The sequence below is a fragment of the Saccoglossus kowalevskii genome, chromosome 21 (assembly GCF_978046115.1).
Source record: "Saccoglossus kowalevskii chromosome 21, keSacKowa6.1, whole genome shotgun sequence".
NCBI lineage: Eukaryota > Metazoa > Hemichordata > Enteropneusta > Harrimaniidae > Saccoglossus > Saccoglossus kowalevskii.
Genome location: NC_140661.1, coordinates 20,227,150 through 20,342,528, shown reverse-complemented (window position 1 = coordinate 20,342,528; position 115,379 = coordinate 20,227,150). Strand labels below are relative to the sequence as shown.

General features: G+C 34.9%; 2 protein-coding genes and 2 long non-coding RNA genes across 4 annotated transcripts; 2 read left to right on the top strand and 2 right to left on the bottom strand.

The window, feature by feature from the left end:
- Positions 1-9,906: 9,906 nt before the first annotated feature.
- Positions 9,907-24,825, top strand: LOC100366564 (ankyrin repeat and MYND domain-containing protein 2-like). The gene is made up of 10 exons (XM_002738057.4): positions 9,907-10,070; positions 13,033-13,097; positions 13,509-13,647; positions 15,751-15,924; positions 16,158-16,243; positions 16,802-17,010; positions 17,853-17,988; positions 20,780-20,908; positions 21,319-21,466; positions 23,079-24,825. The coding sequence occupies exons 1-10, from the start codon at positions 10,010-10,012 to the stop codon at positions 23,312-23,314; spliced, it is 1,383 nt and encodes a 460-aa protein (XP_002738103.1). The 5' UTR covers positions 9,907-10,009; the 3' UTR covers positions 23,315-24,825.
- A 2,597-nt stretch (positions 24,826-27,422) lies between these two features.
- On the bottom strand, positions 27,423-81,500 carry LOC102807711 (uncharacterized). Its single transcript, XM_085495065.1, has 22 exons — positions 81,325-81,500; positions 63,773-63,955; positions 61,513-61,638; positions 58,039-58,147; positions 57,370-57,484; positions 54,995-55,114; positions 53,336-53,359; positions 51,642-51,825; positions 50,944-51,017; positions 50,212-50,269; positions 48,784-48,879; positions 48,357-48,385; positions 46,195-46,293; positions 41,702-41,827; positions 40,061-40,169; positions 38,641-38,670; positions 35,253-35,450; positions 33,939-34,117; positions 32,739-32,858; positions 31,952-32,062; positions 31,330-31,455; positions 27,423-29,807 (listed from the first exon to the last, which is right to left on the bottom strand). Exons 1-22 carry the CDS (start codon positions 81,380-81,382, stop codon positions 29,763-29,765), a joined length of 2,319 nt encoding a protein of 772 aa, XP_085351191.1. The 5' UTR covers positions 81,383-81,500; the 3' UTR covers positions 27,423-29,762.
- On the top strand, positions 44,018-44,941 carry LOC144345455 (uncharacterized). The gene is made up of 2 exons (XR_013419375.2): positions 44,018-44,312; positions 44,808-44,941. It is a non-coding gene; the product is annotated as an uncharacterized LOC144345455 (long non-coding RNA).
- A 14,169-nt stretch (positions 81,501-95,669) lies between the features above and the next one.
- On the bottom strand, positions 95,670-96,927 carry LOC146729780 (uncharacterized). The gene is made up of 2 exons (XR_014928019.1): positions 96,705-96,927; positions 95,670-95,833 (listed from the first exon to the last, which is right to left on the bottom strand). It is a non-coding gene; the product is annotated as an uncharacterized LOC146729780 (long non-coding RNA).
- Between the last annotated feature and the right edge of the window lie 18,452 nt (positions 96,928-115,379).

The window sequence follows — 115,379 nt, the reverse complement described above, 5'->3', positions numbered from 1 at the left end:
TCAGCGAAATAAGCCAAATTAAAACCCGGTGAACAATTGATCCTTTTACAGTATATGGCGCATTACGTGTGAAATGCTAGAAAGTTGTAAATATGCACAATGCTTTCAAAACCTTATGCTTTCACAAAGCTTAGAAGACAGGATGCCCATGCACGATTATTTGTTCAAATACAAATCTGCAATATATGACCCTGATTTAGAGCTTGTGCTGCTGGGTGTAATCAGACCAGACGTCACAAACATGATTTATTGGTTGTCATCGTGGGTGGGAAAGTCCAATAACGTGTCGGCAGATGAACATTTGTAGACGGAGTACAGTTCATATAGCTGACGGCCGTACGCGGCTACATGGGGGTCGAAAGTTTTTTTGATAGTGGTTTGTCATCAGCTAGGTCAGTTTACCAGCTACCCAAGTTACAGTTGGTTTTCCAGTTCTCATCATGAATAGCGGCTACTTTTGTTTGAAGTAGATATAAGACGCATAATAATAATAACTGTATTTAAATCTACAAATACAACACTATCAGATATTGACAATAATGAGCTAAAATCGTCACAAATGTCACGGATATACGATAAAATAAAAAATGTATTTATAAAGCATTGGATTAACTCAATTAATGATGATAACAGACAAAACACTAATACAAAAAACAAACTGAGGACTTACAAAAAATTTAAAACAAACTTCATTTTGGAAAACTACTTAATTAAGCTAAAAAATAAAGAACTGAAAAGTACCCTAACTAAATTCAGACTGAGCAATCACAGTTTAGAAATTGAAAAAGAAAGACAAAACAGAATCAAAAGTAGCGACAGAATCTGCAAATTGTGTAATAAAAATGATATTGAAGATGAACATCACTTCCTCATAATATGCCCAGTATATAGTAAAGAGAGGGCCGTTTTATACAATGAAGCTGAAAAGATTATTCCTGACTTTACTAATCTCACACCTGAAAATAAATTCATAAAAATAATGTCAAATAATAACTTAGCAATTCCTCTGGCACAATATCTGAAATACAGCTTTGCTATTAGACAGCAGCACCTACCCCTGGTACTTAGTCATTGACTTTTTCTTTTATTTTTTTTTACACCTATTCATTGGGTTTTTGTTTTTATATTCAGTTTATAGTTTTTTTTTGGTGTTTTATTTTACTTTATTATATATTTCCGTTACTAACTTTTATTCTGTTTTTAGTCTGATTTTGGTTGTCTTTAAACTATTAGCCATTGTAATTTGATTAATTTTTTTTCTGTAATTTTTGTTGTTGTTGTAACCTTTAACCTCCTTCAGTAGGTTGTTATGAGTTAATAAATTGTACTGTATTGCATCTTTAGAAATACAATGTACGCAATTTTCTATCAGTACCGGTATATAGCAATAACTCCAAATGTATTAGAATAGTGTACAGAACAGTGTTGGGTGCTTCCGCAGTAAGCTATTTTGGGGGTTATGTATTGCATGGAGCTTCATGTGTAGCCAGCTGACAATGAATGTTTGTTAGTTCATGGTATTATCAGCACTTTTAATATGAAAAACATTTAAATATCATCTGAAACAATTTCTTTTCATTGTAATGTTTCAGTGTCACTTTATTTAACCCATCGAGGAAAGGGAATTATTTCCTGGACTCGAGACTCAAGTTAACAAATGAAAATAGCTTATAAGATGATTATCAAAAAAATATTTTCATTATAAACTGAAATAATCTGGCAAAATGTCTGTCCTGACGTTGCACCCACATCTATACAATGTTGATAATTCCAGGTTAGCCAGCATTAATTTATATTATATCCAGTATACAGTGCAGTAATGTTGGTTTCCATACAGCTTGTTCTAAAGAATATAAAGGAAAAAATATGGCATTCTTTATCAGCATCCTCAGTTATATTATATAGGTTCTCTAATAAAACACAATTTGTTTTATAATAATTGTAAATGGTTGCAGTGTTATTCCATACTAAATAAACTTGGTTCTGAATGTCCATATGATTTGTGTGACATTTTAGACGCAAAACTGACAATTGAGATTTGTGTCCACAAAATATAAATAACTGTACATCCACAATTATGTGCAACTAATTTAAAGGGCCAGTGAAAATTTGCACCACAAATTTCATCAAGTATCTTAAGTAGGTAAAGATAATTTTCCAAAAAAATTGAAAACTGTAAATGTGCTGCCTTCTAGATGACTAATATGGCAAGTGTCAGTTCTGCAGTAGCAATAATTAGCTATTTAAATTTGAACTGACATCAATGAAAATCAGTTGTCACTAATACCCTCATAATTGTATTAAAGTTGCCTACAGTGCATGTAAGTAATATACTGGAATGTGGTGGATACTTATGTCATCGTCATCTCAACATTTTATTACAAACTATGGAATTATAAACTTGTTAAATAGGTTAATCAGGTCTAGTGTGCAATGTCTTCATTATAACACTGTGTGACTATCTCTATATGCACTAGTGCTCCTGACAGGACTCTGTACGAACCTGTGAAAATAGGGCATCAAGGGACACCAAATACTTTCTGCATTTTCCTATACTAATGTAACATACAAACTAGAAAAGCATGCACTCAGAATGTCAAACACACATGATATATACAAGGATGATTTATCTGTGGTTCCACAGAATTTCTGTTTTCTTAGCCATGTTTTTTAAGATTTATATATAGTTTAAGCTCAACAAAACAAAATAATGTTTCAGATCACCATGCACATCACTCAAAGATTACATGTCAAATGTTTTTTTTTGTAGTTGGCCATGGTAGTAAAGAAATGCATCAATTTTGAAAAAATAATTTGGCCAGAAACATTGTTTTTGGGCAAAGAGTGTACAATGTCACCTTTGACTTATTGTGGTACAATTAAACTGCTATAAATAGATAAAACCCAAGTTTTACTGTATTGCCTGCCCATAAATACTATTAACAAGTTATACAGTCCTCATTGGTTATGAAGTTTAAGTCATTGCATAAAAAACAAAATCCATCCAAGAAGGGGCCTTCTGCAGTCATCTTAATAATATTTATTAGATGCATAAAATCCTCAGGGAAGAATAAAAAGGGTCTTACAAAAAGAAATTTAAAAACTATAATTAAAAAAAAACAAAAAAGAAAACACACTATTCTAAAAATAAAAAAAACAAATAAAAAACAAATATGAAAAAAAAATATGCATCCCGAGTTGTGTGCATGTTTAAAGTTTCAGGTTAACTATCCAAGTACTTTCAAGATATGAAACCAGAATTATATTTGTTAAATCAAAAGGAAAGGACGCGCATCAAGGTTCAATATTAGTTCAGAAAGGCCAATTTAAATAAGTTTAATGCATTTTTAGTACTAAATCTTGAATCAAGTAGTAGCACATGTTGTATGGTGTTTGTATAAAGTTTGAACTTGACCATTCCAGTGTTTCCATTATAGAGACCTGGAACTGTATTTGGTAAAACAAAATGGCCACCAGTAAGCCATTTTTAATTATATCTGCATGTCTCGTGCATCAAGGTCCCATTCGTTTTCATTGTACCAAGTTTGAATGTAATCAGTCTATGCATTACCAAGATCTGTTTCTGAAATGGCCAAAACAGGGAATTTTGATGTATTTTTAGCACTAAAATTGCCACTGTTTGTCCATGTTAAATAAGTCTGTATCACAAATGGATGTTCATATGTAAGTCATATGTACAAGCCTATATTGTATAACAATTTTGTAAAAGTCTGGAAAACAACCAAATTTGAGGTGAAATCAGTGAATAAATTCATTTGCACAGAAATTAAGGGTGACCAATACATTTTCAAGACTGTATTCAGAAATGGCTAAATAAAATGGATCATTACACTATACACCCTTTTTCAGTTTACATGGTGGTCTATGGGGAAAACTGCAAACATTTAATGTGATGGTCAATTTTGTAAAAAAAAAATACCAGTTTTCTTTATACTCCAAAAAAATTAGAGAAAAGAAATAGAGAACAACAATTTTAATGCACCAATAGAGAAAAACTGTATTGATTGTATATTTTAATATCAGTAACATTTTCCATCAACTGTAAATTCTGCAGTACTGGTAGTAGCATTGGAAATGATGGGAAATGTTCTTAAGAAATATGTTGCTAACATAAACACTGTATTTGCTGTTTAATCTGTTTATGAAAATGATTGGTCAAACTACTACTTGTCCTAATCAATATGGAACTCATGACATACACAATACGTGTAAAATACACATTTGTTTACAGGGAATGCGCAGCAACGCTTTAATGACCATGAATACATTAAATACAATTATTTAATTGTAAATATGGCACTGCCAAACTGTGGTTATATTTATTCCCACTTTTAAGAAACTTTGTGCATGCAAATTTATGGGATCTTCGTTGATTTTATTATCAGGAACAACATAATATAATTTTTAAGATCAAAAGGTAAAATAATAAAGAAACATAATTCAACGAGCATGCAACACAAGCTATTATATAGTATTCCCTATTTTGAGTGACGTATCACTAGGAGTCCACAAACTTCAGATCTTCTGTGCAAATCAAAGACTCAGATTCCTATATTTCACATGGATGTTACCCTAATATTCAGAACTTGTAATGGTTGTCGTTTATAGATTGCATATGTGATTTGATAGCATACCATGTACACAGTGATGATTTGTGCTGTGAAATAAATCATTAATCTACTGAAAACCAAGCGACCTGACGGTCGAAATAGGTCCGCTGTCTTCATTATCATGGAACAAGAATCAGTGAAGTGGCATTGTGGTTGTAATATTCATAGTCAGTCATTTAGAGAACATTGCACTTGAGTTACAGTTGCTTGCAGTTGCAATTATGAACTTTTATAGTGTTTATAAGGATAGTGCATTTCATTGGACAAACATCATTGAGGCTAAACTTAAGAAATCATGGATGTGCAAAAACCTGAGAAATGGTCGAGAAAAAAAAAATATGTTTTTGTTTGAAAATTGTGGTCATGTTTTTGAAATGTTATCTTTCCTGATACGTTGTACATATATGTAATGTTCAATAAATCTGTGCAGTAATAATCTTATGATCAGGTATGAAAGAGTCAATTACAAATGTACTCCAGTTTTACATAAGACATTGCTGAATGCAAGATCAATTGTTGTGCCATATATGTGGTGGCTTCTGAAATAAGCTGAGAAGATCTAAAAGTTGTTTCTAATGACTGTATCAATGTTCTATTTATAATGACCGTCCAAATTATTATGTGTGCAATTTAAGGGACCTGATATAAGCAGAATAATCATCGCATTTTTCATCAAAAATACCAGTTACTTAACTCACTTGTGCTATTACATATTCAAAGTATACTTTAAAGCTGTATTATGTTTTATATTTAGTTGAAAGCTCTCTGTAAATAGGGCTTACGGTTTTGAACCAGTTGTCAAAAATAACATTTTTTACCAAAAATGAGAAAAATGTTCACTAAAAATCCAAATTTGCTTATTTTGACACCAGTTTAACAAATCTGACCATCCAACGTATCATTGCTGGAAATATGAAAGCATTTGGACTTATGGTTTCGAACTAGTTGTCGAAAATAACATTTTTTACCAAAAATGACAAAAATATTCACTTAAAATCTAAATTTCCATATTTTTACACGAATTTAACAAATCTGACAGATATATATATATAACAATTTTTTTTAGATGGTGCCGAGCATTTTTTAGTGGAACTGTGTTAAATCCAATAGCAATGTAAATCAGCATATATTTTTACTTAACTATAAAATATGCAAATTAGCAATTATCTCTTATAAACTTTACGCTTTGACCTTTTGTTTTGAAATTTTCACAAATGATTGACAATGTGTTTATCTTCAAAACGCCGTAGGGGCATTGTTTTTGGTTGAACAGTGTTACAACAATCGTACAGACAACTAGCCTGGGTGTTAATTTATGCATAAACTTGAATTAGTGAAATTTGAGCTGCTGCCCAGGTAGACAGTTTTCAAGACGAAACTTTCTTCATAGTAAACAGATGTACCCGTAAACCAATTTTGACAGGAAACAGAGACATGGTTTAGAAGCGAATTTGTTTTAAATCACTTTTGACCAAAAAAAAAACATTTTTGTGCATATTTCAAACTACAATGTCCATAAAAAAAAATACTTACAAAATTTTAAAATTCATACAATAAGCTTTCTAAAAATATATAGTTATGTGGACAAGGGAGGTCATCTTGGTTGCCTAATTAACTAATTAAAATACCTGTCTGGTAAACTGCATCTCTACCTTAAATATCAATTGGCCCAAACCTAATAATCCCCTTATATAGCTACAATGGTATGTTAATGATTTGTAAACACAATCACTTTTCTATTTCAAAACAATATTCCTTCCATGAGAAATCTCAACCCAGGCATTTGGGATGTGGGATTCAATTAGTCTCAAAAATTGAATAATGCTGCCTAGCACAAAGGGATGGCTGGACAAATGTGAACAATAAGATACAGTATTGTATTTATATATGCAATATTATGCAATATTCAAATGCTGCACCTTTCACAATATGAATGATTAAAATATTTAAATAAATGAATTTTCAGGACAGCTGATTCCAAAACTATGGTGCACACAATATATTAAGGCATGCCTGAAAAATGATATTCTTCACTTCATGATTTTAAATGGTAGAATTTGAACAAGGTGGAACTACATTTACAATTATCAGACATTAATCTTTCTTGAACTTCTATAAAACTAACAATTGCTATGCAATCTTCAATTTCAATTACCGGGGGTAGTTCACATTATTTTGTATCTTTCTCCAAGCAACCCATAGAGGGCACTGTGTATTTAAAAAACATTCACTGGTTTGAATTCCAGTGGATACTAAATAGAAATATTCATTAGGTTAAAAATTCACTTGTTTGAGAAAGGAAACTATACATTCTACTGTTAAATCATGGACCGTTTTATTAGGTTCATACTGTCTATCAGCCATCCAAATCAGCTACTGGTAATAATTTAATCCGATTTATGTACATGCAGCGGTAAATTTGATAAAAATCATTAGCCACATTTTATTTATTATAAATAATAGAGATGACATCTATTAGTAAAATAATTTGATTTTCAATAAACACAAATTAGAAACATACATTGATCATTATTGAGAAAAAAATTGTAGCACCTGATGGTTACCAAAAGAAAGTTGTTGTAAAATACATTGCAGTAATTAGCCTGTAGTAAGCACACCAATCACTGTCTTCCTTTTATTTTAAGGAACTATTCAACATCATGAAAGATGTTTATTCCAATCACAGTTTTGAAATATAGGTTCTGTCTTGTGTATAGGAATGGGATTGAATGTTTTGATCACTGAAGCAATATAAGACCAAACATGCTAAAACAGAAACATGTTATGTTCTAAGATATCAAATTTATACTGCTCCTTATACCGGGATATAAACCACTACTATACCAAGATAATAATGTTTAAAAATTACAAAGGTATGAAGTATTGTTTTAACGACAACAATAATACACAGTCACCTGAGTTAGCCAGTGAAATTTGTTTACGTCTAATGTGGAAAGAATATTACCCAGTTCTTTAATGCTGTGTTCCCCAATCTTAGAAAAAAAATTTACCCAAAAACACTCAGGTCTAGAACAAGTAATATCAGGATAACCTTACATTTATTGAAACATGTCAAATTCCTGGAGAGGAATTAAACTGGTTTTATACAATTGTACCAGTTAAATGCTACAAGCTAACATACTAGATGTTAAATAGTACATTGGAACAGTACATGCTTCAATGCCCCCAGACATCACTACCTCAAACAAGGATTAGCTGAATTAAAAAATAAATTAATTTGTCAAATAATTTATTTATTCAACACTAAAACGAACTACAGTGAGTTGTTCTATGGTCATATAACAATAAAAATAGATAAGATAAAATAAAATAAACTACACTAAGATACAGTAATGTTAATCAACTACACAGAATGCTAAATAAAGCTAAATAATATTACCAACACGCAAAAGATCATAATAAACTTATACGGTACAATACAATACACTAGCTAATATTATTAAGAGGTAACAAAATCACATTAGAGTCATAATTATGGTGGAAAGAATATTTTAAATTTTGGTGGAGCTGCTCATATCTCATTTGCATACATTTTTGTATGTATTGTGCAGTTCTTATTCCTGAACAATATTTCATGATTGCATTGAATTTTTCTAGTTCATTTAACTTCCTAAAATTTTGTATAATTTCCTTACAGTACTTGAATAATTCAATTCTGTGTGTATTGTACAGACTGCAGTCCATAAGAAAATGTATCTCATCTTCAATCTGCTTTTTAGCAGTGTTTACAGACCCTTTCATTCCTTGGAGTTCTGCAATGCCTGCCAGTTTCAATATGAAGTTTGTGATCAGAGATTCTGAACTGGCATAGGGAGTGTCTCAGTTTAATATTACTCATTGTTATTAAACATTTTCCCATTTTAAACTGTGTTTTGAATGTTCTATAATTTGCCAATTTGTTTGTTCCACTATTTGCTCTGTTGTCATCAAATAGAGCTTCTTTCCATTTTATTTTATAATTTTCTTTCAGTAAAGCAGAGATAGTCTTGGTTTGGTGTGGTTTCTTTTTTTTATTTGTTGTTTTATTGCCTTATCAAGATTGTTGTCACTGATTATTTTGTCGACATTTCTTGTCCACCTAGTTTTTACTGTATTGACCTCATCAAAGGTGCTTTTTATTAACTTGGGCGTCTATGGAAGTTTTGATCTGAGCCAGAATTTAATTATTTGTGTGATAATTTTTATGGCAAGAGGGTATCTTCCCAATTCCCCTAAGATTGCAAGCTTAGTAGCATTCTTTTTAACCCTCAGGAGTAATCAGAAGAAAGAATAGTTAACAGTTTCAATAATATCGCTATTTTTAGTGACTTCCTCTCCCCATACTTCACACCCATAGCTAATGATGGGTGCTATCAATTTATCAAATAGGTTTAGAGCTATGCTTATTTTGAGGTTTGAGACAGAATTGAGTGTTTGTTTTAGTACGAACTTGTACTAGTGTACGTTTGTTTCAGTAATAAGCCTTCTTCCCTATACCCCCTCTAGATAACTATAGGCGTCCTTAGAAGGGACATACGCAATTAAATTGGGCTAGGAGTGGTATGGGGTGGTGGTTTTGGTAAAAGGAGCCCCCCCCCCCCCCCCCCCCCCGTGTTGGAGCACAGGAACTATGATCAAATTTGAAATTTTAAACAGCAACCAATATTCTTCAAGCTGGTATTTTTTTTTTAGATTTTATTTTTTCATTCCGTTTGACTGTTTTTTCGAATTTAAAAAATATGAGCTGGCTGGAGCCTTCATCCCTTATTTCTTAAACTAGATACCAGCCGATAACCCCCCCCCCCCGCTCATAGGGATTGCGTACAGTTGATCAAAGTTCCTGGGCTCCGACTGGTTGGAGGGTCACAAGTGTTCATAGCAAAAATGTCTGGAGAGCATTTATAAAATAAAAACGATTAAATAATGTTGGGCTTAAGTTACAGCTCTGTTTTACTCCTGAAGAGTATGGAAATCTATTTGTTATTCTTCCGTTTAACAAGCTGTCGAAGATTCGGGTCAACGCAACGAGTCCGATGCCAATAAATATTCCAATAAATGTCAATAAATCCTACGTTCATAAACATGAATAAACATGCAAACTGAATCGCTATCTCGCGAGGCGATATTGGTTCAAATACTGCGTCAGGAAAACGTACGATTACTGGTAAACGCAAAACATCGAGTACACACTGCGAAGAAACCGAAAAAAACTAACAACTAACCTACCAGCCATTTTGTATAATGCAATATGGGTAATATGTAAAGTAGGTCGTATTCGGGAGGTCCTATTTGAGAGCTCCCAGATACGACCCAATGTGGCGTGCGCATAACCCTTCTCCCTTTATTTGTGTCAGACAGTCAGTGAGTGTATCAGCGAGATGGCGAAGGCAGACGATCGCAGCGACCTGGAAAAAGATCTCTTCGAAGAAATTAGTCATGGTCTGTATATCTATTAATGTTTATTTTTTTGTGTTCGAATATATCAAGAACATAATTCAGTATTTGTATGAGAAACGCGGTTGCCTGTCTGGCTGCAGCATGACAGACTCACATGCACACACACATAAACGTAAATCTGTTACCGACGACGATTTACCTTCGGAAAGCGGGAATTCTAGAACATTCCTTGATTTTTCCACCATCACGCCGTCAACATGTCTAGTGTGTATTTGTCTGATTATTCGAGTCTCGGGTCTCTAATTAAAAAGTGTGACTGATTTTTGTCGTGTCCCGTTCCTTGCTTCAATGGTTGGTTGTCATGGTAATTTTTCTATTTTAATGAGTGCTTATAAAATATAATTACCTCGACTATGTCCATCTATGGAATCTATTGTCCGAATTTATAAAGTTCAAGACTTCTTCTGTTAATCAACTAATTAAAATGATCATTAAAGTGCCTGTGCAATGCCCACCCTCACGTTTCCCATTTTAGATCTGTGTCCCACTGAAAAGGGTAGTTATTGATTTTTTTGCTGAAAATGATTACTCGTATCCAAGTAAATTTGAGATATTTCTCGTGTTGTAGCCACGCCCACCTATCGTGAAATGGTCGACTGTTTCTGGATTTCCGACTCTCGCCGAAAGTGCGCCACCAAATGACAAAATGTGAGAGGAAGTCATACCCCTGAGCCGTAATAACACTGGTCGTTCAGTATACTTTATAACAGTATACTTATGTATAACGATATACATTTTTCGGTCGGCGTTATTATTTTTTTTTTGAGAGAGAGATAGTTTTAAGATGTTGTGTTGTGGGCAGTTGCAGTGAAACGTATAGCCATAGTGCATGTATTCACACGTTTCTAATCGATCCGAAGGTGCGACAATCACTTAACCTTAGATTCTTTTTTGGGGGAAAAACTGTCCTCGTCCATGAGAAACGCCGACAACGTAAACCTGGCGCAACACTTTTGAAAGAAATAGATTACGGACCAGCCCATGATCACCGAGGCGGATTTCAGAAGAGAGAGAGACGTCCGGCAAGTGTTTCAAATCAGTTGACTTTTCTTGCGATCCTGATTATCGTTTTATAGAGACCATTTAGTTCCTGTTAAGTAAAAGGTAGTAATAATTTTGACAGTGACACGAAAATGAAGCGTCGGACAAACAGGAAATTACACAGCCCTTACACACTGCTAACTGTTTTCATTTTCGAAGGCTGAAAGTTTCTGAATTGTTTGGTGATTGGTGTTGAATGTCGAATTCACACCTCTGTTCTTTTTTACCTCCATGCTTGCAGCTTGATCTGCGTAATAATTTATGAAATAAGAATCCGGGCTTGGTCAATGTGTTTCCACCAAATAAAGTTTTAATACGATGTTATAATCATGACAATCACGCCATGGATCACGCTAACTCGAATTCACTCTGAATTTATCTGTATGTGTGTCGATCTCGATTATTTTTGTTATCCAATTAAACGCCGCGTTTAATGCACTTGCCCTCGCCGTGACCAGACGCGTTCACCTATTTCAACAAAATGTCAATTTATTTCCACGCGGCTGTCATTTATTCAGTAACTGTGATTTGTCGTTTTTTTTTAATTATTTTATAGTGATCACTATAGTCTAATGTTTAGAATGTCAAGTATGTTCTCTTTTATTTTATTTTTGAAAGTTTTACTCAGACGATCGATGAAATACAACAGTGTAGTGACGTGCTTAGTAACCTGCTAAATAACGAGATAATTCCGACGTCAAATTCTATTTTGTCCAGCAACAGTGCACAAACGTGCGCCGGTGACGATCACGGTGACCAGCTACACCAGAACGGACATATTTCGCATCTAACTCACCTCCGTGCAACAAAAAATGATACTATGTGTTCATTATGGTCCATTCCTCCTCGACAAACAAGTACATAAGTGACAATATAGTCAAAGACGAAAAAAATGCACAAGAAATTTGCCTTATTTACACGTATCGGCAACGCAAGCTGCCATGCGACTTCCCCTTCTGACGTCACAAGGGGAATTTCTGTATGCAAATGAGAAGCTAATGAGGAGCCTCGTTTTAAAATACACAAAAATAAAGTTGCTGTAGACTGAGTTTAAAACACATTTTTTCACTTAAAAAAAATAATTCATGCTTAGAAACATAAAAATTAATAATATTTATGTATCAATTGATAATTTAAGGCATGAAAATAGCAGCCATTTCACAGGCACTTTAAATTTGATGATCAGATTAATTCATATGAAAATGCCATTTTTTAAAATGAGGATTGTGTGTCATTTTGTGGTTGGCCAACTGGCTTCAGGTCAGTGCTATAAAAATGAAGAAAATATTTATAAATTCGAGCAACCTTAAAATAGATGTATATTTATATGTGAATCGCTTTATGAAATGAAACGTTCAAATTTCGTACATGTTTTTTACATGTATTTTTTTTTGTCTCATGGGACCACATGGTGAGTGCATACACTCTAAATAACGAAAGTCAGGAAAAATAACAATGGTTACTCAAAATATTATCACACTTACAAACCTGTTTTCTTTGTTTTTTAGAAATATTTATAAATTTTAATGCTAGTTGCATACATGCAACCACCAATCAATGAACTCAGTGATGTCATTTGAAAATGTTTCCCTGTTATTTCATATAGAAACCTCTCATTTCAGTTTGTATTGTTAAATTTATAAATATGAAAAATGAGAAAACTTGTTTGTGGTTGTGATAGTAAAATCATAAACTATATATCTATTTGTGATTGTGAGATTTTTTTTAACAAATATATAACCAGTAATTTTGTTCAGGACAAGATCATGGGGAACGACAAACAAATTACAGTCATCCTGTTAAAAAAGTTGACATAGTTTTATCAAACATTATTAGAACATGACATGTGTATTGGTGTGTACATTTATTAAGTGTGTATTGTCTATGTTTTGTTTTAATGCAGGAAAGGTTTCAAAGGTGAAAGAAATTGTGAGCAGTGGTAAAGTTCGTGTTGACTGCCTAGAAGAGGTGAGTTTGTGATTTTTAATGTGTTATAATTTATATATGCAATTAATCTAATCACATTTCCTGCTGAAAACCTCTATGGATAGTTGAAATAAATCGGGGGGAGGGGGAGGGGCACAGCAGGCAATGTGTTAATGATGTGATACACATCAATGTGTCAATCATTGAAGCAGTAATTAGGGTACTCATACAGAGACTTGTGTAAGGATTTGCTCATTACTCAGTCATGGTTCAGTGAAAAATATCAACATTTAGCAACATAACATGTCTTTATTTGTGTTTATTCTTTTTTTGCATTGTTTTGAGTGTCTATGAAATGCATGGATGAAAATACCAGCTTCTAAAACTACTGGGGTAGTATCCCCAATGGCCTTCAAAGAAATTTAATGATTATGTTCATACATTTGTTCACAGCATGGTATGACACCACTGCAGAATGCTGCATTCAAAGGAAATAAAGAATTATGTGAGTTACTTCTTGCCCATGGTGCAGATGTCAATAGCAACGAACATGAGAACGGATATACCACGTTGATGTTTGCTGCGTTGGCAGGTGAGTGCTGTCTCCATGGGTGGATGAATTACATTGTGAGATCACTAATTCATTGTGTGTATCGTAATGATCGTTTTAGGCATGCATGCAGAGGGGTAACCCTGAACATGACTTTAAATTTGCTTCTGGTCCCCAGGTGATCCTTATATGTCATGCATTGTTTCTATTTGATTTCTAATTTCACAAAGCTAATATTTGGTCAATTTTGTACATTTTCTATGAGGGTGTTTTTTAGAGGGTGTTGTTTATCACAGTCGCATTCATGTACATCTGTATCCACTTGACTCAAATAAAGCCCTCATTTGGTGTCCTGTTAGAGGTACATGTACCGGTATGTACATGTGATTATATGGGCTGAGGATGAGTACTGTAAAATCTGTATTAGAAGTTGAGGCTTCTATTAAAATGGTACAATGCAACAGAGGGGATTCAGCTTCTATTAGAGCATCTACACGTATGAGAAATGGTGAATTTTTGGTTCTCAATTCTTCAGGAAGAATGGGTGCGACTTATATTAGAGATGTGGCTTCTAATACAGATTTTACGGTAGTCATCATGAGTAGCACTATTCCAAAATAGTTCTAGATGTAGGGGAACAATTCTACTGATGTAAGTGGTGAAATTGCACTACTCTTCTGCATTGTATGTCCATTTCAACAAATACATGTCTTTTTAATTCACCTAAACATGGCAGATGATGTACATGTTCTCCACATGGTATTATATTTATTTTTAATGATCGTGTCCATGAGTGGAAAATACGAACAGCTATTCTATAACATTGATGCAGCAGTTCAACACTGAGGGCAGGATTTTAGTACGTGTTAGTACGTTTATTCTCGGGGACGGACATCCATGCATTTTCATCGCATGGCAACCATCACGGTGAAAACAAAGGCCGAGAACACTCAGAAAGCAGTACTTTGGGATGGTTGTTGAGACTCCCTTGAACAGTGTAACAAGATTACCCCTGCGTGTGTAATACATATAAATTTGATTGTTCATGATTACTTCAAAGTCGAGTTCCTGTTATTTTCTCGAATTTCACCGGCTCTTCGCTCGGCGTTCCTCCTTCCTCAGCAGTGCGCGCAGAGCCCATAGAAATATGTGGTACAGTGGTGCGCGTCTTAGCAACGTGGAACGTCTTGTGACGTAGCTCCGCCCCAAGGATAGATCCACCAATCTCACCACAGACTCTTTGCCAGGATTGAAATTATGTTTTTTTTCCTCGGCGTTTGATGACTCTACCATTCACACACATTTTTTGACTTCATTTATGCAAATTATGTTATGTCGTAGACCACTGAAAACTAAAAAAATACTGCCTTTTTTTTCCAATCTCAGATCATATATACTGTATATCAAAGATGACAACATCCTCTAATGATATTACATGTTTCTAAACTTTGCTGGTTCCTACCTCAAGTGTCAAGCCACGAGAGGCTGGTAACTAGCAATGGCTCCAGGATTCTGACTTGTTCATCATGTTCTCATCTGTTGTTCTATTTCCGTTGGTTACCTGATGTCAGTACTTGCGCTCATGGGTGGTTCTCTTTATAGTTCAGGGTTTGAAACTCAACTTCACCTGTTCAAACTCACCGATGGTAGGCCTCAACCCCATTTTGGGGGTTTATCAGCAGGTAGAACTTAGAACTCATGACCGACCAATCATAGGTCATGCTAGTGGTGCATATTTATTACATCATTAACATATTCATGACTCTCAACATTCATTTCCCTCTCTCAGAACTTATTTTGTAGGGATCCAAGGTCTAAATGAAATTTCAAAAATCAAGTTGAGTCAACTTGTAAACAGCCTGGTACAGGAATCTTCAAGAAATGGCTATACATAATTTGTTTATTTTCCTTTTTATTCCAAATTATAAATTTTGCAACTATAGTAAAATATTCTTCAAGATTATTAAATCAATGTATATTTGTATACCAGTAATTTTTCTGATGCGTTGATAAATTAATTGGATCACGATATCTACGTCTGTAACGTCAATTAGGACTATTGTATGCTATTAATAATAGGTAATTGTATGTGTAATATATGTAGATTATTAACCAGAAACAAATTTATGATTGACTTTAATATAGGAAGTATTGAATGCTGCCGAGTACTTTTGGAAGCAGGTGCCAAGACCAGTTCAATTAACAGTGTTGGGAGAACAGCAACTCAGATGGCAGCGTTTGTAGGGCAGCATTCCTGTGTTAGTTTGATTAATAATTTTTTTACAAAAGAAGACTTAGACTACTACACAAAACCTCAAGGTGAGAGTGACCACAGAATTTGTGATCATAATTAATATGATACAACATGTATATAGGTTGTTAAAGTATCATGCTTAGTATTTTTTAGAGAATGTCTGAATCACAGAAAAATTTTCAACATGTTTTTCTCAAGTTGCAACCTAAAATTGTGATAAAGTGAAAATGTAAATTTATTTTTAAAGGCTTCTGTAGGACTATTGAGTGATAATTTCTTTTTATTTTGTTCGTCTTAGGGTTTGAAAAAGAAGGCAAACTTCCTTCTCACTTAGCTGGTCCATTGCATAAAATGATATTACAGTCCAATCTTAATCCTGTCAAAGTAAGTCAAATATTCCCTCTGCTCTGTTATATTTTTTCCCAAAATTTTTGATATGATTATACATATGTTTTTATAATCCACTGCATAGTCTGTCATTAACACATCAATATTGACAGTGTTATCTTTCCATTACTATAGAAATGTAATTTCATATGTTACTGTTTCATGATTGTTTTTATGGCTGCTGAAAGCGTTGAAGAACATACTAAAATCAGTAGGAAAACAAATTTGAAGAATTAGCTACTATTTTCAAAGTATGTTTAAAAGTTGTTAAAACTTGGTATTGAAATACATTATACTGATATAATGAAGAAAGGAATATGTAAACAGAAAGTTTTGGATTTGTGTGTGTACATGAAAAGGTTCCCCCTTGATTTCAAATGGTCAACCCTTGACCTGTTTCAAGAAACAAATTGTGCTCACTGCTTAACACTGATTGGGTAAGCACAATTTTGCCAATTTTTGCTCACTTATTCAACCTTTTTTGATAACATCATATCTGTTACAATGCTTATAATATTAACATCAATGATATTATTGTATTTTCTCACACTACAGATTGCTTTGTACATGATAAAAAGCAAAGAGCTACTAGAAAATGCCTCAAAGGTGGCTAGAGTGTTGGATGTTATTTGTGAAAAGGAATTTAAAAAGAATGAAGTAAATGAAGTATTATCTGTAAAGATGCATTATCTGGCGTCTGTGGTGAGAGCCTGCCATGTATGGAATGTGGAAAAGTTGGATGGAATGGACGGATTCGTTAAAAGGTAAGTGATACTACAAGTTTCCTTCGGTTGTAATCCAAAACAGGATTTTTTTTCTGGGTTCCATGCATGAATTCATTCATCCATGACTGTCTGACTGGTGGCCATTTTTGTTGCCACACAAGATTTCAACATTTTTATTTTCATTCAAACTGACTATTGACATCATCCATGTACCCATGTTATTGATGAACATTTTGTTTCATTATGATGATTTGATTCCAAAATGGCTGACTGGGGATAACTTCAACTGAATAATACCAACACTGTGTATTATATGCAGAAAACCTCTCAGTGATTATCATGATCGTCATGAAAAATGATACAAATCAGTTAGTATGGCAACAAATCTTGCATTATTAGAGCACTTGATGCTATACCACACTTGACAGAAACAAAGTTGTGCTGTCTAATCACTAAATTAAACTTACCATACTCATTGACTAACTTACTTTACTTTAAGACAAACTTTCAGGCTTCTGTTGAGTAAGATTTCTTATAAATTGTACAAACCCAATACCATTATTGTGCTTACAAAGGTCAGAGGTCAATGAGGTTTTCTACAGATTATACAAAATGGAATCAGGGTTATAGCCTGTTTTTGTTAATTATCTTACAGTTATTTTGTAAAAACTGGAATTTTCTATCAAAAAGTTGTAGAAATTTAGCCTGTCAAATCAAATTTGCCTATCTAAAATGTCAGACAGACGGATAGGTGGCTGGCTAAAAACATGCTGGGAAAGTAGAAGATGATGATAATAATAATAATGTTAACAGTCCAATTGAACAGATTGAACAGTCCAATAGTTTGAGAAGTAGATATAATTTAAGTATGTCTATTGCAGTTTGTTGAAGGGGAGAGAAACTGATGGCTTTCAACTTGCAATGGAGAAGTTTATCCGCGAAATCATCCGAGAATATCCTTATCATGAATCGCAATTATTGCAACAAATGGTGAGAAACATTGCGCCAGTCAAACCAGTGAGTAAATCATTTATCTATACTTATCATATGCCAAAGTTCAAAGTTGAACCATCTCAGTCGTTGCATAGCATGCTTTTTAATAGTCAATTTTTCAGTATTTCTATGAGATCTTGCGTTATGTGTGAGCAGTGCTCCTGAACATCTTTTGCATAAAACAAATAATTCAATTTTGAGATCAAATTTTTTGTTTTATAGCTTAATGGCAAAAAATGATTTTTCAGATGGGAACATGGCATTGAGATGCCCTTACTTCATCAAAATGTACCGTAAAAACCCGCAAATAAGCGCCACCCTCAATTAAGAGCCACTCAGTGAAAATTTGTTACATTTGACCCTCCATTAAGAGCCACCAAGAGTTGAGTGGTTTTGTCAATAAGAAACCAGAAATAAGCGCCAGCCGCCCGGTTGTTTACAATCAGGCAGACACAAGCTTGTCGTGCCTCACTTCCACCCTGCATTGTTTATTGCCCCACAGAAGGTGTGAGACAAATAAAGATTATCCCCATAGCTTGCCTGATGTCCAGTATAATTGAAAACGGAAGAATGACAGACGAAAGAAATACACTGAGAGCATGAATGTGACTGTCAACTTGTCTATTTTAAATTTCTGACACACAATCGACCAATTCACAAACTATTTAGTAGTAACTATGTTTTTTGCCGAAACACCGAAGGACACGTTGAGATATTCATTGCCAATGTTGTCTTTATAACCAAGTAAAAAACGTCACGATTTTAGAACGCCTTTATCGGAAAATCGGAGGTATCGAAAATACTTTCTCACAGATGGACCGGAACAGGAAGTCAATAGAAAACAAAAGATTTATTCCTTAGCGTGGGGGAAATTTGGTTAGCGTGGGGGGGAAACAGAGGTGTTAATCCGGTCCTGGCAACGTTTGAGGGATCGTGACTTAGCTCCGACTGTGAGAATGTAATGATTACGCAGCCCACTCTCGCTGATCGTGGTTTTGGGTTATTTTTGGCATTTCATTTGAGACGTTCGTTTTGGGGTGATTCGAGACAAAATGTTCAGGGAAGTGACAAAATAACTGGCATTAGTTTGGAGAGGACTCTCTTGCCGAAAATAATCAAAATTGAAGTCGAATGGATTAGTTCCACAAACTTGCGCGATCAACTTTACAGCAAAGCAAAGTCGACGTGACCCGCCTGACCCAAATATTTAAATTAGCTATTTGTGAGAATTGGAAATAATCTGGACTTGTACCAATTAGAAAATGCCTTATAACAGGCCTGGGCTTTCGTAAATGATTTAGTCTCTCCGATTGGTCACAGGAAATTATTTTTAATACATGTAATTGTTACTTTCTCGGTATCGTTTCGTATTTGGTTATATAGGGGTGGGGCTATAGTTTGACCCCGTTTGCCTGGACAGTGAAGTACGTGAATATCATTAACATATCATTATAAGCTGGCTTGATTATGAAACAGGGAATATATAAACCAAAGCTGTACTTTCAGACGTCTAGCGCAATTAAAACAATGCCCAAGTACCCAAGCTGTAAAAATCTATAGAAAAACGTGTTTTTCTTTATTGTTTGTGCCATAAATACAAATGATTGGGCATCATTTTTTTCATTCGTTCCATGCTCCTGTCGCTGCTGGTCAGATAAATTCTATCGAAACTATTTTATATCGTCACCAAATCAACCACCACGCCAGCCACAGCCACGCAAGTTATTCCCAGTTTTCAAGAAAAAAATTGGAGTTTGCCGTACCAGACTTGGTAAACAATTGTACAACGGAAGTACAAGTGTGGGTCAGACCCTGAGAGTGCTACAAAATCCGACTTCAGGCATCGCTACGCATTGTCAGTGAAACATGACTTCAGGCATCGCTACACATTGTCGGTGAAACGTCGAATCGTCGTGTACGCTAAGCAGCACGGTCGGCGAGCAGCCGTTCTTATTTATTTGACATTTGTTATTCCCATAACAGTATTTTTACAGAATAAATTAATTGCAATGATACATCATTAATAATTATTTGTCTGTTTTGGTTGTGTGTGTGTGTTTGCCTATCCCTTCCCCATTTCACAATGAAAAAGTTTGATCACCCTGGTTTAAGAGCCACTGGCTACAAAGTTGTCAAAATGTTACCTCAAATAAGCACCACCCAGAAATGAAAGTGTTACAAAGTGGCTCTTATTTGAGGGTTTTTACGGTACTATCAGGAATTGTGTGTGTGTGTATTGCATGCTATTAAACGTGAAAATATAACAAAAAAACTTCAGTGTTTGTTGTAACCAATGAAATGTTTTCATGTCACTACATCGCTACAACCTTTGTCTTGTTTTTATGTACGATTTTACACGTAACGCCCGTTTTGGAAAGTTTGGAAATGGTCTATTTCATGTCTATTTCACTTCACTCTTGAAAATAAGAGTATGAGATTGGAGTAAAAACTAGCCATAATCACAGAATGTAGTTTGTAATACTTGATATTTATTCCCACTTTAGTGAGAAATAAAAACTGACAAGTTTATTCTCATCAAGTTTTCAAGTTCAAATTCTTTTGACTTCATTGGCAAGAGTCTAAAATTTATCATCATGATTTATAATTCACAACTTTTTCACTAGCTGAATATTATTGCTGTGGTGTATTTTCGATGTCATATTTATATATTGAAAGAATGTATTACTGCTTTCCCTGTTTTTCCAAACCGTTATTGAATTCATCACCAAATTTGCAAATTTACTGGGGTTTTTCCTGGAGTACTTTGAGGAATACATTGATTTTTATCTGACATGTTTGTGTTGTTGTATAACAGGGCGATGATCCATCAGCTTTGTGCATCTTAACACAAGGCATCAACGGAAGTCATGGTTTTAAAGATGAGAACGTGTGTGCTACATGTGGTGATCAAAACTCAGAAAAGAAATGCTCTGCTTGCAAGATGGTAAGTATGTATAGATAATCATTAACATGGATCTGATCAGCTAAATGTTTGCCCAACGTGTTTTCTACAAACTTTACACAAACTCAACACCTAATTTGATACATATGCAAATGTGATGATTTCATGATTAGGTCAAAGATGGTCAACTGGTGGCCATTTTTGATTGTGAAAATACATTTGTGTTTTGACAGATTTGGGCATGTGTTGGCTGATTTACCGTACCGGGTACTTCAAACTTAATGGAAGTATTAACCATCAGAATACATACATCTTGAAAAATTTACTTGTTTGACTTGAGCTAGTCACAGAAAATAGTTGTGTAAAATTTCAGAAAAATCCCATTACAAATATTTTAGCAGTACCATTCCATATGTTCACAGGATTTAAAATGTTAATTTCCATATGCATAGGTTAATTACTGTTGCCAAAATTGTCAGAAACTTCACTGGTTTACACATAAGAAGGTCTGTAAGACATTTGCTGAACTTTACAAGAAACAGAAAGAAATGGAAGAAAAAATGAAGCAACTGGAGTTGGAGAGAGAAAAACAAAAGCTGGGTAAGATAATGAATAGAAAAGTGAGGGCGCTGTCATAGTTAGTATTTATCACGAAGTTCAAGATTAAAAATTATATATGATGATGCTTTATCTTTAATCTCATAATTAATTTTTTGAACACCCAAATGCACTGAAAAAATATTGGTGCAACATTTTGGATACCGTACTTTTTGTCTATAATTAGTTAATTATTTAATTAATAAACGGAAACTAGTTATTTTGGTTCCATGTGTGTGTGTGTGCAAGTAGGTGTGTGTGTTCGTGCATAGTCATATTTCAGACACACTTTGATGGATTCTATTTAAATTCTGTAAACATACATGTCATGTAAGTATACATATTCACGTGAAGTTGTTTTGTGATTAGATCAAATTTGACTGTTTGACATCCATTTTAGACCCAAAAATGTGCAGATTCTGATTAAGAAGGTCTATAAATTACATGCACCAAAAACAAAGTTGTATTAAATAATTATTAATAAAGTTGTAGCGTTATATTTGTTTGTATTTTGTTTGATATTCTGATATTTTGAATAAAATAAATCAATCAATCATCAGTATTATTACCTCGTACCTGGATTCTGCCATTTCCCATAATTGTGAATGGTCATAATGTCATCTTAGCTGTACTTTAGCATTGGATATATTTTGGTTTTAGTTTGCAATGTGTGCATTCCGTCTTTTTTGTACATTTCACACTGTCCAATACTGCAAAATTTGTATTAGAAGCCGCATCTCTAATAGAAGTCACACCCATTCGTTTTGAATAATTGAGAATCAAAAATTCATTATTTCTCATATGTGTAGATGCTGTAATAGAAGCAGCATCCCCTCTGTTGCGTTGTACGATATTAATAGAAGCCACGGCTTCTAAAAATACAGATTTTACAGTTACATCCACACTTGGTTCACAGATGATTGTGTTCTAGCACATCAATGAAAGTTGATTTGTGTTACAATACAATTCAAGATGCTTGATTGATTGGCAGCCATAAATCATATTGCAATTCCAAATTAAATTGTATTTTGGGATAGTTACAGCCGAATCAAACACAACTCTGCCAATCACAAAGTGTGTCTGCTCCCACAATGAATTGCAATATTGTAAAATACTTTATTATCGCTTAGAATTAATTTTCGCTATTTTCGCTAAAGGAATGATTCAGTGAAAATAAAATCCAGCGAATATACCTTTTTTCCTATATTTCACATTCAACTCATCAAAAATCAGTGAAAATAAATTCCATACAAAACACCCAAAAAGTCTTTTCAGTGAAAATTAATTCCAGCTAATATAAAGTATTTTACAGTATATGTTTTACATTTTTAGAGATTCACACATGTTAAATTGTCTGGCAGTCCAAGTCATTAGTGTAGAACTGGTACATAGTGTACATGCATCAAAAAGAAGCATACATATGCTGATATTTCATTTGTCATGTACTGAACGAAAAGGTGGCTGTGACATTCTTGTTTTGTTGGAACCACTTACATTTCTATATTTTCTTACTTTGAAACTAATCTACAATGCTGTACATTCATTTGTTTTGCTTTCCCTTTGCATGATTTCTCTCAATGGATGATAACTGCAATAATAACTTTTTTTACCTTAGAATCTGAGAAAGAATCTAAGGATGAGAAAGATACAACTGAAGATGAGAAGGAACCGAATAAAGAGGAAGAAATAAAACAAGAGACAGGAGAAGGTAGTGATGAATTGAAAGAAGTGAAAGACATTTCAGGGGATGTATTAAAAGTAGAGGATGTAGACTTGAAAGACCAAGAAAGTGGTGATGATCAGGAAAGAGACAGCAATGATAAAAAAGAAGTCATCTCACCTGAAAGCTGATGAAAATGAATATGTACAATCATCTGAATTAGTTTCTTTTTTTTTTCTGATCAAATCTTTAATATGTTTTATTTGTATTTGCTTATATATTCTGTAAACATAATTGCAAAGATTTAAGTCAGTAATGTTGTAGCAGTAAACATTTCATTAGAATCTCCAGAAAGGGAATCACAATAAATGTCACTGGTAAGCTAGGGAGGCAAAGTGACTTTCACTGGGGTCCTAGGGAGTCACAGCAACTTTCATAAAATGTCATCTCAAATAATTACCTCAATTTACATTGTATCAAATCAAGAAAATTTATAATGGCGAGCAAGAAAAGGTTTACAGCATAGCAGAAAAACTATGCAAAATATTGTTTTTCTTCACTTAGTTTTGTGTTTGTTTTTTTATTTTCTGTTATGGATCCCTGTTTTGTTTCATGATTATTTTCTTACAATTTTTTTTTCATTTCTGCCATTACCCCCCCCCCCCCTCCAAGTGGGATGGTACACCCCTAATCTTGTTATCTTCTAAGAAGTGTTAAAGAGAGAGAGACCAACAAACCTTCAAAAATGTATTACTCATCTTCTCTGTCTTTACCATTTTTCTCTAAGTTTTGTATTATGTATATTCAGTATTAGTATACCATTATTCTAGAATCGTCTATCGACAGTATACATCATAACATTCCATAAGTACAAGTTTGTTATCATCACTAGGGAGTGATATACCATTTATGTCGGAAATATACCCTGAAGGCTTCAGAATTTAAAAAAAATAATAAACTTGATTTTTTAATATTTCAAGAATACTATCCATGTTTAATATATGTTTATTAGTACATTTTAAATTTCTAGTTTGAATGCAGATGACAGGTGTAAATATGTTATTATCAGCTTCTGATTTCTAAACATCATACTCACTTAGTATGTCAGAATATGTATGTGAAACACTGTTTCTTGAAGGGCATTAGTTGTTACGCCACGCATGCACAAAATATAATGGTCTTGTATAATATACATATGACTGTTGCGCATATCAACGAGTACAAACTGAGATGTTACCAAGCTTTAGTTAGGTATTTTTTTTAAGTGATTGGAAGGTATCGAAGGAGTCATCGGCGTAAATTAGTGCAAGTCACACCAAAGTCAAACTCGTTCTTGTGATTCCCATTAGAAGAGTGCATTGGATTGTGGGAAAATCAATGTCACACATGCACAGCATGACAACCACTGCTCTTTAATATTCCAAGCAGAAAAAATGTGTATGTATTCACATAACATGTCACCAACGATTCTTTATGTTGATACAGTGCTGAATTGAAGTGTGATGCCATTTACATTAAAGGGCGGCAGTCGTCATGTCGCGTCCGGTTTGATATAGGACTCATAGCGACGTATACAACACGTGTAAAATACATTGTTTATTTACATGAAATTCGAACACACACTGCGTGACGACCACCGCGCTTTAATGACATAATAATCAAAATGTTCAAGAAGACTGAATTAAACCATTTTATTTCATAATTCTGATGTGTATGTATGTATGAGCCGAGGAAATAGTAGGTTATTATGAGAATATTGTAAAGTATTAATGAGGGTAGTAAGATCATATCGACCGGCTCAGTAGAGGTTGTTTATTTCCGTATTGCCTAATGGATATTTTGCAATATTCTTGTGACATTATTATCTTTTTCCAGCTTGTAATAATAGTATAATGAGAGATAACAGTCCGAATTGGTAACAAAAAACATTCGTGCTGTGCAACTATTTCTTTAAAGGGTTACGAAAATGTGCAAGAAATGGTACAACATTTCAGCACAAAACTCATCTTGATTTTGGTTGAATATTCAAGACAGTATTCATATAATAACAACTAAAGACCTAAATGAATCACAATCCAAGAATTCAAGGAATAAGTAAACACTTGAGTAACTGATCATCAGCAAATTGATTCTTGTTTTTCAAGACTGTAAATAACCTAATGATAGTTGTAATAATTTATTACCATGGCAAAGAATTCCAAAATATAAGAATCCTTTGTGCATAACCCTTTTTTAATCTAATTTCCTATATATGGGTCTCCCTAATTATTATGGAATGTTTTCTAATTAGGCAACCGTTCCTAACATTGTACATGTATTGTCTCTGCAAGTGTCTATAGTAGATAAAACCATATATTTACTTAAAGTGCTGTCCCGTCACCAACCAACACCAAGCAGACCCTATTCAATTCTTTCACAAAGTCACTCACTGGCTCAGGGTAGAGGTCACTGTGTTCAACCCAGGGTAAGATTTGAACTAGCGTCGCGATCATGATAGAGTCGGATGCTATGCTGTCAGTGATTAAAGAGCGGCAGTCGTCGTGCCGCGTCCTGTTCGAAATGGGACTCGTAGCGACGTATACAGCACGTGTAAAATATATTGTTTATTTACATGAAATTCAAACACTCGCTGCGCGACGACCACCGCGCTTTAATGTTAGGTCAATGTATATAAGTCTGACCTGATATTAAACCACAGGGAGCCTAATGTATTATTTTAAAAAAATATTGAAACTTTTAGTTTTATTAGTGGACAGCTCTTAAAAATTGCAAATTGCTTCGCCACCTATTTACAGAATGGAATAACCTCGCTAATAAATGACCTTCATATGTACATTGCCAATGCCCTATAAACGCTTAATATTATTTCCACTGGCATTGACAATATACACTTGTATTTACCCAGAGTTATTGGGGGAACCAGAATTAGAATTGTAATTGCATATTACAGCGTATGACATGGTAGGAGTGTGTACAAATCTTTTGCTAACTGAGCAGTCGTTGGGTTGGTGAAGCTTATTAGCTTGTGTATATATATCTGGTAGCGTCGCTTATGTGTGGGCTTTGAATACAAACACAACGTTCTGCACCATCAATGAGGTCTGATTGACAAACCTCATTGATGGTGCTGAACATTACCTTGCATAAAACGTAAACTGCAATTGACGCATGCGTTACGGAAGACTGGGGGAAAAAGGGCCTGAAGAATGTGCACTGCGTACAAAATATGCTAATAACTTTAATGAGGTTATGACGTAGATATCCCATGAATAGTATGTTAAAGTGCAATTATTAATAGAAAGCTTTTATTGTGAAATGCCGGAATCATGTATATTCGGTATTGACCCCCACTCTATTGTGGTTATTTTAAGACTGTACGCGCTTTCTCTCATACTAAACTGGTCACCAAATTTAACAAGTGTTTCGGCTTTTTACACTGTTTGCTGGTGTGAGCATTGGCAAGCCTAAATAGGTTTTCATTGTATATAGCACCACCAGTGACTGTTCTCAGCTCTATGCGTACATGGTCCATTATACACGAGAGGTAGATACAAAAAAAACTTTTTGGACAATTATACAATTGTTACACTCCTTGTGATAAAACGTTGAGACTGTCCAAAACATTAAATTTATATCCTAAATTAAGTAAATATACATTTTGGGAACGTCTATACTTTTGAAGGCATTCAGTGATTTCTGCCAACAATACTGCACAAATCAGTGGACAGCAAATGACAGATATTGAGTTCTAGATACTGTAAAATACTTTATTTTAGCTGGAATTAATTTTTGGGTGTTTTGTATGAAATTTATTTTCACTGATTTCTGACAAGTTGAATGTAAAATATAGGAAAAAATGTATATTCGCTAGATTTTATTTTCACTGAATCATCCCTTCAGTGAAAATAACAAAAATTAATTCCAAGCAATATAATGTATTTTACAGTAGCGCAATGGATGATGTGAATCAATCACATTGTGTAGCTGCTGTGGAATGTGTAATGTCAGCCTTTGCGTGTTCTGAGCACAGCAAAACTTCCTCTTTATTTTCACCTTAATGACACAATTACTATATACTCTTGGGACAATTAACAAGAAGAATGGGATTTTACTGGATCCTAGCTGAATTTTAACACGTACTGGTTGAATACTCAGAAACATTTAGTGTAAAAATTGTCCAGCAACGGAGTACTCGTAAAAGCAATAGAGGATTACTAACCTAAATTTCACCTTAGTATCAGATAAAGCCGACTTCTGGAACTAAGAGAAAACTGTACAGTTCGAATTAAAATGCAAATATTAAATACAAGATATAAACTTTTATTTTATTATTACCATAAATTGTCTTTTTTTACAAAACACACACATGCAGTAGTAAAAAAAAAAAACTCAAAATATTGCCTCATGTGCGAAGTAACATTGAAAAATAAAAAAAGTTTTGGAATAAATACAATTTCATTTACCAGATTGAAATTGTGACTATTGGAACACTGTGTATGGACGGACATGCAACAAATGGGACAAAAATGTCAGGAATCTTTTAGCCAAATCATCTAAAACATTCATTATTATACATCTGACATTGAGAACAATAGAATTCACTTGTCCGTGAAACGCAGTACGAACATGTTCGAAAGTGTTACAAGTGTGTTCGATTGTCTTCCTTATTTGGAAATTGTATATGTAACATTCAAACATTTTCCTTTGTTAACTTCAGATGCAGAAACATGTGACAGAAATAGAATCCTATCACTGAACGCAAAGGGTTCGCACAGCACAAAAAGTTTTTTGTTGCAATTTCGGCTATTATCGCTCACTACATTATTACTACAAGCAGGAAAAATATACAATATTATGAGAATACTACGAGGATATCTCAAAGTTTGCAAGAAGACAGTACAGTGGGAGTATTGATCGACACACAGCAGAGGTCTATGTCTGAGTGCATACTTTCAGGTATCCTCGTAATAACCTTATTATTATACATTTTTTCCTTCCAAGGATACATCATGAGAATGCCGAAATCCAAAAAGTTTAGAACAGATCAGCGAATTTCTTTGTGTGCAATCCAGTCAAACCCTGGTAGCAGCCATGTTTGTTTTTTATTATTAGAAAACCCTTTTGCGCGTGATCATTCCATATTTGGAATTTGCATTTCCTTATATGGTAGGATGAAAATACCCCGTAGAAATACTGCAAAATTATGGTGACAGATGTATAATAATAATAAGTTATAATGAGAATACCTTATGCACACTGGCAAGTACAGAAATGCATCACTGTACTGCCTTCATACATACTTTGCGATATTCTCATAGTATCCCAAAATAATCACCAAAATTCAAATGTGCAATTCTCAAAAAAATGTTCAATTTTGGCTATCTTAGTATTTAGGGAATTATTTTCCAATTTCCATTACTTCCTCACCAGGTTTACATCAACAATAAAACTCAAAGTACAGCACAAAACTACATTTCAAAGTCAACAAAGCAAACTCACAATATGTATACAGAATATGTTTATATATAAATACTTCAAGATTTGGCCCACTTGAACAAATTTACTGGAAGTTTGACGATTCACTTTCTTTGGAAGTGATCCTTCTTTGGCAGAATAAGAAATGTTTGTACAGACAGAACAATTCTAATGCATTACGATATAGCAGTAATTTCAAATACATGTAAGTATTGGTATTTGATTTGTCATTCTCAATCTTGGTGCAACATTTTGCCTATTTTAAGTATTTTTTCCATATTTTGGATCATTTTAAACCAAATAGACATTTTCTATTTGCTACAGGGATAGATAAACATTTTGCAAAAAATCTGTTAAAAAAATAGCATAGTTTGTGAATGGTGATGGGAGTTTTTGCACAATGATAAGAAGTATGAATCAAACTGTATGGAGTTTGCGTAGCGGGGTGATTTTGTTGCGTAAACATTCGATAGCTCATCAGAATGCTGGGAACCATGAAAACAAGCAAACATATTGCGCGAGCTAGAAAACACCCCCCCCCCCCAATCATGCATGGAAACTGACTGATGGCACTAAAGCTCGAAAATAGCTATTACGTGGATACCATCAGCCGCTATCAATAAAGCGGGAAGGTCGTCACCTGCACACACTAACAACACAAGCTAAAAATACAAAGGCTCATGGGTAGACGCTTGTTTGTAAAAAATGACACGCTATAAGCATCTGTTGTATGCGCAGGTGACGACTCCCCCGCTTTAATATTAACACATATATCAACATAACATATTTAGTCTGGATGCTGCAACTGTAAATGCCTTATTCAGAAATTGACAAAATGAAATTCATGTACATGGAAGAAAAATTATGGTACATATTCCAACAGTTATTCAAATTTAGGTCATAAATACAAATTTTCATATAAACAAGAATTTTTTTCATTTGTTGATTATTTGAAAGAAGTAACACTAGATTTGTAGTTTGTTTCATGAATAATCATGTTTTAATTTTGCATACATTATAATCTCTCCACTGATTGGTCAATTGAAAACAGTAACACAATTAAATATTCATTACAAGACAATTTAAATAATACAAAAAAAAAAGTGTTCTTTTTCTCAGAAGATTGCACTTCAAAGTGGACGGAAGCATCACCATGGCGACTGCTTAGATTGTATACACTGCCCATGGAGCTCTCACAAGACTGGCTCTCTGTAAAAACAAAACAGGGCTTTCATTAAAATAATGCACTCTTAGCTATACCTTTTTCCAATAGTTTTCCAAATCAGGTCTACTTAAGAGTTTGCTTATACATTTTAATTAAAATTACCAACTGTGATAACATCACCTGATCGTTCTATAACTGCATGCACCAGAGCCATTATGTATGGTAACGTTCAAATTTCATGTACACATAAACATATATTTTAAACAAAAATACGTTCAGTGTTCTCCCCAGAAAAATATCATGGCATATCAGACAATTTGCATAACAATAGTGTTTATCCAAAAAGGAACCCCTACTCCTTAATGTTCTGGAAGAACTAAGACGATGACTAGTGCTTCAAATAAAATAATTTTGTGAAAGAAAGTATCTAGAAGGATCTTAAACATTTCATTGGAATACACTTTGAATACTTTAATTTTTCCCCCAAAATTTGAGTACAACATTTTGCACGTTTTGATATATTATTTTCTATAATTTCTTTGTTGATTTAAAACCATTTGGACATAGCGTTGTATTTTCTACAAGTTGTCGACAGGTTTTAATCAAAACTTCTCAGAAAATATGAAAAACAAGTTTATTTTGTCAATCGTGACAAAACGAATGTTCAGAAGAAAAAATTTTGACCTTCTTTTATTTAACCAAAAGTCTTCAGAACCGAAAATTTAGCAAATTACAGCATTTTAGAGTATTAAAAACAGCATAATTTGTTTGATAAATAATGAGTACAGATTCAATGTAGGGTGTGCAGACTACATAAGTAAACGGTGATATTCAAAGAAAATCCAGGTTACGGTAACTCAATAAGTAATTATGATGATTTACATTAAGGAATCAAAAATAATTTCAAATATTTCCACAGACTGAATAAATCACATCTTTGCTACAAATGATCTACTTACACACTCTACTACAATCTGGTGTTGCTTAGATATATTTTCACTGATATGATTTTGATTACAAATAATAATAGTAATAATAATAATGATAATAATAATAATAATAATAATAATAATAATAATATACTAATAATAATAATAATAATAATAATAATAATAATAATAATAATTTTATCTGGGATATATTAAAACTATTCAAAATATCACTTATGCATCATATATATTTATCAGAAATATTTCATTTTGATTCCCATAAATATCATACTTGATCAATAAGTTCATTTTCAGTAGAGTATATCAAAAAAGAGTAGAGAAGAGTATATATCAAAAACTGCAAACTCACAAAACTGAGAGAAAAAGTACAAGATTGAAATCTTTCCACCTTATTTCTGTAGTTTGCTGGACTGACCATGATGGAAAGTTCAGATATATGGTCTGCCTAACTATGTAGTTAAGCAGGTATATTATATAGTTAGGCTCCTGCATGCAAGTTTGCAAAGTTAGGCAAAAAATGCGAGATTGCTTAACAGTAAATAGCAACATGCAAAGTACATGCAAATTAGTCAAAACAAACATGCAAATAAAAAAAACTTAACACTAGCTAAAGTACCTGTGTGCCAAATATTTCTTTGGGCGAATGAAATCTCCTATTTAGAGATTTTGTTTTAACCCATGGTTTGTTGTTGGGCTTGCCCAGATCAGTTCTCATCCAGGTTGGATAGAATTTCTCTGAAGGCTGAGTGATGGAGAAATAATGAAAAACATAAATAACAAACAGTACACTGCTCTAATATGGAGCTATTTTGTGGAGTTAGGTGAAATTCCCAGCTTAATAAGTGAAGTTAGGTGAAATTCCCAGCTTAATTTGTGAAGTTAGGTAAACTTTGTTTAGTAGTAGTTCCATGATTCACTTCCTGTTTTCAGCATTATTATGTATGTTACACCAACAGCTTCATGTTAGCACAAGTATAATATAAGATACTGGTTTGGAGTCTCATATTTAAGCTACTAAAACTTTTGTATAACTCATTATGTATGCAATTCAAATTGGATTTTTCAAAGCACAAGGTATATCAGCCAATCAGCTGTTAACATCATCTAAGATGTTTCATTGTAATGTATTGTGAGAGGGGGGGACAGGTAAACATCACATCACAAGCAAACAACAACATACGCATGTACAATGTCAATTCTCAGAGCAGAAACAATCTATGGTAACCATGGAAACATACCTGTGGATCTCTAACTTTCTCCAAATCTAACGGTTGCTTTCTGTGGTCCATTTGATTAACTGGTGCCCCTGCTCCAGGTCTCCCCCACATTTGGTCCATGGTCTGGAGATGCTGAAGCAGCAAGAATGATATGATTAACTTGCAATTCAGCTTATAATGTGAATCGCGCCATCACATGTACATGCAACACACTCAAATCTCACATCAGGGAGATAAAGATTAATGGGAATGTGCCACATGTACGAAGTAATTATTTCACAAATACAAATGATCTCCAGGTAGTAGAACGCAGTTAATTTTGAATGTAACTGGTTACAAGAAGATGCCTACTAGTAATAGTTTTGGAATTTCATGTACAAATAACTTTGCAGAAAAAAAAAAAATGTTTCAACTAAGTGTGACATACACATTTCTTAGTTTGTCCAAATTTACAGATTGAACTTAAATATCCAACTGAGTCAAGAGAACCATTTCCAACCAACTAGATTGGAAGATAGATGTAGCTCTTTTTGACCAAGAGGTACTCGTAATAAGACTAAAATTTTAGTGCAAATGTTGTAGATATAGCACTTCATGTTTAAGAGTTGCATGTGCCACCCAGCTCTTATTGTGCAAGTCATTTTTGCATGCAATGTCTAGCTAACAAATATCATTCATAAGATGTATTAAGATGTTTTATTTAGTGAGACACACGTATTTAATGACAGCAACAGCTGTGTTTCATATCTAAGCGCATATAGACCAGTTCTTGTCAACCAGAAAAATCACTGCGCATTTGTTTACCAACCTTTTCATTAAGCAATGCTGATTGTTTTTTATCCACGTTTTGTTGTTTGGATCTTTCAAATGCTTGTCGCTCTAAATCAGTGTGATAATCTGGATATCGATCCCGACGAATATCAAGCCTCTGTGAGCGTAACAAAAAGAGAAAAATTGTTTTTTAATTTTTGACAGTAATATAAATATGTACATGTATGTGACAAAATAAAGGAATTATGAAAAAAGGCTTTGTGAGAAATACGGTTAACAGAAATTGTTGTTATATATAAGTCATATACTGTAGAATACTTTATTTTCGCTTGGAATTTATTTTTGCTATTTTCGCTGAAGGGATGATTCCGTGAAAATAAAATCCAGCGAATATACTTTTTTTCCTATATTTCACATTAAACTCATCAAAAAACAGTGAAAATAAATTCCATACAAAACGCCCAAAAAGCCTTTTCAGCGAAAATTAATTCCAGCGAAAATAAAGTATTCCACAGTATAACAATTTTAACCAATCAGCACTTGAATAGACAGTCACATGATCAATCATGTGATGATGATACAAATTATTTATTTTTACATCAGGTGATCACAGTCTGTTAGTTAGGTGAATTATGTCACAAAGAAATAAAACTCATGATGCACTGGGCCATTCTTGCACCACCATTTATCTGTATATTATGATGATGGAACAAGACCACTGTAAAATACTTTATTTTAGCTGGAATTAATTTTCGCTGAAAAGACTTTTTGCCTGTTTTGTATGGAATTTATTTTCATTGAATCTTGATGAGTTGAATGTGAAATATTGGAAAAAAAGTATATTCGCTGGATTTTATTTTCACTGAATTATTCCTTCAGCGAAAATAGCGAAAATTAATTCCAAGCGAAAAATAAAGTATTTTACAGTAATCACAATTGGTTACTCGGCCTTAAAAATTAGTAACAGTAATTTTCATGTTTTGGGAAGGCGTAATAATTTTTCTGAAATGAATTTGATGAACATAACTTTTTGTGAGATACATGAACATACAAACATTTGATGGAGCTATTCCCGGGGCAACCATTACTGATGAAAACAAAAGCAAACAAACAAACATCTCTATTATGAGAATGGTGATACAAGTTAACTTTGACACTCTGAGTGGTTGTTAAAAACCAGCCAATTAAATTGAGTGAAATGTTTCATGTGACAGACATGAGCCAATCAAATACTTACATGTGATACTATATCTGAAGTTTGTTTATGATGTGGTTGCATGGTTCCAGTGATTGGGTCCTTTTTGGGATTACCGACCTGACCTCTTCGTACCCAGTCAGCAACTTCCTCCCCAGAGTTTGCCTTCAGTTGTACTTCCTGTTCATGACGAATTTGTTGTTGTGTATGCATTTCTTTCTCTGAAGAGGAATACAAAACAAAATACAGAAAAATTAATAATATTTTCAAAATATACTGTGCTAGTGAGACTATTGGCAATAATATTTTTTAACTGCTCTCCTAGTGTTCTAAATACTGTGCAGGGAAGATTGTTGGAAACAATATTTTCAAATACCATGCGAAAGAGACTGTTGGCAACAATATTTTCAAATAGTATGCTTGGAAACTTGGCAACAATGATTCCAAATCTTTTAAATACTATGCAAAGTGACTGTTGCCAAGAGTGTTTTTAAATACCATGCTAGAAACACTTGATAACAATGCTTCAAATACTATGCTATGCTATGGAGACTGTTGCCAACAATGTTTTTAAATATCATGCTGGGGAGACTGTTGGCAACAATGTTTTTAAATATCATGCTGGGGAGACTGTTGGCAACAATGTTTTTAAATATCATGCTGGGGAGACTGTTGGCAACAATGTTTTCTAATACCATGCTAGGGAGACTGTTGGCAACATAATTGTTTTCTACTACTATGCTAGGAAGACAGATGGCAACAATATTTTCAAATAGTATGCTTGGAAACTTGGCAACAATGATTCCAAATCTTTTAAATACTATGCGAAAGTGACTGTTGCCAAGAGTGTTTTTAAATACCATGCTAGAAACACTTGATAACAATGCTTCAAATACTATGCTATGCTATGGAGACTGTTGCCAACAATGTTTTTAAATATCATGCTGGGGAGACTGTTGGCAACAATGATTTCTAATACTATGCTAGGGAGACTGTTGGCAACAATGTTTTCTAATACCATGCTGGGGAGACTGTTGACAACAATGTTTTCTAATACCATGCTGGGGAGACTGTTGGCAACAATATTTTCTAATACCATGCTAGGGAGACTGTTGGCAACAATATTTTCTAATACTATGCTAGGGAGACTGTTGGCAACAATGTTTTCTAATACCATGCTAGGGAGACTGTTGGCAACAATGTTTTCTAATACCATGCTAGGGAGACAGTTGGCAACAATTTTTTAAACTTGTGATTTAGTATCTTCCTGCTGTTTGTTAATTTTGTTACCCTGAATAAAACACACCACTAAATGGTGACATACCAGTGCCATAATAAGCAAAATAACAAACTTACGAAGTTCTTTCAGATACTCCTGCTTTGCTTGATATCTGCCAGCATTATATGGGGAGTTAATAGTTTTTGAGGTAATAGCACCAGCAGTTGTAGAAACCAGTTTACCACTGTCAGTCTTAATTGGAGCACCATTGCCAGGGCGACCCCATGGATTGTACTCTCCACTTACAGTGGGTACAGCTTCTTTGGTCACTGGCTCTGTTAACAAAATAAACATTATGTATTAACAATTAACTTTTATGAGTAACATAATTAGAGTCATGACAAATAATCTGTGTATACCATATCACAGACTATATATACTGGTCTATCCACCATGATCTTACTGATAAAGGTTCATTTCACCATGATGTGACTGATAGTAGTCCATTCCACCATGATTTGACTGATAGTGGCCATTCTACCATGATCTAACTGATAGTAGTCCACTTCACCATGATTTGACTGATAGTGGGTATTCCACAATGATCTGACTGATAATGGTCTATCCCACCATGATCTAACTGATAGTGGTCTATCCATCATGATCTGACTGATAGTGGTCAGGGCCAACACACTATGATTTGACTGATAGTGGTCTATTCCACAATGATCTGACTGAAAACGGTCCTTTCCACCATGATTTGACTGATAATGGTTCATTCCACCATGATCTAACTGATAGTGGTCTATCGATCATGATCTGACTGATAGTGGTCAGGGCCAACACACTATGATTTGACTGATAGTGGTCTATTCCACAATGATCTGACTGAAAACGGTCCTTTCCACCATGATCTGACTGATAATGGTCTATCCCACCATGATCTAACTGATAGTGGTCTATCGATCATGATCTGACTGATAGTGGTCAGGGCCAACACACTATGATTTGACTGATAGTGGTCTATTCCACAATGATCTGACTGAAAATGGTCCTTTCCACCATGATCTGACTGATAATGGTCTATCCCACCATGATCTAACTGATAGTGGTCTATCGATCATGATCTGACTGATAGTGGTCAGGGCCAACACACTATGATTTGACTGATAGTGGTCTATTCCACAATAATCTGACTGAAAACGGTCCTTTCCACCATGATTTGACTGATAATGGTTCATTCCACCCGATCTAACTGATAGTGGTCCATTCCACGATGATCTGAGTGATAATGGTTCATTCCACCATAATCTGTCTGATAATGGTTTATTCCGCCATGATCTTACTGATAATGGTTCATTCCACCATGATGTGACTGATAGTAGTCCATTCCACCATGATTTGACTGATAGTGGCCATGCTACCATGATCTAACTGATAGTAGTCCATTTCACCGTGATTTGACTGATAGTGGCTATTCCACAATGATCTGACTGATAATGGTCCATCCCACCATGATCTAACTGATAGCAGTCTATCCACCTTTATCTGACTGATGATCAGGGCCATTCCACCATGATTTGACTGATAGTGGTCCATTCTACCATGATCTAACTGATAGTAGTCCACTTCACCATGATTTGACTGATAGTGGGTATTCCACAATGATCTGACTGATAATGGTCTATCCCACCATGATCTAACTGATAGTGGTCTATCCATCATGATCTGACTGATAGTGGTCAGGGCCAACACACTATGATTTGACTGATAGTGGTCTATTCCACAATGATCTGACTGAAAATGGTCCTTTCCACCATGATCTGACTGATAATGGTCTATCCCACCATGATCTAACTGATAGTGGTCTATCGATCATGATCTGACTGATAGTGGTCAGGGCCAACACACTATGATTTGACTGATAGTGGTCTATTCCACAATGATCTGACTGAAAATGGTCCTTTCCACCATGATCTGACTGATAATGGTCTATCCCACCATGATCTAACTGATAGTGGTCTATCGATCATGATCTGACTGATAGTGGTCAGGGCCAACACACTATGATTTGACTGATAGTGGTCTATTCCACAATAATCTGACTGAAAACGGTCCTTTCCACCATGATTTGACTGATAATGGTTCATTCCACCCGATCTAACTGATAGTGGTCCATTCCACGATGATCTGAGTGATAATGGTTCATTCCACCATAATCTGTCTGATAATGGTTTATTCCGCCATGATGTGACTGATAGTAGTCCATTCCACCATGATTTGACTGATAGTGGCCATGCTACCATGATCTAACTGATAGTAGTCCATTTCACCGTGATTTGACTGATAGTGGCTATTCCACAATGATCTGACTGATAATGGTCCATCCCACCATGATCTAACTGATAGCAGTCTATCCACCTTTATCTGACTGATGATCAGGGCCATTCCACCATGATTTGACTGATAGTGGTCCATTCCACCATGATTTGACTGGTAATGGTTCATTCCACCATGATCTGACTGATAATGGTTCATTCCACAAAGATCTGACTGATTGTAGTCCATTCCACCATGATCTGACTGATAATGGTTCATTCCACCAAGATCTGACTGATTGTGGTCCATTCCACCATGATCTGACTGATAATGGTCCATTCCACCATGATCTAACTGATAGTGGTCCATCCCAATATTATTTGACTGATAATGGTTCATTCCACCATGATCTAACTGATAACGGTATATCCACCTCGATCTGACTGATGATGATCAGAGCCAACAATTTATGATTTGACTGATAATGGTATATTGTACCATGATCTAACTGATAGGGGTCCATTCCACAATGATCTGACTGATGATTGTCAGAACCAACAAACTATGATGTGACTGACAGTGGTCCATTCCACCATGATCTAACTGATAGTGGCCATTCCACCATGATCTGACTGATAATGGTCTATCCCACCATGATGTGATTAATGATGGTTAGGGCTAACAAACTATGATCTGACTGATAATGGTATATTGTACCATGATCTAACTGATAGGGGTCCATTCCACAATGATCTGACTGATGATTGTCAGGACCAACAAACTATGATTTGACTAATAGTTGTCCATTCCACAGTGTTCTGACTGATAATAAACTTTCCCACCATGATCTGACTGATAATGGTCTATCGCACCATGATGTGACTGATTGTAGTCCATTCCACCATGATCTGACTAATAATGGTTTATTCCACCATGATCTGACTGATAGTGACCATTCTACCATGATCTTACTAATAATGGTTTATTCCACCATGATTCAACAGATTCGACAACCATTCGAGTTGGACCAAAAATATTAGTGTCACACAAGAAAGTTAAATTAAATTCTACAAGATATGTAATGGTTAGTCAGAGTTTTGAGAAAAAAAAACACACACTTATTAATTAAGGAACAAACTATAGAATCTAGTGAAATATTAAAGAAAGCACTATCACCATAGTTACAATGATTGATGCATACTGTACCTGCAGCTCTTATCAAACCACGCACATTTCCTTTGAACCCAACCACCATGCAATGGAAACATGTGTGCATTAATAATTGTGACATGCAGCAATCCCACAATGCAAGTGCACAAGTGCTAGTGTTATAAATGTGAGAGATGGTGAATTATGGGAAAACAGACACCGCCCTCAGTGGTGGGAAGACCCCCTGATAACATCACAAACAGAAATTAAGTAAACAAATATTACAGTGGTTAGAGACACAAAACATTCAGATATACCATCATGTTTGCTCTATTAGTATACATAAGCCACAAATTCTATTTATTGTATGCTAGATTACAAAAATATGCCTTGATTTGACCATAGACACACCATAGTGCATGTGCTACTAATAGAACAAATACGGTACATGTATACAGGTATTTACGAAGAAAGTTAATTAACGTATTACATATTTATTGCTCTTAGACAAGTATGGGCAATACACATGCAGTCCTCGTTCTTCATTTAATGCTAAATTCCAACACTAGCATCGATCCAGAAGTGTGAATGTACATTTGGCTAAATAGTGCTGCGATGTGATCACCAATAAATGTAATGTACAATCAAAATCAGGTACGTAGAATTGTTGTACCAAATAAACTGTGATTTCAAAACTTAAGACAAAATGGTCGTCAATACGACAAATTTGATCGAATCACAAAATAAAACAACAAATGGTATGACCTAAGAGTATAGTACTTGTATGCAAACTTTCAACTGAATCAGGCAATATATTAGTGAGAAATCAGCACAGACATGAATAAAAACAAAATGGCCAGCAGGAGGCCATTTTTGTTTGAATATAATTCGACATGCACCTGTAATTCAATATGCATGATCATGCTACAAAGTTTGAATGAAATTATCCTGTTAATCTTTGAGAAATGGTTCTGGACATGTTTATAAAAATGGCCGTCAATAAAACAACCAACGGTATTACCTATGAGTAAAGAACTTGTATGCAAACTTTCAACTGAACCAGGCAATACATTAGTAAGGAATTGTTATGGACAATAAAAAGAAATTGGCTGCCAGTCACCCATTTTTGTTTGAATCTTGAAAAAATAATTATGATAAAAAGTTTGAATAAAATCAGCCTGCTCATTTCTCAGGAAGTGGTCCCAAACCTGAATTCAGAATTCAGCAATTTTGTAGAACAAAAATGGCCACCAGTCAGCTATACTTTATCAAATAGCATAAAAAATTGATGTGCATATGTAAATCACCATACATGGTCTGTGCGTAAAGTCTGATTTCGGACTAAAAATACTCAATTTATTCTAACCCTGATTCTACACCTAATTTCTATGCTTCGGATTAAGTACAAGATTATTGAATATTGGTAGAAAATCGACAATCACTACAATTTAATATTTGAATGATTGTAATAACTTACCTCCAGTTTTAGCTTGTTCCATTGTTATTTTCATCCTGGTGATCTTTTCACCTTTTTCATCAATGTGCTGACCACCACCTCCATAAGGCTTTGTTTCTAATGAAACACCCTAAACAAAGAACACATTTTAAAATTATTACCCAGAATTTAGTTCATAAATAATAAATAGTATGTAACACTATGATATAAATGTTATTTGAGGTTATTACAAAGATAACACAAAATATGCACAAAGACAGTATAGCTGGAGTAATGACCAACGTGCAGCCATCATTAGAACAGATTCAGCGAACTTCTTTGTGTGGGGTCTTGTAAAACCCTGGTGGCAGCCATGTTTGTTTATTATTAGAGGATGCTTATGTGTGTAATCATTTCATATTTAGAATTCGCATTTCCTAATATGGTAGGATGTAAAATTATGGCATGCTGTAACTTATGGTGCTGCGATGACAGATGTTTAATAATATACAATTATGATATTTATCATATTTAACTCGCCTGGAATCCAGCTAGCACACTCAACACTGACCTAGTGAATCGATATACACCTACGTAGTCGGCACAGAATCATCACTGATTGGCTGACATCAGTAAATTAACATGGAAACTCGCATACACAGACTGAACCATACCTAAGGCAAGCCTACAACACTCACTATTCATTATTGTATTATTTCTTGATTTTTAGATCTAGAGTCTTACGATTATAGACGACATCTATAGTCTAATATCGAACATGAGTTCATACACACATCAATCAAACATATTTAACTGCTGATATGACAGAATTGCAGTGAACGCTTGGAAATGTTTGATCATTTTTACAGAAATGAAATAGATTGTCGTTGCACTCAAAACAGCAATATCCACGTAACTCATACTTTGGGAATGTATAGGAAAAACAGCCTGAGACGATAAATCTACTGTTTCTTTAACAGAATTGGTATTTCTAGAAACGTATGCGATGTGATCATCTTGGAATGCATGTGATCTTTTTCATACCAGTGGTAAATCTTAATCTTATAAATCATTGTATACGTTTGTTTTTGTTTATATCTTTCAAGTTTAAAGGGCGACAGTTGTCCTGTCGCATCCTGTTCGATATGGAACTTATAGTGACGTATACAACGCATGTAAAATACATTGATTATTTTAAATGAACTTCAAACACGCGCTGCACGACGACAACCGTGCTTTAACGACACACCAGTGTGATTTATTCATCTTGACTCACTACTTGAATATTGAGTACAATTGTATGTAGAAATTGCTTATACATAAAAGAAAACTAAGTGTCACCAACAATTGGACACAAATAATCGCTGAAACACAAGTTTTATTTACTACTTATTTATTTTTCTCCCAATAGTCAAACACTTAAGTTTTATTTAATGTTAACATTTAAATTATAGAAAATGTTACAAGATAATATTACTAGTTTAATTATCACTGATTTCACTCTCCAGGGAAAAACTATTGAAAAAAATGCATTCTACAATACAATATGGATAACCCGTTTAAAATCCGGAGGAAGCTGCAGGATTTTATAAAACAAATGGATGCAGGCTGAAATCAAGGCGAAAAAAATAATAATAAAAAAAAAGTATGCTATCGAGTAATTTTCTTAAGGTTGTAACTTACCACTGTATCTCTGTCAACTATTTCTCTAACTCCAAGGCTGTCTCCCCACTTGTACCTTCTGACATTCCCATTTGAATCCCTCTCCGGTGCACCAAAACCTTTACCCCATGGATTGTACTTATTTTCCTGAAGAAACAAATATTTAAAACGTATTAAATTTGAAATTCTAGTAAAGCTTAAACAAGATTCATGCTTTGCAAATTCAATTCTCTTCATAGCCACTAGGTGGCTCTCTCTATATGTTTAGATCAAATCTGAAATTAATATATATATGTTGTGTTTATAACCAGACAACATTCTGCAGGTCATGCTCTCTTTCTTTGTAGTCTAGATTTGGAGATTATAATTGGCAATCAATGGTATTTGGTAGCAGATATAAGACCAACCTCTCTTGGGAAAATTTGCATATTTGGAGAGTCATAATAACTGAGCATACAACAACACTACAAACTAACACAGATTGAAGAGCTAACAAAAGTTAGTATTGTATTTCTGAATGGTTACCAAAATCTTACAATGTCTGAAATAAAACGATCTATATAGCGTGTGTGAATATATATTGTAAATCCTGAGCACAATCACTCATAACTTTGACCAAAAAAAGATGAGATTTGTAGAATTTCTTTTTCTGCAATTTTCAAACCCAGAAAATAATCTAATCAACAATCTGTTTATGCTTAGTGCTTCATAAATATGTGAACTTAAAATCACCAATTCTGTACTGAATGAGTATTGTTGTGATGTAATGCAAATTAAATAATTTACATATGCATGAATAATTGCCATACTGCAATGTAAGCCCCATACATTGTAGTGTTAACTGCCCTACTGTTGTGTAAGCTGCCACACTGTAGAGTATTATGTCATATTGAGGTGTAACTGCCACACTAGGGTAATACATGTATGTCATATTGTGGTGTAAACTGCCCTACTGTTGTGTAAGCTGCCACACTGTAGTGTATTATGTCATATTGAGATGTAACTGCCACACTAGGGAAATATGTCATATTGTGGTGTAAACTGCCCTACTGTTGTGTAAGCTGCCACACTGTAGTGTATTATGTCATATTGAGGTGTAATTGCCACACTGTTGTGTAAGCTGCCACACTGTAGTGTATTATGCCATATTGAGGTGTAACTGCCACACTAGGGTAACATGTTGTATTGTGGTGTAAACTGCCCTACTGTTGTGTAAGCTGCCACACTGTAGTGTATTATGTCATATTGAGGTATAACTGCCACACTGTTGTGTAAGCTGCCACACTGTAGTGTATTATGTCACATTGAGGTATAACTGCCACACTAGGGTAATATGTCATATTGTGGTGTAAACTGCCCTACTGTTGTGTAAGCTGCCACACTGTAGTGTATTATGTCATATTGAGGTGTAACTGCCACACTGTTGTGTAATCTGCCACACTGTAGTGTATTATGTCATATTGAGATGTAACTGCCACACTAGGGTAATATGTCATATTGTGGTGTAAACTGTCCTACTGTTGGGTAAGCTGCCATAGTGTAGTGTATTATGTCATACTGAGGTGTAACTGCCACACTAGGGTAATATGTCATATTGTGGTGTAAACTGCCCTACTGTTGTGTAAGCTGCCACACTGTAGTGTATTATGTCATATTGAGGTGTAATTGCCACACTGTTGTGTAAGCTGCCATAGTGTAGTGTATTATGTCATATTGAGATGTAACTGCCACACTAGTGTAATATGTCATATTGTGGTGTAAACTGCCCTACTGTTGTGTAAGCTGCCACACTGTAGTGTATTATGTCATATTGAGGTGTAACTGCCACACTAGGGTAATATGTCATATTGTGGTGTAAACTGCCCTACTGTTGGGTAAGCTGCCATAGTGTAGTGTATTAAGTCATATTGAGGTGTAACTGCCACACTAGGGTAATATGTCATATTGTGGTGTGAACTGCCCTACTGTTGTGTAAGCTGCCACACTGTAGTGTATTATGCCATATTGAGGTGTAACTGCCACACTAGGGTAATATGTAATATTGTGGTGTAAACTGCCCTACTGTTGGGTAAGCTGCCACACTGTAGTGTATTATGTCATACTGAGATGTAACTGCCACACTAGGGTAATATGTCATATTGTGGTGTAAACTGCTCTACTGTTGTGTAAGCTGCCACACTGTAGTGTATTATGCCATATTGAGGTGTAACTGCCACACTAGGGTAATATGTAATATTGTGGTGTAAACTGCCCTACTGTTGGGTAAGCTGCCATAGTGTAGTGTCATATCGAGGTGCAATCTGATTAAAATCTGATGTAGTGTACGGGCTTTAATTATTTTGGCTATAAACTTATTTTAATTTTATTTTTTATTACTTTTGTTATTAATGCCCTTTTATTTTATTATTTTACTTTGATTTTGATTTTGTGATTTTTTTTAATTCCGCCCTACCTACATCTGAACCGATGCCTATGTAACGAGATTTCAACGAGACCCACTATCGACGATTTTAGTCAACGAATCACAAACCTCCTTCTATAGCGCACATGATGACGTCACCGGGCAGAGCCTGGTGGCAAACACACAAATAAAATGGCGGATTATACCGACCGAGAAAAACACGGCTTTTCGGTAAGTTTATCATTGTCAAATGCAACGAAAGTCATTTTTATGTTAATATTGTGGCTCGAATGGTTCAACTTTAGATCGTTATTTTGCATAGTTATTCTGGGAGTGACGATTTTGTTTCCACCGGTTCGACCGAACACCAGTGTCTTTTTCCAGTCGCCTGCCCTGGAGACGGGTGATTTTTTTGTTGACAATCGGGCCAAAATCGTCTACGGTATTGAAGCCTTAGCTGTAAATATTCATCAAATTGTATCAACATTTTGTACATTATACAATAACACTTTATTAAAGTAATTGAGCTGAATTGGACTGGAATAAAATATTTTTTATTTGGAACACATCGCAATTGATCAGAAAATATTGTTTTGCTCCAATTTTCTGCGTCGATGCCGTGGGCCGGTGACCGCTATACAATTTAAAATCAGTTTGCATTGTTTACTATAGCTGTTTACAGTGTTCTAATCATTACGATTTACTTTTTTTTTGCTTCCATTCTAGATAATTATGCTCAGTGATGTAAAATTGAAGCGATGACTGAATGAACGAACCTTGGCTGGCGAAGATGTATCTGGAAGTGTACACATTTGTTGGAAGTGACAAAAATATTCAATGAAATGACAAAAATTGTAAAATGCTGTGGAATTTCTTTCTCAAATAAAAATATACTAGCAATTTTCTATTAATGGTTTATTCAAGTGGGCAAAATATAAATGTACAGAAAGATTGCCCGTATACACTGAAAAGTAAGCAACCGACAGCCTGTATAAAAGGGGGACTGTGATTGGCTGTTACTTACGCGAGATTTGAACGGGACTTACATAGGCGTCGGATCAGATGTAGGTAGGGCGGAATTAAAAAAAAATCAAAATCAAAGTAAAATAATAAAATAAAAGGGCATTAATAACAAAAGTAAAAAAAAATAAAATTAAAACAAGTTTATAGCCAAAATAATTAAAGCCCGTACACTACATCAGATTTTAATCAGATTGATCGAGGTGTAACTGCCACACTAGGGTAATATGTAATATTGTGGTGTGAACTGACATACTATAGATAAATAAGCCAATATACTGTAGCATAAAAGGTACTATATTAGGGTCACAGCCACATACAGTACTCTGTGTATAGTAAATTGATGGTATTAAATATGCATATTTAATTTTTTTAGACAAGCCAGTTGATGAGAAACACAAATCCACAGTCGTGAATAAAAGCCTGTAATATAAAACTGCATGCATAGAAAGCAAAGATAAGTCACAACAAAATGGAAGTCTAGCATGCAAGTTAAGAACTAACCACAGCCACATGTGTTATAATGATCATGCAGTATGACTACCGGGTGGTACGGGTCATATGGCAAAGGTCATTCCAGTTCACAATTTGTATATTGGCTAACATTAAAGCGGGGGAGTCGTCACCTGCGCATGCGTCAGATGGCCATAGCATGTCATTGTTTACAAACAAGCGTCTACCCATGAGCCTTAGCGTTCTTACGTGTGTTGTTATCATCGCTTGGGACTCAATTCCCGTGCGTGCGCAGGTGACGACCCTCCCGCTTTAAAAGTTATAAAAGTTTATTATTATTAAAAAGCAAAGACTAGTTTCGGTTTTAAAAATTTATGCATTTAACATTGAGGAGGTTTTTTTGTAATCTATTAACAAAACCAAAAATATTAAAATTTCATTTATTTTTAATTTGGTCTTACTTTAGTAATACAGGGAATATTTCTTTTTAACTAAGGGGCTTGAAAGAAGATGGTAGTTGGCATGTCCCCCTAACTAACTCAAAAATAATTTGGTAAATAAGCAATTATGCAGCCGCATCACACATGTAACACAAATAAAACTAGAAACAAATCTTCATGTTATACAGGGCTGCACTTGCCTGAGAATGATCAGCTTCCATATCGGGGCTCCTTTCCTCCGAGCTCCTGTCATTATAGCCATTGTTACCATTAATGGGAGTGATGTCCCATAATATTGGCTGCAATAAACGCCACATAAACTGAAATTTGTCTTGCATGAGAACTTAATGTGGCAAACAGCGCCCTCTGGTGGCGTAATTTCATTTTCCATTATTATTTTGTTTTTCATTTGTAGCTTTACTTTGCGATTTGAACTTCATAAACACAGATTTGGGGGAATTGTAATATTCCAGGAAAAAATATTTTTTCTTTCTGTTTGTTAGTAATTTTAGGTTATTAGAACAGTTATATCGGGAATTTAAAGATCTATTAGTATTTGGGAAAGGAGGAAATATTTTGTTTTAATTTCTGGTAAACATCATGTTTTAGAACAAAAGTATTTTTGAACCATCAGGTTGTCATATATGGTAACCTTATTTATTTCGGATGAAGGAAGATAGGAAAGATTGGAACACACTACGGCTTACACCTTACACCCAAGCATTGACAAACTTGTTAACTTTGATTCAAGTGACAGTGTATGAATTTTTAATGTACACTGATCAAATCATATGTTTTTACTAAATAAAGCATAATTATCATTGTTATTATACATAACTATAATTATGAGTTTAAAAATACAATAATTTCTGGTATCTGCATTACCAGTAAATAAATATGATTAGATTCTGTTTGACTCTAACCCTTATCAGCTGATCAATGTGTAAACACAACAAAAAATTACTTTTATCAAAAGATCATCTCAAAATATACTTCAGTTTTTTAAAATGAAATTTGAATCAAACTTTGAAATTTGCTAATCACAGGACTACATTACGTAATTAGAATGAAATTAAATATCAACAGCAGATATCAATGAGTTTTGTAAATGTGCACCAGTTCTTCTCCTGAAAAACATTAGATTGATCAATTCTATTGTGGCTGCATGCAATATTACTAGGTTGGCTTTACAAATACATATACCAGACCGCTTTAATCTTCTAAGACTTTCATCTCAACCCAACAAAAATAAAATATTTCTGATTAACCTGCTGTGTGAACTTGTTGCGTTAAAGAGAACTTTTCTTCACTATTTATCAATATCAGAAATTAACATTTTAAAAACAGCTAGGTGAGCTAAATTTTTTTCCTGATCAATTTTTGTTGAACTTATATTTAATACCGGTAAGTTCAATGATATGTAATTCTAATTGTTACACCATGACTATTGGAATTTATTTGAAAATTAATAAACAGAAATATTATGTTGTTATGTGTTATGTGTCAGTAAACTATGTTGACAATGCTAATGTTAGTGGATAAACCTGAGACATTGACAAATGTTGATCAGTTACAAAAAAATGTTTCATCTATATTAGTATGACAATTCCAGCATCAGTTTGTTGTCAGGTGTTGTGAGACAATGACCATGTTGACAAAATGTTGGCCAAGATGGCAGTGAAAAAGTTGTGGAAGGATACAATGGCAGTGAATGGGTTGTGAAAGGAAACCTTGGCAATGAATTGGCCAGTGTAGGGCTGAGATAAACAACCACTGGCAATTAATACATGAAATATTGTCAGGTATTGTGAGATAATGAAACATGTTGACAGAATGTTGACCAGTCACAAACAATGTTTTATCTCTATTAATATAACAATTCCACCATTAGTTTGTGAAATGTTGTGTGTCAATAACCACATGTTGACAAAATGCTGATCAGATCATTAATATAACAAATCCATAAGCAATATCCCTTCATGTATTGTGAGACAATAATGACATGTTGACAAATCCATTGTTGCTCAGTAACAAAACTTGCTTCATCCCTATTATATAATATTTCCATAATTATTTTTTTGTTAAGTGTTGTGAGACAATAATGACATGTTGATAAAATGTTGACCAGTCACAAAAATTGTTTCAAGTCTATTAATATAACAATTCCATCAGCAATATATCAAAATGTGAGACATTGCTGACAAAATGTGAAAAGGCTATGGAAAGATACAATGGTAGTGAAAGGGTTGTGGAAGGAAACAATGGCAGTGAAATGGTTGTGGAAGGATATGGCAATGAATTATCCAGTGAAGGGTTGGGGTAAACACTGAATTATTGATAGATGAATATTTACTTTACTTACCTTCTCTATGTCACCCTGAGATGGATTTTCTATAAAAAAAATTGAAATAATGTTAGTAGTATTATTAGCAGCAGTGTTGTGTCACTGTGTGTATGTTCAATATTTATGGGGTGTAAGGCTCCAAATTTTACGACAAAATATACATGTGGCGAAACATAATGTCATTTGCGTAAATTAAATGCGTTAAATACTGTAAAATACTTTATTTTCGCTTAGGATTAATTTCCGCTATTTTCGCTGTGGTAATGATTCAGGGAAAATAAAATCCAGCGAATATATATATTTTTTCCGATATTTTACATTCAACTTGTCAAAAATCAGTGAAAAATAAATTCCATACAAAACACACAAAACGTTTTTTTCAGTGAAAATTAATTCCAGCTAAAATAAAGTATTTTAAAGTATACCATACAGACTACTGACTTACTTGAATCAGATATGAGTGATGGGTGTTTGAAAGAAATATTCCTCTGTTCCAAGTGGTTATTGGTAAGAGTAAGTGCACGACCAGCTTTGACTCGACCTACATTTTTGTATCAAACAGAAAATAACCAATCAAACAAAAGCACTCTACAATAAATGTGCTTATTTGTGTACTACCGCCTGATTGGCTGCTGGAAAATTATACAATTATTTAATTATTCATTTATTTGACATAATGCACACATGGATGCACAGATGGACAGAACCCACATTAACAAGCACATCTACAAAAGTTGGTTTTAAATATGGGCACAACATGCTAATATATTTAATGATTTCTAAATATGGAAGTGTCATGACTAAATATTGGTACAACTTGCTAAATTATAAAATTATTTCTAAATATGGAAATGTCATGACTAAATATGGTCAGAACATGCTAATATATTAAATTATTTCTAAATAAGGAAATGCCATTTCTAAATATTGGTACAACTTGCTAAATTATAAAATTATTTCTAAATATGGAAATGCCATGACTAAATATGGTCAGAACATGCTAATATATTAAATGATTTCTAAATATGGAAATGCCATGACTAAATATGGGCACAACATGCTAATATATTAAATGATTTCTAAATATGGAAATGTCATGACTAAATATGGGAACAACATGTTAATGTGTAAATGATTTCTAAATATGGAAGTGCCATGAGTAAATATAGGCACAACATGCTAAATTATAAAATGATTTTCTAAATATGGAAGTGTCATGACCAATTATGGGCACAACATGCTAATATGTAAAATGATTTCTAAATATGGAAATGTCATGACTAAATATGGGCACAACATGCTAATATATTAAATTATTTCTAAATATGGAAATGTCATGACTAAATATGGGAACAACATGTTAATGTGTAAATGATTTCTAAATATGGAAGTGCCATGAGTAAATATAGGCACAACATGCTAAAATATAAAATGATTTTCTAAATATGGAAGTGTCATGACCAATTATGGGCACAACATGCTAAATTATAAAATGATTTCTAAATATGAAAGTGTCATGACTAATTATGGGCACAATATGCTAATATGTAAAATGATTTCTAAATATGGAAATGTCATGACTAAATATGGGCACAACATGCTAATATATTAAATTATTTCTAAATATGGAAATGTCATGACTAAATATGGGAACAACATGTTAATGTGTCAATGATTTCTAAATATGGAAATGCCAAAAGTAAATATAGGCACAACATGCTAAAATATAAAATGATTTCTAAATATGGAAATGTCATGACTAATTATGGGCACAACATGCTAATGTGTAAAATGATTTCTAAATATGGAAGTGCCTTGACTAAATATGGTAGTAGATGATAAAATTCATAAAAGATATGGTCAGAATACTCACCAGATTCTGTTTTAATGGGTGCTCCAGCTCCTGGCTTACCAAAAGGATTGTATCCCAACTGTAGATAATAAATCAAAGGCAGACAAAGCAGTTAATCCAGTTTGACAACTTTAATCCATCCTGACAGGTGTGACAAGTTTCAGCTGCACCTGCTTTTTGATCTCCTAATCTCACTTAATCCCCTCTACTCTACATTTAAATTAGATTGAAATCCAGACACTCTAATTTTCAACAACCAAAAAATGTTAGACTTATCGTAAGAAGAAAATAATTATTGCTTTTGCTCTCAAAACGTCACGTTTCTGTAAACTTGGAACTCGGAGCAGGTAAACTACAGGTGCAGACATTTTTTAGTTTTGCCAACAAATTCATTGCAATTTGGAGTGGTTTTACAGGGTTATGTTTCAGTATTTATTCTCTGTTTGTTCTTGTTCCAACTATTTGTTTGCTTTTGCTTCAGCTTTGTACCAAAATTTCACTTACAAAGAAAAATATTTGTTGTCAGGTTTTTGAATTCCCACAAAACAGATCTAGACATTAACGTTTTTAGTTGGATATATATTTGGTAAATTTTATGAATAAATAATCTTAAATTTTTACCAAAATAAAAAAAAAATTCTGTTTTCTCGAACATTCACAAATTTTAATACATTGTGCAGTAGACATTAATGAAGTGTTAATATACAACAATAGTTGCTAAGCAACACTTGTAAATAATATGCAGAAACTCACCATTTCCCGTTCTGATAACTTGTCATTATATTTCTCAATTTCTCGCTGCGTTCTGTGTTCAAGTGATAGATTCTCTGTGGATACAATAAAAACAATATATCACTCTTTATAGTTGCCATGGCAATTTGAAAATTGTTTTCTCAAATATCTGACTTTTAAAAGTTTAGTTTTTTTCACATAAAAACAAATTTAACTTTTATCACGCGCTACAAAATAAACCTGCATAATTGTTTCCATATTCTACAAAGAAATCAGATCAAGACCTTTAGCTAATGGAAAATTAGGTTCATTTTGTCCAAAATTATGAAAAACACATAAAAATGTGTAAAATGTGTAAAATTAAGGTGGGACAGAGACAGGTTGCATGGCTATATACCGGTACTCTTCTAGATGCTCAATTTTTCCATTCCAAACTCAAACATCCTGAGATGATTCTGTCACAAACTGTTTGTACTCATTGTCGTGCAGAGCATATTTTAATTTTGAGTAAACGAATTTGTATTTTACAGACATTGTATGCATCGTTATGAGTTCTATATCGAACACAATGCAATAATGTGACCACCAATAAATGTGTATATATGCACGAATCAGCGAATAATGTGTTGTGAACTAGCCACGAACAAGTAATTAGTATGCACAGAATATCATGATGGAATAAACCCAGCAGGGTAAATTAGGAACAGTTTCTAACTTACCTAACTCATTGTGGTATTTCCTAGCTAGTTGGACTTCAGTAGTATATCGTTTATGGTTGTTAATCGTGCTAAATCCGGCCTTGCCAACTTGAAAATGAATCTCTTTATCAGATCTGATATTTGTCTTAAGCTTACCAGAGTCTGTCCGTAATGGAGCACCAGCACCTGGTTTGCCAAATTCTAACTGCAATATTAAGAATAAAATATTGATGAGGTTTGATTTTAATATTTTATATTATTAGTTATGATTTGCTACAGACTCCTGCCACAATTTAGGTATTCTTTCTTGAATAGTTTTTAATAGACGCTACTTTACATAGTTTACGTTTTGAGCGCCATTGTCAATTTTTGTCACCATCTACAAAATTTGGTATAGTCTGCTCCTTCGCATACGAAATGTTGATCAAAATTGAACAAAAACTAAAAGCAATATTTGAAATTGTGTCAGCACTAGCATTTGCAATTTGGACTTACCAAAAAAAAAAAAAAAAAAAAAAAAAGTCACGAGAGACAACCGTGAAATTCAAAGTCCAGAACTGTCATATATATTATCAAAAACATATTATAAAAAAAAATATTTGAAACTGTATGTATGGTCCAAAAGAATTATGAAATTTGGTGAAACTTTTACAAAATAGATTTGTAAACAGCATTTCCAATATTGTAGCAAGAGGGCTGAAACATTAATCGGTTTAGTGAACACTTTTTTGATATCTCCATGCAGAAACACAAAATTCCAGCAGCAACCATGCACACGTGACACCTGTTTGTCTCAGACAACAACAATCTATAATTGAACCATCATGCAGATCATTCTAGAAACTTTAAAAAGCATATTCACATATTTTTTTGTTGTAAAATTGTTCATACACCACATATACAAGTTCTTTTCATGTTGTTGAAGCGGAAGGGTCACCTGCTTATGCATGGGAATTGAGTCCCCAGCGATGATAACAACATACTTTAAAAATGCGAAAGCATAAGGCAGACACTTATTTGTAAAAATAACACGTTATGGCAGTCTGTCACATGCACAGGTGGCAACTCCCTCGCTTTAATTATTATTGTTGAAAAAAATGAATTGTTTGCTACTCAGTTGTTGTCAGTGTTATTTCAGTATTATTTGTTGTTATTGTTATCATTGTCGTGGTTGCTTTGTTGTTGTTGGTGATGGTTTTATGTGAATTATAATATCTGTTGTTGCTGATGTTGACGGCGGTGAACTGTTCTTATACCACAATCAAACTTCCTTTCATCTTTTGTCGTAGTTGTTGTTGGTATTTATTGTTGTTTGTGATGTTGTATAAGTTGCAGTATTTGTTGTTGGAATAAAATATCGAGATTGTTGCCACATGTATGAAATGCTTATTCTGAAGTTACAATGTTACAGACATGACAACAGATTCTGTAAACAAATACATGATTACTACATGAATTAGCACACGACAACAAAATTATAACTACAACAATAAACATTTTTATCAAGCAATGAAAAATGACATATGTATCATCAACCTTACACCCCTGTTTTCCAAATAAAATGGATTAATCCAATTATTATTTATTAGTAATGGGTTATTCTACTTTGGACAGAGGGTGGATGGCTAAGATGATATGTGCACAGGATAGTGTTAGTGTTTATTACGTGCATATTTCAAATCAGTGAGTGATTCCATTTTAGTTATTTCACTTACTTTATTCGGTTCAACGGGTGACTCCTGGAAAAAACGTGTGATAAAACGATTGCATTTATATTTTAATATCCATATGTGGAATTATTATAATGTTATAAATTTATAATTTATTTATACAATATTAGGATGCAGAGAGGGACTTCTTTTGAAAAAAATATTGAAATTAATATTATACCGGTAATATTATATTATAATGTATTGTATTTACTCCATTAGAAGTGCATCTCTGATACAGAAATAAATAAAATATTATGTTTATTAATAATACATTTTATTTTGGCTATAGCTATATTTCTATCATTTACTAATAGAGAAAATACGCTATTACAAAATTATATAATGAACAATACCAAATGTAAAATGTCCACTTTGTCATAACTTTCAATCATTGAGACAATTTTGTATGAGAAACATAAATCTGATGTAAAACTTTTGATTTCAAGTCAAAGAGAGAATAAACTTGTGAAATGGTAAAATATAATATTACTTTATTCAGGTTAGGTATATCTTAAAAAAGCAGTGACAGGTTGTGATATGAATTATTAATTTAAATAAATACTCAAAAAAAAATTAGGCAAAATACTTTTATCTGTTTTACACAAATGTATTTATATTTTTAGCAAACTTTTTGCCAGTATGAGGAAAATCACAAAATGTTGTACCATTATGTATAAAAAATCACTGGCGTTCTTTGGCAGTTACAGCAAATCCCATTAAGGCTTAGAAAATAAATATCTCTGTTTTCTTGTTTTCGCACACATCATTTTGAACTATGCGCCTCAAACTTTTTTTTTCCTTCTAAAGCATTTCAAAATGCGCTTGTACTCGCACTTGTTTAAAACTTCCTCTATTTTATATATTCAAAAAAAAAATTTCATAAACTTCATATTAGTATCTATAATAAGTTTGGATAGAATATTAACAGTTATTAACAAATTTTAATCATCAAATTTGATGAAAGTAAAAACCTATATTTTGCAACTGTCGGAGGTTAGTGGTAACAATTAGTAGCTAATGATATATATGGAAAGTCATTTGGGTAATCAAAGAAACTTTTAAAACAAGATAATAATATTCAATTCAACTTAAATGTGTTCTCTTTTGTTAAAAAAAAAATCACACACCAATACATTCAGCAATTTGAACATTATCATTAAATCAGTATATTTAATTAGAAACAGTCAGTTTTCGAAAATAAATACATTTTATTGAAAGAGAAAAAGACTAATTTACCCAAAAAATCACGAAAGAAAAAATTACACTAGAACTGAAAGCATAAGCTATTTAGCAAACTTAAATATTTTTTTAAGAAAGTTTGTTAGGTTAACAAATTTTTGATTGTTAAACTTTCAAAATGATTTATACATTAACAGTGGCTCTGTAATCAACGTAATATAGACCTACCATATCTATGATTGAAACGTAATGCTGTAGATTCGATGCGTTTCACGTAGTATAGGCAACACTAGATATCCAAATGTGTCGCTTTAATGAAGTCTCAACTTCTTGTCAAACTTTTACACAGAGAATGAACATGCATATACATGTTGTTTGAGTATGCAAATGGGCTTGAAAGCTGTACCAATCATGGAAGCTTTTCACCTGGGCATAAAAATAATTATGCATAATTGTGTTTGTGTGGTTGCCATAGCAACTTACCTCAGCAGTCTTGTCGTCCACTTTCATTGTTTCGATGACCTTTGTTCTCTTATGAATGTTGTGTGGAGCACCACCGCCGGGACGGCCAAATGGTTGATAGTTTTTCAGCATTTCAAGATCCTGAGATAAAATTAATAAAGTATGGCGGGTAAGACAAGCAAATACTGTGAATTATTTAATTTTCACAGCTGGAAATTATCTTAATTTAAAGATTTTACAGGATTTGTGAAGACAATATTTTGCAAAAGTCATTGATGCTATGTGATGCCAGATTTCGCGAATTTCACTGATTTGTGAAAATTATCTCTGGCAAAATTAAAGTGGTTTACAGTAGTCCATAAAGCTTTGTTGCAAGAAATTTTAATTTACAGTTGTTAGATTATTTTCAAGTCAAATTTTGTTATTGTTTTGAGGTTTTCAAGCATATTTATCCACAGTAACCACAAGACAGAGAAATTTTACATCAATTGGCTATCTCAGTAAAATTTGGTCTTTTTTAACAATATTTTCAAATTTCACATTGAGCATAACAAGGCGTATTTTTGGTAAAGCACAGTAGATCACAATAATTCCACATAAAAAAAATTCTTCTGAATATCGCAAGTTAGGGAAAATATTGTCCAAATATTGTAGCAATGAAAGATTTCACTGGGTTCCTAAACAGAGACACAGAGACTTTTGTAAAAATCTTTCCCCCAAAATACTCTCAAATTATTAAAAGGGAAATATTTCTACATTTCTGAAATGTTAACAGCCTACAATGTATGTATACTGAGTAAACTAAGGTCTAAAAATTGGAAGGTAAATCTGCAAAGTCACTAACACTATTTTCATAATTCAATATGTACTTTCACATTTCTCGTATCTATTTCATTTTGTTTTAATTCAATTTAAATCATCAAAATTTAAATGTCAAATAAGTTAAATTAATTTTACCTTTAAACCAAATCAGTTTGGGAATTTGGGTTATATTAGTACAGGGCATCATCACAATGCATCAACACTCAGTAAATGTCATGTTTATCATATTTTCTCCAAGTTTTCCCTAATAAGTCGAATATTAACAAAATAAGTGAAGCAGAACTACATAGTATTTAATTCAAAATTTCTGAATTTGATAAAAATTATAAGAAATTAAATTTATTTTAATCCTATAAAATACAGCAGTTTTAAAAAAAAGACATATGCTCAATTAATTTCATGTTGATGCATGTTTTTGGGTTTCTTTTCGGGATTCCACTTATCTGCCACTAGAGGGCGCTGTCACTAAAATCCATGAGCTGATAGTTGATTTTTATTGGGGCATTTTAAATTTCGAAAGAGAAAACTAATTATATATTATAATTATGACCCTTCATAGTAATATACTTTTTCCAGAAGATGGAGTGTATTACAGATATTATACTGGTATAATCCATCAAGTAGCAGGGCAGTTTTGTAATCAGGAAAACTTTCATTAATTGTATTGTTTTGTTTTTTTATTACATCATCCCATGCCAGTTACCTAACATGTAACTATGACAACATATATATTTTCTGAAAGCTTGAATGTACATGCACTCAGCTGAACTTATACTTTAATGCCTGCTATTTAACCCTTTGAAGTTCATCATTCTGCCTAAATTCTTGCACATCATTTTGCCAATTTTTATACATTTTTCTATAATTTTGTTGTTAATATTGAACGAAATGGACATAATTTTCTAATTTATAGACGTTTTATTCCAAATATTGAAAAAGTTATACAGGTTTATTTTGCGAAATATGTTGATTTTGGTGACAGAGAATATACTGAATTAACAGATGTGAAACAACATTAATTTCATTGTGTGCCTTCACTACAATTCCCACTCACTGTAGTTAGACCACACTTTTTTTATTCCTTATTTCTCAAGTTTTTATAAGGCAATTTTTTTGAGGAGGGCGAAAAAAAAATAAAATTAATTCTTTTTTCCCATTAGATTTGTGCGATTCTCAAAGAATTGTAAGTGAGATCATTGATCGGAGAGTGGAAATGAAATAAAATTTTATTCTCTGTATAACCTCGTTTCTCATCTGTGCGAGACTTCGGTACTTTGATCATAATACTCCCACGAGAATGCAATTTGGATTTGTTATGCGGCAGGCCGTAAAAAAAATGAAGATAAAAATAAAAAAATTTTAGCTTTTTTTTGCGCTTTTATTTTTATTTCATTTTCGGCTCCTGTTCATTCGGCGGGTCACGAAACAAGAAATAATAAAAGTCTGGCCTTAACTGAAATGTACAAAAGGGTTCACAAGAAGATGCACTAGCAAAATCTTTTCCCATAAATCCATTATGAGTATGAAAGTAGAATATTTTTAGTAGAGAAGAGATGCCATATTTTACTTGTTACCTTTCTCTTCTCTTCTGACTGTTCAATCTGTTGATGTCTTTTCAGCTCTTTAAATCTGGCTATGTCATCATCTGCTTCTTTTTTCTGTGCTACCTTCTTCCTGGCTTCTGCTGACCTAAGAACATTGAACAGCACAATTTTAATTTTACCTCATCAAAAGTATATCTTATATATTGTCCCAAAAAAATATTTGCATCAATATTTGTTTTATAATCCTAAGTAAATCCTTTTTTTAAAATGCTGATTTAATAGTATGATCGTATATACTACTTGTCAAAATTATCGAGATATTGATCTCATATGAAAAAAGATGGCGATCTTGATTGTTGCGCAGACCAACGAATACAAACTGCGTTGTTACCAAGCTTTAACTAAATAATTTCTTTGGATATTGAAAGGTACCAAAGGAATCACCAACGGTAGTCTCAGTCAAAACTCGTACTTGTGATTCCATTAGAAGAGCGATTTGAATCGTGGGAAAGACAATGTTTATCGACACAAATGTTACACATGCTTGGCGCGACAACGAACACCCTTTACATAGCCTACAGTGACATAAAAAAAGGAATACTACAAAATGGTAACATTTGTGAGTCACTACTGTTCGGTGTGTAACAGATTAAAAAAAAAGAATACATATGCATTTGTAATGATAAAAATGTCACTTACAATGTATTAGACATAAACAATGTCTTTTTTGGTGTGGGGGTCTGTTTATTTATTGGAACAGCATCAGAGCTATATAAAACACCTTGGTCCGTACCACTGACAGGTTGACCTAGTTGATAAATAAAAAGAAGTAAGTAAGTATATTTACAAAATTATGCATATCCCTAGCTTAGCCAATCACAGATATTGATTCCTGCATATAATTAGATGCACAACTGTGAATGGCTATCATCTATAAGTAACTAATTTACAAAATTATGCATATCTCTGGCTTAGCCAATCACAGATATTGATTCCTGCATATAATTAGATGCACAACTGTGAATGGCTATCATCTATAAGTAACTAATTTACAAAATTATGCATATCTCTGGCTTAGCCAATCACAGATATTGACTCCTGCATATAATTAGATTCACATCTGTGAATGGCTACCATTTATAAGTAACTAATTCACAAAATTATGCATATCCCTAGCTTAGCCAATCACAAACATGTTTAATAGTAACATATCAACTTTGAATATATTGAATTTTTTATTTTTATTTTTTTTATTTCATACATGTATATTATATATAAACCCCAAAACTGGTAGGATTTTAATTCTCCAACTCAATTACAGAAATCTTAAATATCACTAAAAAATACACTCCCCTCCCTTCCTCTCCCTCAGAATGTCTATAAATGAAATGATAACCTCCACACCAGAAATGAAAGCACTAGCATGATACAGAATGACTTTTAAAGTGTAGTTGTAGAAGGAAACACACACAGCAAGAAAAAGTTTGTAGTCACCACACAATTTTACTTAAAAGGTTGATTGATACCGACTCCCATGCTTTGATTTACTAGAAACAAAAGAGTGGTCACTGTTTTTTAGATAAGTGTTTTGATTTTAAGGTAGAATGCTCTTCACAAGTTTTTAATATATGTGCATATTTTAGCGCATATAGCAGTAACAATACTTTATGTAAAAATCTTTCTACAATTATTCATTTTTGTATCAGTCAGCAGTATGTGAGAAAAATGGTTAAATATTATGCATAAATGACATTTAATGCAGCAATTTTCATAGACCACAATGAAAACACATTTTTTTAACAAGTCATTGTCAATGACACGTCCCTGTTCCGTTCATATTTGAGTGACATATACATTCAAAGCAGATCATGACCGAAATGCACCTGCATATGTACAACACATTGTGCTAAATCTGAACAAAATCCATCCATGCATGACTGAGATCCGGTTCTGGAATTGTGAAAATACGTGATTTTGATGCATTTTCGGCCTTAAAATGGCCATCATTCCGCTATTGTTAAGCAGATCATGAAACAAATGCACATATCTATTTGTGACATGATGTACCATGTGTGTGTGAAGTTTGAACTTGATCAATCCAGACATGTCTTGGATACGGATCCAGAACTGAATTCTTTAACAAAATGGCCGCCAGTCGGCCATTTCGAACTTGATCCGAAAAAAAAAGACGTGCATCAAGGTCCTATTATGTTTAATGTATGTACCAAATTTGAACAAAATCCATCCATGCATAACTGAGATACGGGTCCGGAATGGTGAAAATGTGCGATTTCAATGCATTTTCGGCCTTAAAGCGGCCCCCATTTGGCTATCGTTAATGAGATCATGAAACAAATGCACATACATATTTGTGACATGATGTACCTTGTGTGTGTGAAGTTTGAACTTGATCAATCCAGACATGTCTCGGATACGGATCCAGAACTGAATTCTTTAAAACAAAATGGCCGCCAGTCGGCTATTTCGAACTTGATCCGGAAAAAAAAATGACGTGCATCAAGGTCCTATTATGTTTAATGTATGTACCAAATTTGAATGAAATCCGTCCATGCATAACTGAGATCTGGGTCCGGAATGGTGAAAATGTGCGATTTCAATGCATTTTCAGCCTTAAAGCGGCCCCCATTTGGCTATCGTTAATGAGATCATGAAACAAATGCACATACATATTTGTGACATGATGTACCTTGTGTGTGTGAAGTTTGAACTTGATCAATCCAGACATGTCTCGGATACGGATCCAGAACTGAATTCTTTAAAACAAAATGGCCGCCAGTCGGCCATTTCGAACTTGATCCGAAAACAAAAAATGACGTGCATCAAGGTCCTATTATGTTTAATGTATGTACCAAATTTGAATGAAATCCGTCCATGCATAACTGAGATCCGGGTCTGGAATGGTGAAAATGTGCGATTTCAATGCATTTTCGGCCTTAAAGTGGCCGCCATTTGGCTATCGTTAATGAGATCATGAAACAAATGCACATACATATTTGTGACATGATGTACCTTGTGTGTGTGAAGTTTGAACTCGATCAATCCAAGCATGTCTCAGATACGGATCCAGAACTGAATTCTTTAAAACAAAATGGCCGCCAGTCGGCCATTTCGAACCCGATCCCAAAAAAAAAATGACGTGCATCAAGGTCCTATTATGCTTAATGTATGTACCAAATTTGAACAAAATCCGTCCATGCATAACTGAGATCCGGGTCCGGAATGGTGAAAATGTGCGATTTTGATGCATTTTCGGCCTTAAAATGGCCACTATTCGGCTATCGTTAATCGGATCATGAAAAAAATGCATGTGCATATGTCCCATATAATGTAGTATGTATGAGTGAAGTTTGAACTTAATCGGCCCATGCATGTTCGAGATACAGGTGATCACGGACGCACGGACGCACGGACGCACACAGGGCAAAACATAAGTCCCCGTTTTCGGACTGCGTCCGAATGGGGACTAATTAATAACCCACTAAAAATATTGTGAATTTTTTAATACTTTTAGACATCCAAAAGGACATTGTAAAACACTACTGGTATATATCTTTTTTCACCATATGTCAAAAAGCAAAAATTTGAGATATTGAAATTCATCTTTAATAGCAAATATTGCTTTTATTGTATGCCAGATCATTAAAATATAATTGTAATATTTGACTATTCATCTTTTTTTTTGGGGGGGGGGGGTTACACAGAAAGCTAATTTGAAACACAAACACAATTCAAGCCCAGGGATTGCACCAAAGAATCATGGGACACTACTGTTTATGTTGTCTACAAAGTTATTCTATCTTTTGTAATTTAAATGTAATTTTAATCCAGAAAGTAAATTTGTTGTGAGATTGGGCTTAACTGGAAGTGCCCCTTCAAGATATTGACCAATCCCTGAAAGAAACACACGAAGATCAAAGAAAGTTAATTACAAACCATGCATGAATATTTAGCCACACAACACAACACCACTGAATTTCAGGGATGGACCAGTAAATATATTGGGGGAGGAAGATTTACAACAATTTGAGATTTCTTCCCTCACCCACATGCAACTGGTTCATCTTTTTCGGTGGATGAGCACACAAGCATGCGGCAAGCAGGAGTTAAAAAAAATGATTATGAATGATTTTTTTAGCAAATGCCAGGACATACTGGAACGGATGTCACGTGGGCTGGTTGCTACAGCTTTGCGTTCCTCGTAACCATGGAAACCTAATCGACTAGGTGCACTTCCAGCAACATAGTTACGTCTAGTGAAGTCATAAGCAGTGATTGGATCTAGGGAAAAAAATTGTTAGTAAATTAAGGTAGTATTCCACTAATTGCAAATAATAATGTTAATAATATGCAAATAATGTTATTGTTATTACATATGATGTTTAATGTTTCCAGTTTAGAGGTAATTACACATACAGAATTACATCTCATGAAACAAACAAAATACATGTTTTCTTGAAAATTTCCGTTTGAATTCAAAAATTTTTAAAAAACACTTTTTCATATTATTTTTAAGGTCGAAAAAACAAAAGCCCCCAAAACGACAATAATTTTTTTGGGTTTAGAGGTGTTCAAAAATAAAGTGCGGTGATGCACATTTTTTTATTTCTCTATCAATATTTATTCAAACTCTCCTACCACCCCAACCTTCACCCCCAAACTAATATCATTTATAAACTGATCCCTGTATTAAATGATCAAAATCAAATCTATTTTTTGGTGCTTACTGGATTAGCATGGTTTAAGTAAACCATTTTATACCAACAAACTTATATACAACTCTAGATGTTCAATATGAAGTAATTTAATATTTTTCATAAATTTTCCTAATCTTTTGCAAATTTATACTAATAATTAATTAAAGTTATTAAATTCATTTTCAAATCATTTATAAAATTTAGTACAAGCAGATACTTTGAGGAATAATTAGAAAAAGATTCAGATAGTTATAAAATCAATACCTAAACAGAATGTATCTACAATGAATCTAAATGGCATCTGACAGGACAATAGATTTCGAAAGCAAACCAAAAATGTTCCAAGTATTCAATCATTAAGTCAACCACAATAAACAAGATTTGACTTTTATTCCAGACAATTACAAACAACTTGGACATATAAAATGAATTGTACCATGTACATTTTCAACTGAATTCATCCATGGCAATGCACACATGCTAGACAATATATTACATAGTGCTTTCATTTCACCAAGATGGCTGACACCTGCCACGGCCATTCAGCAGATGAGGTGAGGTGTAACAAACAATCAAACAATGTCTCACACCACGTGCTGGCATATAGACAATGTACAATTAGTTGCTGTGTCGTCAAGATACTCTGAACCACACAGAGATCGATGCAGACAGTTTATTCAAATAAATTTTAGCATGCACAGGTAAAAGTACAGATAAGAGTACACAAAATTACCAATTTTATTTCAGTGTGAAACATGAAAAAATTATTAGCTCTATTAGCAAATCTCCAAAAAAATTAATGTAAAACCAAAAATATCTATTTTATACCAACTGAAAACAATCACGTTAATTGTTTTGTTAGGATGTATGTATTTACATACTTAATAATGTTGCCATCTTTCAAAATGAATTTCAATGGACTGAATGAACGAATAATGATGATGACTATAAGTAAACAGAAACAAACAGTTGTGAACAGCAATGAATTGAACCCCTAGTGGGCGACTCAACAAAAAGGTCCGGTATACAACCTTGAAAGAAAAAGAAATAACACTGTTGTACATTTAGGAATAATGTTACATTTAATTCATAGGGATAATTCAAAAAATATGAAATGTTTGAATCTTTGGAAAACTCTCTCAGGTACTGGACTGTTTTAAACCTAAGCTTCTGTGTGTTGGAAGAGTGAAGGTCCTAGCTGTGACAACGCCCTCAATGTTAGGTTTTGAAAAACAAATACCTATTTTGACTCATCACTAAAATATTATAGGTCCGCAATTCCAGTGTTTTATTCCTAAGAGAATAATCTTATGAATAATTAATTTAAATTATTTCTCCAACCATTGTTCAGTAATCTAATAGATGAGTTTCATGTTCTATTAGTTGCTAGGTTACCAAGCAGTGCTGATTTCATAAGAGAATAAAGGTGACTACACTTCCCATCATCTTTTAATCGACGGAGTAATTAAACAGCACTAACACCATAGTTGCCATGGAAATTTGATTCAGTCGGTGAAACAGGTATCACTGTCTTAGGAACAACAAGCAAAGATGATTTCGCTTAAAAGAATCAGTAACCTAGCAACTTATCTATTCTACAAACCCTTTGACTTGTATTGTCAATTTTTGTCACCACTCCTGTCAGTGTTTGCAACTTTTCTAAAAATTTGCTTCTTTTCTTTTCTGTGAAATAAAATTGGATGTAAATAAAGACATACCTTTGACAAAGTGTTGTGGTCGTCCATAGTTCTGTGATGTGTTTAAGCTGTGTGATGGTAGACCTCCCAAAATGGGGATCCGAGACGATTCAAAACTACCATCGGGATAGCCTTTAAACCGGAAGTTCCCTTGTGTGGCCGGACCGGACTGTTGATTCAGATGACTTAAATCTTTTGGTGTAACTATGGAAAGAAAAACAAATCATAGTCAATGAAAAGTAATTATTTACACTCATGTGACTGACATGATACAAAGTAGAGCCAGTTTATTCCTTTCTTTATTCTGCCTATGATATTTATAATGCTTTTCTAGCACAAAAATGATGATCAGCCATTTTGAATCAGATTCTGAAACAGAGGCATGTGCAAATGTGTTACATGATGTATGTATAAAGTTTGAACATGTTGTTAGAAATATGGCTACATAAACAGCAGTTTTTAAAAACAAAACGGCCATCAGTCAGCCATTTTGGATCAAATCCGGGGGAAATAATGATGTGCTTCAAGGACCCGTTATGTTAAATGGGCATATACCAAGAATGAATAAGTCCATGCATGACTTAGATCCAGTTCTGGAATGGCAGAAATGCATGGTTTTGGTGAGTTTTGGTGAGTCATTCGGCCATTTTGAATTGGATCATGAAACAAATGCGTGTGCATTTGTATAATATGATGTATGTGAAGTTTGAATGAAATTGGCCCACACATGTGTGAGATACAGGTATGAACGAATGCACAAACACATGCACAGAAGGTAAAATTATAAGTCAAAGTTGTTGGACCACGTCCAAACAGGGACTAAAAAACAGGATTTAGATATGTTAATTGTATGAATACCGATTTTGGCTCACTGTGTAGATTACACTGGTTAGCGCCACCAGGTGGTGAAATACAATTAAATGGGTGCATTTGTTTTTATTTAGAAGATAATACTTTTACAGGCATACTACCGGGGGTAAACAATTTTTCCCCTTTTCCTTTAAAAAAAATATATTTTTTTTGTTTTATTCAGTGGTAGCATGACTGTAGAATTAAAACAACATTGGAAACAAAACACAGAATGATTCAATTCAAAGTTGAATATTTTGTCAATAAAAGACATTTAAGTAGATTAAATTACATCAATCTGATTTACATTCAAAATCGCCATCTTTGTATATATGAGACCCATATCTCACGCATGCGCGGAGCGACGACTACCGCCCTTTAACCTTTTGAATGCAAGTTTTTTTTTTCCCACCCAAAATTCAGTGCAAATATTCTCACATTTTGTAAAATTTTCAGTAAATTTTATAACCATTTCGGGCCCATCGTCCGAATCGCATGGTCCTGTGTCTTCGACCTATGAGCCTCTACACGATGCCGCGCGGGATCGCATAGGCTAATTGCGTATCTTAAGCAGTGAGATCTGATTGGGCGCACTTCGAAACAAGGCACCCAATCAGCTTGGACGTACCAAATTATAAAACAAAATTTTACTTCCTGTTTTTGTTGATATGAAGACATCCTTCCCACACAAAACTGCGTCGATTGCCTGTACCTGATGAGGCTTGAGGGCACCAATGCCGGAAACTTTCGCAATTTTATCATCACAAATATCACGATTCATGGGCGCCACCATTTTGTTTAAAATGAAACACCAAAGAGGGATTTGTAACACGCAAACTGATTGGACAATGATTAGCCGCAACTGACTACTGGGGGTGCTGTTAGAATACGCATATTTGATGGTCGTTCTGCCAAGGTCTGTTTAGAGGATTTGCCGAATAAACTTTGACCTTGGCTAGCGAAGATGTTTCAGGCCATACAGTTAGTTTCAGATATTGCTTTTAATTTTTGATCAAAAGGTTTGTCAATTATAATCAACATTTCATGTGCAAAGAGCACACTATGTAAAATGATTTTGTAGATGGTTATAAAAGTAGACAATGGCTCTCAAAGGGATAATCAAGAATACTTTACTAGCATATATAAACAATTTATAAAGAAGCAGAAAAGGTCATAGACTGGACCCAGGGTTGAAATTAAAATTGCCTGTCTATTGACGATGTACCTGTCCCTAGCAAGATAAATAATGACATATTTGACATATTATTGGTTCACCATTGTTTCATAAGTCATGACAACTCTGAAAGCAATTATCTTGACATTAGCAGCTTTGGACCAGCAGGCTTTTAGCCAGCCATCTGTCAAAATTTCATTTGACAAGCTAAGCTACAAACCTGTCCACAAATGATTAAAAAATTCCCTGAATTTACAAAACAATAAAAATTAATAACCATAAAATAGTCAAAACAAGTCATTGTCAATGACACGTCCCCGTTCCGTTCATATTTGAGTGACATATACATTCAAAGCAGATCATGACCGAAATGCACCTGCATATGTACAACACATTGTACTAAATCTGAACAAAATCCATGCATGCATGACTGAGATCCGGTTCTGGAATTGTGAAAATACGTGATTTTAATGCATTTTCGGCCTTAAAATGGCCATCATTCAGCTATTGCTAAGCGGATCATGAAACAAAAGCACATATCTATTTGTGACATGATGCACCATGTGTGTGTGAAGTTTGAACTTGATCAATCCAGACATGTCTTGGATACGGATCCAGAACTGAATTCTTTAAGAAAATGGCCGCCAGTCGGCCATTTCGAACTTGATCCGAAAAAAAAAATGACGTGCATCAAGGTCCTATTATGTTTAATGTAAGTACCGAATTTGAACAAAATCCGTCCATGCATAACTGAGATCCGGGTTCGGAATGGTGAAAATGTGCGATTTCAATGCATTTTCGGCCTTAAAGCGGCCGCCATTTGGCTATCGTTAATGGGATCATGAAACAAATGCACATACATATTTGTGACATGATGTACCTTGTGTGTGTGAAGTTTGAACTTGATCAATCCAGACATGTCTCGGATACGGATCCAGAACTAAATTCTTTAAAACAAAATGGCCGCCAGTCGGCCATTTCGAACTTGATCTGAAAAAAAAAATGACGTGCATCAAGGTCCTATTATGTTTAATGTATGTACCAAATTTGAATGAAATCCGTCCATGCATAACTGAGATCTGGGTCCGGAATGGTGAAAATGTGCGATTTCAATGCATTTTCGGCCTTAAAGCGGCCGCCATTTGGCTATCGTTAATGGGATCATGAAACAAATGCACATACATATTTGTGACATGATGTACCTTGTGTGTGTGAAGTTTGAACTTGATCAATCCAGACATGTCTCGGATACGGATCCAGAACTGAATTCTTTAAAACAAAATGGCCGCCAGTCGGCCATTTCGAACTTGATCTGAAAAAAAAAATGACGTGCATCAAGGTCCTATTATGTTTAATGTATGTACCAAATTTGAATGAAATCCGTCCATGCATAACTGAGATCTGGGTCCGGAATGGTGAAAATGTGCGATTTCAATGCATTTTCGGCCTTAAAGCGGCCGCCATTTGGCTATCGTTAATGGGATCATGAAACAAATGCACATACATATTTGTGACATGATGTACCTTGTGTGTGTGAAGTTTGAACTTGATCAATCCAGACATGTCTCGGATACGGATCCAGAACTGAATTCTTTAAAACAAAATGGCCGCCAGTCGGCCATTTCGAACTTGATCTGGAAAAAAAAATGACGTGCATCAAGGTCCTATTATGTTTAATGTATGTACCAAATTTGAATGAAATCCGTCCATGCATAACTGAGATCTGGGTCCGGAATGGTGAAAATGTGCGATTTCAATGCATTTTCGGCCTTAAAGCGGCCGCCATTTGGCTATCGTTAATGGGATCATGAAACAAATGCACATACATATTTGTGACATGATGTACCTTGTGTGTGTGAAGTTTGAACTTGATCAATCCAGACATGTCTCTGATACGGATCCAGAACTGAATTCTTTAAAACAAAATGGCCGCCAGTCGGCCATTTCGAACTTGATCCGAAAAAAAAAATGACGTGCATCAAGGTCCTATTATGTTTAATGTATGTACCAAATTTGAACGAAATCCGTCCATGCATAACTGAGATCCGGGTCCGGAATGGTGAAAATGTGCCATTTTGATGCATTTTCGGCCTTAAAATGGCCGCTATTCGGCTATCGTTAATCGGATCATGAAAAAAATGCATGTGCATATGTCCCATATAATGTGTGATGTATGAGTGAAGTTTGAACATAATCGGTCCATGCATGTTCGAGATACAGGTGATCACGGACGCACGGACGCACGGACGGACGCACACAGGGCAAAACATAAGTCCCCGTTTTCGGACTCCGTCCGAACGGGGACTAAATATTTAGTGACAGTCTTTTATTTGGATATTATTTTTAGCCCAGACACTTTTTATTTTCTGGCTAGTTAGTTAGTTAGTTAGTAAACACATTACTCAACTGTCCAGAGGAACAGCAAATTGTACAATTAGTAGATTATGTAGTTAAAATCTACCTCTCTTAGACAATAATTAAAATATTACCTATTTTAACTACAGAAACTCTGTCATTAACTTAACCTTTCACCAGCAGTTCCCTCATTTCATCACAAATTCACAAAATAATCCTGGTTATAGTCTGCACTTTCTTTCAGAAGGTTAATGACAAAAATAGCCAAATTTTTTGAGTAAAAACCAAAAACTTACTGAAATTGTGTCTGCTGGTTCCAAAATTGGGCCTCATTTCCAGAAATATTGAAAATATAAGAAATAAGTGCAGAAAAATTAAAGGTTAATTAAAGCCTCAAGTCAGGTGATCAGGTCACAAGATAATCCTTATATATTAGAAGTGCTTACTGTTTGTGTATTTGAATTTTTTGTGGACAAAATCAAAACAAATGGACATTTAATTATTATCATAATTACTATATATAAGTAATAACAGAGGTACATTACTTGGGGATTGCAACTACGGTGACATGATATCAAGATCCCGTTTCAATCGCGCTCTCACATAAGTGTTCCAACTCAGAAAAATTCAAATGCGCATGCCCAAGGTAACTAGGATACTGGGATGTCCAGGTGGATCAAAATAGCTGCTCACGATATGACGGATTACGATAACTATATTTTCTGTACATTTTCGATGTATTACATTTTTTCACTATGAATGTGGTAATACATGTTTTATTGTTTTATCACAAACCGCCAATGTCATGTTGTAAGGTCGTAGCCTCAGTCTCGCTATCTACGAGATGAGACTTGAATGGGATCTTGACATGATGTCACCATACAGTACTATGAGCATTGCAAACCCCAAGTAATGTACCTCTGGTAATAATAATTAATGCCTGGCTTTTTGAAAATAAACTGACAGCTAAAAACCGCTCTCCCAGACACAGTAACATGAGTATTGATACGCTATACTATTAAAATCACTTTAAAATTAAAAATATATAATAAAATAGAAAACTGGATGACAATTCTAGGTTTTGAGTGGAGTGATTAATTAATTAAATCATTTTTGCATTTTAATTAACTATAGTCTCATACATTTACATCAAAATCTGGGCAATGTAGGGATCTATAAAAAATAAAAATATTTGACTGAAACTTGGTGGCAAGTGTACATCACGGAGATGTGAAAGAAACTTAGCTGCACATACTCGTACTTGTCAAGGTCCATTATGAACCCTATATAAGCTTATCTCAAGCAAATACAGTATATAATAAACACGCACCCTTTGGACTTTGGGGTGCCTTTAAATTTACAGTGTATCACTGTCTGTTAACGAAATATAGTGCTACAACCCAACTAACAGATTAGATAACATTCCATTAACCTGTCATCTCCAGCCCCCCCCCCCCCCCCCCGATTTGTATACATATTTTATGTTATTTTTTTGGAACATTTCTAATGCTTAACAATGATTACAGAGAACAGAATTTACATTAAGGTGGACTTAGTGACAAAACTGACTGAAGTTCCATAATAATAATGTAATTTACAACACCTACCCCATTGCAGAATGAGCTACTATAGACAGCTCTATATTTTACATAGACTTAGAGATTATCACAACTTAGTGATACATGTATTTGTTGTGAATTAACTGATGGAAATTTTGATGGCTACAATGCAATTTCGTGTTTTTCACTGACTTGAAATTTTTGAAAGTTTATGTTTACTGTAGTTATACATTGCTCAAAATACTAGTAAAATAATATATACATTTTCTGTTAAATTATTTTGCATTTCACTCAACACACAGAAAATCAACATTAAAAACATTTTCTACATACAGTATTCATAATACTGTAAAATAAATAAAAAATACTGTTAAATTTCACTGATTTACCATTTCAGGCATATTCAATGGGTTTTAAATTCACAGTTTTATTATCTAGATAATGTGTTCTATGCTAAATTTGACATATTTTATACTGGGTTTTAATTTAGCGCATTTTCCAGTCAGCGAAATAAGCAAAATTAAATCCCAATGAATAATTAACCCCTTTACAGTAGTCAAATTACCACTGCTAGGATGTGATAAACTTTCTAGAATTCCCAGCAAGCTGTAGTCGCTAGGCACGGCAGTTGTCCTAGCTTGATATGTCTTTGCGGGAGAGAAGTCAGTGAAATAAACAGTATTAAAATAACCAGTTACGAACCTGTTAAGGCAGTTTGTATAGGCATAACGCACACTGGAAGTCAACGCACGTAACAATTTAACAAGCACAGCACATTGTATGGAGGATTATGCAATACTTCAGGGCCACAAACCCCTGTTAAGAATAGAATGTATGAAAACAGTGTACAAGAAAGTTTTCTTTGTAGTCCTTCGTACATGCCGTTTTCATTTGTTCCTTGTTGAACAATAAGGTGCACAGCATGTGTCACCGGCAATAAGTACACTGTAAATTCAATTCATACAAGAGAATACGATCAACAGACTGGAAACTGCTAGTAGTAGTAGGACCATCCTACCGCAGTCTCTGGCACAGTGCCAAGTATATATCTATTTTAAGTTTTTCTAATTGGATCAGGTTGGATTGACAGAATTACAGCAAATTTTCAGATCAAGTCTGAGTAAGGGGCATTGTTAGGGCATGAATTGACTGACAACGCAATCATTCAACTCGGTCCGTGCGTTACCTGGAGCTAGGTAATACGTACTTTAGGTGAAACCATTGTCATTAGAGGGGTGGATTGAGTAAAGTGCTGGTACGTGCTTTTCTGAAAGAAATCATAGCAGCCAAAAAAAAGTCACAATTTGTTAGCTATTGATGATACCTAGCGATGTTGCCATTTATTATACATCTGTCACCGTATTTTCATCCTACCATATTAGGAAATGCGAATTCCAAATATGGAATGATTACGCGCATAAGCTTCCTCTAATAATAAAAACAAACATGGCTGCCACCAGGGTTTGACTGGACTCCATACAAAGAAGTTCGCTGATTCTGTTCTAAACTTTTTGGAATTCGGCATTCCCATGATGTATTCGTGGAAGGAAATTAAGATGTATAATAATAAGGTTATTACGAAGATACCTTAAAGAATGCACTCAGACCTCCGCTGTCTTTGTGCATACTTTGAGGTATCTTCGTAATAACCTTATAATACACTACCTTCAGAGGGATTGTCTGTTACTGACACCAAGGACTTGAACTAAGTGTAATACAACTATAAAGCAAGGGGAGGTTGAGTAATTGTCACCTGTGTATATGGCGATAACATGTCATTTTTTACAAATATGCGTCTACCCATAAGCTTTTTCATTTTTAGCGTGTGTTGTTATTGCCACTTAAACATGTGACAACCCCTCTGCTTTAAGTCACAAGATTTTACTTACTACTCTATGCACAACAAAAGCTTTCCTTTCGTCATTATAAATATTAATTAATGCCTATGGCAGTTGAAGGCAATCAACGAGCGCATTGACATCATTTGGAATAGTTCCAATGTTATTCAATCGGCCAATAGAAATCTCTTGTTTCAGTTTGAATTTTGAAATTCAGAAATATTTTATAAAGATGAAGGGAATGGCTTTGTTGCGCTGAGAGTACTAAAAAGACAGGATAATATAGCACAGCAGTATGGTCCTAAAAATTATATTCTGTTCTGTAGTGAAATACCGGTAGATATGTTTTGAACAGAAATAAGCAAAACTCGGAGTAATATTTAGAATTTCAGAACTTTTTTTTGTAAATTAAATACTATTTTGACAAGTAGAAAGACTTCCTAAAATTATTGGGTTTTCTTGTGCACACAAAACTATTCAATGAAACCAAGTCTACATACAGACTGTCCGCAGGGAAGATTTACAACAATGTACACAGTGAATATAGAGCCTCACAGGTGAAGACATAACAGGACTATAACCGCAAAAGCTGTATTTTTTTAATAATAAACAGTCTTAATTTAGTGATGTCTGACTTTTGACCTGTAGAGCATGGAGTGTGAAACCTCATAAATATTGACATTATTGTTGCTATGGCAAAATAAACTTTTATAGCCATAGCCTGTTAGCGCCATGACTAAATCAAACTGTTCAAATTGTTGCTATGTAGAAGACTAAATCCTTGTATATTTCAACTCATTAGTTATACCAGAGGTACATTACTTGGGGTTTGCAACTACGGTGACATGATATCAAGATCCTGTTACAATCTCGCTCTTGCATAAGCGTTCCAACTCAGAAAAATGCGAATGCGCATGCCCGAGGTAACTCGGATACTGGGATGTCCAGGTGGATCAAAATAGCTGCCCACGATATGACGGATTACGAGAACTATATTTTCTGTACTTTTTCGATGTATTACATTTTTCACTATGATAGTGGCAAGAAAAGTTTTATTTTTTCATTACAAACCTTGAACATTGATATTTGTCATGTCAGAAGGTCGTAGCCTCAATCTCGCTATCTACGAGATGAGACTTGAATGGGATCTTGACATGATGTTACAGTACTATGCGAGTTGCAAACCCCAAGTAATGTACCTCTGGTTATAATTATTACCATTCCATGTATTTTTGGCACAACATATTAAAATCAACAAACAATTTTCTGTGAACCAGAAATTAAATAAATCAGCGGAAAATAAAAATCAGCCAATACATATATTTGTACAACATGTGCTCAAGAATCGTAATGTTTGTTATTTTATTATTTACTGACGTTTAATTTCACTATTTTGATAATTTGAGCATATTCACTGTATTTTAAATTAATGGCTTCTATTGCAATATTAAATACTGTAAAATACTTTATTTTAGCTGGAATTAATTTTTGCTGAAAAGACTTTTTGGGTGTTTTGTAGAGAATTTATTTTCACTGATTTTTAATGAATTTAATGTAAAATATAGGAAAAAAAGTATTTTTGCCGGGATTTATTTTTACTGAAGGGGTGATTAATAGTATTTCCATGGATTTCAATTTAGTATTTCAGATATCAGTGAAAAAAAATTCAAATTGAAATCCTGTGAATAAATAATGTGTTTACAGTATGTAACTGTGGGCAATTACAGCCTACAATTCTCGGGGCGGACATCCAGACGTTTTCACCGCATGGCAACCATAACGGTGAAAACAAAGGCTGAAAAAGGTACTTTGGAATGGTTGTTGAGACTCCCTTGAACAGTGTAACAAGATTAGCCCTACGTGTGTAACATATATAAATTTGATTGTTCAGGATTACTTCAAAGTTGAGTTCCTGTTATTTTCTCGATTTTTCACTGGCTCTGAATCGCTTGGCGTTCCTCGTTCCTCAGCAGCGCGCTCAGAGCCCATATAAATATATGGTACAGTGGTACGCGTCTTCGCAACGTGGAACGTCTGAGACGTAGCTCCGCCCCCGAGGATACTCACTTTGATACTATAAGAAGACTAGCTAAATTGAAATCTATGATATTACATGAATCTGAGTCTCTCTAGAATTTTCAGCAGATTTTACTTTTTTTACAGGATGACAACCTATTGTTTTTTTGTTTTGTTTTTCAAAAAGGATAACAATCAGTTGTTTCACCTTCAAATATTTTCATTATATTTATATAATATTTTTCTCCTAAAATAGTAAAAATCGGTTCTTTTACTCCATAAACATTTTCTTTTATTCCAAAAAACATGAGTACATAATCTAATGAGCAAGTTAATCAAAAATTGATTTATGAAATAACAAAGACATGTCAACCAGCCATAGAAGTTGCTTTCAATCATTTCCTGTTCTTTGTTTAAAATGATTTATTAGAAAGTTAATGAAAATTGTGTCCAAACAAATGGCTGCCATGGCAACTGATTTTATTGGTATTCAGTTTTGACTTTGAAATTTGTTTTCTATTAGCATCTGCAAATTATGACCATTCCTTGTAAAATCATAACAAAAATAGAAAAGTGCAAAATATTCCACTAAATTTTGTTGGAAAATATTATGGTATGTATATAAACACTGAACAATCTGTGAAAAGTTTCTAACATCAGTTTATTTGGATCTGAGAGAATTTTTTTGAATTCTGTAGGAAAGTTTATTACCTACCAATTCTGACTACCAATTCAGACTACCAATTCAGACTAATAGAATAGTGTCCAGAACTAATAAAAATTTGGTTACAAATACATGTATCTGGTTGAAGAGGGGACATTCAATAAATCACAAGGTCACGAAACTTTCAGAGTTTTATTAGATTTATATAGATGGTTTATGTTTCCTTCTGAGGAGTAAATTGGTTTTACTTTTATTGAGGTGTTACTGGAGGAGAATAGTGTTTAGAAAGCATGGTTATTGACCTTGGGTCAATAATTAATTGCTGGGCTGGAGTCAAATTCTATGAACAGTCCTGTGACCATCACCCTGTTCCACTTAATGAAATGCAACTGGACACACCCAAAGTAAAAAATTAACCATTTCATCACAGTTCCCTCTTTTCATCAGAAATTCACAAAATAGTTTCGTTTATAGTTTATACTTTCTTTCTGAAGATTGGAATAAAAACAGACAAATTTGTTGAATAGGAACTTAAAATTGACTCAAACTTTGCCTGTTGGCTCCAAAATTACCGGTAGGGTTCATTTCCAGAAATATTGAAGAATATATAAGAAAAATATGCAGAAAAATTTGTGGAAAAATGTAATGGTGAAAGGATTAATGGACCCTTGGAACTACCATTCTACCATTTGAGATACACCGGCAGCGTGAATTCTATAACATGCCATAGTTGAAAAGATATTTGTTTTCAATTTCTTGGAAAAGACCTTCAAAGATTAAACATGTTTTTAAAAAAAAATCAGATACCGAACATCACTGATTGCAAGTATGTCAAATTTGTTGAGACGTGATGCTAACTTGAGCAAACCAGCAACTCTATTTACATGTTTCACTTACTTTTGTTTTAGTAGAGTGAATTTTATGACACTTGTACATAAAGTTGAATGTCATCAGTCTAGGCATTGGGATATCAGTGCAGATGAACACAAACAGATGCACTGGGTGGCAGCTATAAGTCCTCATTATCAGAATATGTCCAAACTGGATTAATATGGAATAACGGCTCATATACACTGGTATACTTAGTAATATATCTGCATATAAAATAGTTAATTTGCATATAAATTGCAATTCATTTGCATACTTCAAGTGAACATCAAAGTTAACACTAGAATATATTGTTTCCTTCACAAAACAGTGAACCTAGTCAATATCTCTGCAACATTTAGTTACAAAAGGGGCAGAAATAATAAATTAAAGTTTCTATTAATTGATCTCAGATTAAGGAATGAATCTGCCTGTCCCAATCAATGTGCCTGTATCTAGCAAGATACCGGTAATACTGTAAAATACTTTATTTTAGCTAGATACATCTTTGCCGAAAAAACATTATGGATGTTTCCTATGAAATTTATTTTCACTGAGTTGGGGATAAGTTATAGATAAAAAAAGGTATTTTCACTGGATTTTAATTTAACTGTTTCATCCGTTCTAGTATCAAATAAATTTCAAGGAAAACTAAAGTACTTTACAGTAAATAAGTGTACTGGCATAGGTATACATAACAACCAGCAAGTACAGGTCATAGGTGAAGTGTGTGTACGTCAAATTGACATACATTGCATGTCATCCATACAATGTTCTGTATGCATACCACAACGGGTGGAAACAAACTCTGCATTACACAATGTATTTAATAATCTTGAAATAATTAGTCGAATAAGGTGTAACAAGCGACATTACTAGCCAATTATAGTTACCATGACATTTTACAATTTTTTTTTCACATTTTGGATTAAATTTAGACCTGACAAAGATCAAACTGATAGAGTGCTGTGATCGTAAGAATAGTGATTGAATCAACAACAACATTCAGACACAGAAAAGAAATAAAACTATTTTAAAATTTGTTTCTTTATTGCTATATATATTTATTTTTGAAAATTCTGACCTAAAACTTTTTAAAAAAGCTGTATCGATGTAATATGTACGTTTTTAAATGATGCATGAACCAGAAACATGATATGCGGTTATCATAAGGATACCGCAAAGTATGCAGGAAGGCAGTGCGGGATTGCATCAACCGATGTGTATGATCACTGTACTGCTGGAGTGCATACTTTGCAGTATCCTTGTGATAAAATTATCATACATATTTTTCTGCTTATAGTCATAAATCAGTGAGATATTACAGCCTAAAATGTCAGCGAAAAATATTTGTGCATGCAGGATTGTTCGCGTTCAGTGATGTGAATCTATTTTAGTCACATGCTAAATTGTTACTGTGTCAAATATATACAAAGGAAAGTACCATGAGATCTCAAATCACTCAGCAGGAAAAGTCTAAATCCTCACGCTTGTTTATACATCCCATCTACTGATTTTTGTATACCAGTCTTAACGCTCCAAGCACAAAATTCAACCTTAGGCACCATAAACAATATTGTTAAATTTATAGTTTGCCCCTTTTTTCATACAAAATGTTTCGACAATTTTAATAATTTGTGATAAAAAACTAGAAGCAATACCACATGTTGGCTGTTAGTTTCAAAATTAAGATTAAATTCAGTGAAAAATACAAAAAATGTGAAAAAATTCACCCAAATTTATATGAGAAGAAAATTTGGTGCTCGAAGTATATTGTATTCACTGATTTGTAAAAAAAAAACATTTTTATCAGAAAAGAAAATTTTTTCCGTAGTATACAAAGTGAGTTTTACATTATTAAGGTTGGCAGACATGATTGCAAGTAGTCACCTGACACTTTGAAATAGCTTCATGCTATTTTGTGGGCGTTTGGTTTCATCCTTTGGTTTCCAACTCATTATAACTAAACAGTGACTTGTAACGAACAATTTGTTTGCTAAAGAAGTGTTTTTTGCTAAATTTGCTGTAGCTTTAATTACATGTGGCATGGATATCAATTAGTTAAATTTGCTAAGATAATGTGCAGGTAGAGGGATAATGTGCCTGATAGTATTGACAGATGAAGGCACAATTTTTCTTTATTGGTGTGTGTGAAACATCAATATATACAAAGATAAACTTATGGACAATGATTTCCATGGCAACATTACTAAGTACGATGATATGTTGAAATGTCAACATTGTACTGAACATTGTACCTACAGTACTATACTAATGAAGGAGGATGAACGAAAGGTCAGCAGAGGTCAAACGTCACGCTAAATGACTAAAGAGAGAGAACCCAAACAAAAGCAACTTTTTAAGAAAGAAAAGTAAAGACAAGTTTAGAATTGCTTTCAAAACACAGAATATACAATGTAATTAAAACTCTGTTTGTTCTGCTCCAACAAATAACTAAACCTTTTCACTGCCATTGTCAACCGTTGTAACCTTCCACATACGAAATAGTCCGATTAAAAACGTGCTTGTTTCTAAATAAAAAAAATGTTGATCAGAGTTCAAAATTTATAAACAATAGCATAATCTGCTTGCTTAGAAAACAATTAACAAAGAAATCGGTGAAAATTGCAGAAAACATGTATATTCACACTAAAATAATGCTGAAAATAGATCCGGTTATAAAAGAGTTTAGAGTAACCTCATTGTACTCCAGATTGACTCATACAAATACACCATTTGAAGCTGAAAATGTTTTAACAAACTTTTCAATCACTTTGTAAATATTTAATTCTAGCAACAGTTAAAAGTTGTGTCTTGTGACAGAGATCAAAAACAAGAAATAACAGATTCTGGGGCAGGTAATTTAAGGGACAGCCGTGACAAAGTCCAAAATTACACAATTATAGACTGATTGATTTTTCATGTGATGTAGGAAGACAACAGTTATGTAAGGAAGATACCATTCTAAAATGTTGGGGGGGTAGAAGCTGATGAATTGGTGTGGGTAAAATGGGCTTCTCGCTACTATGAAATGTTTTGAATTTATTTCTAGAAAACAACCTATTATACAAAAATTGTGATTTTTGTGTTTTAAAATGAGACATCAAAACAAGTACAGAAACATGATGAGCAAAGGGATTACATTTATACATAAATAAGAGAATTAATGCCAATGAACTGACAGTACAATGTATGTCCCAAAATACATTTGGGTGTATTAGCAGCAGTGTTGATCACTAATGATACAAATGTCAACACATTGCATGGTAACCAGCTTGGTTGTCTTCGTAACAGTACTTTTTGCTATGAAAACATAAATGTACATACATAATTCAGAAATATGGGATCTAATAATTTACTTTTATAAAATATAAAACATAAGGGGGAAAAATTACAATAAGCAGCTTGTGTGGCTGATATTTAAAATAATAATAATAAAGTTCACCCTCAGTTGCCATGGTAATGGAACCTTTGATTTGGTATTATCACAATAGCTAACACATATAATATTAATAGTAATATTTAATGCATAATTAACGATAATTACGATTTAGAAAATGTGAAAATCAGAGAAACTGGAACTGTGGGAAAAACTTTCTTTTGTTTTACAACAGTGTAATTCACATATAGATTTTTATTTTGACCAAACAAACTCTTCTTCAATAGAACTTTATTTTCCTCATGTATTTTAAAATCTCCCCCACCACCCAACCTCATTCCACCCTACATTATAAATGGTACCTCCCAAAATTCAATGTATTCACAGCAGAGTATCAGCAAAATGAGGGATGGATTAATAAAGTTAATGGGGCAATATGCAATTCTGAACCCAGCCAGATATAGCATATGTTTTTTTGAAAACAGCTGGACTATCAAGCATGGTTGAACATGGTGGAAAATCGAGCAATCATTCAATATAACTGGTTGTCATAACAACCACTGTTGTTTATTTATTAAAATCATTAGTGTCTGTTGTAGGTATTTATATTTTATCTCCTGGGGGAGGGGATTTGTAAATACGACAGATAGGTTGGTATTTTATCTTTCAGATTTGTAAATACACAGATAGATCAGCCCACAAATGAACTCCGGACTGACTATTTCTTCTGATAAGTAGATAAAAACCACAAACATGTGAGAAAACTGGTTAATTTCTGGTCAATTTGATTTTTTTACAAAATTTTTATTTCGAAAATGTCAAAAAAAAATAGTTCCTTTTTTTATAAATTCTGACAAAAAGGTACAATTCACACATTTATATCTGTTATAAAGACCAGAAAAAAAAAAAAAAAAAAATTATCAGGACTTCTCTTGAATAATAAATCAGCAGGGTGAGGACAGATTTTGCATCAACCAGTAAAAATTGGTAAACCAATCACTGATATTTGTCTTATTTCATTTGCGTTAGTCTAAGACCTAGTGTATTGTGTGTAATTCAGTTTACTGTAAAACATGTTGAAAAAGCGGCATGCAATTTTAGTGAATTGTGGTAAAATGACGTAATAGCAAAATGCTGATTTAGTGAATCTCTCTTGTCATTGTTGATTTCTTTGTTTGGCGGCCATTTTGAATTGATAATAAGGTTATTAGTGTCATCTTGAATTAGCAAATCAGTTCTCTCGCTAAATTAGCGAAAAAGACATGTTTTACAGTAATCAAGGGACATCAAAAGTATGACCATGTAATTTATTAAATGCATTTATCAATTTGTTTTGAGTGAAACATTTTCAGTTCTGGCAAATATTTTTTTTATGTTGGCTACTAACATTATTCACTATTAAAATTTAAGTTCAGGGGATGACCAAGCAAAAAATGAAATTTAATATATTTTATCAAGTTTCTTATACTCAGACTGGCAAGTCAAATCCTGTCTTTAGCAATTTTATATGTTTTTAATTTGATATTATTGACACAACAAATTGAATCCAGCCAGCCAATCAACAAGCACAATGAGCAATGACATCATTTGAAAATTGCCATTATTATTTCAAATAGAAACTTCGTATTTAAGTTTGAATAGTGAAATTTAAAGGCAATGGGTTTGTTGTGTTGGTAGTATAACACACACAATTCTGATTTACTCTTATTGTTCATAATTCACAATTTTGTTAGTACTGTTCAGTAATTTTTTGAGTAAAAGTTTAAATTATTTTTTTTAGAGCTGAGGCAACAACAAATAAGTTTCCACTGTACATTAAGTTAAATAAAAATGAATTTATTCATGCCAGAAGTCATTAGCAGACAACACAACAATTAGTTTTTTCAACAGATTAAGCTAATTAACAAGTAGCCATATAATACTTTGAAAAGTAATTACGTGATTACTCTCTATATTATATATACTTTTTATTTAATTGCTTTTAATGGTCATTATATTAACCCGGTACTAGTAATTTTTATATTTTATTTTGATATCCATTTGAAAGATTTGCTGCTGTCTATACGTTTGCCAGGGAACTGGTAGTAGAAGCATGGAGCTAAACGGGAGATTCATGGCTGAACTTGACCAACAATTTAGCAGTCTTATAGGCAAAAATGTTGTTTCGGGTTTTTTGTTTTTTTACCTCACAGCTACAGATACTAGTTATTCATACTGCACCGACAACAGCACATCATCTCAACACTTCAAAACGTCAATAGGTGGTGTTTACGCGAAAACATTGTGGCAACTTTTACGGCTGTCCAAGTGGAACGTGGGCAACTCGACGTTGGTGAGGAACGAAATCGCCAAAAGCGGCTTACTACTAACACGGTCTGAAGTAGGTAACACAAACTGCAGTTTGAATGCCCGTATTATTAACTGCGAGGCGATATAACAGTCGATAAGTGTTGTATCAAGATGAACCCGGGTTCAAAAAGCTCGCGATAATCGCCACATATCCCGTATACGGTTTGGCTTCCACGGGTAACATGACACTGTTGGACAACATTGTAAAACAAGTTCATTTTGTTGTACGCGGTGACAGCCCTCATGAAAAAATTGCGTATATATAAAAAAGAATTGCGAGAATTTCCGACCACACAAGGACTCGGCAATGTGACCCCCTTGCCTGGACGAACTCGCTGAATAGCAACACAAAAGCGTTAAAATCGTGCGATCACACGCTGTATGTCAGCGCTGTACATGCAAGTCGGTTATGGTGAGAACTTTGACAAGGTTCTCGACAAATGGTCGCGTGTCCTGCGCGATCAGCGACGCGCGGAAATTGTTCCAAAATTCTTAACTTCAGTGAATTACTTTGTGTACTTACGGTCGTGCTGTAGCGTGAATGGGCCATGATTTGTCCCTGTAGCCCTTGGTGTGGCCATTTCAATGTCCTTTGAACGTCGATCGCATTAGCCCTAAATATTTTAACCCGGTGTCCAACGTTAGTGTAGCCGATCCACGTCGGGGGTAACCTAGTGACTCCTTTCTCTGTTGTGCCTTTGTGTCAGCTTCTCATATGCAAATGAGTTGCTAGGGCGAAACAATAACACATCTGCTCCGCGAAGGATGATAAGGTCAACACGGCATGAAAAAACGGGGGTAAAAGTTGTCATAATTTAGTCTCAAAGCTTACTAATGGCACTGACCGAATCTGAAAGTAGCAAGACAGCTGCAAAAACACTGATAAAGTCCATATCCGCCATTACGTCAGACTGTATCCGTCATCACCGTCGTAACGCCGCAAGGACACGGGCCCGAAAGCGTGAAACCATTAAAAAGTATACTAAAAGATTCAGAGAAAAACTCGCGATGTTTGTTGACATATAGGCATGATAATGACAATCACCGCATATAGTACCCTCTGGTAGAAAACAACATTAGTGCATATATTTCGGTGTCTCAGTCGTGTTCTTAATGTGAATTTACAAGTTAGTTGTTATTCAACTCCCGGATTCTATTCAAACATGGAAGGTACTAACGTGATTCAAACAAGCTTGGAGATAAAAAGAAAAAGCTATAGTAGAGAACGGAGGAACAGTGTTCATTTACGCTGTTTACTCATCCTTTTTCGTAAATTATTCAAGAATATCGTGAGTCTACACATACCGGGAGTAATACACATAATGCTATATATTGTATTTTTTTTTACAGAAAGTCGTGTTAAACTAAACTGGACCACGTAACTATGGTGTATTTATACACACGTATTTGTATACGTCGCGAGATCTTTTGGAAGGAGTGTGGCGATGCGCAGTTCAAACGCGACGGGTACATATCACACGAAAAACTTACAATACAATACAATACGCATATTAGACGCAAAGGACACACAACAAAATAATGTTTTCAATTTTCTGAACTAATTTGAAAGTTAACATTCAAGAACTACGAATAGTTTGTAACAATCGTCTCTCGCTGGGGGTTAACCATAAACAAAACTATGGGCGCGATAAACTACAATTTTATAACTAATGAATATTTATAGCTATAAAAACTATATAATTATGAAACACACACATTTGATTGAGGAAAATTAATTAAATTACAATTTACACAACACCACCCTTACGAGAAATCTAGGTAAAATACGGTGAATGAAACCCATATAGAAAACGCATGGCATATGCTTTGTGCCATCATTTAGCACGTGAAGTAATAGTTCGAAAACGTTTGTAGCTAAAATAAAAAAAAAAAAAAACGTTGAGTACACAGTGATTGGATTAGTGGTTATTTATGAGTATATTGAATGCTAATTGAAGAATAAAAAGCGGTGGCGGTGTCACCTACTGATTAATACAAAGCCTGTTACGTTTAGTGTAGTGATTTATCATTCCGGTAACAATATAGAGGTCAGAGGTCGAAACTATGGTGGTCAGAGTTCTGACACTGAGTACATTCCGTGATTAATATAGCCAGAGAAAGACAATTATATGTTTTGCGGACAATTTAAAAATATCAACATGAACGAAAATCTATTTTTTAATATTGTTATTTAATTACTGCATGTTGAGGACCAAATTGTATCATAGTTTATCGTATAAACTGAACAAAATGCATTTGCTGCACGTATAACAATACTAATAACGACGACAAATGAAAACTATCAATGTAAAGTGATTGTTATTGTACGTACATCAAAACGATCAGTGAATATGCGTATTAGAAAATGTAATTGTTTCACCAAGCGAATAATGTACTTGAGTGCGGCTGTAAGAACAACTGTTCAAATCACGTTAAATCACGATTAAAAGCATCCAACAACATAAAGTGTCAAACAACAATATTAAAAATCACATGTTCTCATCTGTATTGCATATTCAATGCACATTTTCTGCAGGGTAACATAAGTTGATTGAACAGTAACGTAACGTAACCACTCACGTCACAACGCCTTGTTTGGTAAGGGTCCCATTCGACGCAGTATATCCTAGTACGCAGATCAACGAGTACAAACTAAGACTTCACCAAGCTTTAATTAGATATTTTTAAGTGATTGGAAGGTATAGAAGGAGTCACTGGTTGTAATTAGTGCAAGTCGCGCCCAGGTCACCCCCGGGGGGGGGCGACCTCATACTTGTGCTTTCCATTAGAAGAGCGCATTGGATTATGGGAAAATCAATGGTTATCAACACTAATGTCACCCATGTACAGCGCTACGGCTGCCGCCCTTTAAATACCGTTTTGATTTGATTGAATGAAAACTTCCCGTTTATACTAGTAGCTTGTAAAAAGTTGTTGAAATTCCGGAGTACTGACGCTTACAGTTTGAGCATATTTATGATGATAGTGAAGTGATTTGTTGTACTTTGATCAATACCATATTTATACTTGAGTAAAGTTCGCTGATGGTATCACAATTGTTTATCATAATTTATGTTTTTTTTTCAATCAACCCTTTGTTTGTAGATAACGTAGTTTTAAAAGATATCGCACATTGTGAAGTTTTCTTTCAAAAAATTACAACCTTGTCATGTGCTACATCTCTATATAGATCATGTTATAAATATCGGTATATAACTAGTTCTACGACAAGGCCCTGCTCTACCGTAAGGCCAGACTTTTATTATCTCTTGTTTCGCAAACCCGCCGAATGAACAAGAGCCGAAAATGAAATAAAAATAAAATTTTATTTCAGCGTAATTTCTCGCGCCCGCCGAATTGCAAGTGCAAAAAATTACTAAAAAAAATTATTTTTATCTTAATTTTTTTTTCGCCCTCCGCATAACAAATCCAAGTTGCATTTTCGTGGGAGTATCATGATCAAAGTACCGAAGTCTCGCGCAGATGAGAACAAGATTATACATGGAATAAAATGTTATTTCATTTCTTCTCTCCGATCAATGATCCCACTTACAATTCTTTGAGAATCACACAAATCTAATGGAAAAAAAAAGAATTAATTTAATTTTTTTTCCGTCCTCCTCAAAAAATTTGCCTTATAAAAACTCGAGAAACAAGGAATAAAAAAGTCTGGCCTAATGGTTATTTGGATACACGTTGTACCATAGAGGGCGCAAGTTGTTCAGAGTTGGTCCGTTCCAGCATGGAGGTATAAACACCTTCATGGTTGAAGATAAACCCGACTCCGACACCACGAGTGAATGGACTATCAATGGGTTCGCGGTGTGGTGCAGGTGTTTCGGAGAAATGAATTACACGCCTCTTTTCAAAAAGTTTTTGTCATATAAATTACGACAATGTAAGACATTCATCGCGACTTGGTCATTCCATGATTGCCTGTAAATTTTACAAAATCATTAGAAATCAATGCGTCAGAAACAAACACATTTACCAATGAATGAATGAATGAAATTTATTTCAACAACAAAAAGTTTTAAACAATATTAAATGTAGAAATTGTACAGGTAGGAAGTATATATATATATAAATAAATAAATAATGAAAGTGATGAGACGTACTATTTTTTTCTGTAAGAGGTATATTGGTTGAAGTACAGTTGCATATGTCACGGTATTACCCCCAGATTGCTAGGCAATATGTAATATGCGGAAGAATTAAGGAGTTGTTCCCCACCCATTGGTTGTGCCATGCCTCACCCAGACCATAAGAAAGAAGTAACATTTTTAAATTCAGGGCCCAACACTTTTTACCCCTTTCTGCTTTCATGGTACTGAAACATGTAACATAAATATACCAGTCTGTGTCGGGGTAATGATAAAATGCGAAGCCAGTACTTAATAATCCTAATAAGTCTAAACTTTTTAATAGTAAACTTACCTAACCCCCCCCCCCTTATAGCCAAATTTGGTGCATTATGATAGACTTTCAATATAAATCGACAGAATTTGTTTTGTATAATTTCAACTTGATTGCCATGGTGAAAGCCCCAGACTTCGCTAGCGTACATTAAAATTGGTAGGATTTTACCATCAAAGATTTTTAACGCAATATTTACATCAATACCGTCAAATTGCGAAATACTTTTCTTAATCGCAAACAATGATCCTGACGCTTTGTTGGCCAAACTAGACTGGGCATAGCTCCAAAGCCCAGAACTCGACAATACTATACCCACATAATTATAATAAGAAACAACTTCTAGTTTATGTCCTGCAAGCCACCATTGCTCAGTTGATTTCAATCTGCCGCCACGCCTAAATACCATTACTTTAGATTAATCAATATTAACTTTTAGTCTCCATTTATTTACATAGAGATCCAAATTATTCAGAAGACGTTGTAAACCCATAAACTGATTTAGGGCTTTCCTGATCTGTTGCTTCATATATTTGCAGCCATCGTCGAACCAATTAGTTTTCTTATCAAACTTTCTTATAGTCTGTGGCAATTTACATTTACGTTTCATGCCATCAGCCGCGTTAAATAACAATATAAAATAAAAAATATAAAATATTAGCAGCTTCAATAGTATCGTACAAATTTGCTAAAGTGTGAAATCTTTCTACCAAGAGCTTTGCAGTTTCTCCTCCCCAAAATGTATGGAATTGATCCTGTTTTGATACATTCCAATTATATCTAGTAAAAATACTGCCCTCAATTGTAGATTCGTTCTCATTTTGGGTTAGAGTTTTCAGTGTAAATGTTATTGGTAAGTGGTCAGAATCGGGTCTATTAACTATGGAAAAATCACTACACAGTTGAAAATTGTCATAACATGTTAGGACGTAATCAATTACAGTGGCAACTGTGGATTTAATACATGTAAAATGGCCTAGTCCTTTATCTTCAAATAATCATTGACCAATTGTGACCAATCATTGAAGAATTCTCAATTTCAATTCACCGGGCCCATACATGCCCAAAGCTAATTTTCAGAGTAGTGCGATTATTAGTTCTGTTAGTAGTAATGTGTGTTGCTGAGATACAATCAGCATTGTCAGTGTTTGCTTAGGCTGCGTGGTCTGGGGGTAAGCATGATTGTATTGCATTATGAAGATCGTGGGTTTGAACATTTTTACCTGAATTATTTGTTCTGACAGTTTTTTCTTTCCTCTATTTAAATTGTTGAGTTATTGGATCTAAAAATGAAGAAATGAGTTTTAGGACCAATACATTAAAAGCATTTGCAGGCACATAATTATGATTAGAAAAAAAGTCACCAACCCCAAGGGGGTTTTCACCAAGTAAAAAACAAACCTGCAATCATGTCAATTTGGAGGAACTGTGTTGCATATCTCAATTTTTTTTTATTTTGAGGGGTTGATTTTTCTCATATGTCTTGGTGTAATATGGTTCTTATTTGGGTAGTGTGAAGACACAAGTATAATATCATTTCAGTCAACAACCAACCAATGATCAGACATGTAGTTCACGATATAATAACTATTTATTAATACCGGGTTAATGAACACATCGTCTTGGGAGAGCCAATGAAATATTTATAAATGGTATATTCTAACTGGTGAATTAACATTGGCTCTCAATGGGAGTTTTATGATTTCCTGTAGGAAGTATTGGTGACCAAGTATATCCAAGTGGCGTCTCATTATGATTCGGTTGCTAATAGATGTCACTATTAATTTCGTTCGAAAAGACTAAGTATCTAGGTTGGATTTAAACTCGATTAAAATGTCTCCAAGCCAACGTCATGTGACCCATTATTAGTTATTCAGGCCTTTATCCAACAAAACGGTCGAAATAGCTCCATTGTTTTTGTGGAGTGTCATCCTCAAATATGCCAATGTTCTGTATGATATTAACCCACAATGTGTTCCCACAATGTTCTTGCCATATCACAACCATGGTAGTTTATTTGGTTGTTATCATTATAAATAGAGGTCAAACCATTGATGCTACATACCAAGTATCAAAGCAACTGAGCAGGTAGTTTGTAAGGACAAGGTAGAAATCTAATCTCCAAAAAGAAGAAGTCGAAAATAGAATTTTTATCAAAAATATTTGCCAAAAGTAGACAATTGAAGATGCTGCCATGAAATGAAAGAAAGTTGGGGATTCTAGTATATTTCTTTGTCTTCTACGAAATCATTGAAGGAACAGTGTAATCATGACAAAGTTGTTGTCAGATATCCAATTTTCTACATTGCAAGATTTGTCTATTTGCTGCTTGTGGTGTGTCATTGCGCATTTGCCGTTCTATGTGCGACAGTGCAGTGACTTTTCACTGCACTGATCATTCTGATATGCCTGCACCATTTTCTAAAGTTATTTGATGGGGAAATGTCAGAGACACTATTTATTTCAACGGAAAATACCTTAAGAGAATATGCTGTGCAGGTTCCTACTGGCAAAGAGGTATCAGCTTTGGTATGTCTCCAATGGTAAGGGCGAGCAAACCACAAGGAAGATGATAAGGTCTAGTAAGCCCAGTACTAACAACCGCTCCTGACGAGTTACAAGCAGGATAGCAAACTCTGTTAAGGTTTCTGGTAGAATGAACGACTTACCAGTTTCAAACACTTCTGCTTGGCACTGCTGGTGTTAACAGGGATGTGCTAGGCGGGGTAGTTCAACTCATCAAGTTGGTATATCCATACATAGACAACTTGTTTCTCCACCATCAACTAATGGAGACTTTAGACGAACACTTACAGTACACTCTGGCATTCCTGAGATTGTTGGTGTCAATTTTGAGCAGTTCACAAAACTTGGTGAACTTGAGAATGGAGATACACCTGCAGCAGGCGTATTTGGTCACTTGGGCGAACTCCACAACAGAATTACCTCACCAACCTAATGAAAGTGGTCTACATGATAACATCAATAAGAATTCTGGTTCCTTAGGTCACATTGTGCAGCAGAACAATACACACTTTCTGCTGGACACTCCACATTCCAAGCGAGCCTGATACCTAGATCTCCCAGTCTGGTGCAAGGAGGCGCTGGTTTAATGGTCCTTCCCCGATCACCTGATGGTCGGAATGCCATTCATACAACCCATACCAACAGTGTTCAATGGACACCTCAGGCTGGCTGACTAGAGGGGAGGGGGTTTTACATGATGGATTTCTAGGCCCAGGGTTTCAGTTAGCCAGACAACACACTACTGCAAACTCAGACCAAATTTATAGCACAGAGTGGCAGATCTCTCATCAGATTGCCACATAATTCCATCTTTGGCCATCACATATTCAATCTTTGGCGAGAACCATCGATTGATCTTTTTGGCACAACACTGAATACCCAAAGACCTTTGCCAGATCAGAACTGACCTGGAAGCAATGTTCATCAGCTAGGATAACATAAACGCATACACATTCCCCCTGTTTCTGCTGATATTAGCGACAATCAATCAAATAACACACAGATGACACTGAAAGTGCCATTCTGTCTGAGTCAAAGGTGGATATGCACCCTTCCTGTGGCCACTACTAGCAAATTAATTAAAAAGAGTACCAGATCACTCGGGGCTAAACTTTCAGAGGGAAAACCGCAATCCCCTGCGAGTTGTGTCACACTTTCCAGATGGGTTCTGGAAATAATCAGCTATAGGGGTGTATACAGCCAAAGTGCACGATCTGATCTAGCTAACTCTCATGTGTTTTTCTGATGGTGCAACGTTAGACCACGTGCTGGCAACTGGGTGCTGAATGTTCCCAACACATTTATTTCTCATACCTTAAAGCCCTCTCTCCTGACAACACCAGTTATCACAGACTGGGTCTGGGTCCGATCTTTGCAGGTCAAAAGACGACAAACTCCAACACACAGCAACTTACTACTGGCAGAGTTTTCTGTGTTGTAAATATTAGTTATGTCTGTTCAATCTGTGCATGTGCATCATTTCTGTAGAATAACCCATGGCCAGTTTTATATTCGTTCACTAGTGTGCAATTAAATGTTTCCATTGAATTCATACTGTCTTAATTGGGATCGATCGTGGGATTACTGTGGTGTCTGTGACTTCTTAGATTGAGACCCAAACCCCAGAGGGGCTGCTCCCATTTAGCTCCCTTGTTTATTAGTAACTCAAACTGCATAACTACATGATTTTCATGTAACCAAACATGTTTAGATGAGATCTTTTTTCAAATGGTTAATTGCTCAAATATCAACATTATCATGGATGTTTGACCAGTGCCTTGGCTACCATATAGTTTTATAAAGGTTTTTGTGAACAGCATAAAATCAAACCACATTGTAAAAGTCATCTGATGATCTGTATTAATGGTGGCCAATCTGCATATTCATGCAGTTGCACAACTGAGATTGTACACACACTGGTTTTGAAATTATTCCACTTTTTACACCAGAGAGAAGAGATTCCATATTAAAGTCATAAGCATTTTCTGAAAGTCAAAATTGTAGTAAACCTCATTTGCCAGTAATATGGCACATACTTGTAAAAAAAACATTCATCCAATGGTTAGTTATATCACAAGCCTGGTGTCTATATAAGATGCAGATATAAAGCTTTAGAGAAATGCAGTATTCTAAGAGGAGTGTGTTTTCAGTGGTAGCCACCTTGGAAATAATGAAACTAAGTGCTGGTTAGCAGCCCCCAACTCTCACTTATTTGCACTCCCAGCAGTCTGCACTAATTTTCAACGAAATATGTGAACACATGGGTGAAGACGATTCTTTAATGTCAAATTTTTAAAATTGTTGCCAATTAAACCTGATCCAAGTACCTTTATTCCCAAGACACCGAATTTTTTAATCTGATTGAAATCTTATGTGGGAAGAAGCTCTGGGCACTTTAATTTCCATTCACTGGTGACATGGGTCAACCAATCAGAGAACATCTTAATAGAAAGATACCTGTAACACAAGTTGTGATTGGTTGCTGGTTTTTAGGTGAACATGACTTGCAGAGGTTGTTGGTCAGATGTATAGGTATAGGTGATGTACACTAAAAGTGACCATAGTCTCTACTGACCTCAAATTTGAATCAGATTTTTGGCAGAATAAGTAAAACATCAAACCGGATTGTATTCAATACAGTCATATTATGTATCAATTATTCTGACAGCAACAAATGTACACAAAAAACATCACTGTAACTGTAAAGTCAAATACTTAAAAAGATGAGTGGATTTCATTAAAAACAATGAAACTAAGACTCAGTAAATAATCAATATGTACACAGTTGCTATAAATTTGTATCAGTATTTCGTTATTTGGGTGCTAGCACAGATAAAATTGTGATACTTCTGTCACAAAGACTACAAAAACTGGTGCATTATTTGATGGAATCCCAAAATTTGTATTTTGTGAATTTTAAGGTAGCGAGACTATTATTTGTGTTGAAAATTCCGATTTTCACATTTATTTATTAATTGATGAAATGCACTATAAACTTTCATCTGACAAACTCAACGTAACCTAGAATGTCATGTAAGTTGGTTAAAATGTAGATTTTCTGAAGGGAAGCAAGGCAGCTTCAGTAGTGTTTTCTAAAATCAACAACACAGGTTTAATTTGTGTGCCTATAAGTTTCAAAGATTAACTCAAGACAAAGCAATGTTAGGATGTGTTATCAGTAGCTATCTGACACACAATGAGTGTTTCCAAACATTTGAGTGGTTTGTCTCCGCCCCTGTTTATTTCACAGATTAGTCATTTGCATATGAATGTGTCAGACACAAGGTCACACAGCCACTGACAAAAATCATTGATTTTAGTGTTTTCATCTGCCGTTTTATCGAACTATAGCTATCCCATTCCTTTAATTTTTTGGGTTTCCAATAGCCTTACACATTTGGATGCCCCTACACATGTTAAAACAGACCTTGACGGGAAAAAAATCGCTTGTGCAGATATACAAGCTTGAAAATCTTTGCTGTGACTTCATCGACGTTTTCTAGGAGTTTATGTTTTTCAAAATACAAGGTCTTTAACAAAAAACAAGTAACCTGTAGAATACTGTGTGGGTAATATTTTTTTATATTGATTTTTGTTGCATTTGCAGCAAATAGTTACCAAACAATGAGAAATCTATAGGATTGAATATACCCCACAGCTGGCTTCACATGCATTGTTCATAGTTCATATGGTGCTTACACCAGGATTTAATTACAGCAACTAGGCGGTATGTGGTTACAGCTTAATGTTCCGAGTAATCGCAAGAAATTGACATGACAATAGAAATTCATTAAAGACTGGTACTCCCATGCAATTAACAGCGAGTGAAATTCCTGGGATTGAAACATATATTTTGAAGTCACTGATGTAGGCAACGAATAACTGCAAGTTGACATAAAGACGAGGTAGTTTATTTAATCAGTGGTCAACTAGAGGCTGAAATTATAATTAATTTGTTTATTTCAATTTCTCCTGACGTCAAATAGAATACACTGGTGGAACACGGTAGTAACTGTGGGTGAAAGGATGTTTTGGGGTGTAGTTTACATTGTATATGGAGTGGTAGGGTCGGGTGTAATGTGTTCATTTCCAACTATTATGAAGTCACGTAGAATTTCACTTAATTTATTTTTGCTGACATGTTTTCAAGCATTACATGTGAATCCAATTTTCACTGCGCTGTGTCTCAATAGAGTATGAGGGAAATGGCATATTCACTGGAATTTATTTCAGGGGAAAAATGTTTTCAGTGATAATGAAGTATTATGACAGATACCCTCCCCGTGGCTTTCATTGCGTATGGAAGTTATTTTCACGAGTGATGCGGTGTATCCTGCTGCCGTACTTTCACGAGCGAAGCCACGGGTAGGGTGTGGGGTTCTGTTATTATACATATGTCCCATATTTGATTATTTCATATTAAAAAAAGAACGTGCAACAAACCGGGATAGAAATTTAGATCGGGGAACCCGATTGCCCATTAATATGCTCCAAGACAGTGCTGCGACCTAACAACGCTTGTCAGTGTAGAACGCGTGTCGCTGTACGTGTGAAAATAAAATAATCAGACGTCTATTTTGAGTCATTGTCCGAATAAATAACTCGTGGATGTTTAAGCGCGGTGGTCGTAGCGCAGCGCGTGTTCGAATTTCATGTAAATAAACAATGTATTTTACACGCGTTGTATACGTCGCATGAGTCCCATATCGAACAGGACGAGACACGACGACTGTCGCCCTTTAGTTGGGACCACGACAGAACCAGAACTTAAACTGGGCGACTACGATACACGGTTGATGTTGAAGTTAAAAGTTCCTCCACAGATCTGTGCATTGGCAAACATGCAGTGCAACTGCGGTACTCCACTGACGGAATGACTTTCGTTGAAATCGGTCGTCGCTGACTCGTGAGCTGCACACTACAACCTCGTTTGTGATGTTGCTTGCTGGTCGTGGATAGACTGAGTCTTGGTTACCGGTTAAATTTTGCTAATTTGGCGTTGGTAATCTTTATTTGGAACTGAGTAACGCCGCAACGTCGCCAGCAGAAACCTCACGGTATATCGATGTTGATGGTTGCGGCTCCATATTAATCGGAGATGTTACTGCGGGTCCAGGCAGCGGGTGGATCTTCCGAGAGGGCTTCAAGATTTATAAAACTCAGTTTCCAGGTGGTCAACAAACATTAAGTTCTCCCAATCCTAGTATTCTATGTGATGTACATCTAACATGCCAAAAATGCTGGTGAACGATTTGAACCTGACAAAAATACTTGAAATAGATACCAGGAAGGGGAGGGGTGTAAAAGAAAAGTTATATAACATTTTATTATTCAATAATTTATTAAAATACATAAGTTTGTCCAACTCCCTGTGATACAACACCTCAGACATAGCACGGTACGAGGTTTTACCCAGAATTCAACACGTTCTGTACCAACGCATATTGCTATGCGCAGAACTGAAATTCTGGCATCGTTCTGCGCAAAAACCGTTTTAGCGCTTGAGTTGTTTCCGGGTTAGCCTTCCATGTGCTTATCGTGCGATTTATTGTACCAATATCACATTTTCTGGACGTATTCCTACACAATCATGCTAAGAGTATCCAAAAGAGTCAAGCAGGCAAGTTTAGCCGCAAAATTACGTGGGAAATTGGCTTCAACTGCTCACTCGATCGCCGATGTTGTCCGTCGGCACACAAGGTCGTTCGCTTTCAGATACCAGGAAGGGGAGGGGTGTAAAAGAAAAGTTATATAACATTTTATTATTCAATAATTTATTAAAATACATAAGTTTGTCCAACTCCCTGTGATACAACACCTCAGACATAGCACGGTACGAGGTTTTACCCAGAATTCAACACGTTCTGTACCAACGCATATTGCTATGCGCAGAACTGAAATTCTGGCATCGTTCTGCGCAAAAACCGTTTTAGCGCTTGAGTTGTTTCCGGGTTAGCCTTCCATGTGCTTATCGTGCGATTTATTGTACCAATATCACATTTTCTGGACGTATTCCTACACAATCATGCTAAGAGTATCCAAAAGAGTCAAGCAGGCAAGTTTAGCCGCAAAATTACGTGGGAAATTGGCTTCAACTGCTCACTCGATCGCCGATGTTGTCCGTCGGCACACAAGGTCGTTCGCTTTCTGATCTTTCTTCCGAGATTTTGACTCGAATATTCGGGGTTTGTTGCTTTTTTAATGACAGTGATGACTATAGTTCACAGTTCGAGAAAGTTAAAACGATGTGCTCACTTCGAATGGTTTGTAGGCGATTTTATGCTATCGCGTCGAATGATTTGTTCGTTATGGGAATGACGGCAAGCTCTATTGCCAGCCGTGCTTTTCACAGATTTAAGCTGATGAAGGCGAGATCGCTCGTTGCTAATGATTTCCGATTTGATCATTCAAAAAGGGCCATCTCAAGTAAGACAAGTGGTGAGAAATTTGCTGGAAAATTTAAAGGGTCACGAATGGGATGATTCAAAGAAATATTTGGAAGTCTCTCTTGCAGTTCTATTTAGCACGAAAAGATCAGCAATTTCTAAGAAAGCCACTGGGAGTCGAGCCTACATCAGTAAAATCTTAAATCAGCACCAGGCAGTAGGTGAAAAGTTGTCTGGATTTGATGAGAGTGCCCTTTGGCAATTACGATTAAATAAAGATAAAACATTTGCCAAATCAGTATTATCTGTATCATTTTTCAAGGAAGCCATTACATCAGATATTCTGCCTCCTTCTGTTAAATTGGCTTTAATAGCAGCACCATCTTCCCAGAAATTAGATCAGACTACAAATGACACTACATTATGGAATGATTCTGAAGCAGAACACATATTTATCCATCTAGGGGGCGGTCTATCTGAATCTGACAATGATGGTTTAGAGAAATCTCTGAGAACACAAGAAAATGTTTCAAGAATTCTCAAATTAACCACTTTGTGAAATAATTTGAAACGGTTCCACACTATGGTGTCAGAAACTGCCTCTCAAAATAAAAAGGGCTGGTTTGTTCATGATATTGAAGGCCTGGTTTGGAGAAGTGTCCTCAACATATTGACTGAAAAGAAATTGGATTATGACCTTGATGAAAATGAGAGACAGAAGTTAGAAATAGTTGTAGGTGAGGGTGGCCACACTTTCCCAAGATTTCAAGGGAGTGTCCCAAAATTTCAAAGTATTTGCCATCAGTGGTGCTATACGTCTGATAAAATATAATGGTAATGAAGTATGGAGAAATCCAAATCCAGTCTTCTGATGCAAGCCACATTCCATTTGCCATTATAAATGCCCCAGAGAGTGATGCACTGATAGAAGTTGATATTCTTCCTGTTCTGGCATGCACTGAAAAATTTGCCCAACATGATATAAAGGGGATGAAATACTGTAGAAAACTGGAACGAGATGAAAAGTATAAAAGTTTGGTCTTGCAGAGAAAGAATACCAGTTTTTTCTGCAATTTATGTTTGGCTACAGTTCATAAATGTCACAATCCAAATCATGAATGGGATATGTCTATCACTCTTGCGGATATGAATTCATGGGCAGAAGAAAAAAGTAATGGTCAGAGTAATCATCCTCTTATAAAGTATGACCCCATAAATGAATACACTATGGATCACCTTCATGCTAAATTGAGAAACATGGGTAAACTAATTGACAAGCTCTTCAACGAGGCTCAAAAGATCAACCAACAACTGGAATTTATACAAAAGTTTGCAAAGTTATCTGAAGATCAAAAACATAATGTGAAGCAATATGAAACAAAACTGGTCGACCAATTTGATACCAAGGTTGGCATTAATGAAGCAAATCATTCAGCAAAGTTACTTCAAGTTACTAAAAAGGATGATCTTAACAAACTTGATAAGAAACTTGAAGCAGCTTCACTAGCATTTGAAATTAAATACACTGAACACACTGAAGTGAATTTGTTGGATTCTGCTGAATCACATTTTGAAATTTTATTTGGCACACACAAGGAATACAAATGCACACTATGTGCATCACATCTCCATGTTGTATATAAAATCAAGCCAGGTATCACTCGTCACATGCAAACTGTCCATGGTAAGTTCAGCACAAAAGATCTGAAACAAAACACAAGATGCATTACTAATCTCAATATTTAATATCAAAAATCTGTCATAATAATAAATTATTATTTACACTTGGTAAAACTATTCCAAAGTCAGCCTAAATTGTCAAATTTGTAATGACACTATTTTCTATGAAGTCTTTGACTGTAAAAAATGGGGCATGTGGAGGGGGCCTGGCACATTTTCTTTGAAAATCATTTGTTATTAAACTAATCTCAATATTTAATATAAAAAATCTGTCATAATAATAAATTATTATTTACACTTGGTAAAACTATTCTAAAGTCAGCCTAAATTGTCAAATTTGTAATGACACTATTTTCTAGGTATTAATTCTTCAACTTCAAACACATCAATGTGTGTCACGTTTACTGGAGAAATGGGGCAAGTGGAGGGGGCGTGGCACATTTTTTTTGAAAATCATTTGTTATTAACTATATTTAGTATATTCTCACTTTAATATTACATAATTTATTATGAATAATATGTCAGAAAATAATATTGAGAGAAACGAATGAAATGCATTGGTATCAAAAACAGATACATGGAAAATGTTCATTTTATCCCTATACCCATAGTATCTCAATAGTGTATATATTATCTCAATAGTGAATATATGGTATGCAAATTAATGACAAAATACATTATGACACTTTATTCACTACTCCTATGAGGGACATAACGTGTATATGGTCGATCTACATATCGTTGTAAAGCTCTCGAAATCCCCAACAAAATTACGTTTTTCATTTTCACGACCAGCATTTTTGCAACAAAAAAGGCGCCAACAATTGAAGAAATCGAACGTTATTTTCTAAAAATTGCTTTTTTTGTGTGTAAAACGTAAAAAAAAGGAACTTACCGAACGTAACTTTGTGAGCCGCCATGTTGACAATCCATAGGAGGCACTCTCGCGGTAATTCTAACATAACAGTGAGAGGAGTAGGCCAAAAACCACCAAAAATGCAGTAATTTCGCATAATCAATTATAGTCTATAACTATTTATTGAAATGGTTAAAACGATCCGGGTAAAAAACTTTAAATACATCAAAAAAATGAGAATTCCAGTATCAAGTTGGGAATGAGGCTGGTGGGTCAATTGAGGTCATAGAATGGTAATAGCGTGTATGCTAGTTTTTCTTTCAATTTGAAATTGCGCCCTCGTGCGGAGATAAAGTGTATATTGGATGGTACAAAACGCATTGAACTCTGGGATATCACATTTGCCGTGCATAGCTCATTGTACTCGGCTTGAGTGTGGGCAAAAAGTTACTATTTGAATTTTTGATATCTTTTTTCATTAATGAGAAAGTTAACCTCGAAGTTAGAGTAACTGTTCAGCAGGAATGGCTTTTTAACTCTTCTGTGATTTTTTTTTGGCTTGGCTGATTTTGTTCATACTTGACTGGCAGGTCGTACCATCACTAATTGGAAAAAAACAATCCTGACCCACCGCTACCATGGCAACAGCCAAAATCTGTTTTTTGAATACTTTCGCCAAATTTATTGCCTCCTACCAGTCTTGTAATAGCAGTGCCCAAATGATCATTTTATTTTGGCTACGTTGCGCACTGGTAAGAGATCACCGGCGCCGACATTGTTACCACTGTCAATGTAATCCCAACGCAGCTTTGAACTTTGAATAAAATGTAAATGCTGCCTCCAATCTAGAAAATACTATCGCAAAACGGTTGGAAATAATACATTTAACGGTTGAATACGTCCTAACAATAAAATAAAGTGACTTCTAATGACTGTCATGTTATTTTGCGAACCTAGTATAAGGTGCCCGGTTTTAGTTATAAACAGACGTTAGCTTCACGTTCATGTCCTTCCATGATAACAGCCGAAAACATATTGCTTGTTTTTTACCGGTTTTCATTGGCAACCGAAGTATTTTTATTTTGTAAACAAATTTTCGACTGCTATTTTTATTCAGTTCAAATCGTTCAGCAACATTTTTGGCATATTAGGTGTACATCACATGGAATACTACGGTTGAGAGAACTTGATGTATGTTGACTGATTTTTATCATAGTACGAAGTACCAGGAAGTTACTCAGTTCCAAGCAACATTTGACTGGTAATCAAGATTCATGTAATCCATGGGTAACAAGCAACATCACAAGCGAAGTTGTAGCATGCAGTACTAGTAAGTCATCCCGTCAGTGGAGTACCGCAGTAACACGGCATGTTTGCCATCAGCATTGTATTCAAACGAATCACGTGGTGTGCCGTTCTCGTTCAAACCCGGGATTCGATCAATAGGGGAGTCCCAGTAAAAAAAAACACATTGCAAATCATGCAAGTTCAACATTTTCAAACCAATATACTAAAACAGAAATGCTCAGAGATGCAAATGAAGGATAGACACTACTTTTCACGATACTATCCCTCACATATTCTACTCCCAATTACTCCTGCGTAAAATGGACTAGCCTCTTTTCATGTTGACATTCAGTGTAAAATCATGTGACAGGCTGTTAAAATTGGCTGTTGCATACTCTTTCGCCGGTCTGGAAAATGTGTTTAATTAGCTCACATTCAAGCAACAATGCAGATTTCCCAGTGGGAGTGAGACTATTCGACTCTGCCACTAAAAAATAGGGGTGTTTTCAGCAAAAAACGAATAACCCTGGAATACACACAATATACTGAATTTCGGAACAAATCGTGCATTACTTACAGCAGCAGAATACCATAGAAATATCAGACGAAACATGAAAACACTATATATTGTATTTCAGCCTGAACCCTCTATATTGCAATTCAAGGAATTAACCCCATATGTGCATCCATTTCCCACCTTGGTATCACCCACCCCTGAAAACAAACTCTTAATACCACGCTGAAGCGTTTGGTAATAACGTATACTTATTGTCGTTGGATTAACACCAAATTTTCACAGCTTTAAGGTATAAATGAGAGGAACTTGAATGTGTCCAGACAAACTATTTCATGGATTATTTACCAATGTGTTGTGGTTTGAGTTGCGGTCAATGCGACTAAAACAGAAATTAAAATTCAGGACACTATTTTCCAAAATGCGTTGCTTGAATAAAACTGATCAGACACATTCAATTTACCAGACTATTGAACAACTAGGAAAAGCGAAAAAAAAACTTATTATCACCAGCATAAATGCGTAATTATTTTTTTTACAAAAAAAGTAATTTTTCACTTTTGATTAAGTAACTCACCGTAGAATGCAATTACGGGCATGGCAAACACACCTTTGAAAAGCTTGAAGTCTGGCGATTCCAAAAATATATACTTTCCTGGGTCTATTTGTAGTCGTTTGCTCCCAATTAGAAGATGAAAAAAAGTATGCAAATAATAGTCCCGCTACCTTAAGCAGTTAACAGCTAGCAGAAATAAGACGCAAATGGATGCCTACATCTTGTTGAGAGAACCACTAAGGTTCTATTCTTTCTGATCATGATTGCATCCCCTGCTCCAAATACATGGTATCGGTGGTCACTGGTTTCGTAGTTAAACGGAAACAAACGATGACCAGAGAGAATGAAACACTTTTGGAGAGATAACATCGTTAAATAAAGAGCCAAAATTACTTTGTATGAAATGAACACAATGTAAAATTTCAGGATGTTAACGCTACATATATGCAAACAGCACCTAGACAGTTATGCTTATGCAAACAACATCTAGAAAGCTACACATATGCAAACCCCTAGACAGCTTTGCTTATGCAAATGTCACATAGAATGCTCCACATATGCAAACAACACCGTGACAGCTAAGCTTATGCAAACAGCACCTAGACAGCTATGCTTATGCAAACATCACCTAGAAAGCTATGCATATACAAACAGCACCTAGACAGCTACAAAATGATTTTTTTGCTTTTGGTTGTCCTAGTAATCAACTTTGCTGAACCTGTTTATATTGATTTTCTTACCAGCAAATGTGATTTGTCAAGCATGCAAACGCCAGCAGAATTTGCATGTTGATGTGATCTGGATATGTTGTGATTTATTTCATTCCACATGACTTTCTTCCAAGGCTTGGTGTACTCAAATATGAAAAATGATGATCAATAAATATACACCATGTCACATGTTTACTCAAATATGTAATTTTGGCTCATTATATTACATTAATTTTAAAATATCAACAAAAAAATTACATGTGTACAAATATGTATGCATATCAATATGCGGTAGTAAACACAAAAACAAATAGGATATTATGAGAAAACTGCAAATTATGCAGCACAGTAGTCATATCTCCAATGCCTAAATAAGGTTGATATGATTCTGCGATGCCCGAGTTTAACTTTGCAATATTCTTGTGATAATTCACTTCATACTAAATTGTGAATTATAGGAGGAAAAGAAATCTTTATTTAAAAAAATATGTTATATTGAAACATACCAGAAATAGGAAAGAATAAACAACTTTATAACAATATTAACAATATGTAATTACAGTAATGTATTGGCCAAATATTTAAAAATACAATATACAAAATTAAATAAGAACAAGGGGCCTTTTATTTCTGTAATAGATAGTTTCTTCTTTAATAGTATTTTATTTTGTATTATTTGTTTTTGTGAAATGTATTTTATGTTTTGTCTCTTTTGTATGGTACTAAAAGCGCGATGGTCGTCATGTAAATAAACAATGTATTTTACACGCGTTGTATACATAGCTATGAATCCCATATCAAACAGAACGTGGCATGACGACTGCGGCCCTTTAATGAAAAGATATTATTATTATTATTACACATTTTTTCCAGCTTTTTTGGACTATTATGCATTGTATTTGACAGTATGCATGTGAGCAGTATTACCGAGATATTCAAATTTGGATGGTTTTCAATGAGTCTGGAGGTCTGCAATTGATTCAAATTTCACTTACAACTTAAATGTTGCATTCCCATTTTGTAGGATCTGTAGAAAACCTCTCACTGACCCATGTTAGCATCGAAAGGGGATTGGATTCTGCAAAGCTCATCTCACTCAACAGAATTCAGAATTTAGGAGGACAGCTGAATTAAAGTAAAGTGGCCTTAAATATAACCATGAAAAGTATGTTTGATTTGTTGATTAAACATCAGTGTTCAAATAATTCGGGATTTGTTTCCATAACAACTGATTTCAAAATTACAATACAATAGTGGGAATGCAACTCTGCGATAGGTTTAGGCTGCTTTGACATTCTTGAGGTAAAAGAAAAAACAAGCAGCATGTTGGCTGAGATAGCCCTGCTGTTAGCAATGCACATTTCAATTAAAGAACCGAAGATATCATTAGTAAATAAACAATATGTACAGTATCAAAGCAATCATGCAGACTTGCGGTTATTAACAAGGAATCGAAAATATTACTTTTTACCAAAAAAGGCAAAAATAATCATTAAAATTAAACATATCACCACGAAATGAACAAATCTGAGAGACATCCACATGTAGTACCTATATATCTAATATCAAAGTAATCAGATATGCCGTTTTTAACAAGTAGTTGAAAATATCACTTTTTACCAAAATTGACAAAAATATTCACCAAAAATAGAGAATTTGAGATTTTTACATGAAATGAACAAATATGAGAAAGAACCATCCAAGGTACTTGCATATCAAATTTGAAAACATTGTGACTTGTGGTTTCAAAGAAGAAGTTGAAATTGTAAAGTTGATGACAATCAGTAATATGAACAGCTCTGTTGTGTCGACTTTGAGAAAAAAAAATTCTATTTCCTTGTTTCTAATGGTCAACCTCATAGTAGTACATAATTGACTAAAAGATACCACAACTGAAAAGTTTATGCTCAAAACATGAAACATAAAAAGCCATATGACATTTCGCTAGTTGATACAGGATTCATTATTAAGTTAGAAAATTTCACAATCAGAAATGGTAGCAAAAATATTAAAATTGATATATACATCACAAATTCTCAAATAGTAATTAGAAATTGAACTTCAACCTAAAAAGTTGTCCTCCACCTTTGGGTGTTATTACATTCAAAATTGGCTGTACACCTACTTTAGTTCCCATCATATATATTTGGTTTTTACCTTCAGTACTCACTCCTATTTTGGGTTCAATATAATCAATATGAATGCCACGTATTCCTCTAGCGTGTACCATACTGTGGATATCCAGAGTTCTTTTTTTGGAAAAACATTTGCCACATTTTCTACAACGATATACATGCTTCCTTAAATGCATGTGAAGGTATACTCTTCTTTTGAAACTTTTTCCACATTCACCACACAAGAAAGCATTTGGTGAATGCGGTGTCCGTTGGTTTATCTCACCTGATAGAACCCTTCCAACATTTGCAGGTCTCTGTACAGAAGTCATGTTAGCTTTCTTTGCATGGTGTATCCCCAACATGTGTCTATTCAGTTCCCATTTCCATGTAAAAGATTGTTGACACTGTTTGCAATGGTTCAGCTTTTTCCTTGGACTACGTTTCTCACTTTTATTATTACTACCCAGTTCTTTGCTTGCTAAAGCCTTTCCAGCATGCTGTGTTTCCTCTTCCTCATCTTCTATCTTAATCACAAGAACACCATCTTCAAATGCAACTGTTTTTTTATCTTTCTGACTTATGTCCACGTAATCCATGGTAATATCGCAATTATCACTGCAGTCAGCGTTATACTCCTCTTCACCATCTGTATGACAGGTCGTCTCCTCATCACTACCAACCATTGACACCGCACCTTCATCCGTATAAATTGCTGCACTATCCTTACCTGAGCATGTTGTGTCCTTTTCACCATGGTTGTTAGGCACTACATCTAACATGTCATGGTCATCAGATTTCATCAATTCAATACCACTACCAGCATTTGGTATGTCTTCTTTATTTTTGTGATCACTAGCCTCATCGTCACTGATGGTTTGGGATTCACATAAGCGCCTTGTTTCATCAGCACTCTCAGTACCTGAGTTTGAGTGGACTGAGTTGATAGAGTGAACTCGCTTTGTATGTGAGGTAATGTAACATCTTTTTCTAAAATGTTTCCCACATTTGTTACATCTGAATGGTTTACCTCCCCAATGTATTCTTTTATGAAGATTCAGTACTGTTCTCTTCTGCATTCCCATACCACATACCTCACATTGGTATGTATACAGTGGAGCATGTATTTTCAGGTGGTCATTGAGGCTTTTCCGATACATAAAATTATTACCACATTCCCCGCAAAAATATAAATTCTCAGGGACATGTTCAGTTTCATGTGACAGCAACGCTTTACGTTTCTTGAAGCATTTGCCACACTGCTCACATTGATGTGAAGGAGGACTAACATGCGTTTTCATGTGTGCAAACAGATCAGGTTTCCAAGTGAAATGCTTTTTGCAATCATGGCAAGCAAATTTGACTTCTCCAGTGTGAACACGTTGATGTGCCTGCATTAAACGTTGTGAAGTAATAAGTCTACCACATTCTTCACACTGGTAGGTTTTATTTGTTGGTAAGTGCCTTCTCTGGTGGATTTTATCTGCTGGAGAGCACGCTTTTTGGTGGATCTTATCTGATGGTGAACGAACTCTCTGGTTGGTTTTCCTTGTTGATGGATGATCTTTTTTATTGGCTTTAACTGCTTGGGGGCTATTTCTCTGCTGTGCCTTACCTGATGATGGACAAGCTCTCTGGTTTGCTTTCTTTCTTGACAGTTTATCACTTTGATTGGCTTTATCTGCTGGTGGTTGACTTTTCTTGTGAGTTTTATTTGCTGATGGGAGACCTCTACAACGTAAATTTGGTGGGCAACATTTCTTGCGGGTTTTATCTGCTGGTGGGCGACCTCTACGCCGTAAAGTTGGTGGGCAACATTTCTTGCAGGTTTTATCTGCTGGTGGGCGACCTCTACGACGTAAAGTTGGTGGGCAACCTTTCTGGTGGGTTTTATCTGCTGCTGTGTGACCTCTACGACGTAAAGTTGGTGGGCAACATTTCTGTTTGGTTTTATCAGTTGCTGGGCGACCTTGAGGACGGAAAGTTTGTGGAGAACCCTTCTGGAGGGTTTTATCTGCTGGAGGGCGACCTCTACCACGGACAGTTGGTGGATAACTCTTTCGGTGGGTTTTTATTGCTGGTTGACGACCTCTACGACAGACATTTGGTGGGCAACCTTTTTGGTGCGTTTTATTTTCTGGTGGGCGACCTCTACAATGAAAAGTTCGTGGGAAACCTTTCTTGTGGGTATCATCTACTGATGGATGGCCTTTATGATGGGAAGTTTTGTTTGAATTGGTAGACAGTTGGCTTTTATAACTATCTATAATAGCTCTTATTTGTAATTGTTTAACTTTTATGTTATACTCTTCATGAGTAGTGAGATGAGATCTGAGCGTACCTATTCGAGTAAAATACCTTCCACATAGACTACATTGATAATATGATATTTCGTCAATAAATGTTGTTCTAAAAAACTCTGTGACAGTTGCATCACCATATATTTTATTGTGTTGTGAACTATCAATGAAAGAAGCAATTGTTTCCTTAAGAGCATCGTCACTGCTGAGACTGGCGTTGCATTTCTTACGTCGATGATGATTAGCAATTTTATTCTTGTCTCTGTCATCATTCTGATACCTTGTTGTTGTACATGTACGTGCTCTAGACTTTCTGGTGCCCTCATGCACCATATTTTGACTCTCAATGTGTGTTTCCTGATGATTTTTCAGCGCAATTACGTCGCTAAATCTACTTCTACATTTATCACACTTATGAGTCAGACCATCAGTGGATGATGAAGCAGGGTTCAGTTCATCAAATGGTACATTGAACGTTTTACCAGATAGAAGATCTTTCGTAGCACTATCAGCTAATCGAATTAGTTTTACTTGCTCCCATAAATCGAACTTTATATGTTCATGCTTTATTTTAGATTCAGATTTTTTTGCTGAGTTCGAAATATTCTTCAACTGACAGTGTATCCTCATATGTTTTTCCAAAGCGATTCTGTGGGTGAAACTCTTTCTACATCTCAAACATTGGTGTGTCTTTGTAACACTCTCATCATCAGGGTCAGAAGGGTTGCCATAAGGATCAGAAAGGTTGCCATCTGAGACAGGAAGGTTGTTATCAGGGACAGAAAGTTTGACATCAAGGACAGGAAGTTTGACATTGGGGGAAGAAAGGTTGACATCAGAGGCAGGAAGTTTGACATCAGAGGCAGGAAGTTTGACATCGGAGGCAAAAAGGTTGCCATCGGAGGCAGAAAGGTTGGCATCTGAGGCGGAAAGGTTGACATCGGAGGCAGGAAGGTTGACACTGGGGGAAGAAAGGTTATTATTTGTCTCCTGTTCATTCATGCTTTTCTGCTTAGATTCACCTTCCACTCTCGGAATCTGTTCTACTAGCACCACATTGAATATAGAAACTTTATCACCAGGCTGCAGATTTTCAACAAGCCGACACATATCTTGTTGGCCATCACCACTCGTCCTCACTGTACTGATCCTGGTTTGTCTGGAATTACTATCAAAAATGTTTGCAACACTTTCATGATTTTGTATGTGTGCTTGCAGAGCAGATGTACTGATGAAACGCATATCACACTTGGTACACCCATGTGGTTTTATCAATGATCTTTTCTTGGCAATAGATGTGTGTACTACATCACTGATCACCTGATTTTTTACAATCGAGCTACGGGACATTTTCTTTTCATACTCATTGACCACTTCTGATTTTTGAAGATTATTTGTATTTCTAATATCATCAACTACCTCTGATTGAGATTCCTGTGGTTTCTTTTTGATATCATGAATCACCACAGATTTCTGCGGAATATTTGTCTTTCCAATGTTATCAACGACATCAGATTTATATGGTTCATCTTTCTTTTTTATATCACCTACCGCATTAGATTCAGATGTTTGTGGTTTATCTTTCTTTCGAATATCACCAACAGCAACGGATTCAGATATTTGTGGTTTATCATTTTTTTTTATATCACCAAACACATCAGATTTTTGTGGTTTATCTTTCTTTCCGATATCACCAACTGCATCAAATTCACATTTTTGTGGTTTATCTTTCCTTCTGATATCAGTGACCACTTCAGATCCAGATATCTGTGTACAAACATGTCTTAGTAGAGCAGCTTTGCTTATGAAACTGAATTCGCACTTCCGACAATGGTATGTCTTTTCCATAGTTCTGTGCACCTTCATGTGCCTCATCATGCTAGAGTACCAGTTAAATTTTTTTTGGCATTCATCACATTTATAGAGTGTTTTACCAGTGTGAGTTGCCTTGTGCGACTTAAAAGCTTGTTTAAGTGTATAACATTTTCCTCATGTTTTCGTGCATGAGTGGCAAGAGCAATAGATTTGTTAAACCATAGTCCACACTCTTTACAATTAAACGCATTCTTTTTCGATGCATGATGTACAAGTCTAACATGTAAATCTAACTCGTACTGTGAAGTGAGCCACTTGTTACATAATGGACACCTGTTTTGACTGGCATTTTTCAGGTTCTTCAACTGTCTTTCATCTGCAGATGTTCCGCTCTCTTCCATAATATACTCACTTCACTAATTTTTTTTCAGACATATGGCTTGTGATATGTTCTGTTGAGAGAAAATGATGTAAATGAATTTAATGTTTGGAGACTTACCATACAAGTCACTGTACTATTTGGATGACTTGAATATTGTCGAATAATGTTTTTTGAGCAAGGTATTGAATGTTGATATACACTGGATTGCGACTCCTTTTAAATTAAAAATGTTTTTCATGTATCTGTATTAGTATCATCAATTTATTTAAATCACATGCGCTTATATTATTAAAAACAAATAGTAGCTGCCCACAACAAAAATACTTGTGTTATGATAAAATCATAATAATAGTATGAGATTATAATATTCAAAAAGAAAAGAATCATTTTAAAATTGTCATGAAAATATATTATTTATTATTATTTGCGAACAAGTCTTGTTTTCAAGATTTTAACAATACAATTATATATATATATATATATATATATATATATATATATATATATATATATATATATATATGTTTCCTAGCTCCCATATGTTGCATATGAAGTATGCAACCATCTAACTTAAGGAATGAATACTGTAAGCTAGTACAGTGCATTGCAGCTAATAACAATAACCACACATCTGCATGGTGCCTGACATACGTATGAATTATTGATGAGCCAATTGAAAACACAAATACACAAATGCACTGTTTTTTTTAAGAACACTGTTTTTCATGATCGAGTCAGCACAGGCCTACTATGCTTCCGAAGAACAGTGGACCACCATCTTTATTTATTTTTCCCAATTCAGGTATGCACACACATAATAGGGATGACAATTCAAAAACTGTGAAGAAGTCAGCAAATTTAGGAGCAACGTACCCTAAATTATTTGCTATCACTGTTAATGAAAGGATGAACAAAAATCCTTTCCCAGCAACAAAAAGCCCTAATGCGTCGCTGATGGACATTCTTTGTATTACAAACTGTATATAAATATTAACACTGGATATTCATGTTACATGAAAAAAAAAACCATATAAATGTGCAATTATAATTAACCAACATTATGTTGAGACAGCTATTACTACTTTTATTTGACCTTGGAATTGTGAATTTGACCTTGAAATGCCTTAAGTGACCTTCAGCACTGTATGATAGGTGAACCCATATATTAAGGCAGATTAAGATTTGATCTCAAATGTTTGACCTGACAAGACAACAGTAGATGAGTAGCTGGTTTTGAAGGTACTGTCAGTGACTAATAAACAAAGTAAATATCTTTCTTTAGAAAAAGTTCCAATAGTTACATCATTATTAGCCAATCATTATCACTATTTTTCACTTGAGTAGGCATAACTTGCTGGAGTGTTTTCACCTTTAACTTGGCAAATGAACCTAAAATCCTGTGTTTGTCTGCAATAGTTGAAAGTCTTCCATATAGACCTGGAGCAGGGACGATCAAGGTTTCCCTTTTTTTTGATTCATTAAGTGTGGGATTTATATGATGGAAAAAGACAGTGGCCTCTGATTCTTCACCCTAAAAAGGAGAGTAAAATTTGAAACCAGCAAATAAGAGCTTGCTAAGGTCTATAGAAATAGTGTTATGCTTGAGCAATATTGTGGCCCGTAGGGGCGCAGAATAGACGCCAACACTAGTGACAACACCAAGTCCTCTGTGATATTCCTACTAAAACTTAAGAAAAGATATCCCCCGTAAATAATATAGGGCTTTATTATCCCTTATTAGTCATATTGTAGAAACAATCTTCTAATCAGGGAATATAGAGATATTAAGTAAGTATCCCCAAAGACTGATATAATAACAGAACATTACTGTCTCTGAGACATTGTGAATTGGTGAAATGCTTTGAAGCGGTCTGAGTTGGGGAATAACCTGTTAGTGTGAAATGGAACAGCTCTGGGATCACTGATTCACCCCAAAAGGACATTGTCAATGACAGGGGTATTTACCGTGAGTGCAACCACAGGAGGATCCACTATTGCCTTCCACAGAATAATGCTATGAACAAAGCTACAAAGATTTATATCGAGTCAAAAACAGTTGTCTACACAAAAGTACACAAGTACACAAAAATGCTTCTCTTATGTGGTTGACAAACTACTGCCATGCACATCTGCATACACACCTGTGGAGCTGAGAGAGACCAAATCGAAGAACTCTAAATTGTTATACCATTCTCTCTACTGCGAATAGCAATAGTTGTTGACTCTCAATCTGGGTGAGTATGTATAGGTAAGCCTTTTTCAGATCCAAAGTTGCCATAAAGTTGTTCTGTTTTTGTCTCATGACATACATGTGACTAGTCCACAACTGGTCTGGATCTCAAGCCTCCTGTTTTCTCAAACAGATGAAAATAAAAACCAAGTTTGGTTACTGTGCAAGACAGTGATCACATCCTTGGCTAGTAAGACCACTATATCCTAACATTCCATGTCCAGCCACCCTGGGTCAAGCTACAACCCATAAACAATCCGAATGGCGAGGGTAGACACCTGGAGGTATATGTCTGGTGATAAAGTGTTCACATACCCTTGTCCTATGCAGATTTGTGTTGAGGCTGTCCTAGTATTCACATCTGGGTTTTTTACCAGACCCAAGGTCTGGACATCCAAAATCTGCTACCATGGACAGGTTGATAAGGCCATCCATGGCAAGGTAATGAATGACAAACGTGTCACTATCTGACATATCAGGCATTCACCCTAGGCATCAGTTATGATGAAGTTTGAAATGTTTTGTCAAACATCTTGGGGATGAGCAAGCTGAGCAAGCTGTAAGGTGGATGCCCCGAATGTTGACTCCACATCAGAAGTTGAACAGGTTTCAAGGCCGCTTTTGACCCATTCCAGTCAAATTCTGGCAACTTCCTCAAAAGATTTGTGACACAAGATGAGACATGGGTTCACCACTTTGATCCAGAATCAAAAGAGCAGAGCAAACAGTTCAAGTGAGTGGCATCAGTCGGCAAGGTCTGTGTTCTGGGACAGCAAGGGAGTCATCATGATTGACTACTTGCAAAAGGGTAAAACAATCAATGGAGAATACTATGCTTCAGAACAGCGACAGTTGATAGCAGCAATCAAAGAGAAAAGGAAAGGAAAGCTTCGAGCTGGTGCGCTACTGCTCCAGAACAATGCACCTGTCCACACAGCACAGGTCTGACTTCTAACTGTTTACTAAACTGACGTTCCCAATTGCGTGGTCACTGTTTGAGACTGATGATGATTTCATCCAAGCTGTTGAGGCCTATTAAAAGGATCAAGATGAAACCTTCCAGCATGGAATAGGAAAACTGGAACATCAATGGACAAAGTGCATTGAACTTAGAGGGGACTATGTTGAAAAATCTTCCTTCTGTACATACTACAGATACTGGACGACGACAGACAATCAGTAATATGAACAACTCCACATCGTCAACTTTGCCGGCAGCTGAGCTAATAAAATATGCATTTTTACACACATTGAAAATTGAAATTGTCATGCAAGATTGAATAAAAACAGCAGTCTGAACAAAACAGTAAAAAAACGTAGGTATCAAGGTGACTGGTCAGGAATGCACCTCTAAGTCGGTCAACTCCCAAAGGTTCTCATAGAGGGTTCAAATCTGGAGAACGTGTAGGCCAACTCAAAGTGGTAAAGTTGCAGAAAAGGTATCGATAGACTTGTGGATTATTTAGGAAATCCTTCATTGCCAATGCTGTGTGAACAGGGCATTATCCATTCTGAATGTGGGATTTATATGATGAGAGAAGACAGTGGCCTCTAGTCAGATTGAAAGATCACTAAATCCTTAGATGCCAAGGTCATTAGAATTAGTCTTTGAGCAATATTGGGGCCCGTAGGGAGGGGGCACGGAATAGATGCCAACACTAATGATAATACCAAAGGGTGCAACCAACCTCATAATGCATCCAGAAAGAGGAATTGTCTTCTGTAATATTCCTACTCAAACTTAAGGAAAGATTGTATAGGGCTTTATTATCCCTTATTAGTTGCATTGTAGAAACAATCTATGAATCAGGGAATATAGGAATACCAATGAGGAAGTATCCCCAAAGACTCTGATATTACAAAATATTACTGTCTCTAAGACATTGTGAATTGGTGAAATGCCTTGAACCTATCTGAGTTGGGGAATAACCTGTGGTTCACTGATGCACGCCGAAATGACATTGTCAATGACAAGGGATACCTGGAGTGCTTTATGAGTAGCAACCAGAAGAAGAGGATCCACTATTGCCTCCCACAGAATAATGCTATCAACATCATTGTTGTTCTGTTTGTTCAAGACTAAATGGTAGCTACACAGACTTCCATAGAGTCAAAAACAGTTGTCTACACAAAAGTCCACAAAAATGCCTCTCTTATGTAGTTGACAAACAACTGCCAAGCACATCTGCATACACACCTGTGGAGCTGAGAGAGACCAAGTGGAAGAACTCAAAATTAGTACACCATTCTCTCTACTACGAAAAGCAATAGTTGTTGACTCTCAATCTGGGTGAATCCGTATGTGTAGGTAAGCCTTTTTCAAACCCAAGCTTGCCATAAAGTTGTTCTGTTGGATTTTTTGTCTCATGACATGTAGAGTTACCATCCTGAGCCTTTTTGATATCCACGCATGGACTAAATGTGACTAGTCCAACTGTTCTGGATCTCAAGCCTCCTGTTTTCACGAACACATATAAATAAAAATCAAGTTCGATTTCCGTGCTTGCAGACAGTGATCACATCCTTGGCTAGTAAGACCACTATATCCAACTTTACTGGGACCCACAGTCTGAATGGAACCGACGTTGTCCATAAGGGAGGCTGACAGAATGGTATATGATATTTGTTCTCTTCCATCGAGAAATAATGCAAATCTGTAATTCGCTTGTTCTCTTCAAATTCAATAAAAAACATCACTTCAGCTTGGCAGTATCAGTTTTGGTGAAAGATCTTTGACCAGACTTGTTACCAGCAACAGAACCCCACAAGATCGTGCATTGTGATTTAGTTTTGGGAATGTCATGAGATGTGTTTCCTATTGCAACTGACTTTACAGAAAACAAACAAGTCAAAGTGGATTAGAAGCAGTACTAGTACATGATTGTAGACATTTGATTTGTTCAGACACCTAACTTGCTGGTTTATTCACAAGATGGAACCAGGTTCGTACACCCTAGTACCATGCGTACAGGACATGATTGGATCCTGTATTTTATCCATGCCAACTGTATGAAACCAGATGTGAATACTAGGACAGCCTCCACACAAATCTGCATAGGACAGGGGTTTGATGCAAACACTAACAGAGGATTTAGGAGCATTGGAGTTATGACACTTATCACCAGGCATATATCTCCACACTGGTTGTGTCTACCCTCGCCATTTGGATTGTTCATGGGTTGAAGTAGCTTGACCCAGGGTGGCTGGACATGGAATGCTAGGTGGCTATGCCTTATTCATTGATCAACAAATTCTCCATAGATGTGCAGAGCATTAACACCACATTGGTGATCATGTTATCAAATATGGCTATGGCTCTGATTTTCGGGGACAACAAGACCAGGGCCACAGGAAGCAGCTGTTCTTGCACTGCTGTCGCTCTGAAAACTCTAGGCTAATTTGCATGCAGGCGACTCCAAGATGCTCTTAATCAGCAATCAGGGTGAGAATGACTCACGTTTTCATAAAGGTGCAGCGGATTTTGGAAGAAGCAATGTGGGTCTCAAGTGCTTGTTTGACAACATTAACAATAACACAGCAAAACTATTGAAACCTTGCCCGCAAGGGAATAATTGATACAACTGGTTCAGTGAAGGATGTAGTAGACATAACAGTCACTATTTTATACATTTTTTGTTTATTGTCTATTTTGGTGGCATTTGTCTATCTGCATGCAATGGATGTGTTTCCCACTCAAAATAGTAACCAGTACACCCAAAAAAGACATTTTTAACAAAAAAGTTAGGATATGTGTTTATAACAGCAGACCGCTCACTTTGATTTCAGAATCATCGGCTTTGAGCGCAAACAATAAATATTGACCTAATTTGCATAAGTTGGCCTACTTAGCAACGGAAACAACGCACGCAAGCCCTGTCTCTGTGATCGTTCTATATTAGTACACCGTGTGTGACACATAAAAAAATTAGCGCTCTTTAAAATTGTTATCAGAATTATGATTAGAAATTAGGAGAAGGAAGGGACAAAAAAGGAAGAATATGACTCCAATGTCCGAAGAAGCAAAACTTCGTCTCAGAAAAAATAACATCCATCGCGGTTCGGAAAGTTTGGACTCCGACGATACTGCTGTGACGGTGCAACATTTATCTACATGTAGCTCAGAATTGAAGAACTAGAAAAAGTGTCAAGAAGTGCATAAGAAAGGAAATTATCGTCACATGGTGACGATGATGGGGTGGCTGACGCAGATGGATCGCTGAGACTGATCGATGTCTACATTTTAAATAGCGAACTTTTTTGGCGCCATTGCGGTGCTCAAGTTGCAACATAGGGATTTGACATTGGAGGAAGACACACGGCATGGCTGGGGACCCCACTTCGAAATTAAATGTTCAAATTCCGAATGTTATTTTTCCTCAGCCGAGAGAATTTTCACGTCTTTTGAAAAACAAGAAAAAGAGTTCCAAGTAAACAGGAAAATGGTGATCGCCGGAAGAGTGATCGGTAAAGGCCGACGTGTGATGGCAAAATTTGCCAAGTACATGGGTTTACCGGCACCGATCCACCGGGGACCATATAAAAAACATGTCGTTGAAGTGGCAAACGGGGCCGAGAATGAACTTGAGAAGGAATTCGTAGACGCGGCGTCAGTAGAGCTCCGACAAATAAAATTCAAATCAAGAAACGTGTCAATCACCTCACTCCTTATACGGAGTGTCCCCGCCCAATTATGATGTCAAATGTTCAGAGCTGAACTGTACTGCATGTTTACTTCCTGCATGGAGCTCCATGATTCCTGTACACCAGGCAGGGTTATCTTTTTACAGGCCGGCTTTGGGTATGGCAAGGTACTTTTTTTACACGATGTCCCAAACGACAAATTATTTATCACAACTAAATGTTAATATCCCGTAAGAAAGTGAGATATAAATACAATTGAATAATCGTTACGTCAGTCCTGGGTGCCACTCGACCGAACAGCGAAACACATGCTCTGTCGGACCGAGCTGTTTCTATCTCTCGTCTCCAGCTAGCACGCCTGCATCTACATTAACAAGGCACATTTCATTTTATTTTATTATATATATATTTTTTTCTAAGGGGGGTGACCGATATGATTGTTGTCGGCAACTTGGACATTGTTTAGAAAACACGCGGCGATTCACACTGATCACAGTTGGCCTACATTAAAAATTGCAGTAGCTGCCACAATAACCCCAGTCGTGCGGTTCCCGGTTACTAAGGAAGTAACCATAATCTCTCACTTATGTCCAGTCAATAAACAACCTGTGTATGCGCATAGGATTACGTAATTTATCTTTTGTAACTGTACAACGCTATCTCGATGAACGTGTCTCGCCAGTGCTTTGAAGCCTTTTTTTACGTTGAATATCGACGATACGCTTGATCACTTTGTAACTTGAATCACACAATTTATTAAACAGAAGTATACCCTTCGCTCGAGTGTAAATTTTTTCTCAAACGACGTCCCAAACTGAAAATATTGGCCAGTTTGTTCAGTGGAAAGGTTATTTGCCATTTCTGCCAAATGAAAACGGACTAATTAGTGAACTACATTATCGAGTACGCTGCGTTCCCTAGGTATCGCATTGGCTTGAATTTTGCATGGGCTGTTCTACCGAAAGTGTCAAACATGCGGGTGAGAGCGTTTTATCCTAACAATAATCGTTGGCGAGAAATCTTGTTATAAACTAAAAGTAAATTGAGTGTAATTCAGTGACCGTGGTCCAACATTTCAAGCTGGGTCTCATGAAATAAACGCATCTCGCTGGGCAAAAATCTTGTCACCCGATTGGATGGAACACCCTGTGGTTAACATTACGATGTTTTTTACTCATCTAACTAGTTCCAGTTTCACGCAGTACTCGTTTTTTTAAAATAACATTTTTGTTTGTTTACTTAGCAGTCACGTGATAACCATTAAATTCTACTCAAAATTACCCAAAATTTCAGAAAGTGTGAGATAAGAGGTTTCATAAAATATATGGTTTACTATAGTTCAGGACAATTCTTATATGAAAATATCAAGCCTAACTATAACATACTTGTTATGTCTACTACATCCTTAAGACCAAGAATTGGGTAAATGTTCTACACTTTTTCTACTTAATCTCTTCATATTACACTCTTTCTCAAGCTGTTGTGTATTTTTCCCTCTTTAATCTCATTGCATTTTTCTTTTTTTCAAATTGTTCTATATTTTTCCTTTTCCAGTTGTGAGATATTTTGCCTCTTTATTTTTTTTTTCTTAACTCTGATTGCCAATAACATTGGTCTTTATTTTTCTGTTTCATGTATTGTTTTGTATATTCCCTCTTATGATCAATAACATCAGCTTTCACATGCTACTTTTTTATTTCATCAAGCTCAATTTGCCTGTGTAATTCTTTACTTAAAATATCATATGTAAGAGATGAACTAACATAAGCCGTATTTTTAACCTGATCTTTCCCATCAGTAGATAAATCTTGCCAATTAAGTATGGTACATTATTCTTGGCTGTAATTAGTGGATTTATAAGAAATACTATGTCGCATATGACTTATTTACCACTTCCGTGTCACTGAGAATGTTCTAGAACCGTACTATGTCTGGGTAGAATATTCTAGATTTTTTTTAGAAACTGGTTGAATAGGTAATAGAACACTGTAGAAGGCAATAGGAAGTAATGGAACATTCTAGAAATTTATAGTAAATTCCAGACTCATTATGTATGCTGATGTAATGGTCTATTTATAGACAGTGGGGGTATATATAGAGGAGTTGTTCAGCACTGAGTTCAGATCGGAGATCTCGTTGAATTGTATTGGAGTTTAAGTATCTAG

What these genes read in the sequence shown, in the direction of transcription:
- LOC100366564 (XM_002738057.4), top strand. Translation starts at nt 10,010, where the DNA reads ATGGCGAAGGCAGACGATCGCAGCGACCTGGAAAAAGATCTCTTCGAA. An exon ending in ACATTGCGCCAGTCAAACCA is followed by an intron (nt 17,989 to 20,779) that starts GTGAGTAAATCA and finishes GTTGTATAACAG; the next exon opens with GGCGATGATCCATCAGCTTT. An exon ending in GAGAGAAAAACAAAAGCTGG is followed by an intron (nt 21,467 to 23,078) that starts GTAAGATAATGA and finishes TTTTTACCTTAG; the next exon opens with AATCTGAGAAAGAATCTAAG.
- LOC102807711 (XM_085495065.1), bottom strand. Translation starts at nt 81,382, where the DNA reads ATGGCCACACCAAGGGCTACAGGGACAAATCATGGCCCATTCACGCTA. An exon ending in CCCACGTGACATCCGTTCCA is followed by an intron (nt 58,148 to 61,512) that starts GTATGTCCTGGC and finishes TTTATCAACTAG; the next exon opens with GTCAACCTGTCAGTGGTACG. An exon ending in GGAGTATCTGAAAGAACTTC is followed by an intron (nt 34,118 to 35,252) that starts GTAAGTTTGTTA and finishes ATTCCTCTTCAG; the next exon opens with AGAAAGAAATGCATACACAA.